Source organism: Labeo rohita, chromosome 22 (assembly GCF_022985175.1).
Source record: "Labeo rohita strain BAU-BD-2019 chromosome 22, IGBB_LRoh.1.0, whole genome shotgun sequence".
In the NCBI taxonomy this organism is placed as follows: domain Eukaryota; kingdom Metazoa; phylum Chordata; class Actinopteri; order Cypriniformes; family Cyprinidae; genus Labeo; species Labeo rohita.
This window is the reverse complement of record NC_066890.1, coordinates 29,025,803-29,159,715: the sequence shown is the minus strand read 5'-3', so window position 1 is coordinate 29,159,715 and position 133,913 is coordinate 29,025,803. Positions and strand designations below refer to the sequence as shown.

The window sequence follows — 133,913 nt, the reverse complement described above, 5'->3', positions numbered from 1 at the left end:
ATAAAAGTTCTATAATCTGAAGAAAAAAGGGAGTGTTCCCTTGAGCAAAAGAAGTGCATGTCTTTTGGAATTACATTTTTGGTATATCAAATTAACAACATTTTGCTCTAGACCTAAGAATTGGATGTGACTTGAATGCCAAAATGAATGTAAGTCATATAAAATGAATAAGTCACAACTGTCATACAATGCATTTTTAAATGTTTTAATTCTTAATACTTTATATCCAATAAAAATCATTTTATAATTGCAACTGCTGTTTTTGAGAGACACTTACAGTGCAAATTTCTCTGTAGCTTTTTTTTATTTTATTTAATATTTTCATATAATTAACGATAAAACAAAATAAAAGGAAATGTTACTTAAGGTTACTGGCAAAGACCTTTTTCTTGAGTAACCGATGAGCGCCGCTATGATGGATTCTAACTTCCGTTTAGGTGCTCTCGTGTTCCGGTCAGCATAGAAATCCGTTATAAAAAAAGAATGCACAAGATCAAGCTGTGGTGTTGTTGACTGCCACAGTTACAGCAATAAGGAAGTTTAAGGAATTCATGCAAAGTACTTGTTTTATGTACCAGCAAAACTGTCCGTGTTCATCTCTATATGCCTTGCATAAACCATGACAAAAGAAATCGAGCATGGCTTAAAACGCTCAAGTTAAAACACTGTGAAAAAATAAAATAATGTGTGCCCTTATCATTTTGTGGACAAAATCTCATGAAATTCACTCTGATCGGAAATTGTATAGACAGTCAAAAGTCTAAAATTTACATACACCTTGCAGAATCTGCAAAATGTTAATTATTTTACCAAATAAATGTATGTAATTTTTTTTTAGTACTAACCTAAATAAGATGCTTCACATAAGAGATGTTTACATATAATCCCCCCCCCCAAAAAAAAATAAAAAATAGTTGAATTTATAAAAATGAAAACTTTTTAAATTTGAAGATCTGGGTAAATATTTTGTCTTCTGGTAAACATGTAAGTATCATCTGTAGCTTCTGAAGGTGGTACTAAATAAAAAAAAGATATTGAGGCAAAATAAGAAAAAGAGTACACATCTTTATTCTGCTCAAAAGTTTTCACCCCCCAGCTCTTAATGCATCGTGTTTCCTTCTGAAGCATCAGTGAGCGTTTGAACCTTCTGTAATAGTTGCATATGAGTCGCTCAGTTGTCCCCAATGTGAAAAGATGTAAAAAATAAAAAGAAAGAATTCGAATAAACAAAAAGGCTAAAAAACCAAAGAATTTGAACAGCAGGCAGTTTAACTGTTCAGGACAAACAGGGGTCTCCTGAACAACTATCACTAAACAAAATAAATAAATAAACAGCTGTGGATCATTCAGGTAACAACACAGTATTAAGAATCAAGCGTATGTACACTTTTGAACAGGTTTATGTTTATAAATTCAACTACTATTTTCCTATGTGGACTACATGTAAATAACTTTTATGTGAAGTATTGTATTCAGGTAAGTACTAAATAAAAAATAGCATGCATTTTGTACGATCCCTCTTATATTGCAGATTCTGCATGGTGTATGTAAACTTTTGACCTCAACTGTATGTGCCCTCAACTGTTTCCAATAGAGCTATGACAGGCGATTGCTCAAAATAGTTGCGAAATGTACTTTCTAAAATCATTTTTATAGGTTCAACTTATATTATCGACTTGCAAAATACGTTAATTTGACTAGAAACACCGGAGACTGCAAATGTAAAGCACCGTTTCAGTCAAGCTTCTGCGAAAAAAGGTGGATATAGCATTTTTGCTATCGTCGTTTATTCTTCATTTGTGTTTCGACTGAAGAATCTAAGTAAAACGAGTTTGAAACAACAACATTTGCTGAGTAAATTAATGACAATTTTGGAATTATTGATTTAAGGTGAAATATCTCTTTAAATAGGTTTTTCGACGGATTAAAAATGGGCATTGAAATCCTTCGGACGCCAGATCTTAATTTCTACCTCTGAAAGTATTTTGAATGAACTTACATTGATTAATAATTGCTTTACACTTCGGTTAGGTTTTGCCGTGTTAAAAAAAAAAGAGCTCGAAAGGGGTGGAGGAGCATCCGCGTGCTCTGCCGGTGTCACATCATCGCTCGCGTGCACAGCTTGGGCAGTGACGTCACGGTAGTAGCTCTCCTCGCGGCGGCGGTGCTGAACAAGATGGCTGTGCGTCGAGTTACGAGAGGCTGAAAAAACGGCGCTAATAATCACACATAACCCGACGAACAGCGGTTCACGTCGAGGGGGTGGTTGAAAACACCCTCGGGTTGAATTATCCGGAGGATTCGGAATAGCAGCTGCTGTTATTTTTGTATATTTTGGGGTAGAGTTTGATAACGGGAAGGGGAGGTTTCTCAACGTAAAAATCCATAAATCGTTTTAATAACAGTTTTGTTATCTAAAATAACGACGATAATAAGAAATAAAGAGATGTCACTGCTGTGTGTTGGAGGTAAGTGTTTTATTTCATGCTTGGATGCATTACTTAGCTTTAACCAGCTGTTGGTTATGTATTTATATACATGGATTGTATACATATTTAGATTTTTATGGGTTAAATATCTCATTGTAGCTGTTGGATAAACATCGTTTTAATCAAATGCACCTGATATTGCTTTTAAATGAAATTTGGTTACAAGCGCGTTCGTGATTTTCGTGATCAGTGATCAATAATCGATTACGTGTTTGTTCCCAAAGGAGTTTAATATTGTTATTAGTGGTTTGTGTATTTATGCAGCTAAGGCTGAATTGTATGCTTACAGTATGAAATGTAAGCAAAAAGGAGTGTCCTCTTGGTGCACTGGCTTTTTTTATTATTTTAGTTTAATAACTTAGTTATTGGTTTATTTATCTAGCTGTTTTATAAAATGTGCAGTTTGTTTATAGAGATGTATTAGAGATGACTTGTGTCATTGTGCTGAATCTGCCCGTGGTTTAAAAGCGGCCAGGATTCAGGGGTGTGTTCCCTTGATATTCCAAATGGAGCTTTAGTTTGCTCCCCTGCTCAGTTGGGATCTGCTTTGATGTGTGATATATCTATTTTTAACTGTGTTTACTGTACATTGGCTTCGGAGTTCAAAACCTTCTGGATGGATAGACATTACAAGTGTCTTTTTCTTTGCCGTAATAGACGTCTACGTTTATTGAGTGAACTGTTGGATACAGATGTGTATGAAATAAAATAAAATTTTTTGAATTATTATGTGGTGTAAATTGATGGAAGGATAGATGTATCAGGGGTCGTCAACCTTTTTCAGAGCAAAGACCCTTTTGTGGAGAGACGGACGGACATCTGTAACATACTGTATGAAATTAAATAACGCATTTTAATAAACAATAGAATATTGTAGAATATTAGATGATTACATAGCAAAGCTGTTAAAATCGTTATTGATGCACAGATTTATATACATTTTCGTTTCTAAATATTAAATTATATTTATTTATTTTTTGTTTTATTATTAAGAATTAGGCACAGTGAGACATTTGGCTGAACTTTCACATTTTTTTTTATCTTAAGCTTTGGTTTCTCTAAAGATTTTTGTTTTATTTTTTTTACAGATTTTTTTATTTATTTATTTTTTAAATTAGGTACAGTGACATTTAGCTGAATGTTTTTTTCTTAACTATTTGCGGTTGCATTTATTAAAATGTTACAAATGTATCAGATTTGTGATATTTTAATACTAAAAATGGTATTTTATTATAATAATACAATTTAGCTCAAGCTTTATATATATATATATATATATATATATATATATATATATATGTATATATATATATATATATATATATATATATATATATATATACATATATATGTATATATATATATATATAATGTCAAAATTATTATTATTATAATTTTTGGCATTTTATTATAATAAAACAGTGAGATACAGTACATATATCAACATGTCAAAATTATTATTATTTTTTGTTTATTTTTTTGCACTAATTTTTATGCCTGAAGTAACACAATTTCAATATTTTAGTAGTAAAATTTTATATAGAAATAGCTTTTTTGGTTATTTTAAATATTTTAAATTAATTTTTTTATTAATTAATATTAAAAATGTTTGAATAATAAAATGAGGCACAATGAGATATTCATTTTATTTTTAATGTAAAAATATTTTTTTTATGTCTAAAGTAACACATTTTTGCTATTTTAGTATTTATAAATCAGACACAATAACTTTCATTTTTTAAATTGAGCTTTGGTTGGGGTTGTTTGTGTGTTTAAAAATGTTACAGAAAATGTAATAGTTTAATATTTAAAATGAGACACAATTATATATTTAGTTGTATATATTTAGTGTATATATAGCCTATACATATAGCGGTTATTTTAATGTCAAAAGTATTTTTTTAATATATATTTTATATCAATGTATTTATTTTATTTTTGCACGTATTTTTATGTCTAAAGTAACACAATTTTAGCATTTTAGTATAAAAAATTAGGCAAAATGACACCTTCATTTGTTAAATTTAGCTTTGGTTGCAGTTATTTTAATGTTAACATTTATTATCATGTTTCATTTTCATTCACGTTTCATGGGTATAGGCAGAAATGAACATTAAACAATTAATAAATGCTGTAAAATGATAGTTTATTGATAGTTCATGCAGACATTATTATTTGGGTATGTTTTTTTTTTTTTAGAAAATTCTCAAAAAAGGGGCGCAGGTTAAGATTTTACCTATTAATATATGCAACCTAGTTTATAAAATTTTTAATATTAGAGAGTATAAATAGTGGCTGTAAATTGGAAATACATAGTGTAAATCTTGGGCTGAATGTCTTTCATGTGCACTTACTGTTAGCCTTTTTGCTCTGCATTTTGCAATGGGCCGCTTCCCTGTGTTCGCTTGCCTTCTTTCTTGATTGCCATTTAACACAAGATGACATGCAAATCAGATTGGTCTGTTGTAGAAGATCTGTCGTAGGAGCCTCCGAATTCTAAACGATACTGTAAGCCATGTTTCTTTGAACACATCCCACACAGACATTCTGATCCATGGCACGTCTGCCACCACTCTGTAATTAAACAGGCAGCGGATTCACAACCAGCGTCCGAAAGTGACAGTGGGTGTGTGGGAGTGTGTCACATAGACTGCCATCATTCTTGGCGCCCGCCTCGGTAACCTGAGCAGATGTACAGTACGGCTTGCCTAATTCCCGCTGGATGTGCTTTGATGATGTTGAAAGTCTTGGATTCCTGTTACATAACCATCTTTTCGACACTTTTCGGTGAATTTTAATGTGTCTTTTCTAAGCTCTGTTTAAAACGTCTGGTTTGTTTAAAAGGAAAGCATTCTAAGCTAGTTAAAACCTAGAACAGTAAAGGAATAGTTTGCCAAAAAATAAATTAAAACATGCACTTTCATTTAATGGAAAAAGCAGCATGGACATTCTACTAAATATCTTTTTTTTTGTGTGTGTTCCTCAGTGGATTTATACAGGTTTATATTTGTATACAGGTTTCGAAGGTGTGATTTAATTTCTGAATGAGCTCTGCCTTTAAGGCCTCAACTCATTTTCATATTAATAATTGATTAGAGCTGCCTGTTTAACCTCCCTGATATATGACTGAATTGTAGTTAACACTAACAGCAGTTACCATGTATAATTTAGCACTGATAGCCTATTGTAGATTTACATGTTGTGGATTTTCATCATGTGTAAGTGCAGAATTAGGGTTGCAAAGGGGCGGAAATTTTCCGGTAAATTTCCGGAAACTTTCCATGGAAACTTTGTCCGGGGAATTTTGGAAATATTCCAATTTGGAAATTTAACAGAAATTTACGGGAATTTACGGGAATTTATGGGAATTAATTGGAAATTTGGGGAAATTTAGAGAAGCTGTATCATAAACAAATATAAATTTCAACATTTTGTTTGATTATAAGCTGACATGCATGCAAACTAATACAAATTTTAAAAATGACATTTTTTGATTTTTTTGGAATCTGTGATGCTTTTTTCCTGGATTTAACTTAAAAAGAACATAATTTATTCAAAACTGAAATCTTTTCTAACAATATAAGTCTTTACTATTACTTTTTATTAACTGAACACATCCTTGTTTAATAAAAGTATTGAAAAAAAAAAAAACATACTGACCCCAACCTTTTGAACAGTACTGTACTGTTAAAAAAGGACTTATATTTTAAATAAATGCTGTTCTTTTTCATTAAAGAATCCTGTAAGAAAAGGGAATTAAAAAAATTAAGCAGCACAGCTGTTTCCAAAATTGATAAATCAGCATTTCAGAATGATTTCTGAAGGATTACGTCAATGTGACAGTGAAGACTGTAGTAAATTCAGCTTTTTTATAGCAATACATTATAATTTAAAGTATATTAAAACAGAAAACCATTATTTTAAATTGTAATACTTCACAATATTACTGTTTTGTTCTGTAATTTTGCTGAAAAATAAATGAAGGCTTGATGTACATAAGAAATCATAAGAGATGTTCAGAAAACATCAAAAATAGGAATGTGTCCAAACTTTTGACCAGTTCTGTACTTCTGTATGAAACTGGCTAGCAGAAGGTATAAGGAATAGCACTGCAGCTTAAGCTAGCTAGCATTTGATACTTCCTAAATAGTAAATGAAATAATGCTAACTAGCTTAGATTGTTCATATCTGATTTACTGGCCAGCTACTGTATAAACACTGGGACATGAGATATACTGTATAAACATTTTGGTTTTTGCTAGTTAAACTTACCTAAACTTACTTACTTTACACAAGTAATATCAAAATTTAGATGTAGCCCTTGGGCTCAAATGCAGCAACTGTGCCTTCAGAGAAAATGGGGGGGAATTCCCCCCTTAGGTGACTACTAGGGGGACTGTGTGGGGGAGGGTCATTTTTAGACTGTTTTTTAAATTATAATTATCTCACCTATGTGAGATAATGTTTGCTCAGCCAGTGTATTTGTTTTAACAATGGCATAATTTAGTTGCGCAGTAGCTTACACACAGCACAAGGAAGTTATAAACATATATATTTTTGTAATATTTATGTAATTTACATGAACACTAACCATAATATATTTTGATAGTTTGATCTGTGCATGTTATAGAGGAATGTACAGTGGATGTAGGGTGTGTGGCCTTAACAGCCCTGCAGTAAGCAGTGTGCATGTGACTGAGCAGTGTGTAGGTCAGAAATTAAACTAAAATTGCATTAAACATGGTTGTTTTAACCAAGATTATGCTGCAAGTTTTTCTTCTCATCTACATTTACATTCCCAGTTCCTGCAATTTTGCAAATTCCCAGTTTATTCCCAATAATTTCCATTAATTCCCATATATTCCCATTAATTCCCGTTAATTCCCATATATTCCCGTTAATTCCCATGGAAAGTTTCCAGTCTTGAAAATTCCCGGAATTTTGCAACCCTATGCAGAATTACAGACCTTCACCTGATTTATACAGTATATTCATAAGAGAAGTAATTGAATCTAGTGGTCTATACAGGCCAGACACTTTAGTTCCTCAAGGACGTTCTGTTGAGTTGTGGTTATTTTATAATATTCTGCAAACATTACATGTTATTGCTTTAGAACAGGATTGTTGTTAACTATAACTATTTGTGACTCTGGACCACAAAACCATAAGTCATAAGTGTGAATTTTTCTGAACAAAAATGAGCTTTCTCTTGATGTATTGTTTGTTAGGATAGGACAATATTTGCCTGAGATACAACTATTTAAAAATCTGGAATCTTGAGGGTGCAAACAAAATTTAAATATTGAGAAAATCACCTTTAAAGTTGTCCAAATGAAGCTCTTAGCAATGCATATTACTAATCAAAAATTAAGTTTTGATATATTTACGGTAGGGAATTTACAAAATATCATGATCTTAATATCCTAATGATTTTTGGCATAAAAGAAAAATCCATCATTTTGACCCATACAATGTATTTTTAGCTATTGCTACAAATACACCCGTGCTACTTACGACTGGTTTTGTGGTCCAGGGTCACATTCACAGTACTTTTTGTCAATTTAACATTTTAACTACTTTTTGATTTAAATAAAGCTGCGATAAAGATGAAAATCCTAAAATACATAAAATAATAAATACCTGAAATAAATAAGAATTAAAAGTACTGCAATTTATAATAATATAAACCAAAATTATTAAAGCCAAGTATGAATCTCATCAAGTTAGTGTTTTTACGCATTTTACATTTTTCCGAAATAATATCTCAAGGCAGTAACAATTTAAACAATATATTTTATTTGTCAACTTATGTTCAGCTATTCTTTTTAGTAGTTAACTTTTAACAATTTTTTAATTTTTCAGATCATCAGTCCTCAAAGCTCGGTAAATATTGGTTGCAGACACTGAGATTTACTTTAAATTTCACCAAACTGAATACTCGCCAAAAACTACTACAGATCATGTTTTTGTGCAATTTTAAGTCTTATTTTTTATATTGGGGGGGGGGGGTGCATTTTCTTGATATGACGGGAAGTAAGTGGGAGAGAGAGGGGGGTCAGGGTCAGGAAAGGTCCACGAGGCAGGACTCAAACTCGGGACACCTGAAGCACAACTGCGCCATATGTCGACAAATAGAATTTTGACATAACGTGGTTTCAGATATAAAAGTGTGTGAGTTGTTTATTGGGCTGCCCCCCCTAATAGTCAACTAACCGTTAGTCGACGAGAAGAGGCTTGGTCAACCAAACTTTTATTAGTCGCTCAGTCTCCGAAAAATAAATTCCACATGAAGTGGTGAAGTCAGTGGCGGACAGATTGTTAACAGCTGGTCTATTTGGTAATATAGTACATCGGGCATGACATCCAAACACTCATGGACCTCAAATATGGCTTTTCATCTGAAAGATGTATGTAGTAGCAACTTTACATGGCCTCTTAATTTAATGTTAACCTAGAAAAATGTGCACTTTTGAAGTGTGGAAGCTGAACAGTAGCGCACTCACTGCATGTCAGATGGAAGCACCGGTGCGGTCACTTGCACTTAAAATACTCCGTCATTTTTTAGTCATACAGATAAAAGTAATACATCTTTTGAATCTGTAATGACACTACGTTTATTTGTGTGCAGTCAGAATAGCAACAAAACATTGTGCTTTTGTAAAATAATTAAAGCAAACAGGATGCGCTTTCTGCCGTCTTGGACTCTGTGAACTTGAGTGCGAAACTTCTGAACTCCATGTACACTTGTCTTACAGACATAAAAAATAAATAAATAAATTTAAAAAGAAAACAAATATTCTCCGATTATATAATCCATATGAAACATGCATACAGGCGCATCACTACTTAAGCCGAAAACAAAGAAAGCACTAGTTTATCAATAAATTACTAAAACATTAATGCGGTCTACTCGCTGTTTTTCCCTGACACATTCATAATTATATCTGTTGGTGCGTTGTGGCAAGGTTTTTTTGCGTGCACTTGAGTGCTTATTAGGTTATGTAGGCAATTAAACGCTTATATTAAGGGTTTAAATGGTTTATTAATAAATGTGCAACTAATCCTTAAAACAGGGGTGTCAAACTCAGTTCCTGGAGGGCCACAGCCCTGCACAGTTTAGATTCAGCCCTAATTAAACACACCTGATCCAGCTAATCAAGTCATTCAGGCTTATTTGACGACCACATTGTTTGTGTGTTAGAGCAGGGTTAGAACTAAACTCTGCAGGGCTGTGGCCCTCTAGGACCGGAGTTTGACACCCCTGACTTAAAATAAACGACTACTAGTCGACCAGAAAAATCTTGTCCTAGATGTTTACTTACTTTTTTTTTTTAATTAGTTTTCCCATAAACTACATTATATGTTCATTCAGACTAATTTGTGAATGCGGAACGAACACAAGAGGCGAGATTTATTGCATGAACCAACCGAAGCCGAACATAACCATTCATATCCAGTCATATCCAATCATATCATGACTTTCCCCCATTCATTCTCAATTACCCCCCCAACAAACTCACCGCATGCTTTAGGAGGTCTGTTAAAACTCAATGGGCTCAGAGGAGGCGAAAGAGACGCGGACTCCCGATGTAACTTTACCTGCTGGTGTTGCCGTCAGACAATGTTTTTTTAGAAAAACAAGTGATTTATACACTTTTTTAAAGTTATATTTAGTAGTATTGCCATTGTTTTATTTTTGTACTACAGTTTTTTTTCTCACCAAAAATTTAGTGGAGGCACTGTCTTGTTTTTTTTCATTCATGCCTCTCTCTCCTCAGAGAAATCCTTCTTTATTCCCTCAAATTCCAGCATGTAATAATTAGTTTGCAGACTGCAGTTTATCGCTGATGGATTGCTTTAAACACCTGCATGGTAAATCCTAGCTCTCTTTGAAGCTTGTTTTAATATCATCCCTTCATGCCAAGCTTTTAGCCTCCACCCAAAAACCCTTCACTCAACATTCACCCTGAAGTGTTTATTTTTAGTGTCAGGATATAGCACGCTCTGCCCGTGCTTGGCTACACAGAGAGATTAATGGAGCGCGAGAGGAAGAGGGGAAGAGATAAAGAGGCAGCACACGTGCATGCCAGCCACATGGCAGGAAATGGTGCGTGGGAGCATGGCAGAGGATACCCTGGCAGAGGCGGGTGGAGACAACGGCGAATCGTGAGCGGGAACTTTGAGTGGAGGTGTAGCGTTGATCATAATAATCAGCCTTTTTCACATCAGCTTTACTGTGCTTATCGGGACACGAATTAAAATATTTTTGATCATATCTGAGAGTTTTCTGACCTTGCATAGACAGCAATGCAACTGACATGTTCAAGACCCAGAAAGTTAGTAAGGACATTATTAAAATTGTCCATGTGACATCAGTGATTCAGCCTTAATTTTATATATCTAAGAATATCTTTTGTGCAAAGAAAACAAAAACAATGTTGTGTCAATCTTCAACGGCCGTTTTTTGGTTAAACTATCTCTTTAACCAGTAAGACTTACTTGGTCTGGTTTACCAGATCATGCTAGTTGACTAGCTTCAACCAAACCTTCCCCCTTCCAAGCAAGGAACTTCAATTTTCCCCAAGCATTCAAGTGAAGATTTGCATTGTGTTGGCAAACAGGCAAATGCAGTGTGGTTTCCATTTGGTTTGTTTGTGATATTATCAGTTTTTAAAAACCTCTGACTCATATGCTTTGCATTCTGGTATAACTTCGAGCTTCTCTCAGGTGTTAAAAATGTCAACCGGTAAGCGTTTTAGACGAGGTGAGAAATTCTGCACTGAATTTAAAGAGGAACGCTGACTGTGAAGGATTACAGTGGAAGGCTTGGAATTATTTTAAGGTCCCCTTAACTCGAGGATGCTTCTGCCCTCACTGAATAGGGGAATATGAATTATGAATGGGGCCGTTGACGTCACTCGGCTTTAAAAGGAGCTCAGTTGGAGAACAGGTTTTTTTTTTTTCAGATTTCCCCTAAGCATAACTGACAGTGACTGCTTCTCTAGACCTCTCTGCAGTTTCGTAACCACTCAAATGGTTCATAATCTGCACAGAGAAACTTGTTTCCTGAAGAATTTGTGCCTTTTCCGAGCTCTGTGTTTCTTTTGTTGCTTGACATTCTGGTTTTAAAGGTTTTCATGAGTGCTTTTCTTCAACAACATGTTAAAACAGTACTGTGGTGATACCATGGTAAAGTGATAGTATCAGATGTGATTACAGGATACTTTGATATCAGGAATACTTACAGTTGAGGTCAAAAGTTTACATACACCTTGCAAAATCTGCAAAATGTTAATTATTTTACCAAAATTAGAGGGATCATGCAAAATGCGTGTTATTTTTTATATAGTACTGACCTGAAGAAGATATTTAACATAAAAGACGTTTACATATAGTCCACAAAAGAAAAAAAATAGGTGAATTTATAAAAATGATCCTGTTCAAAAGTTTACATACATTTGATTCTTAATACTGTTGTTACATGAATGACGCACAGCTGTGTTTTTCATGAGTCCCGTAGTTGTCCTGAACAGTTGAACTGCCCACTGTTCTTTAGAAAAATCCTTCAGGTCGCATAAATTCTTTGGTTTTCCAGCATTTTTTGTGTATTTGAACCCGTTCCAAAAATGACTGTATGATTTTGAGATCCATCTTTTCACACTGAGGACAACTGAGCGACTCATATGCAACTATTACAGAAGGTTCAAATGCTCACTGATGTTCCAGAAGGAAACACGATTTATTAAGAGCCAGGGGGTGAAAACTTTTGAACAGAATGAAGATGTGTACATTTTTCTTATTTTGCATAAATATCATGTTTTTGTTTTCATTTAGTACTGCCCTTCAGAAGCTACAGAAGATACTTACATTTATTTATTACAAATTTACCCTAATCTTTAAATTCAAAATGTTTTCAACCCCTGGTTCTTAATGCATCAGTGAGCATTTGAACCTTTTGCAGTCCCTCAGTTGGCCTCAGTGTAAAAAGTAGGATCTCAAAATCATACTGTCATTATTGGAAAGGGTTCAAATACACAAAAATGCTGAAAAAACAAAGAATTTGTGGGACCTGAAGGATTTTTCTGAAGAACAGCAGGCAGTTTAACTGTTTAGGACAAACAAGGGACTCAAGAACAACGATCACTAACAACATAGTATCAAGAATCAAGTGTATGTAAACTTTTGCACGGGGTAATTCAGCTGTTATTTTTTCTTGTGGACTATATGTAAACATCTTTTATGTGAAATATCTGATTCGGGTCAGTACAAAATAAAAAAAATAGCATGCATTTTGTATGATCCCTCTTATTTTGGTAAAATGCTTAACATTTTGCAGATTCTGCAAGGTGTATGTAAACTTTTGACCTTAACTGTACATTCACCTTGATGTAACATGATACATACCAAAAAACAGCATTGCAGTACAGGGTCCAAAAACCATGGTAGCACCATGCTACTTTTTTGTGCTTGTTCAGACATTGCAGTACAATGATACCAGGTCCAAAAACCATGGTAGTATCACAGTACTTTTTGTTTGTTCACACTAAAGTTATGTGATTTGCCCACCCACTCTTTGAAAATCCCTACAAAGTAGCCTTGAGGAATCCCTGTTGCACAAATGCAAATATGCTGACATTGAATCTGACATGCGCTGCCCGATATGTAAAGTGTGATTATTTTTAATACCTATGTTTATACCTTATTTACATACACGTCTCTCTCTATTACAGTGAAGAAAGCCAAGCTCGATGGACCACAAGGTAAGCCTAAAGTCTTACTGTAACTAGCTTTCCAGTATTTTTATCCGCAACTGTCTATTGAATGCACTGATATTTTTTGTGCAGAGAAATTCAACACGTACGTGTCGCTGAAGGTTCAGAACGTGAAAAGCACCACCATAGCCGTACGAGGCAGTCAGCCATGTTGGGAACAGGACTTCATGTTGTAAGTTCCTCTTCTCTTTCTTTTAGCAGGCTAGAAACATGCTTAAAGCACATAGGCAAACATGCTGATGCAAATGTTTGGCCAGTGCATTCCAAGCACAGGGTCCCGTTGTGCATACTTAATGTGTGTACTCTAGTGGCAATGCTGAGAATGCCATGTGTACTTAAATTGCGTTCAGACACATTCCATAACATGTTATGTGAACGTTTGTGTAGCTAGAAACATTTACGTTCACAAACTTGCATGGAGTATGCTTCAAAACTTTTTAAGATGACAAGAATTTAATGAAGAAGCTATTTCTGTTTTCACATGTAACAGTTGGTGTTCCCTTGGTAGTGGCAGTCAGGTTGTACCCCTAATGGTTTCGTCCTCAAGGGGCCAAACGTTGCTTAGCACTGATGCAATAAATCTTGTCTTCTAAAGTGTTCTGTCATTAATTACTCACCCTCATGTCATTCGAGTGACCTTTGTTCATCTTTGGAACACAAATTAAGATATTTTTTGATAAAACCCGAGAGCTTTTTGACCCTGTACAGGCAGCAACGCAACTACCACGTTCAAGGCCCAGAAAGGTAGAAAGGACATTGTTAAAATAGTCCATGTGACGTCAGTGGCTTAACCGCACTAGCATGCAATTCAAATAGTTGAATAAAGTTGTTGTTTTTTGTTTGCTTTGCACACAAAAAGTATTCTCGTAGCTTCATAAAATTAAGGTTGAACCACTGATGTCACATGGATTATTTTAATGATGTTCTTACTACCTTTCTGGGCCTTGAACGTGGTAGTTGCATTGCTGGATGGTCAAAAAGCTCTTGGATTTCATCAAAAACATGATGAAAAAAAAAGATGACACTGAAAAATTCTTGCCAACCTCATCTTGAGTCATCTATAAGCCAGATCTGATTCAGCACCTCTGTATCTGACTGTGCAATGGCTAACGCAGCACCACCACTGTCCCTAAGATTAGCCCCTGTGGTCTGTAAGAGGGATTGGTTTTGATATCAAAGTTGAGGCTATTATTAGGATTTGATGCAGCTTTAGAGACCGTAGTCCTGTGGAGCTTCTCTTGGAGTGTCGCTGCAGATGCCCAAGGCACAGATGGCAATGTTATCTGCCCCCTGTTTGGTTTTTATTGCTATTTTCTGTTTCTTTTTCCATTTAATATAGTGCCTTTGTTTTGTGCTGTGCTGTTCTCTGGGGTCTGGTTTTTCAGGATGTCTAATCTAACCAAAACTACACTCTTAAAAATAAAGGTGCTTTACAAGGTTCTTCACAGCGATGCCATAGAAGAACTGTTTTTGCTTCCACAAAGAACCATTCAGTCAAAGGTTCTTTAAAGAACCATCTCTTTCTTACCTTTTTATAATCTGAAGAACCTTCTTTCACCACAAAGAACCTTTTGTGAAACAGAAAGGTTCTTCAGATGTTAAATGTTCTTTATGGAACCATTTTTACAAAAAAGGTTCTTCTATGGCATCATGAAGCACCTTTATTTTTAAGAGTGTACTAAGTCATGCAGTTTCTCCACAATATTTCAGAGCCTTTTTTTGTAAATTTTATATATTTTTTTCGCCTTAGGTCTCTTTATTTTTAATGTGAGTTTATAACCTGAAGATATACTGTCTATCATCATACTATGTATGAATTTCTCTCCATCTCTCAATACTCTTCACTTCATCTTCCAGTGAGATTAACAGGCTGGATCTGGGCCTGACGGTGGAAGTATGGAACAAAGGACTGATCTGGGACACCATGGTTGGCACATTGTGGATCCCTTTGCGCAGCATTCGACAGTCGAACGAGGTACAGCCCAGATGGCCGGCCTGGCCCCCAACAGCTTGCAGCTTTTCTCACCCTCTGTAGAGCTATATGTGGAGATCTGTAGCTGATGCCTGGCATTGGCTCTCATTGCAAACATGTTGCAGAAACCATTCCCTGTAAGACTCTATATGTTGATATTTCTTACCAGTTTAAATATATTTAATAACCAGCACCAGTGGAATTCGTTTCTGCAGTGTTTGTCACAAAAGCCCCCACTGAGCAATCTGAGATTAAAGGAGAAGTCCACTTTCAGAAAAAAAAAATTACAGATAATTTACTCACCTCCTTGTCATCCAAAATGTTCATGCCTTTCTATCTTCAGTCGTAAATATGTTTTTTGAGGAAAACATTTCAGGATTTCTCTCCATATAATGGACTTCAATGGTGCCCATGACTTTCAACTTCCAAAATGCAGTTTAAATGCAGCTTCAAAGGGCTCTAAACGATCCCAGCTGAGGAAAAAGGGTCTTATCTAGCGAAACAATAGGTTATTTTCTAAAAAAAATCGACAATTTAAAACTTTTTAACCTCAAATGCTTGTCTTGTCTAGTTCTGAGTGAACTCTATGTATTCCGATTCAAGACAGTTAGGGTAGGTCGAAAAACTCCCATCTCATTTTTTCCTCCTGGTTTTTCAACCTACCCTAGGTTTTTCAACCACTGGTTATTTTAGAAAATAAACCAGTCGTTTCACTAGGTAAGACCCTTCTTCCTCAGCTGGGATCGTTTAGAGCAGTGGTTCCCAACAATGTTCATGGAGGCCCCCTAACACTGCACGTTTTGCATCTCTCCTTTGTCTGACATACCCATTTCAGGTCTTGGAGTCTCTACTAATGAGCTGAATATCTGAATCAGGTGTGTTTGATTAAGGAGACATGGAAAACATGCAGTGTTGGGGGGCCTCCAGGAACGTGGTTGGGAACCACTGGTTTAGAGGCCTTTGAAGCTGTGTTTAAACTTCATTTTGAAAGTTCGAATTCAATTTTGGAAGTTCTTCAAAAAACATAATTTCTTTACGACTGAAGAAAGAAAGACATGAACTTGGATGACAAGAGGGTGAGTAAATTATCTGTGCATTTTTGTTCTGGAAGTGAACTTCTCCTTTAATTGGCTTGTTAAATGAAACAGTGGTGACATTGCCTTTAACAGGGTTCAAACTTGCAAGCCTTTGGTTACCAGCAAAGATCTATAACTTTAGATAAAATACCCTGAGCAGGCAGAGTTATTTGAGCCAAACCGAATATAGAGATGCGTGTTTTTTTCTCATGTTGTAGGAAGGTCCAGGACAATGGCTGACTTTAGACTCCCAGGTCATTATGGCTGAGAATGAGATTTGCGGCACCAAAGATCCCACTTTCCATCGAGTGCTTTTGGATACACGATTCGAACTCCCATTAGGTATCCTTTTGCTTTCTCCAAAACTCTATTTAGTCCACACTTGTCCCAAGTTTTATGCTAACCCATAGTTTTCATACTTCCAGATATACCGGAGGAAGAAGCTCGATACTGGGCCAAGAAACTGGAGCAGCTCAATGCCATGAGGGACCAAGATGTGAGTCTCCTTATTCAACTCCGGTCTTGTTTTGTTTACAGTCCTCCCCAGAGCCCAAGGGCAGAACATGCGTTAATTTGAGTCTGTCAGAGAACTCCTGAGACCTGAACAGCATTTTTTTTCCTTTGCATTCTGAACTACTGACCTGTTAAAATAAAAACTGTCACCTGCTCAGATTCAGTAATTTTTGTTTGCTCATTTTGCAGTACACATACCAGGAGGAGCATGAGAGACCACTTCCAATGCCATCAACTCAGTGCTGTGAGCTTTCAAGCGCTACTCACACTCACTCTATAAATTGCATGGCCCCTTGGTAGGTTGATGTGTACAGAACCTCATTAGAGGACCAATCACCCCATCAGCAGGTCCAATATGAGACTGCTTTATCTCTAAGCACTAGATGGATGGCTTAGCATCATGGTGCACAGAGATTTCCTGGACGGTATTCAGCAATGGGTGGGTTAAAGAGGAGCGGAAAGCTTTGGCTTGCCAACAGGCCATTTTTTTTTGCTTCACATCAGAGCTTTTAACCATTAGCACTTAGCCTGCATGGGCAAGGTCACTCTCCTGCACTGCAGACATCCAAATTTACGTCCGTGTCACACCTGTTAGTTTTACAACCTAGATTTATAACAAGCTGCTTGTTCATGGTCACACCGAGGCATGTGTCCCAAAAAGATGTATTTTCATCACTGCCTTCTTGGTCTACTTCTAAGTTTTGTGTTGACTCTGTTCTCATAGGTAACTGGAGTCTATGGGGGGACCAGCAAAGTAAGTAAACCTTGTTTCATGGGTTTTAAAAGAAATGTGTAAAAATCTAAAATCTGCACTTGTTTCTCAGATGATGATCCAGACAGTGCTGTGGACGATCGAGACAGTGATTATCGCAGTGAAACCAGCAACAGTATCCCGCCTCCATTCTATACCACTTCTCAGCCCAACGCATCCATGCACCAATACCCCATCCGAAACATGCACCATGGCTCCCGCTACAACGACATGCAAGACTACGACTATGATAACCAGAGAGCCATTAGGTAAATTGTCCCAGTTCTTGGGTGCAGTGTATTTGCTAATGCCAGTCACTTTAGCATCTATCAGTTAGTAAAAGCATTCACTGTGTCTGTGCGACTTTCCTCTGTTCTTATTCCTATGCATTGGTGACTGTATACAAGCCTTGGATGAGCGGTCATTGTATACGCTTCATGGGTTTGGAGCCATATTGGTGCCACTCTGTGATTTGAATGCAACGTTTCACCTCAATTGCTCGTTTTGGCCCAGTTCACTTCAAAACGAGAGTTTATTTCCTGTACATTTTGTCTTACAAAAGTGGCATTCCCGACATTCTTGCATTGCATGCTGGAGACTTTGTGTTCTGAGACTCTTACCTTGTCCCAAATGGCACCTTAAGCTCCTTCTCAAAGTCATTTTACTACACAGACTGTTGGGTAATAGTCACCTAAGATATCTTCTGCCTGATCTCATGACGAAAATGTACCTGTGGGAACTTTTTCGTAAGACACAAAATATGTACCAATAAGGAAAGGAAAGAATGTGTGGCAAAGTATGGTAACCCATACAAATGCTCTGCATTTTTCCTAGCTAAGTGCACGCACACACACACACACTGTGAACAGCCATATTGCTGTAGCACCTGGAAAGTAGTTGGGGGTTCGGTGCCTCGCTCAAGGGTCTCACCTCAGTTGTGGTATTGAAGGTGGAAGAGAGCACTGGTTATTCACTCCCCCCACCGACAATCCCTGCCAGACCTGAGACTCAAACAGACTCAAACCTGCAACCTTCAAGTTACAAATTCGACTCTCTAACCATTAGGCCAAGACTGGCCTACATATCACCGCAGTTTCCAACAGAAGTGAACACTAAAGGTGGTAAACCAGCGAGCATTTGTAATCGTTTTCGTAGTTATGATACAGCTCCATATGTTTCGCTTTCCGGTGTTGTGCCAAATTCCGACCCCCGCCAGATTACTACCCCTCTAGTATTCAACAAGAGGGGATAATAAATTAGGGGGTCAAAAATGGCCACAACACCGGATGTAACAAGCTTGCTCGGTAGCTCAGCCAGCACTGAATTGGACTTAGGATGTGGAATCCTTGGGTATGAATTCTGTGAAAATCATAACTCACAATGAAAGAGCTGAAAGATGAGAGATCGAAAAACAAGCTAAAAAGGCATGCTTGCAATTGTGGTTTTACAAAGCTTTTGTTTGTACTATCGGGTAGGTCTAGTGCAGATGGTACATTATTTTAAAACGTCACGGAGCATTAGAGTTATAGCGTCACTCAACGGACATTTCAAGTCAGAACTGCGGTGACACATACAAAACCAATGTCACATAAAACGTAAAAAAAAAGAAAACTCTTTTAGCGCCACTCAGTGAACATTTCACATCGAGTATGTCATGAAACGCACATGCTGCTACGTATTTTGTGCCTTGCGAAACCATTCCCACAGGTATGTTTTCATCATGAGATCAGGTTGGATATATTTACCAAAAGCCGCCGTTGACCAGCTGTTGGAAACGTAAAATGACAAATGGGCCACCCTACAGTCTCGTGGACTTCACAGATGCGTGCAAGCAAAAGCTTCAAGACTCATTTGGGACAGGGCTCCTTTTATAGCCTCTTGAATCCTTTATAGAGTCTTACTAATGGATATATCCTGATCCTGATGCTTTTGATATGAGTCTCTTAGCAGCTGGTTAACCATTGCCTTAAGTTGGGTCATTTTCCGTCCACTGTGACCTGATGAGGTGAGATGAAGAAGCAAATAAATCAAAAGACATTACTCATGCTCCTCCTCTTCCTGCCTCCCCCATCCCCTTCCCTCCCACCAGACGCTATGATAGTTTAGACTCCGCCACCAACGGCCGCAGCGATCTCGATTCGGCTTCTGGCTCGAGCAGGCGGACCAGCCGCCAGTACTCCTTAGACAGTAGGCACTCGCTCTCTGATAGGTGGGTCTCCGTAGCTCCTACACCTCCACCCTCTTCCACCTCCTCCTGCTCTTCTTCTTGCTCCAGCCTGTGATTCCGTCCCGCTGTGATGATGTCGTGGAATTGGACTTGTCTGGTCCTGTGGTCCTCGCTATGCTTGCCATGCATGCGCACCAATCCTTCTTTTACATACATGGTCTATTGATATATATATATATACTCTATCTATACCTCTTTGTATATGTATCTATGTCCTTTATCATGACTGCTGTGTACTTGTTAATGACCTGTCACGTGTTATTAGGTAACCAACCCGTACGTCTCAGAAGCTTTTTCTTGTGTCTTCTGTACCGTGTAATCGGAATTTGGTGCAATTGCCGACGGGGGGTCCACTGGGTTTGGAAAAACAGTCTGTTTTTTTTGTGAAGTCTGTTATTTGCCTGCTATATGCCTGACAGAGTTAGACAATAACGTTGTAATTCCGAAAGCTTAGTGTGCGCTAATTACATGGCCTTTAGACACACTAGGCTGTGTGTGGGCAGCAGGCGGGACCATGTCGATGGCTGTGACAGAGACCAGGGGATGTTCAGATCACTGATTTACCCTCTCAGCATCTCATGGACAAAAGCTTTCCGAAAGCCAAAATGTGTTGTGTGGAAGACAGGAAATAAAGCTGTGTGTGTGTCTTGAGAATTTATGGGTTTGTGCGCAAGGAAGTGAGAAAAGTTGACAAGGATATATGACTAACTGGCAGAAAGGCTTGACAGAAGTGTGATTGTATGTGTAATTGTGTGTGTGTCCTGTGGCTCTCATATTTCCTCCAGTCTGAAGCCCAGACGCTTTTTGGCTCACAGCCTATTACACACCCCATCTCTTTCACTTTTGATTCTTCATGCATTACTAAACCTTACGTCCCATAATCGATAATGTGTGTGTGTGTCTGTCTGTGTGGCAGCACATTTTTTCTTACTCATTCCATTCTCTCAATCTCTCTACACATAATTGGCTCATTCACGAGCAAAGATAAATAGCCTTCCATTGTTAAAGATGTCACAGAAAAATGCTGCATCCCCTTTTCTGTCAGCTCAGTGTTTCTCTCTATCTTTTTTTCAATGTGTTGTCTATTCTTAAGTCCACCTGGATGAATTTGTCCACTGACAATTCTTTCCATCTTAGTGTTTTTTGTAAAACAGCTCTTTTTGACTCTGAGTTTTTTTCTTCGACACCCTCAAATAAACCTTAGGATTCTGTCTCGTTTTTTCTCACACCCTTACCTGCACACATACATCCATAAATAAGCAGAAACTGCTGAAGAAAATAGCTTAAACCAGGGGTAGGCAAGTTCAGTCCTAGAGAGCCACTGTCCTGCAGAGTTTAGCTCCAACCCTAATCAAGGTCTTCAGGATTACTGAGGCTAGAGGCAGGTGAGTTTTTTTTTTTTTTTTTTCAGGGTTGGAGCTGAGCACTGCATGACGGTGGCTCTCTAGGACCGAACTTGCCTATCTCTGCCTTAAACCAACACTAAATTTGTTTGCTTGTCTTGGCTCAGGGGGCGTCCAAACTTAGTCCTCTAGAGCCACTGTCCTGCAGTTTGAGTTTGGCTCCAACTCTAATTAAACCCTCCTAAGCCAGATAATCAAGGTCTTACTAGGCATACTGGAAACTTGCAGGCAGGTGTGTTGAGCCAAGTTGGAGCTACACTGCAGGACACTGGCCCTCCAGGACCGAGTTTGGACACCCCTGTCTTAGTTGTTTTAAGCTGGTCTACTGGCCTGACTTCTGAGAGACCAGTTAAGACTAGAAAACCATCATTGGCTGGTTAAGCTGTTGTTTTCAGCAGGGAGAGACTTCTACAAGCTGACAAGTATCATTTTCCTTTGTGGTTGGTCGTTCTTACTTTCTTTGCCTCAAACTCTCTTTTTACGACCCATAAGCCTGTATATCAGCAGTCGCTCACCTTGTTTCTTCCATGACTTTATATAACTAATGACTCTTTACTCCCACAGCCCCACCGGCAGTAGTCGCTATGCCTCCTCGGGCGAGCTGAGCCGCGGCAGCTCCCAGCTCAGTGAGGAGTTTGGCCCAGAAGATGGTGAGAGCTTCCGAGGTTCCGGAGAGTTCTACGATGAGAACGACTCCTACCACTCCTGCCATTCCTCCGTTAGCTATGGTAAAGACTCACCTGGTTGGGATCCAGATGAGCCGCAGGGCGTCTACAGTGATGATGGGGAGTACAACAAAGATGGAGGTGAAGAAGGTGCACTTTATGATGAAGAGGATGGTGAGATCTATGAGCAGGAGGAAGGGGAGTATCCCTATGAAGAGGAAGAGGAAGGAATGGTGTATGAAGAGGATGAAGACCTTTACCCACTGGATGGTACTCTCAGTGAAGAGCAGGAGCCACCGTACACCCCTACCCCAACCAGCACTGCCCCAACGTTGGCTCCCGAGGCCCCCACCAGCCGTCCACCACTGGAGAAACAGGCATCCATGCACCAGCATCAGTCCCAACCACCATTCCAGACCATGGAGCCTAAGCGAGAGTCACCACCCCCACAGCAGCCACTTGATGTCTTTGCCAAGGTTCCTCGCACCTCGACCCCACCGCGAGTCTCAGAGGTGGAGTCTGAGAAGGTTCCAACATCTGCTGGCAAGCAAGCAGCCCCTTCTGAGGAACTTTTGCCTATCCCTCCTACCGAGGTTCCGCCTGTAGCAGAACAAGAAAAGAAAGAGGCTTCTCCGGAGAGGTACGCTCCTTGTGCCGAGTTCTTGGAAGCTTGAATAAGGTGTGGATTTTTATGACATTTTGCTGGATGCAAGTTAAATCTAAATATTTTACCATCTTTTCCCAGCACACCAAAGCTGGAGCCACCTGTGGATCCTGCAGTTAGGGCCAAAGCCAACTGGCTACGACTCTTCAACAGAGTTCGCCTTCAGCTGCAGGAGGTAATCTGCTTCTTTCAAGCTTGATCAGCTTCTTCCAAGTACATAGTAATTCAGTAACCAATCAAAGTTTGCCAGCTTGCTTATGCCCTGTTCATTTGGGTTTGTTGGCCAACATTGGGCTGCAAGTCTTTGGTTAGTTCTGCCCTTCGTTGTCGTCCTTTTTCTTGCCTGTCTTTTCCATTTCATGTTACTTTTTCGTCTTACTTTTAAGTTCTACATTTTACTGTTACACACGTTTAGAAAACAAGTTTTTGTTTTGAGATTTCATGCCTTGCCCCTTTTTGTGTTCCACCCCATTTGTTTTTGCTTTTTTGTGTTTTTTCTTTCAGTTTTTTGTCATTGCCATAGCGATTGTCATGCTCTTCACTGCTTTGCCGAAGCTGGACAAGCAGTCTGAAAGGTGGGTGTGGCTACATGTGGGTCTGAAGTAAACACATTTTCCTGACCAATGACTGCGGCACGCTTCCTCTGAGATACACATGGAGTTGTTATGACAGCATAATGATGATGGAGATAAAAATGTCCGGCAAAACCGGTCTTATTATGAGAGAGTCCTGCAACTGACGTCAATGAGATCAGCTGACTGCAGGCTCTTTCTGGGTCCAATCAAAATAGACAATGGTCTTTTTTCTTTAATATAAATTATATCATTGAAATTACATTGGGAGGTCTGCATAGATATTGAAGAGAAGTTTAATATGGTTTAGCGGATGGATTAAATAGAGATATAGAGTCTGTCACTGACCCTGCTGTCACTCCCTGTTGTCTGTAGGCTCGAGGCGAGACTCCAGGACTTGCGTCACTCTTTTTGCAAGCAGGGTGAGTGTCACCAAAGGACTGCAGCTCATTTTCAGAGCAGATAAACACCTGAGCTATTCGAACGCTATGCTTTTATTGATGATATATAATATGTGTAGCCATTTAAATATCGGAAAGTATCTGAATCATTGTTCCTGCTCCCCTGTTCTGACCAATTGCTTAAATTAGATTTGGAAATTACGGACTGTATTAATTACAGTATTTAGGAGCTACTGTGTGTATATATATAATACATCTACCCATTTGATCTGCAGGCCTGGAGGTGCTCTTTACAGCATAGACAGTATGCCAGACCTACGCAAGAGGAAGGCCATCCCTCTTGTCCGAGACCTGGTGAGTCACACGACCCCGCTTCAGTACGTCAAAGTTTCAACTAAAGCATTGCTGGACCCAACATCACCTTCCCAACTCTTCAAAAGCACCATCCATATGCATCAGCGTGGTTATTTTAGGCAGCAGTCTGCCAAGGGTCTGTAGTTCACAGAAGTCTCTATGGCACATCTGTTTGAATCACAGCTACAGGGTTAGACATTATTAGAGCGTTACTCGGCTCCATTCACCCTGTAGACTGATGAATCTCCAGCCTCCCGACTGCCTCAATTTCTCCTTTACAGTCCTATTAAGTTTGGCCTCTGTATTTCTTCCTGAGCTGACTTCATTGCCTGCTAACCTTGTTTTGTGCCTGTAACCTACTTTGGGAGCTTGTTGAACTTTTCCGTTGATGCTACAAAAAAAGGTTAGGTGGCAAATAAAATCAAACATCATTGGTTTCTCGCATGGATAGAGGCAATATAAGCATATGGGCATTAAAGGCAACATGAAACTAAATTGACCCAACTAACAGTGGCGTGCACAGACCTCCAGAGGGGCAGGGAAGAAATGTTGGTACGACGGCACCTAGATTGGACTGAAAGAGGCAGGGGCTTATTTTGCCTAATTCATCAGTGCATGTTAAGAAATAAACAAGTTGCATTACGAGTGTCCCGAGTTCGAATCCCAACTCGAGGACCTTTCCCGATCCTGTCCCCCTATCTCTCTACCACCTCGCCTCCTGTCAGCTCTTATTTGTCCTATCATAATAAAGGTGAAATTGCCCCAAAAAACTTTAAAAAATAAATAAGCAAGTTATAATGGAATAACAACACATTAAAATTTAGCTAGTAATTTAATCTGGTTACAGCGAGCTAAATGTATTCATGTAGTGCCAGACTGATTGCATTGCAATGAAATTAAGCTTTAACGAATTGTTCAAGAGTTGTGTGCATTAGTGCATGTTAATTAACTACATCGAACAAGCCACAGAATCCATTTTGAGTTTACTTGTTAACAACGCTTTCTGCAAAACTTCTCATTAGATTGACAGGAGAGTTAGTTATGTATTGATTAAACAAAGTAACAAGAGCCAAAAGAAAAAAATCTTTAATTTGCTGACAGCTGTCGTGTAGGTCTGGCTGTACTTATTCAGCCAAGAACGCTCCTGGCAGCCTTCACTGGAGAGCTGTCAGAGCAGGCAACGGCACCAGGCTCGCTTTGACGCTACGAACTGGAAGATGAGGGAGAAATTACCATACTGCTCTAAACAGCTTCGCAGTTTGTCGGTTTTAATCCAGCTTACCGTCACCGATACTGACTCTAAGAGTCAGAAGCCAAAGTGCTGACTTGAGCAGAATTAAAATGCGTGTCAAAAACAATTCAACTCGAAACAAAGTACCTCCTCCCTCTCTTTTTCTTTTCTCTCTGTTCTCTCTATACTTTATTCTTCTATATGCATTCTTGTGGTACAAGCACTTTTCAAGGCCTCTTTACATAAATACTTTCTCCTCAGTCAGTAGATTTATAAAAAGTATAACCTGAATTTTTTTGTTTACATTTTCAACTTAAAGGGATAGTTCACCCAAAAATGAAAATTCAAAATTCTGTCATTAATTACGCACCCTTACGTTATTCCAAACCCGTAAGATCTTTGTTCATCTTCGAAGCACAAATTAAGATGTTTTTTATGAAAACAGAGAAAATTAAAATTACATTTTTTTAAAATTCGTGTTCCAAATATGAACAAAGATTTTACGGGTTTGGAACGACATGAGGGTGAGTAATTAATAACAGAATTTTCATTTTTGAATGAACTATCTCTTTAATGAGTTGATGTATGAAATAAAAAGTTGTTGAATTATCTTTGGCAAATTTCTAAAATATTATTGTTTGTTTGTTTTTTATTTCTTTATTCCAATGCCTCACCTCCTGCAGGCAATGGTAAGTACTTACAATTTTACTTTTTCAGCACTCCTGAGTAAAATGCTTCAATTGTAGCCACAAACAATTTACTGCACACTTTAAAAGCGATTTCTTCATGAAAACTGCCATTTTTTATTACAAATTCATTTTTTTACTATTTATATTTTATATAAATAATGTAGATTTTATTTTATTGTATTCTATTAAATTTATTTAATATATATGTTCTTTTTTTATCAGTCTATTGTCAAAAGTTGGACAAATAAAAATTGTGCTAAGAAGTATTTAGTTCTTATGTATTAGAAAGCAATCACATTTTTACTCAACAAATGCATACATTTGTTCCTAATTTTATTTAGAGTTATTTTAGAGTCCTACAATTTTGTTTTCTCCTGCAGTCTCTTGTCCAGAACTCTCGAAAAGCAGGCATCACTTCTGCGATGGCCTCCAGCACACTTAACAATGAAGAACTGGTATGTCAACAAGCACTGTTTTCTTCGTAGACATTCACATTTTGTGGTTCAGAACTGTTTTTCATTTACCTGTTGATTTTTTTATGACCATGCAGAAGAGTCACGTCTATAAGAAGACCCTGCAGGCTTTGATCTACCCCATTTCCTGTACTACACCACACAACTTTGAAGTGTGGACGGCCACCACCCCCACCTACTGCTACGAGTGCGAGGGGCTTCTATGGGGCATCGCTCGACAGGGCATGCGCTGCACCGAGTGTGGGGTCAAGTGTCACGAGAAGTGTCAAGATTTGCTTAATGCTGATTGTTTACAGAGTAAGATGGTCTTATTGAGTTTCTTTCTGTACTCTCAAATGTTGATTTCTGTACTATACCAAGTTACTGTCATGAAACTTTAGATGGCGCAGGCTGATGGGTCGTTATCGCAAACTGATGATATTCACAGTGTTAAACTACTTGACACAAGCTGATTGGTTCAGTGAGCTTGCTGCTTTACATTTAAATGGCTGGTTAGCTTTCACAAAAGCAGTTCACAATGCGCTTGCAGAGTTTCTCTGAAACCCTCCACCTCCCCAGCTCCACCTGTATAGATCTGCTATGGGTTATTTTATATGCTATTTGTGCAGCAGCAGTATGTCTTAAATGTATTAGCAGAAGCAATTTCCTGTTCTTTGCAGCAGCAGCAACAGCAACAGCAACAGCAATAATCTACAACAACAGTAATAACAGCAGCAGCAATTCATCAGTGTACTCGATCTATTCCACCAAGACCAAAAATATTAACATTGTCATATCCATTACAGGGCTAAAATCTTAAGAGAGTTGTCATGCTAGCACTATATTTATTAATTTTACCATATTTAAATATCAGTCAAAAGTTTGGAATAATTTTTTTATTTGATTTTTAGTCTCTTATGTTTTTTGCAGACCAAATACAAAACAAATATTCTTATCGCGTTATCATGCTAGATTACTCGCGGGATGGTTTTTGTTGCTCACGCAAATAAAATCAACTGGACGTGACAATAAGTTCTTTACTGATTGGCTTGCGTGACAACGCATCATCCGAATTTTCCTTTTTGAGTTGAAAATTTTCAACTCGCACAGAAGACACAATTGCCGCAAATGCACGATATTGCGGCTTCTGTGCAAGTAAAAAAAAATTCAACTTTAGCGAAAAATTCTCATGACGTGTCACCCAATTTGTGTCATTTGTGCCACCCGATGCGAATTGCCGCAAATGCGGGATATCGCATTTTTCATGCAGTTGCCTCAAACGCATGGTATCGCGTCTTCCATGTAAGTTGAAAATTTTCAACTTGAGCAGAAAATTCATGAAGCGCCACCAAATTCACGTCATTTGCGACGCCAGGTGTGAATTGCCGCCAACACGTGATAACGCATTTTGAAAAGTTTCAACTCAAGCGCAAAATACACATGATCATGCGTCATGTGCGACGCCTGGTGCATCAATTCCCGACTTTGCATTGACTATGTATGTAATCTACTCGCTCAAATTATTAAATTCATTTTTGTTGTGCACACACTATTATGCCCAACAAAGGCTGCATTTTATTTTTTTAAAAATACAGTAAAAACAGTGATATAGCGAAATATTATTATTAGTCATTGCAATGCTTTTTTGTTTTAATGTATTTTAAAATGTATTTTACTCTTGTGATGACAGCTGAGTTTTCACCAGCCATTTCAGCAGCTCAGTTGTTATTTTTTCTCATCCATTTCAAACTTTTAATCATTAGTTTGTTGTTTAACTAAACCTTATCTGTATTTCACAGGGGCGGCGGAGAAGAGCTCCAAACATGGAGCTGAGGATCGCACGCAGAACATTATCATGGTGTTGAAAGACCGCATGAAGATCCGCGAACGCAACAAGCCTGAGATATTCGAGCTGATTCAGGACGTGTTCGGAGTCATCAAGGCAACACACGTGGCACAGATGAAGCAGGTCAAGCAAAGCGTCCTGGACGGGACGTCCAAGTGGTCAGCCAAGATCAGCATCACTGGTAATGACCCACTTTGTCCAGCACAAGTTTGTTATATGTCATATTGGTTATCTTAGTATTAACCCTGTTGTTTCTCCGCTCAGTATTATGTGCCCAGGGCCTGCAGGCAAAGGACAAGACTGGCTCCAGCGATCCTTATGTTACGGTTCAAGTAGGCAAGACTAAAAAACGAACCAAGACCATCTACGGCAACCTCAACCCTGTGTGGGATGAGAGCTTCAATTTGTAAGTGTATTCAAATGTCAATTAATAAGTGCCAAATATATTTTATTAAAGATCTCAGTGCTCATGGTGATACACAAACATCTCAACAGTGAGTGTCACAACTCTTCTGATCGGATCAAAGTGCGTGTGTGGGACGAGGATGACGATATTAAGTCTAGAGTAAAGCAGAAGTTCAAACGAGAGTCTGATGATTTCCTTGGCCAGACCATCATCGAGGTGCGAACTCTGAGCGGAGAAATGGACGTCTGGTACAATCTGGGTGAGTAACCAAGCATTAATAACATCAATGTAATGTTTTATTTATGTTGCGCACAGGTCAAACTTCAATGCAGTTCTCAAAGATCAAACAATTTCGACTTTGACCCAATTTGCCATTGACCTTTAGAAGCAAAGCCAAGGATTACAGAACAATTAGTGTGGCATCTTTAGATGGTCGCATGTCATGTTTTTTTTTTTTTGTGATGTATCAAAGTGATTGGCTCAAAGTGTTTCACTACATAGGAACCTTGTAAAATTGCCTTTTTATGACACTACCTGCAACACAGCTCTCTGTGCGATTTTCTTGATTTTTTATTTTTTTATGGTTTACAAACTTCATTTTGCTTCCTTTGTTTGCCTTAGATTTTTTTAAAAGATTTTTGTACAATTTTCATTTTTATTACAATTTTCGTATGATTTTCGTTTCAGTATAGTTTCCTTTTATTACTATTTTTGTACTTTTTTTTCATTTTTTATACAATTTTTGTGTTTTTTTTTTTATCTTTTTTTAAATGATTTTCCTTTCCACATGATTTTCTTAGTTTATGATTTTTGTATGATTTTCTTTTTTGTTTACCTTTATTTTCATTTTTCATACAATTTTCGTATAATGTTCTTTTTTTTCCCCTTTCCATCAGAACTTTTTTCTTAGTTTATGATTTTCATGTGATTTTCAGTTTTTTTTATGATTTTTGGACAATTTTTCATATGATTTTTATTCCTTTTCTCTTTTTGTGATTTTTGTTGTGCATATGATTTTCTTTTTTTTATGCAATTTCTGTATGATTTTCTTAGTTTATGATTTTAATGTGATTTCCTTTTTTTTAAAGTATTTTGGACAATTTTCATTTTTCTTTTCTTCTTTTTTTATGATTTTTTTTATGATATGATTTTTTTAAAAATTCTTTTTATGTTTTTTTGTATTTGTATGATTTTCTTTTCTTTTTTACTTTTTTTGCAGATTTGTGATTTTTCATATGATTTTTCGTATGCTTTTATTTTCAGTATAGTTTCCTTTTTAACGATTTTTTTATACAATTTTCTTTTTTCGTGCAATTTCCTTATGATTTTTGTTTCGTAACGTACTCTTTTTGTATGTTGTTTATGTTTTGGTTTTTTTTACATTTTTAGGACAATTTTCATTTTTCATACGATTTTCGTATGATTTTCTTTTCTGTTTTTTATGATTTCCCTTTCCATATGATTTTCTTTTTTTTCATGCAATTTCTGTATGATTTTCTTAGTTTGTGGTTTTCATATGATTTTATAGTGATTTTATAGTTTCCATTTTTAAGATTTCTTATACAAATTTCTTTTTTCATATAATTTCCATATGATTTTTGTTTCATAAAATGTTCACCAAATTTTATTTTATTATTATTATTAATTTTTTTTTTTTTTACAGTTTTCTGACAATTTCCTATTTTAATTTGATTCTTATGATGGTCATATGATCATCTTTTATTGTAAATTTTCTGTTGTTGTTTTTTTTTTTTTTACAGTTTTCATTTTCAGATGATTTCTGTTTGATTTTCTTTGATTTTTTATGGTTTTTATACCACTTTTTTTTATCACACAGCTATCTGTGCAGCTCTTGATTTTCTTGCCTTTGTATTTTTTATGGTTCACCAACTTTGTTTTGCTTCCTTCCAGACAAGCGTACGGACAAGTCTGCTGTATCTGGAGCCATCCGTATGCACATCAGCGTGGAAATCAAAGGGGAAGAAACCGTAGCTCCATACCACGTCCAGTACACTTGCTTGCATGAGGTCAGTCTGACTCTGCCATAATCATATTTGTCATTCTTATTTTCCACCTACCATCATGTATTAGCAAGCTTAAGTACATAGTCCCTGCTAGACCATATCAAATTATTCCCTAGCGAATTAATGCACATCCTCTTTCCATCTCTCCACAGAACCTTTTCCACTATCTAACAGACATCCAAAACAACGGGGTGGTGAAGATACCAGATGCCAAGGGCGATGACGCATGGAAAGTTTACTTCGAAGAAACGCCCCAAGAAATCGTTGACGAGTTTGCCATGCGTTACGGAGTGGAGTCCATTTATCAAGCCATGACGTATGATTCCCCCTACGGTTTTGCAATTGACATCTTAGTTGTTTGCTTTCGTACTTAGGTGCTTTTTGTACCTTCTTGATTCTAGACACTTCGCCTGCTTGTCATCAAAGTACATGTGTCCTGGAGTGCCTGCGGTCATGAGCACCCTTCTGGCCAACATCAACGCTTACTACGCTCACACAACCCAGGCTACCAACAATGTGTCGGCCTCCGACCGCTTCGCTGCGTCCAACTTTGGGGTGAGTGCTTGATGCAACCATACTGAAAAGAAAGATTTCAGCAATAAAGTGTGTGTGCTAATAATCAGGTTTGGTTTCTTCTTTGTTCGTTGTAGAAAGAGCGATTTGTCAAGCTTCTGGACCAGCTCCACAACTCTCTGAGGATTGACCTTTCTATGTACAGGGTATTGTGACTTTTTCTTGCTTCCGTATGAAGGATCTTTCTTAATTTAAGTTAAATGGTTAGTGTAGTGTTTACCAGAAGGTGAGATCGTCGAATCAGACAAATGAGATTATTAGTCTGATGATTAGTCTACATATAGCTTTAAGTAGTATTAAAACATATGAAGTATGAGGAAAAAAATTAATGGTGATAACAAAGAGGCACCGTTTCTTGTGTGTGTTTAGAATAATTTCCCAGCTAGCAGTCCTGAGAGGCTGCAGGACCTCAAGTCTACTGTGGACCTGCTAACCAGTATCACATTCTTCAGGATGAAGGTTAGTTGTAAATCCCTGATGCTGCTGACTGTGCAAACTTGGTAAATGTAGCCTTTTTGTGAAATTTTCTTTTTTTTTTATTTTTTCATGTGCATTCAATTGAAAATCATTAAGAATAATAATATATAAAAAAAAAAATCTTTTTCCAACTTTTTTTTTCTCTATTTATTGTAATTTTTCAATTGTCACTTTTTTTTGTAATTTTTTATACCAAAAAAAAACTTTTTTTACAATCTTCTGTCAGTTTTCGTTTTTTAATATGGTGCTCTTTTTTTCTATTTTCATGCAGTTTGTTTCCATACAATTTTTGAATTATTAATTTTGTTGTGATTTTTTTATTTTTACAATTGTTGTGTAAAATAAATTATTAATTATTACAATTTTCTTTTTTTGTACTATTTTCTTTTTCACTTTTTGTTCTTGCCGCAAATAATTTTCACATGGATTTTTAGTTTTGTATGGTGTTCTTTTTTGTTCTGTTCTGTGGTGTTCTGTTTTGTGACTTCTTTATCATTTTATATTTCATACATTTTTTTCATGTGATGTTTCATATGATTTTCTTTGTTTTATCAGAATTTTTTTACTGTGTGATTTTTACAATTTTGTGTAAAAATGTACAATTTTCTCGTTCATACAGTTTTTTCAGGTCATGGTTTTGTGTGATTCTTTTGAACTTTTGAATAATTCTGTTTTAAATTTTTTTTGAAAAAAATATTTCTGTTATATTTTCTGTTCCATGTGATTTTTCTTGTAATTTTTTTTACAGTTCTCTTTTTTTATACAATTTTTTTCATGTGATGTTTCGTATGATTTTTATTGCACTTTTTATTGTTTTATTTAAACTTTTTTTTTTAGTTTTTTGACAGTTCTCATACAATTTTCACATAGTTTAATTTTTTTTGTTTTGTGTGACTTTTTTTTACTGATTATTTTTGTTGTATATTTTTCTCTTTTTATTTTATTTTCTGTTATTTTCTTTCTGTAAAATTTTCTCATTAATACAATTTTTAATATGATGGTTTTTTATGATTTCCTTTTTTTATTGTGCAATAAAAGTTTGTACTTTTTTTTTTTTTTTTACAATTTTCGGACAGTCTTCTTGTCTCATACAATTTTCACATGGATTTTCTTTTTCATTTGGTTTTCTTTATTCAGTTTTCATGCAATTCTGTCTTTTGTGTGACTTTTGTTTAAATATAATTTTCTTTTTCATACAATTTTTAAAAATAAATATCTGTTTTTTATTTTATTTTATGTTCTGTGTGGGGGTTTTTTCTTGTAAAAAATGTTTTTTTTATACAATGGTTTTAATGTGATGTTCTGTATGATTTTCTTTGTTTACTTTTTGTAAAAATTTTTGTCACTTTTTAGTCTAATTTTCTGACAGTTTTCTTGTCTCATACAATTTTCACAGATTTTTTTGGTTAATTTTTTTGTTTTGTGTGACTATTTTATAATTTTCTTTGTCATACAAATTTCTAATTTCTTAAATGATTATCTTTATCGTATATTTTTCTCTTTTTATTTTTTTCTGTGTGATTTTCTTTTTTTCAGTTTTTGGAATATTTTCTTGTTTCATGATATTTTCATAAAACTTTCTTTGCTGTATGTTTTTCTTTTTTATTGTTTTTCTATAGTTGTTTTAATACATTTTTTTCCAGTTTTCATATAATTCTCATGAAATTTTATTTTCTGCATAGTGTTGTTCTACAATTTTTATACAATTTTAGTTTTTCCTGTTCTCAATGATTTTTTCAGACCACTTTTTTCACACAGTTTTCTATGCATATGCAATTGTTTATATTAATCAAACTATCCATCTTTTCCACCAGGTCCAAGAGCTTCAGAGTCCTCCTCGTGCCAGCCAGGTAGTGAAGGACTGTGTGAAGGCTTGCCTCAACTCAACCTACGAATACATTTTCAACAACTGCCACGAGCTGTATAGTCGAGAATACCAAACAGACCCGGTGAGTCGACAATTCCTGGCCCAGCGACCCTGATCAACCCCAAAGCTCTTTGCCCCCTGGAAGCATCCAAGTCATTTTATCAGAGCAGTTCATCTTGCTGCTTTTGTTTGTGGTGATTTGCTTTGAAGATGTTACAGGCTTCCCTCATAAATATCAAACACTCTTCCTGTTGAATTAAACATCTAACCCTGGGCTACTTACTATATTTTGCTGCGAAGCTTTGCAGGTTTGTTCTGTATCTTGTTCCCCTGGAGTGGTTGGCATATTTTTGTTTGTTTGTTTGCTGGCTGAAATAAGCCATTCCTGCTGTGGGGTAATTTCTTCCAGAGCTTGGCAGATTATGAAAAGCCATAACATGCTTCAAGCAACCATTTCAAAATGAATTCCTTTTGTGCAGAACAAAAAAGGAGAGGTTCCTCCAGAGGAACAAGGTCCAAGCATCAAGAATCTAGACTTCTGGTCCAAGCTTATCACCCTTATTGTCTCAATTATTGAAGAGGACAAGAACTCCTACACCCCCTGCCTTAACCAGTGAGTCCGGCACTATTTTATTGCACAAAATGTACTTTCGTAAAACTGTTTAGTTTAATACTTATTCCGGTCCACACAGGTTTCCACAGGAGCTCAATGTTGGAAAGATCAGCGCAGAGGTTATGTGGAACCTGTTTGCCCAAGATATGAAGTACGCGATGGAAGGCAAGTCTAAGCTAAAAGAAGCTTTTCTTGATCTATCTAGCCTTTATATTCATTGATTCTGCAGACTTAGACTCCAGAACCTCATTAAAAAGTTTCGGCTGTAGGTCTGTAATGATCATAACTTGACTGACAGATGAGAAACAATAAAAAAGTTTGCTTCTAAGTTAGATTTTGAGTTAGAAACACAAGTCTGGTAGGGTTCCTCACTGATAGCCACTTAAATTTCACACTTGGTGAAAAGTCGACATGTGGCGGAGTTCTTCTCATCTGCTGATTCAGTAGGGGTTCTCCGCTCTGCGTAGATGTATTATGTGCCATTATATCTCAAATTGTTTCATGACGAGCTTTTGTCTTCACCTCACGGCTTTCAGAGCATGAAAAGAACCGCCTGTGCAAGAGTGCCGATTACATGAACCTGCACTTCAAAGTAAAGTGGCTCTACAATGAATACTGCAAAGACCTGCCTTTCTTCAAGAGCCGAGTGCCTGAGTATCCGACGTGAGTAACTCCTGACGTCCCCCATCTCGCACGCGTCTTATCCGAGTCATGCACACTCAAAATGTCACTGTGACCGTGGTGTGATGGGTAATGGAGCTTTAGGTGGTGATTTTACTCTGCAGGTGGTTCGAGCCATTTGTCATCCAGTGGTTGGATGAGAATGAGGAGGTGTCTCGAGACTTCTTGCATGGAGCCCTGGAGCGTGACAAGAAAGATGGGGTGAGATGTTTTTCTCTTGGATTTGGTTCCTATCTTCAAGGCCATTTGGTGCAGATTCAACTTTTTGTAGTACAAAATTAAAACAACGCAAATATTGAAGCTGCAAGCAGCGTTGAAAGTGCCCTCGCACTTGGGCTAACCACCACCCGGTGGCTTTAGGAAAACAGTGTACGCTGAGAAATATGCATTTAAAGTTGTAAATAGGAAGTGCCAAACTTCCCGCTGCCAGCTGGTGGCGCTGTGACTATAACTGGATATTGGCATATGGATGTCTTCAAGCCAAGACTTTGATCAGCCATATCAAGTTTGGTGCAGATTGAACATGGCATGTTTGAGTTAGTGTAAAACATGACATATCCTGTTGCCAACAAGTGGCGCTATGATTATAACTGAATATTGGCCTTTAGATGTCTTCAGGTCAGGACTCTTATCGAACATGTTAAGTATGGTACAGATTGGACATTGCATGTTTAAGTTAGTTTAAAACAAGTCATTTCCTGTTGCCAGCAGGTGGCGCTATGATTATAACAGAATATTGGCCTTTCGATGTGTTCAAGCCAGGATTTTTATCGAACGGGTGTAGTTTGCGGCAGATTGGACATTGTATGGCCTCCTATTCCCATGGCGAAACATCAAACTTTGTCAGGCCGCCATGGACACACCCTTCAATGAAAACTCAAGATCTTCACAATTTAACATCGCAAAGGCCTTTAGAGTAGTCTGACCAAATATAATGTTGATGTCATTAAATCTCTGTGAGGTGTTTGTTGGGGCATAAAACATGCTACTTCCTGTTGCCAGCAGGTGGCTATGACTATAACTGTATATGGGCATGTGCTCAGGACAGGACTCTTATCAAACATGTGAATTTTGGTGCAGATCAGACATTGTGTGCCTGAATTGTAACAACTTCCTTTTTCAAGGCGAAACAGTGTTTGTCAGGCCGCGATGGACACGCCCTTCAACGAAAACTCAAGCTCTTTGCAATTTTATGTCACAGAGGGTTTTAGATTAGACTGGCACTTTGTTGAAATTTTATAGGTTGCGCTATCAAGCCATTTTGTCACGCCCTCTTCTGAAACCCATATCAGATGTAGGTTTTCACCACTTTTGGCATGTTTGCAAAGTTTCATGAGTTTTCGAGCATGTTTAGGCCCTCAAAATGCGATTCATTTTGGAGAAGAATCTGAGCACAATTGGTGCTCGGTCTCTAATTACAAAATGTGTAATCTCTCTTGCCTCCTCTGTACCCACTGAGTTTTAACCCCCTAAAGCATGCAGAGGGTTTGTTGGGGTGTAATTGAGAATGAATAGGGGAAAGTCATGTGAGAGGAGGCAACGCCTTTATCGCGATATGATTGGATATGACTGGCCATGTTCGGCTGTGACTTGTTCATGTGATAAATCCCGCCCCTTGTCTTCGTGCGTATTCCGCGTTCGCGAATCAGTCTGAATGAACAATACAATGACATTAATGGAAAGACTAATTTTAAAAGTAAACAACTCACTCAGTTAGAAATAACCACTTTATGTTAACATTAGACTTGAAAGAGTCAAAAGAGTTGAAAGCAAGACTGGAAATATACTGTAAAGCTATACTTAATATTTATCTTACCAGCTGTAATAAGTTACAGTAACAACAGGCCTCCAGCCTGCAGCCAGACGTGTCAAAATTTGATGAATGAGTGCCCTTCGGAGCACCTCAGCATGTTCCTGAACCAATAAGCATGCTCTTTAGTTCATTACTTCCACCAAGCCTCCGTTGGGAACCTGCCACAGTCTCACCTCGACCCAATTATTTCCAGACGAAAGAGCTCACACCTGACGTCTGGTTGCAAATTGCTTGCGCAGTCTCTCACGCCTTCTATTCTGGAACTTTTTTCTGACTGAACATCCAACTCTTTCTTTCCTACAGTATCAGCAAACTTCAGAGCATGCTCTCTTCTCCTGTTCGGTAGTGGATGTCTTCTCGCAGCTTAACCAGAGCTTCGAGATCATCAAGAAGCTGGAGTGTCCGGACCCACAGATCGTCGGACACTACATGAAGAGATTTGCCAAGGTCCTCACAAACATTACATTAGTCTACCTGAAAACATACCTGTGGGAACTTTTTTGGAAGACACAAAATATATACATATCAAGTACATTTCACTTCAGTTTCCGACAGAAATGAACACTAGAGGCTGTAAAACAATAAGCAATTTTAATCATTTTTATGCACAATTATGATTACAGCTCCATATGTTTTGCTTTCTGGTGTTGACCCCTGCCAGATCACTACCCCCCTAATATTGGTAGGTTTAGGGTTAGGCAATGATGTAGCAATTTCAACAAAAGGGGGTAATAATTTGGCAGTGGTCGAAAATGGACACAACACCAGTTTGCACTGAATTGGACTAAGGATGAGGAATCCTTGGGTACGAATCCTGTGAAAAGCATGACTCGTGATGATAGAGCTGAAAGATGAGAGATCGAAAAACAAGCTAAAACGGCATGCTTGCAATTGCGTTTTTATGTCACATTCACTTTTGTTCATACTATTGAGTAGGTTTAGTTGTAGTGCATGGTATGTTATTTTAAAACGTCACGGAGCATTAGAGTTATAGCGCCACTCAACGGACATTTAAAGTCAGAACTGCAGTGACACGTACAAAACCAATGACACATAAAACACACCATATGTACACAAACAAAAAATACAAACACTTTTTAGTGCCACTCAGTGGACATTTATGTTGGAAGCTGCATTGATATGAACGTGTTTCGCATCTCACGAAAAAGTTCCCACAGGTACGCTGTTGTCATGAGATCAGGTTGCAATTCATAAATTTTGTGAATCGCCAAGTGCACACTGTGAGAGTTTGTACCCATTTTTAGAAGAATGGATTATATTTACAAAACAGTTTGCTTAGAAACATTAATATTGACCTTTGCGGTCAATCTGTGAAATTGCGTTTTCATGGGACTTGTTTGAACATGCTCTCTTTACCCCACAGACCATTAGCAATGTTCTGTTGTCCTATGCGGACATTATCTCAAGAGACTTCCCCAACCACTGCACCAAGGAGAAAGTGGTAATAGTCCAAAAAGCCCTATGGAATCAGGTTTATATTTTTTAAATAGTTGCTTTACTCCTGAATTAAATTCATTCAATTTGTGTTCTCTTTTTCTTTGATTCTAGAACGCAAAGGATGGCGCTGTAAAGGTATGTACATCTAACATGGATAGAAAAATGCTGTGCAGCTTTTTAGTGGGTTGAGTTAGACTTGTGTTAAATTTCTTGCTTTTTAACAAAGTGATTTTGCTCCCCACAGCCTTGCATCCTCATCAATAATATCCAACAGCTCAGGGTACAGCTTGAGAAGATGTTTGAGGCCATGGGTGGTAAAGATGTAAGTGAACTACAAATCTGCTAACAAAGCCTAGATCTGGTTTTTGAGCAAAGACCTACAACCTCCTGAGAATCACAAATGTGCCAAAATTATGGTTTAGCAAAATCTAGATTTGGTTCTTGAGCAAAGATCTACAACCTTCTGATAACCACAAATCTGCCAACATTATGGTTTAGCAAAGCCTTTCCAAGAACTTGGTCAAGTTCTGGTGGTTTTAACCATTGTTTAATATGCCTTACAGTTGAATGTTGAAGCTAGCGACATCTTGAAAGAACTCCAGGTGAAGCTCAACAATGTTTTGGATGACCTTGCAAGGATCTTTGCCACCAGGTGAGGCACCAAGGGATCTAGAAAAAGCTGTGTTTTGCTCTATTTTTGGAGTAACATCTGCTCTTCTCCCACTAGTTTCCAACCAAACATTGAAGAAAATGTCAAGCAGATGGGTGACATACTAAGCCAGGTGAAGGGGACAGGAAATGTGCCAGCGAGTGCTTGTAGCAGCGTGGCACAGGACGCCGACAATGTCCTACAGCCCATCATGGACTTCCTTGACAGCAAGTAAGAGCTAATCATTAAATTTAGACACTTTCTTGGAAATTTCACACCTCTGGTTCACTCTGAACTTTTTCTTTGTCAGTCTCACGTTGTTTGCCAAGATCTGTGAGAAGACAGTGTTGAAGCGAGTGCTGAAAGAGCTTTGGAAGCTGGTGATGAACACAATGGAGAAGACGATTGTCCTGCCGCCTTTGACTGACCAAACGGTAATGAGCGGTTTAGAACTTTATTAAGTGCATACTACATGTAGATTCATTTTATATATATGCCAAGATTGTTTACAGCACTGTATTTTCTGGATCATGAAGACTCAGAACGACTGGAAATGTATCTCCTCATGCCCAACAAACCATGTCCCTTTCCCAAAATCAAATCACCTTGGACAAAACACATCCTTCTACTCTAAAAACATTGGGAGTGCACCATATCATTCAAGCAACCTCTCGAGACTGCTCTCTGGTCCTGTAGTCACACAGTTGCATATTTCATGTATCGTAATCTTGACTGAACAGTTTAATCAAGTGTATTTCTATATATTTGAATGCTAGTTAATTTTTGAGAGCATTTCTACAGGAACAGAGACAACTTACTGCTTTTAATTTGTCTTGATATAACTGTTACTCTTTTTGTATTTTTGTTTGTATTTGTTTATTTTGACAAAAGAGACCCATATCAGTTCTTTCAAATATCAAAAATTTTAACAAGAAACATCTCCTTATTGGCCAAGTTAACCAGTTGTCAATTACACTCATGGTTATTGCAAGAGACAAAAATTAAAGTAGTAATTCACTCAAAAATGTAAATCACCCTCATGTCGTTCCAAACCAACATGACTTTCTTACATCTAAGGATTCGTCGTTGTCCAATTTTGGTCCTGCAGGGCCAATGTCCTGCAGAGTTTAGCTCCAACTTATCCCAGAATGTATTTCTGAAAATTTCCAGAAGTCCTGAAGACCTTGATTACCTTGGTACTATGTGTTTAATTGGGGTTGGAGCTAAACTCGAGGGCAGTGGCTTTCCAGGAGCAACCCTGGTATATGAAAACGAAAGGAGATGTTTTGAAGTATGTTCATGCTGCTCTTTTTCCAACAATGAAGGCACTTTCATGCTCTAAAGGACATTGTAAAAGTGGCCATATGTGACGTTGGACCACAAAACCAGTCATAAGTAGCATGGGTATATTTGTAGAAATAGCCAACAAAACATTGAATGGGTCAGAATTATTGATTTTTCTGTTATGCCAACAATCATTAGGATATTAAGTGAAGATCATGTTCCATGAAGATATTTTGAAAATTTTCTAATGTAAATATATCGAAACTTAATTTTTGATTAGTAATACTTTAAAGGTGATTTTCTCTTTTTTTTTTTTTTTTGTTTTGCACTCTCAGATTCCATAGTTTTAAATAGCTGTATCTCAGCCAAATATTGCCCTATCCTAACAAATCAATGCCATACATCAATTGACATCTTATTTATTCAACTTTCAGATTATGTATAAACTTCAATTTTAAAATTTACCCTTATGACTGGTTTTGTAATCCAGGGTCATATATGCATTTCATGCCACATCTTTTAAAGACGTACAATGCTTTTGTGTAATAAATTAAACCAAATTTAAGCTGTCATTGATTGGAAACACCAACTTTGAATATGCCGCAATTAGGGTCAGGCGATATGATCAAAATCTTATGTTATGAGTAATTTTATCACAATGGTGATAAACATGGTTATTTTTGCATTAAATAAGGTCTTTATGATATCAAAATGTCTGATACCATAGAAATTTCATCATTCTTGTCACCACTGTCAATATGACAAAAAAACGAATACTAAATAATAAAAAAGCTCACTGAAGACAGTCATTGATTAAATAAAAATAAGAAACTAATTACAAGCAATATGACAAAAAAACTACAGTATAACAAACAAATAAGAAATGTTGCATGCATTGTATAACGTAATCAAATGTATAAAACACTGCATATTCTTCACTGCTTCTTATTAAAGTTACAAACGTGTTTTAGGCAAGAGCACTGATAGGTTTTCTCTCTTTTGTTGTTTGATTGACATGAATGACAGACGGCAGGAATATTAGACTGCTGTCACTTTAAGAGCTACCCGGATCCAACATACTGTTACACATGAAGAGTTTAGATGCAAAACCAGCTAAAAGCCATCTCGGTCAGGAGGCTCGGTCAGAAGGCTGTGTATTTAACCGTTCAAGGCCTATAAAGTGGCAAAAGTAACTACGTTTTATAATTTTAGACAAATTTCTACTGGTTATTCATGTCTACTGGTATATTGTCTACCCCTGTTAATTTATGTCCATTTTGAAGCTTGACAGCCCCTGGTCCCTATCCACTTTCACTGTATGGAAATGAGCAGCTTGAACGTTCATCAGAATTTCTTTTTATGTGTCTCACGTATGAAACATCATACAGGTTTGGAATGCAATGAGGGAGTGATTTTTCATTTCTGGCTGAATTATTCTTCCACACTCGGCCTGTTTTAGTCCCTCAGGCAAGCACAGACCTTGGGACTGTAATATCGTATCAGGCCAGAAGCCGGTCCTGTAGACTGAATGTTAATGCTTCTTTTGATTTGATGTGGGGCTCTTTGTAGCTTCACTGACCCTTCTCTCTGGTTATTACATTCTCGCTCTCCCCCCGCTCCACCTCCACAGATGATAGTAAGTACCAGAGCACTTTTGTCTGTGCGTCTGTGTGTCCCGCAGTCCGTCCACGCCGGGTGACCCCCCCTCCCCGCACCCTTCCCACCACCTCCTTCTGCTCTGTGTGGCTGCCAAGTCCCTTCCTCTTGTCCAATGCATCCTCATTCGTCTGTCACGTCTTTCTCTCCTTCTCCCGCTGTCTCTTTCTTCTCTTCTTCGTCCATTTCCTGTCCTTTCCCTGGCCACCTCAGTGGTCTGTATACCCGAGGTGGCTGCAGCATGGTGCATTTCCTAAATGACTTGGACAAGGCCCTTTTCCGCCCCGACAAAACTTCCAATCTGATGTCCGCCCCACGTCTGATTGCCAACCCCTTCCTCTACTCATTCTCCTGGAAGCGATGCTCTTCCGCTACCGGTCTAGTGTCCGTGGTGGGTCTATTTATCTGGTTGACGTTAACTGGTTTTAGGTGGTCCACCCTCCCCGTTTCTGTTACCTGTTTGAAACCTCTCCTCTGTGGGTTGTTGCTTGCGTCTGATCTTCACCTCAACTCCCGAGCCTCTCTTTATTTAGTCTCTGCAGACATTATTCTGTCAATCCGTTTGGTTTTTGCGTGTTGTTGTAGCAAAATTGGCCTGATGGAACACCGAGGTCTGATGTGTGGGATGTTATTTTTAGTTTTTCCCCCCTATATTCTCAGGCTTGAGTATTTTTTGTTAAATCAAAAAGTATTTTAACAGTATAGTCTATTTGTCTGTTGTTTGTAAAAATTGCATTGTCATTTTACGGTTGAAATATTGTTTGTTTTTTGCTCTGCCTTTTTATGTGATGTTACAATCCATTAGCTTCCATTTGAAGATGTTTTCATCATTTTCTTTTCAGAATTGCCTTGAAAGGTTTTCATAGTTTTCATATTTGCCTAGTTTAGTTGGTCCCTTAGATTACAAGGAATACTGTTACAAATCTGAATCAAATATTAATTGTGACCCTGACCCACAAAACCAGTCTTAAGTAGCATAGGTACATTTGTAGCAATAGCCAAAAATACATTGTATGGGTCAAAATGATCGATTTTTCTTTTATGCCAAAAATCATTAGGATATTAAGCATCATGAAGATATTAAGATCATGTTCCATGAAGATATTTTGTAAATTTACTACTGCAAATATATTAAAACTTAATTTTTGATTAGTAATGTGCATTGCTAAGAACTTATTTTGGACAACTTTAAAGGCGATTTTTATTTTATTTTATTTATTTATTTATTTATTTTTTGTGCACCCTCAGATTCCAGATTTTCAAATAGTTTTATCTCGGCCGAATATTGTTCTGTCTCCTTGTTTATTCAGATTTCAGATGGTATATAAATCTCAGTTTCAAAAAATTGACCCTTATGACTGGTTTTGTGGTCCAGGGTCACAATTAAGAGACTGAATTTGAACTACTTACTGGCGTTACTACTTAAGGCATAGTTTGTCCAAAAATGAAAAGTCTGTTGTTTTTTACTCATGTCTCATGTCCATATAGAAATTCTTTCTTTCTGCCTTAGCTCTCAAATCTCATTCACATTAGTGTAAATTCAAATATGACACATCAAATTTGTGTTGCAGCTCGAGCGGACAATTTGCACGACGCATCACCCAATTTGTGTCATTTGCGTCGTCCGATGCAAATTGCTGCAAACACGCGACATGCCGTCTTCCGGGGAAGTTAAAAAATTTCAATTCGAGCGGAAAATTTGCATGATGTATCACCCAGTTTGCGTCATTTGCATCATCCGGTGCAAATTACCGCAAATGTGATATGACGTGTTTTGAGAAATTCTAAAAATTTCAACTTAAGCGGAAAATTTGCATAACACATCACCCAGTGTGCAACATTTGCATCGCCCAGCACGAATTTCCACAAACACTGGATATCGCGTCTTCTGTGCAAGTTGAACATTTTCAACTTGAGCAATAAATTTGCATGACGTATCACCCAATTTGCATCATTTGGAATTGGAGTACTTTTTATGATGGATGGATGCACTTTATTGGACTTAAAAATCTCAACACCCATTCACTGGCATTATAAAGCTTGGAAGAGCCAGGACATTTTTTAATGTAACTCAGATGGTATTCGCCTGAAAGAAGCAAGTCGTATACACCTAGGATGGCCTGAGGGCGAGTAAAGCATGAGGTAGTTTTTATTTTTGGAAACTATACCTCCATTTGGCAAAAAATGACTTAAATTCAGTTCATGTTGTGCAGACTAATTTTTATGGCACTTTGTATTATTATTATTATTGTTGTTGTTTTTTATAATTTTTTGCTGCTCCAGTGCCTATTCACTTTCATTACATGGAAAAAAGTGTGTAAATAATGGCAGAATTTTCATTTTTGGTTGAACTATTTAATTAACAACAAACCTGAAAGCAGTTTTCAATTATTTTCTCCTTTTCCATAATTTGCCTTTTTCTGAAATGATGTGATTGGCCCGTTAGTCTGTCAGTTACTAAAAAATGGACACTGTCAGCCTATTAAAGAGCGCCAAGACCTATTCTCTACTTAATTACACTGTCCTCTCTTCACAGGGCAGGGTGAAGCTTGCTTGTCACAGTGATGTAAGGACCGAATCCCCATTTAGCTCAATGTGTCCTGTCTCTCTCTTTCTCTCTCATTCTCAATGTCTTCTTTGTGTGACTTGGGTCCCCCTGTTGAAACAAACAGTGCAAGAAGCAGTGTTTTTTTTACCCCTTGTTTTCAGTGCAGTTGTGGGTTTCCCTATAGACCTATGTGCCCGCTCAAATCCTCACATAGTTCATTACAGGTGCTCGGACATACCAGGTTAAATAATGCATGCGTGACAGTCGCTTTAGACTTGATGCTGGTCTAAACGACTATTTCTTTTTGCGATGTCAGAAATACAGGATTATTTCTGTATACTAACGATTTAATTTTCCAAGAAGGACTACATTGTACACCTTTGTATAATGTTATAATGGTATAATAAGGTGCACAAGCCTCATTCACTTAGTGATATATCCAAAACTTAGAGTATCGGCCAGTCGTAGATACTAGATATATCACCAGAGTGGTGTTGTACGGGCTGTGGACCTGCTGGTTTTGTAAACCTTTCAACTCTTGTCTCTGTCTTCTGTATGTAGCTAGTTTGCCGTCTCATGTTGCACAAACAGTTGTGTGTCGACGCGTGACTGTGTGCGAGCGTGTTTGGGGGTGGCGGGGCACGCTGGGATTGTGCGAGTGCGTGTCTGACGTTTGAGACTGTTTGTTTCTGACCTCTGTGATGTGGCATTTCTGTCTACAGACTTGTCGAACTCTGTGACCTGACTAATGTCTTCTTCTTTTCTATTTCTCGCTTCCTCCGTTTTTTTCCTTTTCTTCCTCCAGGGCACTCAACTTATATTCAATGCAGCCAAGGAGCTCGGTCAGCTCTCCAAGTTGAAGGTATGAAAGTTTGATACAGAAAAGATGTTTTATATACAAAGTATAAACAGTGTGGCATAAAACAACCCAGGATTACTTTAATTCAGGGTTAAATGAACCTAGATTAATAATTTAAATAAATACGTGTAGTGGCAAAAATTACACTGTGGTAACATTTTGAAAAATTGTTAAATATTTATTCATTAATATTTAGAAATAAACATAAAATAAATGGATTAATATTTTAATATTATATAAACGTAATATTAATTATTGTATATGATTTCTACATTTACTACATCTACATTTACAGTTACTTATAAATTAGTATTAATTTAAGTTTATTATAAATACTTTTTTTATGTTTATCAGGTTAACATTTAATATGTATACATTTTAATTACTATGTCATTTTCTTCAGCTTCATGTCATTATTACTTTTTAAATAAATTTGTCTTAATTTTTTAGTGTATGAAAGATGTGATTTAAGATAATCATTGATTACTTTAACTCAGGGTTAAATAAAACTGGATTGACAATTTTTAATAAATACTTATAAATATACTTATAAAAATTACACTTTAGTAACATTTTGAAAAATTGATAAATACTTATAAATAAATGTATTTTAAAATAAGCATTATAAAATAAATTAATTCATATTATATTATTATATAAAGGTAATGTTAATATAAGTTATTTGTACATTTGAATATTTTATAAATTAGTATTCATTTAAGTTTTACTATAAATATTTTTAAAATGTTTATCAAGTTCAGTATGTGTGAATTCAAATATTTTAATTACTATGTCATTTTTCACGTCTTCATGTCATTGTTAATTTGTTCTTAATAAATATGTTTTAATTTTTTGAAAATATGAAATATTTGATTTAAGATAATCCGGATTTCTTTAACTCAAGGTTAAAATTAACCTGTATTTTTAAATAAGTACTTCTAGTGGCAAAAATGACAGTTTGGTAACATAAAAAAAAACCTGAAATAATTAATATTTATAAGTAAACATTATAAAATCAATTAATTAATATTTTAATATTATATAAATATATTATTAATTATTGTAAATGATTTATACTATTATTATTATTAATTTAATTTTTATTACAAGCAGTTTATCATTGAATATGTATGGATTTAACTATTTTAAGTACTATGTCATTTTTCTCATCTTGATGCCACTTGTAAAATTTTTTTTTTTTTTTACATTTTTTTTTTTTTTTTTAGGTATGAATGATGTGACTTAACCCAGGATTACTGTAACTCAGAGTTAAATGAACCTAGATTAACAATTTTAAATAAATACTTGTAGTGACAAAAATGACACTTTAGTAACATTTGAAAAATTGATATTTATAAATTAATATTTATAAATAAACATTATAAAATAAATTAATTTATATTTTAATATTATATAAATATAATATTACTTCATGTAAATTTTTTATACATTTGAATTATTTATAAATTAATATTAAGTTTTATTGTTTATCAGTTTATCATTTAATATGTATGAATTGAAATATTTTAATGACTATGTCATTTTTCTTGTCTTTGTCATTTTAATTTTTTTTTTAATAAATTTGACTTAATTTTTTGAAAGTATGAAAGATCTGACTTAAAACAGCCCAGGATTACTTTAACTCAGGGTTAAATGAACCTGGATTAACAATGTAAAATAAATAGTGGCAAAAATGACATTTTAGTAACATTTTGACAAATTGATAAATATTTATTAATTAATATTTATAAACAAACATGAAATAAATTAATATTTTTATATTATATAAATATAATATGAATTATTATAAATGATTTTTTATAAATTAGTATTTTAAATAATATGTCGTTTTACTCATCTTTATGTCATTGTTAATTTTTTTATTTTCATTCTCTTAATTTTTCAAAAGTATGAAAGACATTACTTAAAATAACCCATGAATACTTTAATTTAGGCTTAAATGAACCTGGATTAACAATTTTGGTTGTGAAAAGATCATTGTTGTATTTTCTTCTTATAAAATTTTGTTCTTTTTGTAGGAGCACATGGTTCGTGAGGAGGCCAAGGCACTGTCCCCTAAACAATGTGCAGTGATTGAGTTAGCTCTGGATACTATAAAGGTGGGTAAAGAGCTCAATGTAAAAAATGTGTCTTCCACTGTTTTTGATAACACAATATTGTAGTTTTGTCTTTTAAATAATGTGTTGTTAAATATCGTAGAAATATGACCTTTTTTCTAATAGTTACCTTCTTCTACACTAGAATATGTTTTTTTTTTTTTTTTTTCATTCTGTTACCCAAGGATATGTGTTTCATTTGCACTGTGTACTATCCTTCCTTGTAATATTCAATTTACACTTCTAGTCAAAATTTTGGCCTTTATCGTATTTGGTGAACTGTCTTTGCACCTTGGGATATGAAACAGAAAATAATACAGACTTTTTGAATTTAGAAAATGTTCTTCTATCCCAGTTTAATAAGCAGAGATGACTATAAGAAGCCATTCGCAGGTAGTTTCCGTGAAGTCAACATGATATTAATTAACTGTAGCTTTGTAGCGCTATCACAGCCATCACTCTTGTTTGTTTGAGCATCCCGACCAGCCAGACACAGCAACAATATCTCTTGTTTTGTGATGTCTTAGCAATATTTCCATGCTGGAGGTGTGGGGCTGAAGAAGACATTCTTGGAGAAAAGTCCAGACCTGCAGTCTCTACACTACGCCCTGTCCCTCTACACTCAGGCCACTGACAAACTCATCAAGACCTTCGTTCAGTCCCAGAATACACAAGGTAAGGCTCTTCTAGACACCCCTGTCTTTAAAATCAATGACTTATTCCTCAACCTTGGCAGAACGTCAGTCATTAAAGGGATAGTTCACCCAAAAATGAAAATTACCCCATGGTTTACTCACCCTCAAGCCATCCTAGGTGTATATGACGAATACAGTTGGAGTTATATTGAGAGTCCTGGCTCTTTCAAATCTTTTAAAGGCAGTGAATGGGTGGTGATATTCAATAGTCCAACATAAGTCCAATAAAGTGCATCCATCTATCATAAAAAGTACTCCACATGGCCTCCTGAAGTGATTCAGTGTGTTTTTTGAGGAAAAATATACATATTTAAAACTTTATAAACCATAATCTCTAGCTTCTGCTAACTTTTGTATGCGCATTCACGAGACAGTGGCGCTCCAAGCAGATGACAGCGAATGCAAACACTCTTATGACAACTAGCGGTTGCTAGAGATTCATAGAGGTTTCTAAAGTTTTAATTATGGATATTTTTCTTACACAAACACATTGATTTGCTTCAGAAGGTCTTTATTAACCTGCCACAGTTGTGTGGAGTACTTGTTATGATGGATGGATGCACTTTATTATTCAACACCCATTAACTGCTATTATAAAGCTTGAAAGAGCCAGGACATTTTTTCCAACTGTATTCGTCTGAACACACCTAGGATGGCTTGAGAGTGTGTAAATCCTGGGGTAATTTTCATTTTAGGGTGAACTATAGCTTCAATACAATAAAAATGTAATGTTTTCAATTACTGTTCCTATATATATATGCACTGGGTCCAAAAGTTCACTTGCAGTATTTATTTATTTATTTATTTATTTAATATTTTCATTTTTTGCAATTTTCATTTGAATACAGATTTTTCATTGAAAGTTGTATTACCAGAATAAGAATATGTATATAACTAAATATGCAATGTATAAATTATGTATAAAATGTTTTTTTTATATAATTATATATGTTTTATGTAAAAACATCACATTGCTTTCTTAAATAATAATAATAATAATAATAATAATTTATCATTTTCTGATTTCTAAAAAATGTCAAATTTAACCATGTGGTACAATGAATAATATTGTTAATTAATATTACTTAGTACTTAATTGTATATAATTACACTGTAACAAGGAAACCTTAAAAATGTAACACACATGCAAACATTATATATATACACTGTATAATTGTTGTTTTATCTTTACATTTTAAAATATATTTTTTAAATCTTCATTTATTTATGTATTTTTTCATTTTTGTATTTTTTTATTTATTTATTGGTTAATCTGGTCTCCATCTTTCTTTTTCTCCCACACACACTTTGGGAATCTTGACACACTTTGTGTCGAGATGCCCCTGGCTGAGCCATTTTAATAGATAATCATTTAAAATGTAATTAGGGTAAAAGTCACTGCTTCATTTAAGTATTTAAACACATATGAAAGAAAGTGTGTGTGCAAATGTGGGTGTGTGTGTAAAAATCCACAGCAGGCTGAAGATACACGTCGTTTTTTGGAGGACTGTTAAAGACTATTAACATTTGATGAGCTTGTTGGACTGTTTCTTTGCTTCTTTCTTTCTTTCTTTCCATCTCTCAAATCCCCTTCACCATGTGCTTTCAATTTCTCTGTATTTTTCTGCGTCCTTTCCTCTTTCACCAGTTCATGGAGGGAAGGGGGTAAGGTTCACCCATAGTGAAGACGTGTACCCAGAGAAGGGTACGTTCACGTGGGGCCCGGTGCCCCTGACGACAAAGAACCAATCAGTGATCCACCCAAATCAGATCATGCACCTCCCATTCCAAACGGGCCAATCGCATGCCCCACGACCACCCATATGTTCCCACAGAAAGGGCCTTGCATGTATGAGTACCTGGGAAGAACATGCTGTATGTTCACATACATTGGTCTGAAATGTATCTTGACGCTACAGCAGCGAGAAAGCCCAGGATGAAGTGTGTTTTGAATGGCAGTGAATGAGGAATGCACACACTTCTGCAGTGTGAGAGGCGCATGTGTGCACTGCGGATGACGAGCCGCGAGTGTCAATGAGTAAGCGAGTGAGAGACCGTGACGAAACGTTACTTTCCAAGCGCTGAAACACATTGTCGAATCTAGATGTGACATTAATTGCGACTGACTCAGCTTGTCCGCAGGCAGGGTCTGTTCTGCTGCTCACGACCATGCAACGTGGTTTCCCTCCCTTCAGTCTCATCCCTTAGGCTCACTCTAACAAGACAACCCTCCCTCAGCCAATCAGAGTTCGCTCCTGGGGTCATGTGACGTGCTTTCTGTCAGTTTAAATCATTTCAGAAAGACCCTAAATTGACATTTAAGACCCTGTAAAATATCACATGGATATATGTGATTATAACTTGAGATTGTGCGTTTTTGATTAGGGTTTGACGAATGAAAGAAAGTCTATGTACAAGTCTTTGATGTATGACCCGGGCATTTCCTGACAGGTTTCATGACATTTACCCAGATGCTCTTTGATTAGGAGTAATCAGAAAGTGCTGCGTTAACAGCCGTCAGCATTACCGTTAGCATGTCGCTGTTGAAGTTCTTTCAAATCCCTGCTTGCTCAGACGATTCCGCTTTGAGAAAACTGCATTATCAGCCTGTTTCTCTGACAAGCGCACACATATAACAGATGCCGAAAGCAAGGGATCCGTTTTTTAATTATTATTTGATTGCAGCTGACCTAGATTCTCTGGAAAGATTTAGCCATTTAATTCACATTTAGTTACGTGAATATAATTCATTGGAGGCATCATCACTCAAAGGTGTTTGAAAAAATAATGAATAGTTTTAAGGAAACCCTGGGAATTAAGACTTGCATGGCTTAATGTCAGTAAATGATGTCTCTTGTTAAAATATATAGTAGCAGAACCAATGAAAGATTTACGTTATTTGAAAATCCACCGTTTTAAATGTATTTTGGACTATGGGGAGCGTCATTATTTCACAAGTAATGCAAATGGTTGCACTCTGTGAGCTACTGGCACTGCCTGTTGCTATTTTTATCTCAAAATACACAATTCAGAAAATAAAATACTGATACAATGACCACAACTACTGAAAGCGCCTACAGGTGGCGATGGATATAAGCATAGGCTTAAACCAAATGCCGCACCATCGATTTTCCCCACAAGGAGTCTAAATGCCCCCAGATATCGAGTGAAATCCATGCCGAGAAACTCATTTAGTGGCTGCGGCAAGCACTGGCATGTTTAAATCCTGTCAGGATGGCATCTAGCGTTTCTTGTCTCTGCCATTTGTAAGCTCTTTCAGTAGCTATAGTCTACTAAAATCCTCACTTTCAGGGCTAAAGTGGAGAGAACAAAGACAAGTCTTTCGGAAGTTTAATTCGTCCACGGGTCTACTTATTGCTAGAAAAGCAGTGAAGACTTACGTCGCTTCTCTTGTTGCCCTTCGACTGAAAATGACAACCAAAAGCCACACAGTGTGGCATTGCATCAGTATTTTATTTTCCAAGTTGCTTATTCTGAGTTGTGTTGTGGTAAATATAACAACAGGTAGCGCCAGTATCTTATGGAGTGCCACCATTTTACATCATCGGAATATGGTGCCCCCCATAGTCCAAAATATGTATAAAACGATGTGGATTTTGTAAATAACATAAACCTTCAAGGGTTTTCTACTGCATATTTCAGTAGGAGACATTGATGTTATATTAAACCTTACAAGTCTTAATACCCAGGGTTACCTTTAAAATCATAAGTGCATAAGATTTGTTTGTGAATATCGTCATAGCTTAGGCCAAAGAACTCAGCACTTTCCATGAGTGTGAATGGACGTGTGGGAATGGAAGTGGTTTTCCGCATGTACCTGCCTGCATAAACAAGTGAAGGACTATATCAGATGTTCTCCTTGTCTTCGCCTTCCTATGAATGACTGGACCAATGGGACTGCTCTCCCCCCTCCCCATCATGGTTATAAACCCTTCATGAAACACCAGAAATGAAGTGTGACCACACTGCATGTGTGCAGATGGTACACTCATGATAGTCTGAGGAACACACTTCTCGTTGTATCGTTGTAAACACTTTGTTGCGAAAGAATCCTGTGAGGCATTACTTTATTTTGGTTGTCTGTGTATTATCAGCTAATTTCACTGATTATTTCAAGTCATGGCAGCTTGTTAACATTTTTATGTAGTCATGAGTTTTCTAGCTTGCTATTTTAGCTAGCTAGCTGTAAAAAGCTGTTAGTGCATGGACACTGGAATAAAGTGTATCCAATTTTGTGCCTGAATAAGTCTCACAAATTCAGTTTAGAGATGTGTTGCAAGGATCACTTGTTTGATCATTTTCAGAGCTTATTTGCATCCTGCACAGTACTATATGATTTTTAAAAGTTCATAAATGTGTCACCCCAATTAAGTAAAGTCAAATTTGTTCAGCCCAGTTTAGCTATTATGGAAATTAGCAGCTTAATTATATATCCTATTAGCTAATTTAAAATTCTGTGCAAATGGAACATTTGAACTCAATCAATACAGTAATATGCTCTGAATTTGTATTTAATAAGTGCTTCAACTTGGAAGACCAACCTAAAAACCTTTTCATATTATTAATGATCTTTCAAGCCAGGTTCAACATCATTACACTGTTTAAACATCTTTGCCATCCAATCAGTGTAAAGTATACGTTGCTTCTGTATGACTCTGCGGTAACTGAATTCATAAAGGAAGTGATTAGAAGTTCCATTGAGCCATACCGATGCAAAGTATCCTACCAGACCAGATATGGAGTCTTGACTTGTCTCGTCTTGTCTGCAGGTACTGGTGTTGAGGATGCTGTTGGAGAGGTGTCTATCCATGTGGAGATCTTCACTCATCCAAATACTGGAGAGCACAAGGTCACAGTGAAGGGTATGTCTTGTTTCGTCATGTTCAACCTAAGCCTGTTGTTTGCATTCCTCCTTGATTTAAATGTTGGAAGAAGTTGCATCAGTGAGGGTGAAACTCACTGGTGGAATTTTCTGGAGAACCTGTAGGCCAAGGGTCTCCAAAACCCGGTTTTGGAGGGCCATTGTCCTGGGGAGTTTAGCTCCAACTCTAATCACACCTGGTAAACACACCTGAACCAGCTAGTCAAGGTCTTACTAGGCATGCTAGAAACTTCCAGGCAGGTGTATTGAGGCAAGTTGGAGCTAAACTCTGAAAGACACCAGCCCTCCAGGAGTTTGGAGACCCCTGCTCTAGGCATTCTTTTGAAGGAACCTCAACCTGTTTTTCCCTTACAGTGGGGCTCCTGAAGGAATTATTGGTCACCTTAAAACCCTAGATGTCTTTAAAGTTCTTCCAAGAATCTGCAGGTTCCATTTTGTAAGAACTGCCCTTTTTCAACTCTTTGCTACAGAGTTTAGCTCCAACCTAACCTCCCCCTGTAATGTTCTAGTAATCCTGCAGACCTTGATTAATTTGTTCATGTGTGTTTGATTAGGGTTGGAGCGAAACTCTGCAGCAAAGTGGACTTGGACAGCCAGAGCTGAGAACCCCTAGTTTAGAGGTTCTCCTTGTGTGCCAGTCTTGGTCCCTCAAGTAGCTTAATTTTTGCTAGGGGCCTGTGAAAATGAAAAAGGTATATTAGGCAATAGATCAGCGATAGGAAAGATCAGTCCTAAAGAGCCACAGTCCTGCAGAGTTTAGCTCCAACCCTGAAAAAATCCTCACCTGCCTATAGCCTTAGTAATCTTGAAGAAAATGATTAGCTCATTCAGGTGTGATTAGGGTTGAAGCTCTTGGTTGAACTCTGCAGGGCTGTGGTTTTCTGGGGCCGAACTTGCCTACTAGATATATGAGGTTCCTCAGAATGGCACACTGGCAGAACCCCCTGGAAAACCTCTATGAACCCTTACCAAGTGCTTGATACCTTTCCAATATAATGGGGTTACTGGAAAACCAATGACAATTTTTTGTGTTCTTATCGGTTCCAGTCTGTAGGTTCCTTCAAGAACTTCCTAATTTAAAAGGGTGCCTAGAGGTTCTCCAAGGATTCTTTTAGTGTGCTCATCTAAGGAAGCCCAAATGTCCCTCAAGGTGTTTCATTTTTGCAGTGTGATGGGAAGAATGTAAAGGAGGACTTTCACTGTAAAAATGAAATTGTTTTCTTTGGTTTCTTAGATCAGTGGTCCTCAACTCCAGTCCTCAGGGCCCTCTGCTCTGCATATTTTGTATGTTTCTGAATCTGACACACTCAGTTCAGTTTATGGATCTTTCTTCTAACAAGCTGACAGTCTGAATCAGGTGAGTTAAATGTGCAGAAGCAGTGGGCCCCGAGAACTGGAGTTGAGAACCACTGCCTCAGATCACCACACTGGCAGAACCCTCTGGAAAACCTCCAGGAACCCTTGTCAAGTGTTTGAAACCTTTCCAATATAATGGGGTTACTGGGAAAAAAAACATGACAATTTTTAGTATTATTATGGGTTCCTTTTAGTATTATTATTGGGTGCCTAGAGGTTCTCCAAGGATTCTTCTAGTGCAGTGCAGGGGTGGCAAACTCCAGCCCTGGAGAGTTGCAGCCCTGCAGAGTTCAGCTCCCTCTTCAAGGGAAGCTTTTACTGTAAAGATGAAAATGCTCCATTTTGGTTCCTTAGATCACCACACTGGTGGAACCTTTTGGAAAACCTCTTTGAACCCTTGTCAAGTGCCTAAAACCTTTCCAACATAGGAAGAACCTCATGGGTTCCATTTTATAAGTTCTTTGTAGAACTTCCTTTCTCAAAGGGTGCCTAGAGGCTTTCAACATTGTCAGAAGAAATGTTTGGGGTACAACAGCTTGTTACTGTGGCAGGACCCATAAACTAGGGGTCTCCGACCCTGCTACTGAAGAGCTGCCATCCTGCAGTTTTCAGCTCCAACCTCAATCAAAAACACCTGAACCAGCTAATTAAAGTGTTCAGGGTTACTTCAGGTAGGTATGCTGGAGTAGGGTTGGAGATGAAGTCTGCAGGATGGTAGCTCTCCAGGAGCAGGGTTGGAGATCCTTCCCTTAAACTTTGCACCTTATCTACCTCTAAAAAAGTGCATATTAGACTCAAAATACTTGCCCCTAAGGTTCTGGTATGAACCTTTTAGGGTTAGATAAGGTACAAAGATGATCCATTGAGGGTACTGCCCCAGTGACAAGCTGTTGTTCCCCTAAATCAGGGGTGTCCAAACTCGGGCAACTGTCCTGCTGAGTTTAGCTTCAACACCAATTAAACACACTTGAATCAGCTAACTGAGGTCTAACTAAGCATACTAGAAGCTTCCAGGGATGTGTTTTAGAGGTGGTTGGAACTAAACTCTGCAGGACAACGGCTCTCCAGGACTGAGTTCAGGCACTTTTCTTCTGAGAATGGACGGTTCTGAGTGTGGTGGTCTCTCAAAAAGCCTAATTTCTGCAGCGTAATGGGATGCAAGTAACGAGAATTCAAAGAAAACTAAACAACTCAATGTATTTTGTTAGTGGTGGCTGCGAATGACCTACGGTGGCAGACCTCTGGAATTTTCCGACCCTTTGTGGAGGTCTACATCATTGGCCCTCATCTCAGTGATAAGAAGAGAAAGTACGCCACCAAGTCCAAGAACAACAGCTGGGCTCCCAAATACAATGAGACTTTTACATTGTAAGTAGCATGCACTTGCATTTTAGTTTCTGCATACAGCAGCAGTTCCTGAATAAAACATAATCCTGTTTTTTTTCAAAGCACATTGAGTAATGAAGTGGGTCCAGAGTGCTACGAGCTCCAGGTATGCGTGAAAGACTACTGCTTTGCACGAGAGGACCGCACCGTTGGCATGGCGGTACTGCAGCTGAAGGACGTAGCCCCGAGGGGTAGCGTAGCATGCTGGCTACCGCTAGGTAAACGCATTCACATGGACGAAACCGGACTGACCGTACTGCGAATCCTGTCCCAGCGCAACAACGACGACGTAGCGAAAGAATTCGTCAAGCTCAAATCCGACCAGCGCTCTGCTGAGGAGGGGCGGAGCTAAGACCAGGAAGTAGCTAGCGAGGCATGGTAACTTGAATGGCGTAAACACTGCCCCCGATGTTCAGATGTTGCACTAGCGCATAGAAAAAACACACAAGACATATTTATCTCGGTTCTTCACTTTAATGACCAACCGTTTACGTGACAAAGCAGTTATATATTTGTATTCAGTGCACTGCCATTAGAATTGCCAGGAAGGGCTTGTTTAACAAGCACAATTTGGCACACGAAACAGACACAGGATATTGTATCTCTTAAATACTTGATGTTTGTGATGTCTTTGATTTTTATAATGCATATTCCAAGACAGAAACCTGCCAAAAGGTACTTAAATACAACAAATGTTTATCTATTTATTCTGCAAAACATTAAATATCACTATCAATTGCACAGGTCTTAAAATATAAATTTAGAAAATATTATATTTAAAATAATAATAATAATATTATAATAGTTATATTACAAATATAGTTATATTTTATTTATACTCAGATTTTTTTCAATTGCATCTGTGAAATAAACCAGATTAAGGCATGTAAACATGACAGAGTGCTACATAGTGCCATGATTTATTTATTTTTATTTATTATTCCTGCCATATTCAGCGATCTGTAATGATGTCAAACCTCTTTCGTGCGGCCTTTTGTCAATCATTCCTGCACCCTTGAAAGGGTGCCTTAATGTCAGGGTATCGTTTCTCCGCTATGTACAAACATTTCACCCCTTAACTCCTTAATAGGGACCAAAACCCCCTATGGGTCAGATTTTAATGTTATGCAATTGTTTAGAAGCACAAGAAAATGACGAGAAATAGACCTACAACCAAATACACCTCTGAAAGCAGAGTGGTCGATTTTGCATGTAGTATGAAATGTGTGAAATTATTTTTAGGGGCGTGACTTGCAGGACATCCTACGAATTCTACTTATTGTAAGAATATAAGATAATTAGACTTTGTAAAAATGCTTCGCACATCTAGATTCAATCACAGGGCCACCTCTGTCCTGTCTTTAGTAGTGCTGTCAAACGATTAATCGCATCCAAAAAAGTTTTTGTTTACATAATATATGTGTGTGTACTGTGTATATTTATTATGTGTATTTATATATTTATATATGCATAATACATATACACAATACACAGTAAACAACATTTTTATTTTAAATGCAGTTAATCACAATAAATTGTATCCAAAACAAAAGTTTAATCGCATCCAAATTTAAAGTTTTGTTTTAAGTAATATATGTGCGTGTACTGTATATATTTATTATGTGTATATATTGTGTGTGTTTATATATGCATAATAAATATACACAATACACAGTAAACAACATTTTTATTTTGAATGCAATTTATCGCGATTAATCACATCCAAAATAATTTTTTTTTTTACATAATATATGTGTGTGCACTGTGTATATTTATTATGCATATATATATTATGTGTATTTATATATGCATAATAAATATACACAGTACACAGAAACAATATTTTTATTTTGGATGCAATTAATCACGATTAATCGCATCCAAAATGAAAGTTTTTTTTACATAATATATGTGTGTGCACTGTGTATATTTATTATGCATATATATTATGTGTATTTATATATGCATAATAAATATACACAGTACACAGTAAACAACATTTTTATTTTGGATGCAATTAATCATGATTAATCGCGGTTAATCGTTGGACAGCGCTATCTTTGTGCGTTTTTCCGATCCGTTCATGTTCAAGTACGAGTGCCTGTGCGGTTTATCCAGTGTTTGTCGGCATGATTACAGTTTATACGATGTAAATGTACAAGTCTAGAATGACAAACACTGCTTGTATTAGACACCAGAGCTGCCTGTTTCAGTGAAATTTCACTTTGTAACGTCACGTTTAAATGTCATACCGCTCCAGAAGATTGTTCCATGCAAAATGGGACTTTTTTCTTCACTCACTGGTTTCACACCTCAAAAGAATCACAGCCATTGAGAATCACTCCTATAGAGTTGCCATAGTAACCGCTGATGAATCCTGCCATTTTACTGCCAAACCATCCACCATATTAGAAAAGCACAAGAGAGATGCTCTATAATGTGGATTAAACAATGTACATTCATTCATTCCCTGCTGTACTGCGCTAAACCGTGACTGACAGAAACTAACCGTGCTATGGAGGTGAAATGATCTAGATAGAGTCGCTTGTTGAATTTAACAGTAAAGCACTTTGCGCTACAGCTATGTTTTGACGTTTTCCTGTATTATTTCTTAAATAGTCTATGCATCTGTTTTATCGAAGTCATCAGTGATCAACAGCCTTGGATTGTTTACAAGCTGCGAACTTTGTTGTTGTTTTGTTTTACAGACTGAATCCTTTTTGTTCACCGTTAATATTGAACACTGAGGTTCTGCTGGAGGAAATGGCATTAATGAATGTTGACTGCAGGTGGAAAATAGAATCTGTAGCAAGAAAATACTTTCATTTGGACGACAGGATTTTAAATATTACAGCTGTGTGTTGCTGTCTGTGAATAATAATGTTACAGGATACAGTCGTGAGCATGTAGACAAAGCACACGCGGACACGAGCGCACACGGTTCCCGTTAACTCGACATGCACCCAAACAGCGACTCCTTGCCTGTATATAAGAAGCAGTGCATGTTGGGAAAGATTCTTCTTTGTGCCAGCATGTCTCTTTGATGTGATATTCAATTGTTGTCTTAATTTTTTTTTTCTCTTGATTTGTCATTTATTTTGATATTTGGGTATTATTTTCTATTTTTGGAAGGCTTGTGAATATATAAATATGTATTACTGATGTGTAGTGGTACAGAGTTACTAGCATGAGAGATTTTTTTATACAAAGATGTTTCTAATTTTCGTTTTTCTAAATATGATCGTTCTTATCGGGGATGGAGGTAAAACAGATGCCAGCTTTGGTTTGTTTCTACTTCCAATAAATGGCTAAAAAATGCACTGCATTTGTTGGTTTCTGTTGTGTTTTTCAAATCTGGAATATGACTTTAAAAGTTCAATATTTATTTACATTTAGGATATATTATTGCATCGTTTTTAGTGTTGCCAAATGATTAATCACGATTAGTCACGATTAATCGCAAGCGAAATTAAAGTTTTTGTTTACATATGTGTGTGTGTACTGTGTGTATTTATTATGTATATATAAATACACAGATGCATGTATATATTTAAGAAAATGTTATGTTTATATATTTTAAATATTTATAATATCAGTTATATAAATATATTAGGACTGTCAAACGATTAATTGTAATTAATCGCATACAGAATTACTCAAAAGTTTAGGTTAGCCTAATATATATTTGCAATTTTATATATATATATATATGTATATGTGTATATGTGTATGTATGTGTGTATATATAGATTAATTGTTTGACAGCCCTAAAAGATATACATGTAAATATTTGCAAAATATATACTGTATGTGTGTGTATTTATACATAATAAATACACACAGTATGCACACACATACTATGTAAACAAAAACTTATATTTCGGATGCGATTAATCACAATTAATCGTTTGACAACACTAATTATTTTACAATATATATTTTATTTACATGTGTTTATATGGGTGTGTTTATATGGAAAAATTTAAAGAGATAGTTCACCCAAAAATTTTAATTCTGTCATTGATTACTCATTGTCATGTTGTTACAAACTTTGAAAATACTTTTTGTGCACAAACAAAACAAAAATAACGACTTTATTCAATAGTTTCTTCCCTTCTGTGCAGTGTTGCCAAGTCCACGGTTTTCCTGCAGAATTGGGATACTTTAACACTGTTGCCGCAGGTTGAAGCGTGCTCAATAACGTGATATTTAGCCCCTGGAATCCAAATTTTACCAGAAATTTTGCCCAAAAAAGGGTATTTTACCACCCGGAATGCAATTGGGCTAGTTTTGGGTTTGTTTTGAGTTGAAATTGGGCGGATTTTGTTGTGAAAACTTGGCAACCCTGCTTCCGTGACTGTCTTCGTGGTGAAGACTGACACTGAAGAGGAGAAACTGTTAAATAAAGTCATTATTTTTGTTTTCTTTCCGCGCAAAAAATATTCACGTATCTTCATAACATTACGGTTGAACCATTGAGGTGACATGGACTATTTTAATGATGTCCTTACTGCCTTTCTGGGCCTTAAACGTGTCGGTTGTGTTGCTGTCTATGCAGGGTCAGAAAGCTCTCAGATTTGATCAAAAATATTTTAATTTGTGTTCTGAAGATGAACGAAAGTCTTATGGGTTTGGAACGACACGAGCATGAGTAACTAACATTGAGTAACTACATTATCACTTTAAGGTAAAATATTGGGGAAAAAAAAGAGGAAGGTTCATCAAGACAAAATCTGATTTTATTTTGCCGGACATTTAGGTTTAAAATGGAAATATTTCAAATTTGGGTTGTTTAATTGTAAGTAATGAGAAATAGGGTTTATAGCTAACATAATTCAAAAATTATAACGCATCTAAAATTAGCGTGTCAACAAAATGCTTAGATAACATTTTAAAGTGACACATTATGGCAACAAAAGCAAAAGAATGCATTTCAGGAGGTAAGGGAACACCCACATTCAGACTCTGCGTAGGAAGGAGATCTTGAGGGACTCTGGGATTTCGAGCTGGGCGGCACTGACTTGCGGTGGAGGCTGATAAGGGAACGTGACGGGGAATACCCGTCTGACATCCATCAGAAGCTGTGGAGGTTGCCCCTCCGAACGCCCCTTCAGCAGCCCCTGGGAAACCCCAGAGAAAAGCAGCGTTATCACCGCTGGACAAAACCTTGCTATGAAATTGTATTACAGAGCTCATATTTGAATGGTTTTGCTCTTACCTGCACTATACGGATGAAATTGAGTGTTACTCTCTCCTCAAGGTCACTCTGAGGTGTATAGAGGCTTAAAATCTTCACAACCTGCAACACACATTTAGAACGCAACTACAATTAGCTTGTGTATATATATTTTATCATAACCATATTTAATATATTTAATATTTAACCATATTTGTAAATATACATACACACACACACACACACCTTTATGTGTGTGTATATAATTAACAATTAATATAATCTAATTCTAATACATATATAAATGTATATTATAATTTGTTGGGAACAGAAAATGATATTACAAATGTGTATATTTAATATAAATGTAGAATAAATGCTAAAATTATATTTTTTTTTTTTCATGTACGTTGTGTATATGTAATTATATTGTATTATTATATTTTATTATTTTATATTATTATGTGTATAAATATATTATAATGAAGGTTATAAATTACATTATATAAAAGCTTAAGTTTATGAAGATATCATTTGATTCTAGTACACAAATTTACATTTAACATTTACAATTTAAAATTCATACATGTATATTAAATTATATACACAATTTATATATTGTTATATATAATTGTACGCATATATACACAGAAAAACATTTAATATTATTTAATCATATTTACATATATAAATATACACACACACACACAATTTACATATTATTTTATTTACATTATACATCTAAAATTTGTTGTTAACAGACAATAAGATTACAAATGTATATTTAAATTTATTTTGGATAAATGATAAATAATTCTTTAAATATTTTTCTTACATCTGCATATTGTATTTTTATGTAAGTTATATATATTATATTATATTATTATATGTGTATAAATATATTATAATGAAAGTTATAAATGATATAATATATATTATAAACTAAAATATAAAATAGTATGTAAATTGTGTGTGTGTGTGTTTGTATATATATATATATATATATACACTCACAATTTACGTATTATTTTATTTACATTATATATAATTTGTAGTTAACAGAAAAAAAATTGCAAATGTATATTTAAATTAATCTTGGATAAAGGAAAGATCTATATATATATTGTTTTCTTTCTTGTATCTGTATATTGTATTTTTATGTAAGTTGTGTATATTATTATATTATATGATATGATATTATATTATATTATATTATATGTGTATAAATATATTATAATGAAGGTACATATATATATATATATATATATACACACACACACACACAATTTACATATTTTATTTACATTATATATAATTTTTTGTTAACAGAAAAAAATTACAAATGTATATTTAAATAAAATATATATATTTTTATATATATTTCTTATATCTGTATTTTGTATTTTTATGCAAGCTGTGTATATTATATTATTATAAGTGTATAAATATATTATAATGAAGGTTATAAATTATATAAAATATATAATAAACTAAAGTTTATGAAAACAAAATTGGATTCTAGCACACAAATTTACATTCAACATTTACAATTTAAAATTCACACACATTAAATGATATATACACAATTTATCTAATGTTATATATAATTCTACACATATACACAAAAAACTTTTAATATAATTTAATTATAATACATTTACGTATATAAATTATATATACACAATTTATATAGAATTTTACTTATATATAAATTGCTGTCAACAGAAAATAAAATTACAAATGTGTATTTGTTAAATTAATTTAGGATAAAAGAAATCATTTTTGAAAATATATTTTTAAAATGTTTTATATTGGTATATTGTATTTTTATGTAAGTTGCATGAAATTATATTACATTATATTATTCTGTTATGTCTATAAATATATTATAATGAAGGCTATACATTACGTAATATATATTATAAACTAAGATTTATCAAGACAAAATTTGATTTTAGTATACAAATTTATATTCATTATAACTGAATTAATATATATTAAATTATACATACACACAATTTATATAATGGTGTATAGAATTCTACCCATATATACACACATAAAATAACATATATATGAATTGTGCATAAATGTATGAATTCAATTATATTGAATGTAAATTAATACAAATTTTGATTTTGTATTGTCTAACATGGAACTGTAATAACAGGTACGCCACCTGCTGGTTGGACAGTGCATTGCAGGCTTGGACCATTGCTTCTCCGTCAGCTTCAGTCTTCTTGCTCATTTGAAGAAGCTGTGCTGCATGTATGAGCGGCTCCAGCGTGGTCACAGCGCCCCCTGTCTGCAGCGAACGACTCCGCAGCCACTCCTCCAACAAACTCACATTATACCTACAATACACAGACATAAATATTCACTTCAACGCACTCAAGCAGATGTTTTAAGTTAGAAAAAGCAGTTCTGACCTGATCTGCAGGCCGCGGTTCCAGCAGCACATGTCCTTGCGGAGCAGCAGGCTGTTGAGGGCGGTGGCAGCCAGCAGGTACATGAGCTGATGGAAAGCTTGTTCATGCAGGGCCGAGGGCAGATCCTGACGGGACAGGGCTGTATGTAGTGCAGACAGTTCCCTCAGGACCCCTGGCATAGTCGCTCCCTCGGGGGCTGGAGGTCGAGCGTCCGATCCTGCACGCTTACGACCGGTACTCAGCTTTACTGATGATCCAGCCAGACCAGGAATGGTCTCACTTTCAAGCATTGCTGGGACTAAAGTTACAAGATAAGAGATGGTACACATGCATATATACTTACATAATCATATTTTATATCTATATGTTTGAGTGTACCAATGATGGGTTGTAGGCGACTCTCAGCGATGGACAGCAGCTGCTGATAGGCCTGAATGCACAGATCACTGAGCGCCCGGACAGACTCCGTCACGTCCGTCACCAGAGGAACCAGCTCCTCTGAGCCCCTCACATCCTGTAGGAAAAGAGGGATATTTTATAATGAAGTAATTTCTGCTTAATATATAAAGTAACTGTTGAAGTTCAGATGTGTGACCTGTTGTGGAGAGTGCTGGTTGAGCAGGTCTTTGAGCAGGTAAGCGTTCTTCAGCCACACAGCCGTCACGTCCAGATCGTTGCCATGTTTCTACGACGTGAATCACACGACAATTAATGTCTTAAAATACACACATCAAACATGCTTTCTTAGATTTTCTAGATTAAATGTGGACTTTACGCATTCTTAAAGGGATAGTTCACCCAAAAATTAGAACTACCTCATGATTTACTCTTCCTCAAGCCATCCTAGGGGTATGTGACTTTCAGACGAATATTCAGTGTAATATACAGTTGAAGTCAAAAGTTTACATACACCTTGCAGCTGCAAAATGTTAATTATTTTGCCAAAAGTAAGAGGGGTCAAACAAAATGCATGTTTTTTTATTTAGTACTGACTGGAATAAGATATTTCACATAAAGACGTTTACATATCGTCCACAAGAGAAAATAATAATAGTTGAATTTATAAAAAAGTTTACATACGCTTGATTCGTAATACTGTGTTGTTACCTGAATGATCCACAGCTGTTTATTTATTTATTTTGTTTAGTGAAAGTTGTTCTTGAGTCCCTTAAGTTAAATTGCCCTCTGTTCTTCAGAAAAATCCTTCAGTTTTTTTTTTTTTTTAGCATTTTTGTGTATTTGAACCCTTTCCAACAAGGACTCTATGATTTTGAGATCATCTTTTCACACTGAGGACACCTGAGGGACTCATATGCAACTATTACAGAAGGTTCAAACGCTCAATGATGCTTCAGAAGGAAACACAATGCATTAAGAGCTGGGGGTGAAAACTTTTAGAATCTGAAGATCAGGGTAAATTTAACTTATTTTGTCTTCTTAGAAACATAAGTAAGTATCTTCTGTAGCTTCTGAAGGGCAGTACTAAATGAAAAAAATATGATATTTAGGCAAAATAAGAAAAATGTTCAAATCTTCATTCTGTTCAAAAGTTTTCACCCCCGGTCCTTAATGCATTGTTTTTTCTTTCTGGAGCATCAGTGAGTGTTTGAACCTTCTGTAATAGTTGCATATGAGTCCCTCAGTTGTCCTCAGTGTTAAAAGATGGATCTCAAAATCATACAGTCAATGCTGGAAAGGGTTCAAATACACAAAAATGCTGAAAAACCAAAGAATTTGTTGGACCTGAAGGATTTTTCTGAACAGCAGACAGTTCAACTATTTAGGACAAGCAAGGGACTCAAACAACTATCACTAAACAAAAACAAAAACAAAACAAAAAAACACAGCTGTGGATTATTCAGGTAACAACACGGTATTAAGAATCAAGCATATGTAAACTTTTGTACAGGATCATTTTATAAATTCAACTATTATTTTCTTTTGTGGACTATATGTGAACAACTTTTATGTAAAATATATCTTATTCAGGTCTGTACTAAATAAAAAAATAACATGCATTGTGTATAATCCCTCTTATTTTGGTGAAATAATGAACATTTTGCAGATTCTGCAAGGTGTATGTAAACTTTTGACTTCAGCTGTATATTAAAAAATGTCCTGGTTCTTCCAAGCTTTATAATGGCAGTGAATGGCCGTTGAGATTTTAAAGACCTAAAGATTTTAAAAAAGTGCATCCGTCTATCATAAAAAGTACACCACACGGTACTTAATAAAGGCTTTCTGAAGTGAAATGATGTGTTTGTGTAAGAAAAATATACATATTTAACACTTTATAAATCGTAATCCCTAGCTTCCATGAACTAGTGATACATGCGTTCCAAAGAGAGTGGCGTTCCAGCGGATGACGTAGGATGCAGGTGTAGTAAAGCTCTGGTGAGAATATGCTAATCTTGTGAAGATGAAGTTTTGTTTACAGCAAAGGAAAACCAGTCTCCTCTTGGCTTATAATGAAATCCTTCAACATTTTTCTTTACAAATCCTCGTTTTGTATTTCTAATTCATGACCGGTGTTTTGTTTTGCTCTCTACTCCGCACTTCCGTGTTTGTCACTTCCACGTTCTTCACTGCGTTCGACTAGATCCTACGTCATCCGCTGGAACACCACTCTCTCATGAACACACGTACGAAACGGAAGCTATAGATTTCGGTTCATCGATTCACTTCAGAAGGCCTTTGTTAACCTCCTGGAGTTGTGTGAAGTACTTTTATGATGGGTAGATGCACTTTATGGGACTTCAAAATCTCAGCACCCATTCACTGCCATTATAAAGCTTGGAAGAGCCAGGAAACTTTTGAATATAACTCGATAACGATTGTATTTGTCTCAAAGAAGCAAGTCATATACACCTAGGATGGACTGAGTGTGAGTAAATCATGGGGTAATTTTCATTTTTGTGTGAGCTATCCCTTTAATTTTGGACTTTATGTCTGAATTTTACAATATCAACTATAAGGTAACTCATAAACAATGAGGTGGCTGTATAAATGAGGATTTAAACAGTTATACAGCTTATATAATACACATTTTAACAGAAGTATTAGTGTTCATTTCTAAGCTTCTTTAAAATTGGCCCATACACTTTTTAAATACCAACTGGGAATGAGTAGAAAGAAACTATTTGTGGTATACTTTGATAAATGCTAATGCTATAAATGCTAGTTAAATCAAAGTTAGTCGTTCACCTTTAGGGCGGTTTTAATGCCGCTCACAGCAGCACTGCAGAGCCCCTTCACCCGCGTCTGATCGCCGCTACAGTCTGCCTGCCGTATGCATAGAAACAAAACCCGAGCCGCCAGTCCAGGGGGCAAAGACAAGACGCCCTCCGCCCTCACGTCTGCCACAGAGAAACATTCAGTTCAGGAAACATTCAGGAATAACTGTCTCATAACTAAACTCAAAGTGTTGTGTGTGTTGCTGACCTGTTATGAGCTGTTTGATCAATTTGCTCTCATCTTTTTTCCTGCACTCCAGTAGACCGGTCAGCATCTGGCTCTTCTGAGGGGCAGGAGATGTTGGGTCCTGAGACGCAGCTATGGCTACACCTGAGAAATTTCATTTCTTATTAAGCAAGGACACATTCAATAGATCAAAAGTGACAGTAAATATATTTTTAAGGATACAAAAGATTTATATGTCAAATAAATGCCGTTCTTTTGAGCTTTTTCTGAATTCTGAAAAAAAAAAAATGTATAATAAAAAATAAAAATATTAAGCAGCGAAACTGATTTTATTATTGGTAATAAAAATTAAAAAAAGGTAATTGAAACTTTTTATCTTACAGTTCTGCCTTTTTTTTCTCACAGTTGCGAGTTTACATCTCACAATTCTGACTTTATTCTACAAGTTATGAAATCAGAACTGTAAGACAAACTCACAATTCTGACTTTTTTTCTTAAAAATGCACAATATGAACGCGCAATAGTGAGTTATAAAGTTATAAAAAATGGAGTCAGAATTGCGAGATATAAACGTAAAAATTCTGACTTTTTCTCAGAATTGCAACTTTATTCTAATTGCGCTATTCTGACTTTATTGTTCGCAATTGTGTTTATATCTCGCAATTGTGACTATTTCTCACAAGTGAGTTTATATCACTCAATTCTAAGAAAAAAAGTCAGAATTTTAAAAAGTACTTGCAATTCTGACTTTTTTCTTGCAATTGCGAGTTTAAATCTCACAATTCTGACTTTTTTCTCAGAATTGTGAAATATAAACTCGCAAATGCAATTGCAAGGAAAGTTTTTATCTTACAATTCTAACTATTTGTGAGTTTATATCACGCAATTTTGTGAAAAATTCAGAATTTTTCCGTTTTTAACTTGCAATTCTGACATTATAACTCTGGATTTATATCTCACAATTCTGACTTTTTTTTCTCAGAATTGCAACTTTATTTCTCAGAATTGTGTGTTTATATCATATGATGCTGAAAATTCAGCTTTGCATTACAAGAAATAAATTAGATTTTTAAATAATATATTTAAATTAAAAAAAAAAAACAGTTATTTAAAATTATAATAATATTTCACAGTTATTTAAAATCAAATTAATAGTTTCTTAAATTTAAAAATCTTACCAAAAAAGGTACAATCTTAAAAATTAAGTTTCATTATTGGCACAATGTTCTATAAAGAACCTTTACAGTCTATGGACGATTCACACAAATTTAAAAATTTAAATTTAAAAAAAAAAAATTATTTCTTTTAAGAACTGTTCACTGAAAGGTCCTTTGGGAACCAAACATGGTTCATCACCTTTATTTTGAAAACTTTTTGGATCAACACAGACCTGCATAAGACAGGATTCTCCTGAGGCTCACGGTGTGTTTCAGTTCCTTGAGTTCCTGCCGCAAACGGACACATTCCTGTTCTCGAACCACCACCTGCTCTGTTAGATTCTTCATAAACACAAATAAAGAAGCAAAAAGTGACAAATTACCGAAGCACAAAAAAACTATCAATAGTGAGCTCAGAATGAACAGGTACATTTATCTCAGGATCTCCAGGTGTATTTCTGTCTTGAGCCTGTTGGAGTTTCATCCTGAGATCTGATATCTCCCGCTCCCACTGCGCTCTCTGAGACAACAGCTGCCTCTCTAGAAACCTAAAAATGTAAAATGCCTATAAGTCATTGATGGCCTCCAGTGTATCGATCTGATGTGAGGTGAGAAGATGAAAACTGACTTGTTGGCCACCCGTACAGCATCGTAGGCATATCTGAGATCCTCTCCCTTCATACTTTCAGCAGTGTCTTTCGCAATGCTCATATCCTCCATTAGGATGTTCTGCAGGTAAACATTCCTGTTTTCATTAATACAATTTTTATTTTACATACAGTGAGAGACATGTTTAGTTTCAGTTGAAACTCTAACCAGAGGGTGTTCATCTCTCCAGGGTCTCTTGTCAGTGGGCGACGTCACGCTGATCCTCCTGACCTCCTCGGGTGAAGGGAAAACGGGCGAGTTGGAGAACGGTGTGGTGACGGGTGAAGGAGACTCCAAAGATACAGTCGAATCTGTTCGCCGGTGTCCACGTGAACGCTGTGAAGGAACATACATATATACTCCTGCAGAAATCTGAGTGGATAAATGATATGGAAACATCTTTAAGGTGTCCTCTGAGTCATTTTCAACCTAGATGTACCTCATTGGTGGTAAATAAGCTCATGTCTCTCAGGTTGTCATATCTTTGCTCTAGTCTTGTGAACTCTCTAAGTAAACTCTGATATCTCCTCCTCTCCTCGTCCAGCTCTGCTCGCGCTGATGCATCTGCCTGAACCACAGTCTGCTTGTGGCTCTCTGAAACATATCAACACACAAATGCTTTCATTAGTGTTTATTTGACTATGTATTACTTTTAGATTTTTTTATGTGTACTTAAATCCATTAAATACAGCATTAGTCAGCCATCTCATTCCTTTATTAAACAACACATTAGTTGAAAACGACAGTGTGGTGGACACGTGATTCACCCTCCAGAGCCTTTTCTTGATTCTGTAAGCGAATGGCCAGATCATCCCTCTCTTTCTCCAAAGAATCCCTCTCAACTCGGAGAGCTTGGATTTCCTAGAGTAAACAGGAAGTAAACAAACAAAACTGGTGAATGTCAATAGAACCAGCTGCCTAACAAGGCAGGAAAGTTGTTTAGGGAAAATGAAGTGGTTGACGTTAACCATATATAATATGTGACATGTGGTTCACCTGTGCAAGCTGGAGAATCTCTTGGGCGGCTTTCTCCTCAGATCTCCTCCTGTCCTCCTCCTGTTTTTCTGTAAGTGAAGGAGCAGTGTTTGCATTCTCCTGCAGCTGGATCTGAAGTTTGACAAGGCTGGACCGCAGCTGTTCCAGCTCACAGCTGTGAGCTTCTCGCTCAGCCTGGAGAGTCTCCCTCAGAGATGCACTCTCTCTCGCCTGAGAGAAGATATACAGCACTATTTAATGGAGAAGTGCACTTCCAGAACCAAAAATTTACAGATAATTTACTCACCCAAGACGTGTCATCCAAGATGTTCATGTCTTTGTTCAGTCGATAAGAAATTATGTTTCTTAAGGAAAACATTTCAGGAATGTTCTCCATATAGTGGACTTCAATGGTGCCCCCAAGTTTGAACTTCCAAAATGTAGTTTAAATGCAGCTTCAGATGGCTCTAAACGACCCCAGCCGAGGAAGAAGGGTCTTATCTTGCGAAACGATTGGTCATTTTCAAAACAAATTGATAATTTATATACTTTTTAACCTCAAATACTCGTCTTGTCTCATCTCTGCAATGCATAGTCTGTGTAATCCTGGTCAATCCAGTTAGGGTATGTTGAAAAATTCCCGTCTTGTTTTCTTCTTCAACATCAAAATCGTCCAACATCGCTGTTTTAGCTTTTTTTTGTAAAGGATGTTTGATCTTCTTTGCATGTTCACTTTGTAAACATTGGGTTGGTACTTCTGCAGCAATGTAGGATGATTTTGAAGGGGAAGAAAACGAGATGGGAGTTTTTCAACGTACCCCAACTGTATTGACCGCATTGAACCGGAACAAAAACAGAGTTCATGCAGACTTAGACAAGAAGAGCATTTGAGGTTAAAAAGTATATAAATTGTCAATTTGTTTCCAAAAAGACTGGTCGTTTTGCCAGACCCGTCTTCCTCGGCTGGGATCGTTTAGAGCCCTTTGAAGCTGCATTTAAACTACATTTTGGAAGTTCAAAATTTGGAGGCACCATTGAAGTCCACTATATGGAGATAATTCCTGATTTTTTTTCCTCAAGAAACATCATTCCTTATCGAATGAAGAAAGAAAGACAGGAACATCTTGGATGACAAGGGGGTGAATAAATTATCTGTACATTTTTGTTCTGGAAGTGGACTTCTCCTTTAACCATTGGAATATAACTCACATCATGACGAGCAGTTATTTGTTTCAAAAGACTGACACGAAAGAGAAGACATTATTGAATAAAGTCATTATTTTTGTTTTCTTTGCACACTAAAAGTATTCTAGTAGCTTCATAAAATTAATGTTGAACCACTGATGTCACATAGACTATTTATTTATTTAACAATGTCTTTACTACTTTTTTGGGTCTTGCGCTGTGTTGCTGTCTATGCAGGGTCAGAAAGCTCTCGGATTTCATCAAAAATATCTTAATTTGTGTTCTGAAGATAAATTAAGGTCTTAGGCATTTGGAACGACATGAGGGTGAGTAATTAATAACAGAATTTTCTTTTTTGGGTGAACTAACTCTTTAACAATGGTTTTATAAAACCAAAAAACCATGGTTAAACCATGGTAACCACAAATTAACCATGGTATTGTTACACTAACCATAGTTTAACCATGGTATTTGTAGTAAAACTGTGGTTTTACAAATCTTAATCAATAAGCCGAAAACAAACAACATGGTTACTGCACCTTTACAACAGTAAAACCATGGTTATTTTTTTTAGAAGGGATAACACAGTTGTCAGTATCCCAACTAAACACCGATGCATACTTCCACGCTCTCACCTGTTGGTCGGCTCGGAGCTGCAGCTGCATGAGTTTGACTTCCATGCCTTTATTGAGTTCTCTATATTTCTCCACCGATCGAGCCTCAGCGCGCAGGCGCAACAGCTCTTTTCGCGCCGCTCGCCTGCGTACGCAGCACTGCATGAGGACCACTGCAGCTCTGATTCGCCTGAAACTGCGCCGGGCCAGCCAGCCTCGAACCCGCGCCTGCAAGAACACCACCGCCCGCTCTGTCAGCATCTAGAGAGAGAGAGAGAGATTTATGAAACAAACTGAACGGTAACATAATAATGCTAACATTAGACAACAACATTCATATGCACTATGTAGACTACTAATTTACTGAACGTAATGTAAAATGTCAAGCTGCCATAACCTGAAATGTCATCGTTTTATCAAAAACCTGTTTAGATTCAGTGATTTGAGGAAGATTTATTAAGCGTAAAAAGTAGCGAATTGTACTCTTTTTTTTAAAATAGTTAACTAGACATGCCTCAGCTATTGTTTTTTATGACAAATGCCTTACGAAAATGAACCATGGTATTATTATAATAAAAGTGTAGTAATCATGTTTTTTTGGCGTATTGATTACCATTTGTATAACCACCATGGTTAAACTATGTTTAGCACAGCAACACCATGGTTTATCTGTAGTAAATCGTGTTTTTGGTTTTATTTGTAGTAAAACCATGATTCATTTTCGTAAGGGATGTACATCACAGAGAGCAAATCCTTGTTATTTTGCGCTAATTAAAACAACATACAAACCATAAAATCTTACACATAGACATTAAAGAAGTCCACTTCCAGAACAACAATTGACAAATAATTTACTCACGCCATTGTCATCCAAGATGTTTATGTCTTTCTGTCTTCAGTAGTGAAGAAATTATGTTTTTTGAGCAAAGCGTTTCAGGATTTTTCTCCATATAATAGACTTCATTGCTGCCCCGATTTTTTAAATGCAGCTTCAAAGGGCTCTAAGCAATCCCAGTCGATCGAGTCTTTGGGTTTTTCGAGTCATTTCGTTCATTTTAGCAAAGCATGATTAAAATGTTACGTGTTACCCTAACACATCTACTGCTTACACAAACGTTGATCACACTACAAACAAGACTGAATTCATTGTTTACCTGGGTGTTTAGTCTATGATTAGCTCACCTCACCTCTTATCTGACAAGTTTTCAAGTTTGAGTCATTCGTTCATCACGTGACAGCCCCATAAGATAAACAAACGACTCGAAAAGCCCAAAGACTCCAAACTGGTGAACTAATTCTAATACAGAACTTAATAGGATGTTGTGCATGCACAACTGAACGAATCACTCCCCGAGATGACTCGTTCTTCCCGAGTCACATTAAAGATTTGTTCAAAATGAAAGAATCGTTCAAGAACGGCCCATCACTAATTCGTAGCATCGTGGACGTGGATCCCAGAGCCTCTGCTACACAAACTTTTGTGCTTAAAATTACACAGGTTTTTAATTTTTGGAAAAAAATTAGAAAAATCCTGAAATGCTTTCCTCAAAAACCATAATTTCTTTACGACTGAAGACAGAAAGACAAGAACATCTTGGATGACAAGGGGGTGAGTAAATTATTTGTGAACTGTTGTTCTGGAAGTGGACTTCTCCTTTAAGACTTGGCACATGAAAACAACAAGGGTAACAATTAACTAACTGATAATTTTATGCAAAACAAACTTATCTTGACAACACAAAGTTACTAGACATTACAAAACAATATAAATAAAACTGGGGGTGAATCAATGCAACCATATTAAAGTTTTCATGACGTGGCATCATTACTGAACGTAAACAATGCCACTGAACCGAACGAAACTCGCATATTTTGCTGATTATTGCTGCTGAAAATGGTAAATTATTGTCATGTTTTAGGCTGAACTAATCAGTTGGACTGGAAAAACATTTGGAGTATTATAGACTGCCAAAAGTAATAACAAATCAAGAAGTGCAAAAAACTATCTGAAAAACAAAAGGCGTTTGTGGTTGGTCAAACTTGACAACATTCATGTTTGTTTTTGTTGTTTTTTTGTGGTTTAGACAGCTTAAATTAGCAGAACAGCATATTCAGTAGTACATTAACCTTGCAATCCATGCTGTTGTTTACATCTGAGTATCGCTAATATGGCCATGTATCTGGGTAACTGACCAAATCGAGTCCAATTACTTTGCTTGTTGGTTTGACTCTAAACCTCTAAATGTACCATAATGCTGAATTTAGATTCATTACTTGAAAATTGTTAGAACTTCAAGATTGAAGTAAACAAAAAATAGAATCAAGTAAATCTCAGGGGGGTTTTTTTTCAGGATTTAGGTAGAGGGTCAAACATTCTAGGAAATGAACCTGTAACTTTCTTTGTATGTTTGTAACTATGCCCAGACATGCATAAAGCACTTTACCTGTCTATAAATCAGACGGGCCTGAGTGCCTCTGACGAAGGCCTGGATTTTGACAGTGGCCTTTCTGATGGCCAGATAAAGCTGTCGCACAGCCAGCATGCGGTATGTTTTCTGTATGATTAAAGCAGCACGTGTATAACGGAGGCTCCACGCCAACCTAATGGTCAGGTAACATTGAAGCACATACTTTAAATTAGAGTCACAAATATACAAAAACACTTATTAGAAAAAACTACACAAGCAGAATAGGTAAAAAAGCCCACAGTAACCCACCTTCGGGCCAGGGTTCCTCTTATGTACCGCTGCAGGATGAAGGTGGCCCACCGGAGCCGCTGATAATACCTACGCTGCAGCCATCCTCTCACCCAGCTTTGGATTAAAACCCCTGCCGCATGTAGCCGATCCCCTCTCAGCTTCTCCATTACTGCAACCTGTCCAGCCCGGAAGAAGACTTTGGTCTTACCAAAGCAGTACTGCTCCGGATCAGGGATGAGATCTGGAAGGGCACTCTGGCAAGAACGACGCACATCATCCTTAGAATCAGAACCATCTAGCAGCACCCGATAACGAGCATAGAATTCCTCATATGTCCACCTAGAAGTACAGATGAAGCAGTCAGAGATGGAAGAGGGAACTGAACTGAGACACCTACAGAAGAGTGCTTGCCTGGAGGGGTAGCCTGCGGCACTGATTCGGATGGTCTCCAAGACTCCACATGCTCGCAATTGCTGTACTGCTCGCTTGGGATCAAAACTGATATGGAGAGATGAGAAAAGGTTACTCAAACTCGAACAGACATGAACACGTCGGACATCTTATTTATTCTCTTACAGAAAGGGCTGTTTGAGGTCATTGGACTTTATGCAGCGGACATAATGCGGGGTTGTGCTGTTCAAGGTGTCCATCAAAAGTTGCAGGGATTGACGAAACTAGACACACAAAGACAAAAAGCGTGGAAGTCTAAGACATTAAGAATTCTTTTCAATGGACTTGATCAAAAGTTTTCTTTAGACAGGAACCAGAAGAAGCAGCTCACCTGAAAGCCCACAGTTAATTTGTGCTCTCGGTGAGCTCTCTTGCCTGAACGTATGCTCCCATTTGCAAGAGAGGAGTTGGGGAGGGATCCCCCTCCGGAATCCTTCTGAAACAACTCGGCAACTAGTTCTGACTGTGAAGGGTACAGACAGTTGTGAGGAGGCAGAGTACAAAGCTAAATTTTCCAACAGCCAAGACTTGCAACAATACCTGACTAGCTCTCAGTATATTGATGGGCTCCTCAAATACAGTGTCACGGTTCTTGTCTAAAAAGCCATCACACTCGTACTGGACCTAATACAAAAAGCCAGCAATAATATCACAAACATTGGAAGGTTTGGTGCCATTAACTAATGAATAGTAATAGATGCTTTCTGACCATATCAGCAAAGTGCACAATGATGAAGGCAGTGTTGGACATCCGTGGTTTACGAAAGTGAGGGCTTTGCTTCAGGTGATGGTCGTAAAGCTTCCGGGCCCAGTTCTCATCAGAGCCTTTAGGCATCTAGAACGGAGCGATATTGGGTTGTATACCTTGATAACATGATAAGAGGGACTAGATCAGGGATAGGCAACATCAGTCCTGGATTGTCAATCTCCTGCAGAATTAAGCTCCAACCCTGAAAAAAACCTGACCTGCCTGTAGCCCTAGTAATTCTGAAGACCTTGATTATCTGGTTCCAGTATGTTTGACAAGTGTTGGAGTTAAACTCTGCAGGACAGCGGTACTCCAGGACCAACGTTGCCTATCCCTGGACTAGATCTTGGATCACAACATGAAGTTTCCTCACCCTACATTCTTCATCCAGAAGATCAAGTAGGCCCAACTGGCCTTCGATGAGTGCAATGCATGGCTGGTTATCACTGAACTCAATACGGTTCCAGGGAAGTTCCTCTCGCAGGTACTCCTCCTGCTCCAGCTGAAACACGTGCTAATGAGAACAAAAAGCACATACCATGTACTTAAAACACAACAAAATGAACTCATTTTGGACAACAAGTCAGCAAATGACTTGAAGTTCTGAAAAATTCAAAGTAACCAAGAATAGGCACTTGTACAATGTACACTTGGGTAAAGGGTGAGCGTAATCCTCTTTTTCCTGGAAATGGTCTGGCCAGGATTTCTAAATTGTCAAAAATGTCCAGATTTTGTCTTCGTTTCCTCTATTGTTTTCAGGTTTCCATTGAGGACAGCAAGCCAAGTTCTGTTACCATTAACCATCAGGGCTCAATGGGCAGGTGAACTTGTGAAACAATAATCAATCATTTTAGGCAATTTGGAAAAACCTAGCAAAGACATGTCTAGAAAAATGAGGACAGAGGTCAGCCAACTAGGGCAGAGCAATTCTTCAAGGAGTAGGGCACTCTTCACTAGACAGAAGATGTTAGACGCCTATGTACGCCAAGTCCTAAAATTTGGAAACTTACCCTGTTGAACTGCTGTTGGAGTTTCTCGTTTGCATAGTTAATACAGAATTGCTCAAAACTATTCCGGTCAAAAGTCTCAAACCTACAAATGATCAAAGAAAAGATTGACAAAATAATTCTACATGTACATTTTTGTTTTGTTACATACAAAAAAAAAACTCTTACCCATAGATATCAAGTACTCCTATAAAAGATTTGGGCTGTTCCCGGTGTGCTCTTAAGGATGAGTTGAGCCTCTGCACCGTCCATGTGAACAGTTGCTCATACACATGCTTAGCCAGAGCATCCCTTGCTTCATTAGCCTGCTGGCCTGTCATGGGCTTCACAAGCATTTCCCCACCCACTGCCAGTCGCCTGTGGCATAGCCATTGGGCCATCTGAGCACCTTCCACCCCTAAAAGCTTGGCAAAGATTGCCAAGGAATGGTCCTTGGCCTGCCAGTATAATGAATAAGAAATTATGCCCATATTAGCACATGCTTCTTGTTAACAAATTAACAGCACTGGTCCTGTTCTTTATCTATACACTACAGACATCAAATCTGATTCAGAAATGTGCACAGTAATAGGAAATGGTGCTTGTACATCAATGTAGCTGCGGTCCCCACCACGTCCGCTGGCTTGTATGTTGACATTCCCCAGATGAAGAATAGCTGCCAATATATGAAATATCTCCATCTGCTGGTCAGGTTGCACTCCTGCGAGGATGAACCACAAGTTTTGTGAAAAGTGCATTATATTGTTTTGGAGGTATATATGGATGCTTTTTAGCTTACCAAGAATAGTAAAGGCATTTCTTGTTCGTTCAAGCTCAACCAAATCATCTGTGCCAGAAATGTGCACATCTTGTCCTTGGTTGGTGTAATGAAAGTTTTCTGCAGAATCTAGTGAGATGCAGTAACACATGGTGTAATTGAACAAAAATCTACAACATAAATAATCATGTTTTCAGGACATAGGTTTAGGCCAGGGATCAGTCCTGGAGAGCTGCTGTCGTGCAGAGTTTAGCTCCAACCCTAATCAAACACAACTCAACAAGCTAATCAAGGTCTTCAGAATTACTAAGGCTACGGGCAGGTGAGGTTTTTTTTCAAGGTTGGAGCTAAACTCTGCAGGACATCTGGACTCCAGGACCGACATTGCAAATCCCTGGTTTAGGCTTTACCAAGTTTAAGTGTCCTCAACTCTGGTAAATCCCTGGAAGCACAAAGCTGGTAGAAGATGTGGTAGTTTCTCTCTTGAGCTGCCTGTTTGTGTGTTATAAAACAAAATTCATCTCAAAATTCAACTTGAGAAATTGAGGTCATTGAATCATGAGAAAATATGAACACTATATGATCAAGCAGGCACCTGAAAAACAACTCTTGATTTCTCCAACAAGTAGGTCCTCATGTTTGCGCCAATTATATCCCCTTTACGTCCAAATCCTATCTCGATATACTTTCCAAAACGACTGCTGTTGTCGTTTCTGGTTGTTTTCGCATTACCAATTGCCTGCAAGGGTTAAAATGACCATATGTTATAAACAACCTCCTCCTACTCCACCAAAAAGGTCAGAAAGCAAGTTTTAGTACCTCCATTATAGGATTGGATGCCAGAACTTTCTCCTCCACACTGGTCTGCTGGGCCGCACCACCCACGACAGCAAAGTAACGCATGGTGAATTTAGCAGATACAGTTTTACCTGAGCCTGATTCTCCACTGATTATGATGGATTGATTTTTTTCCTCACTGCACATATAAATGGGGTTAATAAAACCAAGGGTGACCAATCCTTCTCTTGGAGGGCAACTGTCCTGCAGAGTTTAGCTCCAACCCCAAATAAACACACCTTAACCAGCTACTTAATGTCTTACTAGGCGTACGGTGTGTTCCAAATGGGATATATCGCCCTCCGAAGGGCACTTCAGATTGAAAACAATCATGTTGTTCCAAACAATCATTGTTCCAAAACTGGCTACTTCAAAGGGCCCTTCGGAATGAAGGATTTCGAAGGGTACAACTGATGGACACTTCTGCCCCCATGATTCTTTGCATAATGACAGGGGCTAAGTATGGTGATGGGTTGATGACGCAGAAGGGCACTTCAAGAAACAGTTGTTTGGTCCCCTATACCCTTCAACCCTTCGAAACTCTCACTCCGGAGGGTAAACCCTTTGAAGGGATGAGGGCATAGGGATGAGCCCTTCCGAATGGAACGCAGGGATTCTAGAAACTTCCAGGCAGGTGTCTTGAGGCAAGTTGGAGCTAAACTCTGCAGGACAATGGCCCTCCAGGACCACGTTTGTTTTAGTTAACGTAATAATGTGTACCCTACTGTGTACTATCATTGTAAAGCAATAGCAATATTGTGGTACTTTGATATATAAACATAATTTAAATGGTTCTCCAAAAGTAATTCACAGAATACTATTATATTCCATGGTCCATGTCCAAAAACACAGTACTATTTTGTAAGCGAACTGATCTTGACCTGATCATAGTTCGGTACGCCTCTTCAGCCACGGAAAAGATGTGTGGCTCCATATCAGCCATGTCTTGGCCGCTGTAAGCATCAATCACCTCTTCTCCATAGATGGGCAACTGTTCGTATGGATTTAACGCCACCAACACAATCCCTATTAAATATGAGAACATTGTCTAAATGAGATTAACGCATCTCTGAAATATAAAGTGAAATTAATCTACTTTAAAACATGCAAGGCCATAATTTTCTCAATCTCAATAAACCCAATGCTTGGTGAAAGTTCTTTACAGTAGCCAATATAACAATGAGTGATGTTATTTGAATTTCTGCATTTTGAACTTTACACCCAGTAAAATAGAGGTTAATGGGCAAAGGCTGTAAAAACCTGCCACTGTTTTCTGTTGAATTCAACTCACCGCAGTAGGTATAAATGCTACTGTAGTCAAGAAAGCGCACGCGCAAGTTGTGAAGTACAGCTGGCTCGTGAAGGAAAGTTAGAGCCGTGAGGTCATTCTCTCCCTCCAAAATATCAGGGTTACCTAAAGGGGGAAGACCCGCCGGAGGCAACACAGAATACTCCATCTCCTTATTTTAAAAAATAAAATAAAATAGCATTAGTTTGTAAGTTTATGTGACCCTGGACCACAAAACCAGTCATAAAAGTTAAGTTTTTTCATCTGAAAGTTGATTAAATAAGCTTTCCATTGATGTAAGGTTTGTTAGGATAAGACAATATTTGCTTGAGATACAACTATTTGAAAATCTGGAATCTGAGGGTGCAAGTTCTTAGCAATGCATATTACTAATCAAAAATTAGGTTTTGATATTTTTATTTACAAAAATATCTTCATGGAACATGATCCTAATATCCTAATGATTTTTGGCATAAAATAAAAATTGATAATTTTACCCCACAGAATGAATTTTTGCCTATTGCTACAAATATACCCGTGCTACTTAAGACTGGTCCAGGGTCACATATAAATAAGAGGCATTTTGTCTTAAATGCACGGCTATACTGCTGAAAATGAGAAGTTTTTAGCACTTTTTGATTAGTTGTTAATGCAACAGGTTCATTTTGAAAGGCTTATGATTTCATCTCAGAATCATATGTGTGTAAATGTCATACTCTGCCATCAGTGAGTTGGATTAGTATGTGCTTGTCTCCAGGATGGTAGTCTTGAAGCAGCTGGGCAGACACCCACACAGCTTCTGGGTCTGGCACCCACACACATGCTCCCTGAGAGACAGAATCAGTAACTATATTCATACCGATCATAATCATAACAACAGCATCCATGTTTTTCATCCTGATCTCTGATCTCATCCAGATCTCTGGCTACATTTTTAATTAATATTACCCAAACTCTTAATCATTCAACTCTAAACTAGAGTTCAGGAAACAATGCAGCCAACACTAATTATTTTTAGGACTACTTGAAAGTCCATAGCAGGTGTGTTGGAACTAAACTGTGCATTAAGGTGGCCTTATAGGTCCGAGATTGGGCTTGTCTACAGGCTTGATTGTGTCTCAAGATATGGATACCAAGGAAATTGATCCAATATTTTGAATGTTACACAACCAGCTCATGTGCCTGAGCGACTGCTTGTCCCACCCCAGTGACAGTCATTCTCCTCCATCAGCATAAATACATTCACTGCACCATTAAACATTAACACAAGCCGGTCTCCTCTGACAGTGAAAATAATACTAATGCAAACGCACAACCTGTTTTAAAGCCTAAACAAAATCAGACTTCTTTTCTATCTATCTATGTATCTATCCATCCATCTATCTATCTATCTATCTATCTATCTATCTATCTGTCATTCTATCTATCGTTCTATCTATCTATTGTTCTATCATTCTTTCCATCTAGCTATCTATCTTTAAAGACTGATGAAATTACAAAAAATACATAATTAAAATGACTACATGTACTTACCTTTGTGTAGAGCTCTGTGGTTGCCATCTGGCCAGAAAGTTAATTTCTGCTTTGACAGCTCAAAGGAAACCTCACTACAACTTCAGCTGTTCTCTTAATTTGTGCCTCAGAGCGAGTGACTGGCCTGGTGCCCTTTGGTCTGTTAGAGATTCAGGCATCATAACCGTAATGGTAAGTTAACAGTTAATCCTCCAGCTGAGAGGGACATTTGAAACAGCTCTGGATCTGAACTATAAAATCTCAAAGTGGCTTAAAGTGAAAAATGATAACACTAAAATATATTCTGCGTTAAAGGGTGAAGTGTCAATAATTACTCACCCTTGTGTCGTTCCAAACCCGTAAGAGCTTTTTTCATCTTCGGGACACAAATTAAGATATTTTGGATGAAATCCAATAGCTTTCTGACCCTAAATAGACAGAATGCAACTACCACGTTCAAGACCAAGAAAGGTAGTAAGGACGTTGTTAATATAGTCCATGTGGCATCAGTGTTTCAACCATAATTTTATACTGTAAAAAAACAATTAGCTGCCTTAAAATTTTAAGTTCAGTCAACTCAAATAAGTTTAGTCAACTTGAAATGTTAAGATGTACTATGTGACAACTTTGAATTGATTCAACTTAAAATGTTAAGGCAGCTGGGTAAAGAGCCCATCTTTTAAGTTTAACCAATTTTTTTTGTTTAGTCAACTCAAATATCTAAGTTGTCACTTAGTACAACTTAACATTTCAAGCTGACTTAACTTATTTGAGTTGACTGAACTTTAACAAATTATTTTAAGTTGACTCAACAAATTGTCTTTTGCTTTTTACAGTGTATGAAGCTATGAGAATACTTTTTGTGCGCACAGAAAACAAAAATAACGACTTTATTCAACAGTTTCTCTTCAGTCTTCATGTCAGTCTTCGACACATGTTCACAAGAGTATCAAGACGCTTCATCAAAAATATCTTAATTTGTGTTCCGATGAACGAAGGTCTTTCGGACGACGTGAAGGTGAGTAATTAATGACAGAATTTTCATTTTTGGGTGAACTATCTCCTAAAGTACAACATCTGTAGGATGACTGAAGAAAGAAACAAGCTAGATATTCAACACAAGAACATTTTATTTTGAGAAATGTTGAACATGAACGTCGGCGTGCTGCTGTGGGCTATGAACGCAACATTGTTTAAAAAAGATACTTTTTCGCCCGGCAACTCATCACAGAATGATGTTTACACATCACTTTATATGAATCACGCGTCACATTTTATGAATCACCATTCACATTTAAATTTCAGGTTCGGACTGTGGTAATGTTATTCAGTGTCAAGTATGAATAGCTTATAAAGAAAAACCAGGCCGTTTTAACAAGCACCAGATGAGCTTACGAAAAAACTTTACGTAAAACAGTCATACCTGCACACTTCGTAACTGTTAATATATTTATCAGTGCTTGCCCAATAAAACAATTGGCATTGAGAATAACACATTGAAATTGTATTTAAACAGCATAATACTGATTTGCACCTTAGTTTGATTAAGAATGAGGGTAAAGTCAATATTTTCTCACAAACATGTACCAGTCACAGAGAAGAATCTGATCAGTTTAGGTCGGCTGAGACAAAGTTTAGCACCTACTAGAACTAGAGGACTGTATTTTTGACTTGATTGTCATCTCCGTATCAAATCCAAATACTCCTCTCAAAAACATTTTATGCAGAAGGCAGTTCAACTGCTGAACTTTTCTAACATTTTGTTCTTTTAGAAAAATGTTTGAAATATTAAAAAACAATAAAACAAAAAAATGCCTGAAAATCGAGCCAACAGTCTCTGTGAGATCCCAAATGGTGGGCGTACATGGATTTTCAGCGAATCTGGGAGATCATGGTAACGTGGTGTGTTGATCAGCGAGCGTCTGGTTGTGTTGGGAAACTCATGTGCAGGTAATTCAGACATATTTGAATGCCCTGTGAAAAAAAAAGAGGCATTTTGGTTTATGTGAAAATAGCAGAAAACCTGTGATGTCTCTTACTGAAATACATAGTTGAAAACCCATGAAAGATTTACGTTATTTAAAAAAATCCACTTAGTTTTATGCATATTTTGGACTATGGGGGGTGCCATTATTTCGGTCATGTGAAATGGTTGCACTTGGTGAGCTACTGGAGCTACTGTTGCTATTAACGTAACACAACTTGGAAAATAAAATTCTAATATGATGATCACAGCTACTGAAAGAGCTTACATGTGGCGATGGATATATAACGCAGGCTTAAAACAAATGCCCACAAACGCCTCCAGATTTCGAGTGAAATCCACACAGAGAAACTTCTTCAGTGTGTTCAAAATGTTTACATCCTGGCAGGATGGTATCTAGCATTTCTTGTCTCTGCTGCTTGTAGCTGTTATCTATTTAAAGCCTCAAAGGCATCAGGGCTAAAGTGGAGAGAACAAAGACGCAGGTCTTTAGAAAGTTTTATTTGTCCACAGGCATCTTCCCATTCGTTTCTCCTCTTCTTATCGTTAGGAAAGCAGTGAAGACTTACGTAGCTTCTCTTGTTGGCCTTCGACTGAAAATTAGAACCAAAAGCCGCACAATGTGGCATCGTATCAGTATTTTATTTTCTGAATTGCTTACTGTAAAATAAAATTATTCCAGGACTTTCAAGAACTTCTTTTTTGATTTTCAATGACTTCAATCAGAGATCTCAGTCTGGAAAAATTCATGACCCACGTTCCGAAGTTCTGATGTGAAACAAATGATTTATTATACGCAACTTCAGGTTCCGATCTAAATCAAATGATTCACGATATGCACTCCAAAGTCCTAATCTGAATCAAATGATTTGTGATACAAGAAGTTCCGATCTAAATCAAATGATTTGTAATATGCAAAGTTTCGATCTAAAATCAAATGTTTTGCAATACGTGATTTCAGGTTCCGATCTAAATCAAATGCTGTGCTATATGCAAAGTTCCGATCTAAATCAAATGATTCACGATATGCACTCCAAAGTCCTAATCTGAATCAAATGATTTGTGATACAAGAAGTTCCGATCTAAATCAAATGATGGACGATACGTGACTTCAGGTTCCGATTCTAAATCAAATGATTCACATTACGCGCTCTGAAGTTCCGATCTAAATCGAATGATTCGCTATACGTAATCTCAGGTTTTGATCTAAATGAAATGATTCACGATATGCACTCCAAAGTCCTAATCTGTATCAAATGATTTGTGATACAAGAAGTTCCGATCTAAATCAAGTGATTCGTGATAAAGTTATGATCTAAGGCAAATGATTCATGAACCCACTCCGAAGTCTTAATCTAAATCAAATGATTTGCATTACGCAATTTGAAGGCTCGATCTGAATCAAATGATTTGCAATACAAGACCGATTGGTGCACTATCCAAAAATAATGTTGCAACGCAATCGTTTTTAAATGGTTTTTAAAATCATTACAAGTGATGCTGAAATTCGAAAATGAATAGCTCTTTTAATTTGATCTGGTTTTTGCTAGTAAATCATCGGAAATTAAAAGAACTCACGAATCAGTCAGAGTGGTTCCAGATTAAATGACTCACTCAATTGATTTAGTTGATCCGTTTCTCTTCTTGCGTCTTAAGCCATATTTACACTACACTGTCACTACTGGTTTAGCTCCATAGTTTTATGCCATTAACTGAAATAGGGGAAAAAAAGTATGAAGTTTTTTTAAATTCCATGAATTTTGTATAAAAAGATAAGTGCTTAATAGAAAAACTTAAACACTTATTTCATAGATACATTATCTTTCAACAATTCAAGCACTTTTCAAGTACCTCTTTAGGAATATTGCTATTTTCAAGGGATTTCCAGGCCTTAAATTTCAAAAAGTCAAATTCAAGTACTTCAGGCACTTCTTGTACGAACCCTGGAATTGTGCTGTGGTAAAAATAGCAACAGGTGATGCCAGTATCTCACAGAGTGCAACCATTTCACATCATCGAAATAATGGCGCCCCCCATAGTCCAAAATATGTATAAAACATTGTGGATTTAATTTGCTTACCTTTGCTATACTTCCTGTTTTTCATCATTGCAATTCCCCTCCTGTTTGAGTGCGTCACCCTCACTAGATGTTTCCTCCACGTGAGCCAACATGTCGGCCATCAAAGCCTCCTCCAACCTCTTCCGCACGCTGTACACCAGCTCCTCCTGCTTTCTGTGACCATAAAATTCAAGTCTTACATAAATATCCCTCACATACATGATACTGTGCATCAATTAAAATGATGAAATACCTGATGTCCTCATCTGTGACGATGAAGGCCTTGCAGAGAGGCTGAGCCGTGTTGAGCCACACGCCAGGGTTCTTCTCCACAGCGGCGGACAGCTGGCCCGTGATGGGAGCCGCACTGGTGTGAAGAGCACTGGCAATAGCTGACAAAAGGGTCTTATCTGTGCAGCCAGGGCCCACTCCTTTAGTGACGTGAAATATTATAAAATTAATTCATTTTATCTGTATTTGACATATTTTAGATATCATATTACGATGCTACAAAAAATGAATAAAAGAAAGGAATACTTTTATTCAGCAAGTACACATTAAATTGACAAAAGTGAGAGAAAACATTTATAATGTTACAGGAGATTACTTTTTCAAATAAATATTTTTCTTTTGAACTTTCTGTTCATTAAAGAATCCTGAAAAACCACAAAAACATTACCACATATTAATATATTACCACAAAATTAAAATATTACCACAAAAATATTAAGCAGCACAACTGTATTAAATACTGATAATAAGAAATAACAGTAATAAAATGCTTCTTGAGCTGGAAATTAACATATTAAAATTAAAAAGACTTCTGAAGAATCATGTGACACTGAAGACTGGAGTAATGATGCTAAAAATTCAGCTTTGCTTCAAAGGAGTAAATTTCATTTTTAAATACATAAAAATACAAAACAGTTATTTTAAATGGTAATAATATTTCACAATATTACTGTTTTTCCTGTAGTTTTGATTAAATAAATGCAGGTTTGGTGAGCAAAGTCTTCTTTCAAAAACATAAAAAAATTTTAATAACCCCAAATTTTTAAAACTAGTGTATTATCATTATTTTTATTTTAAAATTAAATTAAATAGTCAAATAAAATGTAAAAATTTGTTGTGTGTGGATTTAATGTCACACTTTTATTTTGACATTAACACACTGTCTTTTATTTTGAAATTGTCAACAGTTGGTTTTTTTTTTTTTTTTACCCTGACCTTGAATGCGTTCACCTGTTTCTTCTTAGCGTTTTAATTCTTGAGTATAAATGTATAAATATCCCTTTGTTTGGGCGTCGTCTGCTGTTGTTTATGCAATCTGGCTTACATCTGATTAGTTTTTGTTTGCTTATCTCAGTTTCTTCAGGTTTCACAAAGTAATGGAATATTGACTCTCATTTGTTCTTGATTAAAATAAACACTTAGATTACGTTCCTCATCCCGCCCAGATGTACCTTGTAAGCCTTTGGGGAGCTCCATTGTTTTCACCAACTCCTCTGCTATGTCAAAGGCATTGAGGCCACTCAACTTCTTCTCCCAAAAGAGCTGTAGATAAAAAAAGTATATTAGAATTGCGCCACTACGACAAACCATTATCAATGAGTAAAACCTTGATTAGATAAGTGTTACCTGTCTGGGCTGGTCAATGGCCTTCTGTGGGTCTGTTTTAACCTTATTGCTGGGGTGGTTGGTAACTTTTGTGACAGGTTGTTTGAAGATGGAGGCTGTTTGTCGTACTGGGAGGGATGTATTCAGGTCCGGTTTACCCTATTAAAGACACAACATTCTTTACTACCTTGACGAAAAACTGTTTTTTGGTAATAACTGCTTGTTTACACAACACGACATCAATCGGCCATAGTGGTGGCACTGAACGTAAACAAAGCCACTGAACTGAACGAAACTTGCATATTTTGCTGATTATTCCTGCTGAAAATTTTCAATTATTGTCGTGTTTTGGGCTGTACCAATTCCGGAAAAACATTTGAAATACTAAAGACTGCCAAACTGACTATATTGTGATGTAAGTGTAAACCCTCTATTGTTGCAAGCCAACCAGCTTGACCAGTAAAACTGTCTTGAAATAGCCTTGAAGAAATAGTTTTGGCTACTCACCCTAAGGCTATTCAAGATGTAGATGAGCTACATGTTTAGCATTTACTATTAAATCACTTGCTCACCAATGTATGTGAATGGGTGCTGTCAAAATGAGAGTCCAAACAAGCTGATAAAAACATCACAATAATCCACAACACGAATTAGCATCTTGTGAAGTGAAAAGCTGAATGTTTGCGAGAAACAAATCCATCATTAAGGCATTTTAACTTGAAACCGTCGCTTTTGGACAAAATTTGAGTATGTAATACGTAATAACACTGAAAAAGTCCAACCACTGTTATCATCTCACATCAAACTCCACCAACATATTTATTTAGAACTCTTTATTTTGGCCTGTTTTCACTTGTAAACAGTGCGTATTTCTCCCCTGATTCAGACGAGATGACGTTTTCAGTAGTGTGATGTATGGAACTGTTATTACAAACACTTAGCTTTTTGCTTCATAAGATGTTAACTGATGGACTGCAGTTGTGTGGATTATTGTGATGTTTTTATCAGCTGTTTTGACTCTGACGGCACCCATTTACTGCAGAGGATCCAGTGGTGAGCAAGTGATAAAATGCCAAATTTCTTTAAACCGTTTCCAGGTTGGATGTCCTGTAGGGTGTGAAAACTTTTGGCAATTTTGATTTTTGAGTGGACTAGTACTTCAACTGGTTTTAAATGTCACCCAGAGATCATTTCATTTCATTTTCTGAATATGAAAATGTTTGTTCAAATAACATTTATGAAATGACACTCAATTGCAGTCCTCTCACCTTAGTCTGGCTATTGTTGTCATATCGAGGTCTCTGTCTGGTCTTGTTCAGTTTGCTCATGAGCATCTTGCCTGTGCGGAAATCAAAGGAACTGAGATCCATGGAGTTGCCAAGGTAACGGGCCAATTGAGGCTTGCTCCGGAACTTCTTCCCAGTGGGGCTGGCGAGGGGGAGCAAAATAGGACACATCTCAGAGATCTGATAAACCAGTAAGGATGCACATTTGGAAAGAGAATGGGTTATGGTGACGGCAGTTGCATACGGATATTAACACACAATATATACGCAAACAATGACATGCAATGCCTAACTTGGAACGAATTTTGATAAATCCAAGCCTGTGATGACAAAATGACAATGTTATTAGACCATGAATACTGTGAGGACTAGACGCTTTCTGCCTTTCACGGACAATTATGAGTGCATTAAAATGACATTTGAAATGCCATTTTAATGCTTGGAACACGCATGAATTAATAGGATTTTGAATGCAAATACCTGTTTAATTAATATATAATATCTATATTGCTTTTAAAATAACTGTAACCTAATTTAAAGAAATAATAATAATATAAAAATTAACTTCTAAACAGCATGTAGTATGAATACAATCCTACACTGTGTCTAGGGTTTTCAAACACTTGCACTAGATGACTTCCTTTCAAGTGCCCTGACAAGCTTTGTAAGCTGTTCTTGTCAATCCATTCTGCCAAATGTTTACATTTGTTTCGCATAGCTTGAGATAATAGTAATACTGTTTGTCTAGATCTCGGCGTGCAACTGACGTTCTTCACTGAGCAGTTGCACTTCTGCATCTCAAACAAACCCAGTCATTTTAATCACAATCACGATCTGTTAAAAGTTAGCTGACACAGGTGTGATGCATAGATGAGTTGGCTGATACTCTGCATGATGGTACCATGAAGATTTCGTGCTTGTTTCGAGTTCATGCACAACTCTGGACAAACTTATTTGGGTTTTAGTCGATGGCTCTTCAAGCTTGTCAAGGCGTGCAGACATGTAACAACAGAGATGGTTTTTTTAATTAATTAAGTAATACGATACCACAAACTATACAAACGACCTGCCTCCCCCCCTCTCTCGCCTCTGTTCTTCCTCTTCTTCCTCACCTCTGCTAAAAAAAGAACAGTCATGTCTTTTTATGACATGTTGTTGATTGGGAATCCTTGGAAAATAGGTGTATTTAGACCAGAACAGTTGATAATACAAAATACAACGGTGTAAAAAGAAAACATTTTGCGTAAAAAACTTTGTGAATGTAAACAAATGCATTACTAGACATAGTGACATTCACAAAGTGAGACATAGTTTGTTCAATTTACCATGGTAAAAAAAAAAAAAAATGGAATTGAGATCCAAACAAGCCATTATTTTTACCTGGTTCTTTTGAATGGTTCTGCTGAAACAACTCTGTTAGTGTCTGTTTACACCAAGAACGATAACTATAAAGATATAGTTCTAAAAAACATTCTCATTATTAAATAATAGCAACCCAGATAGCACACGTACTTCTGCAAGGTGTCTGTTACAGATCACTTGATCTGGAAAGCATCTGCTGTGTACAAACGTCTGGCAGACGTCTGTAAGATGTTAGTTTTACATACATTCTAAATCATAAACATCTTAAAGACTTCTAATAGATGTCTATTTGACATCTGATAGGAAACATCCAATAGACGTATTGCAAATGTAGATGCAGACGTCAAATAGACGTCTCTGATGAACGATAAAAACATGGACGGCCAGTCAGAATCAATACTGCAATTTAATTTAATCCGGTAGACGAATGTGCGCTAAACTGAAGGTAACATTCGCTGGTTGTTCTTTGTGTGAACAGGCCTTAATAGAATTATTTTTTATCGTTATGTTTATAATTATTGTTCTTGGTGTGAACAGGCCTTTAAGATATAGTTCTAAAAAAAACGTTTTTTCTCAGCTGATGAACGCTAAAAACATGGGCAGCCAATCAGACTCAGTCCTGCTATAACAAGCTCAGGAATTGTGCGCTTATAAACAGACGATTGCGTCTGCTGGTGCAGACGCTAATATTTATCTTTATCGTTATCTTTATCGTTATCGTGTAACTATGAAGATAACAGTAAAGATATAGTTTTAAAATCTTTCTCAATAATAAAGAATAGCAAAGTCCACAACACAACTAAAGACCTGTTCACACCAAGAACGATAACTATAACGATAACCATACACTAGTGGACAATATTGTCTGTTTAGTCTAAGTGCATGGTCGTCTAGTGCTTTAAATTCTTGGATTGATTTTTTTCGTTCATTGGCTGGAAAAATCGCTCTGAAGCTGACTCCAACTAAATTGTTTCTCTGTATTTACACCAAAGATGATAACAATGAAGATATAGTTCTAAAAATCGTTTTAGTGTTAAAGAATAGCAGAGTCCACACCCCAGCTATAACGATAAAGAAGGCACAGAGAAACAATATCGTTGGAATCACTTTCAGAACGATTTTTTCCAGCTGATAAACACTAAAAATGTGGATACCCAGCAAACACAGAATGTTCCCCTAACGTTCCCCTATGGTTCCCATTTGGTTATTTTTTGGGAACCAAATGAGAACGTTCTAGGAATGTTCCCTGTAGGTTCTCTTTTTAATAACCTTTAAGGATTGTTCCCAGAACATTCCCTGCAGGTTATTTTTTGGTTTAATTTTATAACCTAAAAAGAACCTTCCCAGTAGGTGCCCAGAAGGTTCCCAGAACATTCCCCTAACCTACAGGGAATGTTCCATTTACGTTAAGAAAACTTTCCTGGCTAACCAATAGGGAACGTTCTGAGAACCAAAAACTAACGCTCCCAGAACGTTCTGGGAACCAAAAATTGTTAGCTGGGTAGCCAATCAGAATCAATCCTACTATCAGGAGCTCAGGGATTTAAAGCAGGAAAGAGCGTGTGCTTAGAATAAACAGAGGATGTCGTCCGCTGATGTAGACACTAATAGAGTTATTTTTGTCGTTATCTTTATAGTTAGTAACTATAAGGTCAACCCCAACCCATATATTCTAAATCATAAACATCCTAAAGACATCTAATAGATGTCTATTTGACATCTGACAGGAAACGGCCTATAGACTATTGCAGATGAGCAAACAATCTAAAAATACGTCTTCCAGATGTAAATACAGACGTCAAATAGACGTCTCTGTGATGTATGTGTGCTGTCAGGGACGATAAAGATATAGTTCTAAAAATCGTCCTCAATATTAAAGAATAGCAGAGTCCACACTACAACTATAAAGGCCCGTTCACACCAAGAACGATAACTATGAAGATAACGATAAAGATAACTATATTAGCGTCTACATCAGCAGATAAAGTCTCTTTATTCTAAGTGTACACTCGTCTGCCGCTTTAAATTAGGGAGCTTGTTATATCAGGATTGATTCTGATTGGCTGTCCACATTTGAATTGTTCTGAAAATGATTTCAGCGATATTGTTTCAGTCTTAATCGTTATAGCTGTGGTGTGGACTGTGCTATTGTTTAATAATGAGAATGATTTTTAGAACTATATTTTTATAGCTTTGTCCTAGTTGTGAACAGGCCTTAACGATGCAAATTTCATTTAACTAGTGAAAAATTAAATTAGCAAAAGAGTTTTATTCGGAGCAATAACATCAAACTGGAACGCAAACAAATGTAAAGTTTCTCAATTGAAACGTTGTGTAACAGTGTCAAAACTACTAAACGAATTGGTCTTGTCAACACTGCTGACAGAATGTCTGACTCCTTTCACAAATCGTCTTTTCAACAGCTCGTTTCGAAAGAAAAAAAAAAATCAGCTGTTGCTATGGTTACCACTGCAGACAAAGGTGATTTTTCTGTTTTTCTGTATGTATGTATTTACATACATTTAGTGCACTTTGACTCTTCCTCTCTCTTTCAGCTGATATTTAGTGCACTTTGACTCCACTTCTTTGACAAACCTGTAAAATAACTTTGCAATTGTAAACCAGTCTAGCCGAATCCTTAGACGAAAAAGAGCCAATTCAATTTGGATTTGATTCACAAGCTCAATTGACATGCACCCCCACCCCCTTCTGAAATAAAGCACACAAAATCCTCTCCACAGCTGGGCCTACTTTTACATGACAATCCCCCCTCTGTACTCAGTACCTAACATAACACACATGGCTTTCCCTCCTCAACCCCAGCACTCCCACTTTTCACTCCATGACGTTCAGAGAGTCCATATATGACGTGTTTATTATCTTCTGTTTTTGCTAAATAATAAGTACAGAAGGCATATGTAGCAGTGTCTGTGCTCAATAATGTTGCTTTGTCACTTCGCAAAACGTTCCGCCGTACCGTAGCCTCGTCACTTCAAGCTCTTCTGCTCAATGAAAGATTCCTCCGCTTGGAAAATAGGCTACTCTTATGTCTCATACAGATGCCATAAACCTGTAGTGACACTCGTGGTAATAATAAATGTATGCGTATTTTCGTTGCAGACAATGCCTCAATTCCGACATCTCTTTGTAGTGTTACCACGGTGTCATATTTTGCATAACCTCGATCAATGGTGAATGTAAACAAATGCATTACGGAGACATTTTGGCACACATCTTTTATCGAGAAACTGAATGAAAGACTATGACTGGTAAAAGGAACATCGTGTGCTAAAGTGACAATCGCGGAACGCAAACAGATGCTGCACCTGGTCCAGCGCGACGTTAAAACAAGGTTAAATAAACAGTTTATTTAGCAAAAACCTTTAGCTATTTTCATGCTAAGACAAAACACGGTTCTACATGCGTAATTGTATCTGTTAGTACGTGTAGTCGTACTGGTCGCTTTGTTACTCTGTTACATTAATTAGTTTATCATACGCTATATGTTTTCTTTCTTTAAGACCATCGCCGATTCAAAGCACTGCGCAAACTAGTAGCCCCGGCAAAGCGGAGACTAGTCTACTCAAATTAACAAAAGCGATCGCTTTGCTCGTAAACCAGCTTGACGAAAAAATGCAGATGCGGATCGCGATTTAATGCATTTGCGATATTAAAACGGTTTATACTTACTCGTTTTTCTCCATCGCGCATTCTCTGTTGGTGTCGCCTTTTTTGTGAATGTTAAATCCCCCTCTCTTCCTCTATACTTTCACTCCCCTCCCCCTTCAATGAGACAAATAAAAGACATTATGCCCGATTAGGGTTGACTTAACGAGACAAAGCCCTGCGGTAGTCGGGTAACCATAAACCACATGATGACAATACAATGCACTGTTTTGTTTTCATGTAGCAAAGATTTGTCGCGTTATTTAATCTAAGAAAATGTATTTTCGTCTAATACCGGTCGCTTTACGTTACAGTATATGTTGTAGGCTGCATTCAGTGAAATAGCTTTGTTTATGGCATAAAAATTACCATGGTAACAACAGTTACCGCTTCTGTTATTGTTCATACTGTTTGAAAACACAGTTTCGGTCGTTCCTCAAACTATTTAAGATAACATTATTACTGTTTTTTGTTTATTTTCAGTACAGTTCACTACTTGCTCTCGAGGTTTCTGTTTAAGAAGTTGTCCTGCGCAAGTCTGTTGGGATTTTAAAAGATACAGGAAATCCTACACGAAAATCCTGTGGGATTGTGTTGGAATACGTCTGCAGGTTTGCAGGGTTTCCTTTCAGGATTTCGGAAGGGTGTCTTTTTTTGTGAGGGGCATTTTGGCGGAAACTATGGTTACCATGGTAACATTCTGTATGAGGTAAGAAAGCAAGATGCCTCTTCAAAGAGGCGCTGATGTCCATTAACATGAAATAGTGCACGATTTAGTAGTTTAATAAGTACAAGGAACATGTTAAAACTTTTAAACATTTTTATGAAAGCCCATTTCCGCCACTGAATAAAAATAAAAAAAGGTAAATTCGACTTTTTTTCCCTCTCAATTGTGAGTTTACATTTCGCAGTTCTGACTCATTGTTTTAGAACTATGACTTTTTTTCCTCAGATTTGTGATATAAACTCGCAGTTGCGTGTTATAATGTCAGAATTGTAAGATATAAACTCACTTCTGATAAATAAAGTTGTAATACTTATACAGTGTCAGAATTGCGAGATATAAACTCACAATTGGAAGTTATAAGGTCAGAATTGCAAGATATAAACTCACAATTCTAACTTTTTCTCAGAATTGCAAGATATAAACTCACAATTGCAAGAAATAAAGTCAGAATTGTGAGAAACTTGCAATTTTGACTTTTTCTTGCAATTGCGAGTTTGTATCTCACAAATTTGACTTTTTCCTTAGAATTCTGATTTAAACAATTGCAAGAAAGTCAGAATTGTGAAATAAAAACTAGCTATTTCTTGTAATTGTAAGTTTATTTCTCAGAATCGTGCATTTATGTCTCACAATTCTGACTTTATAACATGCAATTGCAAGTTTAAATCACAATTCTGAGGAAAACAGTCAGAAAAAAGTCAGATTTTCGAGGTATAAACTTGCAATTGCTGACTTTTTTCTCACAATTGCAAGTTTGTATCTCGCAATTCTGACTTTTTTCCTGCAATTGTGAGTTTGTTATTTGCAATTTTGACTTTCTTCCTTGCAATTGCAAGTTTATATCCCGCAAATCTGACTTTTTTCCCCCAGAATTTCCTCAGAATTGTGATTTAAGCTCGCAATTGCCTGTTATAAAGTAAGAATTGTGATATAAATGCACACTTCTGAGAAATAAAGTTGAAATTCTCTGAAATAATGTTAGAATTATGAGATATAAACAATTGCGAGTTATAGTCAGAATTGTAGATATAGTCACAATTCTGACTTTTTCTCAGAATTGCGAATTCACAATTGCGAGAAATAAAGACAGAATTGTAAAAATGACTTTTTTCTTGCAATTGTGAGTTTGTATCTTGCAATTGCAAGTTTATATCTCGCAATTCTGACTTTTTGCAGTTGCATGGTAAAAAGTCAAATTCTGAGGGGGAAAAAGTTCTCATAATTTTGAGTTTATACCTAACAATTCTGACTTAACACAATTGCATGTTATTAAGTCATAATTGCGAGATGTAAACGTGCAATTCTGAGAAAAAAGTCAGAATTGTCAGTTTATATCTCTCTCAGAATTGTAAGTTTATTTCGCGCAATTCTAAAAAAAGGAAAAAATTGCGGGATGCCAACTCGCAATTGCAAGAAAAAAAAAGTCAGAATTCTGAGATAAAAAGTTGCAATTACCTTTTTTTTTTTTTTTTCAGTGGCTTCCATACATTTATCATAATTCACTATCCTAAATAAATGTCATGACGCATGCACATATACATTACTATTTATTCACAAAAGTAACACAATATAACACTTTTAAGTAAATACAACATATTTTATGCTCATTGTGCAAACTCGAACTGAGTGATGTGCCAAGCATAAAGCAGAACCATTTCCTACTCTCTGTACAAAAAGACAGCAACTTATTAGCAAGACATGCTATCTAAAGGAAAAAAATGAAAAAAAATAAAATGAAGTCTTAAAGTGACAGATAATCCTCTTCGGTCTTTATGGCTGAATGTCGCATCACCAGCGCCGCCTACTGGCTATCTTAGTCAAAGCATCAGCTATTTGTTCCCTGTAAAAATGCACAGAAACCGCGTTCCACAGATCCGTAAGGAGCTGGACAACTAGTCATCCTTCTTGAATTTTCCTCTGATGTAGGGAACATAATCCAGAATCACCCGCCAGTCTGTAAAATAGACAACAGCCAGGCCACCAACTGTACCCCATCCGACCAGCGTGGGAACCCTGAATTGCAAGTAAAAGAAACAAAAGTATATAAAAATATTTAAATAATATTTAAATATATAATATTACTACTAATTCATAATTACTATTAGCATGCTATTCTAGAAGTATAACAGTGAAAACACATGGTAAAAGTCAGATAAGCTGCTTAACTTAAGTTAACATCATATTTAACCCGTTTATTAAATCAAACATGAACGTAATTTACCACGCTCTGGCGATGGAGACATATTTGGGTCCGATACGCTTTATTATTTTTTGCATCTTGTCACAGAGTTTCTTGCTCTGTTCACAAAGTAAACAAGTTCAAATGGCTGTTTCAGGACCCCGGGCTGTCCGTTATTAGCCTGATAGAAAATTCTGGAACTGAGGTGCTTACATAAGACAAGTGTGAAAAACACAGTCAACATTTTAAAATAAGGCTTTGTAATGAAAATGGCATAATATGGTTATGAAATGCAGAGGGGATATTTATTTATCACAAGAAAAAAACCATTAAGATAATAAGAGAGAGAGAACAGCAACAAAATGGTATTATTAGTAGTAGTAGTAGTAATATTTAAGCCCTTTTCACCCTAGCCTATTTAATTTACGCTTATTTTATTAATTTTAATTATTTTTTCTTCTATTTATCTTGTATATGCCTGCTCCTACTGTGCTAATGCAAATATGTATTGCTGTTGGCATTTTGTTTGTATATTTAAAAATGTTCAATAAAAATAGTTGATACCGCTATTTTATCAATCCACCTACAGACAAAGTTGATGACTTACCTTGCTACTTCTGAGGAAGAATTAGTCTAGAAGAAATAAGCAGTTTGTGAGGTCTGTAGCATCAAATCTTTGAAATATATTCATAGTTTTATGTCTCTTTTAAAGGCCTGTTCACACTGAACGACTATATAACTCTTAGTTTAATAAACAATTACTTTTATATGACGATAATTTGACGAAAAATGACGAAAAATTTATTTTTTCAGTTGATGACCGGTAAAAACATTGACGGCCAATCAGAATCCCCTCACACCAGAGCGGGAACATTTTAGGCGGCAGATGACGTAACTAAACCGCGGGCTTTTAACAAACAGTACGTTATCGTCCGTTAATGTGTGGACGCTAATATAATAATCGTTTTTGGTGTGAACGGGCCTTATTTCTCTTTACTCCAAGCATTTCTCGGCAGAGACACGCAACGGTAAGACTTTTATTACAATGTTTTCTTTTATTTAACTCATTTGAAGGTATACAAGATCCAAAGCAAGACATTGAAAAAAATGTATAATTCTGTTATTAAAAATGGCACATTTATTGCTACATTACTGTTATATACAGGACAGTTCTCAATACCTACTTTATATATATATTTATAAAAACAAAGACAAAAAAAATAATAATAATGACAAAAACCGGAGGCACTCTGAAGACACAACAGCAGTATTGTTCATGTCCCTACTGCAACTGCAAGACACCAGGTTCTGTAAAATTCACACACTTCTTAATTCCGATGGAAATCATGGGCAGCAATCTTACTTCGGCACACGACGATTCATTCACTTAGTTGAACATTCAAGAGAAGATGCTTGAGGGACATAAACAGAAAGTAATTCAGTCAGGAGAATCTTTGATGACACGACAACCCTCCGTCAGCATCTACAGCATTAAGCGGGAGGCAAAACAAAGTCCAGCACTCAAATATTTTATGAATGTTTTCAAAATGAACACACATTTGAGATACTATCAGCTGGATAAATTGAGAATTACTCATAACAGTCTAGTGTTTCAAACCCCCGTCTGATGAATCGACAAAGATCCTTCAATTTTCTCGTGTGCTTCACAGATCACAGGACACTAGCGTCTTGAAAGCAAAAAACAAATTCCAACCTAGTCGAGCCAAAGATGACAGGAACGAGAATCCTAAAATTGCCAAAAAGGTGCACACACACATCATAATAATGAGGATGAAAGACTACGTTGTTTCTAAATTGCAGATTAAATACTACACAAATGCTTCCAGAAAGAAAATTAAACGAAACCAAAAAGATGGATGAGACATTTTTGCATTTCGAAATAATAAAACAAATGGTCAAGTTTACAATGAAAGTAAGTTTAGGCACTGACAAGGCATCACTCTCAAAAATGACAGTCTTGAGAATAAGAAGGCCACGATATATAAATGTTCAACAACTTTTTATCTTTATCAAGAATTGATATTGTTTCCGTTATACTTTAGGACAACCTAAGTTCAGTATCCCCCTTACGGTGAAATGTTATTACTCAGAAATCATATCCATTGTGGACATAGTGACAATTACACAGGTTATAACACCATTTTTTTCTTCCTACATACATAATTCAAACCATAGGGGAACATCTCACGCACATGACAAACAATGGAGACGTACACCTTGAAATGACAATATGAAGTAACTAAACTCACAGTAAGCCAGTCTGATGGAGTCGTGAGAGTGTGTACATTTGAATATTACATTCAAACAGGTTGCATTATGTGCATTGGCGAGACTGAAATGATGGTGAACGTTCACCATTGCCTAAGAACACTTTTAGTGACGTACCGTTCCCTGAAATCAGGAAACCACCACGAGGCTTTAAACCTCGACGCGCCCTCAACCATCACTATCAACTCTGCGTCTGGGATAAAATTAAAGATGGGTCGCCTCGCCCAAACCTTACGTTTGTGAAAATATACGCTTGGTTTTATTTTCGTATCGTCGACGCGTCTCTGAGCGTTCACTTGCGCTATAGACTCTACACTTCAAACTAATATGTTTTTGTTATTTAGAAATCTACAATGTATAGACTAACAAAAATATATATATTTATATATATTCTTACATTTTTTCTCAAATCGAAATAATATCCGTTACATATGTGTGAGGTGGACATGTGTACGCTTTCAGACTTTTGGCAACGATGAGTCGAGCGAGTGATGATTGAACGAATCCTGGCGAAAAAATTAAAGGAAAGAAGTGAAAGGTCAACTTGGCAATTTTGCGCTTGGGAACGCAATGGAATCCAAGCGTTGTTGTCATAGTAACAGAAGCTCACGCTCCTTTGTGATGCGGTTTCTTCCGATTGGCTGAACTAGTCAATGGCATCGTGAGAGCTGATGATGCGTGATGTTTCCAAGAAGATGAAACAGTCTGGAGAGCTGCGATGGCCCGTGTGCTTTATTTTTTTTTTCTCCCGTTCCGAAAGAGCCCTGGCCTACAAAGCAGAGGCATGCTGGGATACGCCGTCCTCAAAAGCACCACAGGTTCGCCCCATTCTCATGGGGTTTGGTTACACAACGCACGTAAGACTGTACCTTTCAGTAGGGAATGACAAACCACGTTTTAAAAAAAGAAAAGAAAAACTTGCTCATATACAAGCAACTCCCAAACTTTTTTTTTTTGTTCCACACAAGTAAGCAGTTTGCGTCTTATATAAAACGTAACAATTAGGCACGAATCCATGATTAAATTGACGTCTGTCTCGTCTCTCGATCGAAACTCTTTCCGCAGTGGAAAAAACAAAACAAAAAACAAAAATCGTCAGTTGTGGTCAGAATGGGTCTTTTCCTATGATCCATTGTTGTAAGGAAGCTGAAAAATACAAAACGACTTGAGAAAGAGTTCTTCACATTTGTGCTGGTAATTGCGGTCTGGAGTGATCACGGACAAAATCTGCTGGGTCAGTTTTGGCGGGTCGGTTCATGTGTCCGAAAAAGGTTTGGAGGGTGCATCTCTGATTTCGTGGATGATATGCTTTCCAAGTCACTATATGCACACAGAGAGGATGAGAACGGTGGAAGAGATTCAAGGTCACTTCTTCCAGGAGCCCCAAGAAATATCACTGCATCTAAAGAACAGAGATTTCAATCAGTGTTAGTATATAAAAAATGCAACGGTTCGTTGTTTTTGTTAGCTTGAAGGATTAGTTCACTTCCAGAATAAACAATTTCTGATTATTTACTCGCTTCCATGTCATCCAAGATGTTCATGTCTGTCTTTTTTCAGTCAAAAAGAAATTAAGTTTGAGGAAAACGTTCCAGGGCTTCAATGGGGATCAACGGGTTGAAGTTCCAAATTGCAGTTTCAATGCAGCTACGAAGGGCTCCACGCGATCCCAGCTGAAGAATAAGGGTTTCATCTAGCAAAAAATTTAAATGTATGCACTTTAACTACAAATGCTCATCTTGCACTAGCTTGAACTCCCGCATAATTATGTAATTACGCAATTATGTTGGAAAAGTCAAACACCCTTTACAAAAAAGATAAAACAACGATGTCGGACGATTTTGAAGTTAGAGAAGAAAATTCGCTCTACTCTAAATTTTTAAACATGACTACACAGACAAAGAACTAACAGCATGTGACCAGCGTGATTACGTAATGCGTGTTGTCGAGTTAGTGCAAGATGAGCATTTGTGGTAAAAACTATAAAAAAAAAAAGTTTTTTTTTGTTTTTGTTTTTTTTTAAGAAAATGGCTGATTGTTTCACTAGATAAGACCCTTATTCCTCGGCTGGGATCGTGTAGAGCCATTTGAAGCTGCATTGAAACTGAAACTTGGACCTTCAAACCTTTGGCTCCCACTGAAGTCCACTATATGGAAAAAAAATCCTGGAATGTTTTTCTCAAAGTTTCTTTTCAACTGAAAAAAGAAAGACATGAATATCTTGGATGACATGCGGGTAAATAAATGATCAGGACATATTTATTCTGGAAGTGAACTACTCCTTTAAGTAACTAGATATTAACAGATACAACAATTGATCTTCATGTCTTGGTATATGTTGAAATTAAAATTGATTAAATATTAGTAAGTCCTTTAGAAGTATTTTTCAATGCTAATGTAATTAACGAACGTTAACAAATGTTACCAAAATAAAAATTTAAATATTTGATCTTGCATTGGAAACTAACTGAAATAAGTTGAAGTACTAAAATTACTAAAACTGAATTAAAGCTAAATGAAAATATAAATGAATAAACTGCTACTAAATAAAACTAAAACGACAAAAACGCATAACACACAACTACTAAAATGAAGCTAAAACAACAGAAAACACAAAGAGAAAAGCCAATTTAAAATATTATTAAACACTATAACATTGCATAAATAGTCTTCTAAAATAACAGGTTTTTAGACCAATAAGAGGAAAATTATTTTAACGTTATGGTCGATGGACGGCAGATATTAAAATTCTATACAATGTTGTCAAAATAAAACTGATTTTTAAAAGACTAAAGACTGCACTTTTAACACTGCTATTAAATAAGTGTTTTTAAGATGACAAAAGTAATAAGCATGCATAATTAAATTTCTGTGTTTTTGCAACGTTGAGTAATACATCACAGACATATCTCACGAATCCCTTCATAAAGTGTAGAGAGAGTGTAAATAAGAGATATATTGTGCAGTGTAGAGAGCTTCGTTGTTTATAATGGAACTTTGTGAGATCGAGATGAACTAAGATGAGTGACAGTTAAATAAACAAGAAGTTAATATTAAGTGACATAAGCTGTAAGACTATTGCAGGATGTTTCATCGTCAAAAATAGTCTGAAACAAGTTACAACTGAGCCGCTGCTCATCTCCACACACAGCAACACAGCAGTGTTTTTAAATGAATCTAGTGAGTCAATGATTCAATTTCCCATTCAGAAAGACAGTCACTTGCTTTATTCCTGAATGAATCAGCCGTTTGAACAAATCAAATGAATGATTCAGTAAATAAATCAGTGACTTGCCGCCACCTACTGATAGTTTTAGTTTTATTTTTAAAGTATCTTTTCAGTTATTTAAATCATTTAATATTTCTGTATTCAAAATTCAAGAAGGTGCTCCTAAAATGTTGACTGTGCTCCTAAATGTTTTAAGTTAGTAGCACAAGTGCTCCTAAAAAGAAAAGTAAGCATAGAGCCCAGTTAAGTGTATTAACATTATTTTAAAAATCTTACTTGTAACCTAAAGTGTTTGCATAACTTGTGTTACACAAATGAGGCAATGTTTAAAGGACATTAACGTACCACATGATCACATGTGACTGACAGAGTTGCGTCCATCTCCTCCCAGTCCTGGATGTGGTCCGGACAGCTGCATTTGACTGTCTCCAACCACCCCGGACACTTTCTCCTCTTCACGTCGCTTCAGACATGCCGCTTTGGGGTTCAGGTTGCGTTCTGGATGAAAGTGAATGTAAAAAACTAAATTAGTGATAGATTAATTTAAAGCAAAGTCCAGAACTGAATTTTAGAAAATATTCATTTATCATAAAGCATTAAATTGATCAAATAAGCTGCCTTCTTTTTAAAAAACATATTCAGTATTATTCAGAAAATGTCAAAATATACAAGGGAAATACCACATACCGCGGACTTGTTGCTCCAGGTTTAGGATCACGTTGACGGCTTGGTGCAGGATGAGCAGTTTGGTCTGGGGTTTGTCGTTGCTCAGGTGCAGCTGGCACATGCGGCCCAGCTCTTTGAAGGCCTCATTGATGTCACGCACCCGCAGTCGCTCTCGTGCATTGTTTGCCACTCGCCGCTCTTTCTCACGCTCGATCTTTACCTCTGCCGGCAAATCCTCATCATCTTCATTGTCTGGACTGTAAAGAGACAACATAAATAACATTTACATGCCATTTTTTAAAACTGTACAATGAAGAGAATGTGTTTTATTTAAAATTAAAAAATAAAATATTGATTTTTTTAAAATAAATTTAAAATAGTGTAATGTAAGCTTTGTAGTCCCGGTGCCTGTAAAGTTGTGTATTTAATTACTTACTTACTATAAATCTCAAATACAGTACTAGTCAAAAGTTTGGACACACCTGACAAAAATGTATTTATTTATAAAACAGATTTCAGATTTTAACTGTTCAAAAGTTTGGGATCAGTAAGATTTTTAATGTTTTTTAAAGAAGTTTTTTCTGCTCATCAAGGCTGTGTTTATTTGATTAAAAACACTGAAAAAAAACCTCAGTAATATTGTGAAATGTTATTGCAATTTAAAATATAATTTTTCTATTTTAATATACTTTAAAATATAATTAATTCCTGTTATGCAAAGCTGCATTTTCAGGACCATTACTCCAGTCTTCAGTGTCACATGATCCTTCAGAAATCTTTCTTATATGCTGATTTATTATCAGTGGTGGAAAGGGTTGTGCTGCCCAATATATATATTTTTAAACCCGTAATATGTTTTTCAGGATTCTTTGATGAATAAAATGTTAAAAAGAACAGCATTTATTTAAAATAGATTTTTTTTGCAACAATATACAAGTAAATTTTTTTCTTTCTTTGTTTGAAAGAAATTAAAACTTATTCAGCAAGGATGTATCAACTTGATAAAAAGTGATAGTAAAGATATTGTTAGAAAAGATTTATACCTTGAATAAAAGCAGCTCTTTTTAACAATTTATTAAAAGAATCGTGAAGGTAAAAAAAAAAAAAAAAAAAAAATCAAATGTTCCAAAAATAAATAAATAAATAAATAATTAACATTATAGTAATAAATAAATAAATATACATACATATATATATATATATATATATATATATATATATATAGAGAGAGAGAGAGAGAGAGAGAGAGAGAGAGAGAGAGAGAGAGAGAATTTTTTTTATTTTACTTATTTATTTACCATGAGTTAGACCAGAAAGTGCCCAGAATATATGCAAACTCCTTTAATACGGTTAACTCCCATAATTAAATCCTATAATTCTTATACTTCCATTTGTGTTATTTCATACTCTTGACTTCATTGTCACAGTTTTACGATGATGATAAGAATGAAAATTTGTGTCCAAACCTTTTACTGGTATAGTACAGAAACATCAATAACCCATATTAGGAAAAAAGCCAAAAAATAAAATTTGCTTCATATGCAGATTTTGCAGCCAAATGCACATTGAAAAAGAGACGATTCTAGTTTATCCTCACAAAAAAAAAAAAAACATCCTATATATAAAATAGTCCCACCTGTGTCAAAATCATCTTAGTGTTTCAATGGCTTTGATTTCATTTTGTGCACAATAACAGACATTTAACGTTTTAAATCGATCAAGTGAGTTTCCGGAGTCTTTCACAAACATGCACTCTATGGTGGGAGATAGACTTACTCTTCTCCCTGGTCTGATACACCTGAAAGGACCTGATGGGTAAACACCTCCTTTCTGAAAACAATGTGAGAGTTTGGGAAGAGGGGGGGAAGGAGAACACTATAAAACATGATATTTTGGGTGTTGGGGAAGCCCAAACACTTCGAAATCAGACCTGGCCTGATGTGACAAAAAACATTTGAACAAACAGAAATGTATAGACATTTGTTACAGCTGATCAAATTGTAAGATGTGCTTCAAACTATCACGTGGTTGAGCATTTTTGGTTAAAAAAAAAAAAAAATAAATAAAAAGCAGCATTCAGCCATTATTTAAGGGCTATGGTAAAAAAACAAAAAACAATCTTGTACCTTGTCCTGGTGCGAGACGGTTTGCTTTCCTTCTTCTCTTCCTCAGACTTGTCAGCCACGGAGGAGTTCTCATCATCTTCCTTGTCTTCCCTCTTAATGTCGGACTTGTTTGACGAATGCGTGGCGTGGGCCAAGCCTCCGGGCAAACCTGAAGCCAGAGACAGGAAATCGTTAAACGTATCCCGCTGAAACTCGCACGCAAGTCTCTGCGTTTGCATCTGTTGTTTACATGTTCAGTTGGTTCAAAAAGAGAAATTGAAACTTCTGCTCACTGTTAAAACCCTCTGGTGCTCCTCCAGGCTGTGGGGTGCCTGAAGCATGAGCGGACTGCAACAGGGTGCTGCTGGGAGGAAGGCAGGCATGGTCGTCATGATGGCTTCCAGCCTGCAGACAAACGCAACAAGGGAGAGTAATTAGCACATATCAATACCCACTGGTGCATTTTTATTGTTTTGCGTTACACGACACCACATACAGCTCTAAACTAGAAACCTGTTATGAGTGTTTGTGAAACCAGTTTGAAACTGTAGTTGGCCGCAGTAGAAAAATGATAATTCCGTCATTAATTACACACCCTCATGTCGTTTTAAACCCGTAAGACATTTATTCATCCTTACGAAACAAATTAAGATATTTTTGATGAAATCCGAGAGCTTTCTGACTGTGCATAAACGACAACACAACTACCACGTTCACGGCCCAGAAAGGTAGTAAGGACATTGTTAAAATAGTCCATGTGACATCGGGCAAAGGTCCTCGAATCGGGATTCGAACATGGGACGCAGGAGCGCAATGGCGCTGCATGTCGGCGCGCTGCCCACAAGGCTATCGGCGCCGATCACATGGACTATTTTAACAATGCCAATACTACGTTTCTGGGTCTTGAACATGTCAGTTGCGTTGCTTTCTATGCAGGGTCAGAAAATTCTCGGATTTCATCAAAAATATCTTATTATCTTGTTATATATGGGTTTGGAACAACATGAGGGTGAGTAATTAATGACAGAATTTTCATTTTTGGGTGAACTATCCCTTTAAAACTAACAAAAAGTAGACTAGAATATTAGAATATTAAACTACTAAATAAATAAATATAAATAAATAAAACTAAAGACTATATTATAGCTATTTAAGAAAATTATTATAATTATTATTATTATTATTATTATTATATTATTATATAAGACCACAAGTAGCTAACGCTAAATCTAGGGTGGTTCGATTCCGAAATTTTTGAAATCGAGTCTGATTCCTGGTTCTGGAATTGATTCCAACAGGCAAATGAATGTGTGCTTCTCAAACGGAAGGTTGCATCCTAAAACTCAGATGAGTTCAGTACCTACTCGTTTTCATTCAGTTTATTTCAGAGAATCGTAGGATGCATCCTTCCATTTGAAAGACACCAATAGATTAAACTGAAAACTGCTCTGAATGACGCGGCGATTCCACTTGATGGGGTCGATTCCCAATGCCTCGGAATCGATTCTTTTTGGAAATGATTCCCAGCCCTACCTAAACCAACCCTATAGCAAGCACATGTTGTCAGTTAACATTACTTATTACTTTGTGTGATTGCATTGTAACAAAGACATTTTACAATGAGATATAAACAATATTAATAGTGAATAATGCATTATATATACACACACACACAACAACACAAAAGTGTACATTAATGCTTAACACATTTACAAATTTTGTTAAAATATAATGCATTGTTGCTTGCATGGTTATCGGCCAATATAAATACTGCTATAAAAGTTGATTTCAATTAAATGAACCACCCGAATGAACCAATTTACTAAAAACATGATGCCCAAACTAACCATGGCAGGGTGTCTGTTGCTCAGGGGCAGTCCTGGGTTGGAATAGGTCTGAGGAAGACCCCCGATAGATCCACTGGATGTGGAGACGGCACCCAGTAGGCCGTGCATGTCAGGATGGGCTCCAGGAATTCCCGGGGGCTGACCCACCGCATGACTTCGCAGCACGTGAATGGCCTCCTCCAGCCGGTCTTCCATTTTGTTCTGCTGTAGAGAAAATTAACTGGCATTTACCTTAAAGAATCCATAAAATGGTATATTCCAATAAAGCATTTTAAAAATGGAGCAAGTTATTAAAGCGATAGTTCACCCAAAAATGACAATTCGGTCATTAATTACTCACCTTCATGTCATTCCAAACCCTGTAAGACCTTTGTTCATCTTTGGAAGACAGATTAAGATATTTGATGAAATTTGAGAGCTTTCTGACTCTGCCTAGATGGCAATGCAACTGGCATGTTCAAGGACTAGAAAGGTAGTAAGGACATTGATAAAATAGTCCATGTGATGTCAGTACGTTGTACGGAAGAGAAGACATTTTTGAATAAAGTCATTTTTGTTTGTTTTTTTGCACACAAAAAATATTCTTGTAACTTTAAAAAATTAAGGTTGAACCACTGATGTCACATGGGCTATTTTAACGATGTCCTTACTACTTTTCTGGGCCTTGAACGTGAAAGCTCCCAGATTTCAACTAAAATATCTTAATTTGTGTTTTAAGATGAACGGTCTGACAAATTTTGAACAACATGAGGGTGAGTAATTAAAAACGCCAGAATTTTCATTTTTTGGTCAACTATCCCTTTAAATTTAATTGATTGCTCTACAGAATAATAAGTACAGATGATATGCACAATGAGACCAAAAAATTAATTAAGAGAGCTAAAAAGTCAATATTTTTAAAATAAAAATTATATTATAACATTAAAACCATACATTTTATTTAATGTGCTTAAGTAGAGCATTTTTAATGTATTTAAAAATGTCATTGCTAAATAGACATAGAACTATTAAAGTCAATGTTTTTAGTTAAAAGTGTTAATAATAATAATAATAATAATAATAATAATAATAATAGATGAAAAAAATTGAGCTTAAATGAAAATTAGAACTGACTGAAATAAAATATGCACTAAAATGACTAAAACTTAAAACCATAAAAGCTAATTCCTCATATGAATTAATATTTTAATTGTATATATTTTTATGCAAAACTTTTGTGAAATTGTATAAACGTTGATAAAATGTGATTGTGAAATGGCGCCGATTCCATTAACCAATGTTATCCGACTAAAATGTAATTTTTGCGTCTCACGACAGGTCACGGCAACCAATGTAGGTTGGTTTATGTACACTGCAGCCACCGCACTAGCCATTATTTTTAAATTCAAGACGACGTGTATCTTTAGCAAAGCAGTGCGGAGAACCGCTTTTGGGGCGCTGTTAAAATGTACCACAGTGTGGTGGGTACAAACACAAGCATTGACTAGAGTGGCTACATTGGAGCCGCGAAGCGCTGCAGACACGTGAAGTGTAAATAAGGGATTATTAAAACACTTATGGCAAGGAAAGCCCCTTATATTTGTGAGCAGCCATATATGAAGTCTTTCTTGGAGGTTACAGTACATTAAAGAGCGATCATGTAACTTATGTACGCCAAGTGACCTGTTTCCATTGCAGTTTTGTGATGCATTTCTTTTTCGAACTGCCTGAAAAACCACCTCATGCGAGCGTAAAAACTTGCTGCGATAAATGGGAGTTTTTGTGAAATTGACGCGTTTCCAATTCGCAATTTCGATTTGTGCAATTTGAAGGGTAATGCAAACACAGCTACTGTTTGACATTTATCCAATCAAAAAGTGAAGCGGAGTTCACTTTGTGTGAATGTTCAAAAAGCATCTTTATAAACCTACCAGTGCATGTAGTCCACCCTCATAGTTAGGAGACAGAGCAGTCTGGCCAGAAGCTCTCGACCACTGTGCTGCACCTGCTGAGGAGAACATGATATATAGCCTGAGTGTGAAATAACTGCATGCTGGTACGCCACTATGACAGCAGATGGTGCTCTAGAGCTTCACATTCACACCTTGACCTACACAAAGCCCATCAATCTAAAGGGAATGATTTATGATTCTTCAGGCTTCTTCCTCTGCGTAAATGTGTTTGTCTTGGTACCTTTCAACACAAACTATCTAATGAAGCAGATCGAGCTTTGACGGAATAAGACCGCGTATCCGACTTACTTGCAATGCCCTGAGGGGAGCCCACAGGAGTGGAAGGAGTGGAGGAGAAGTTGTTGCTGTTGTGGTCCGAAGGATAGATCTGTCCATCAAAAACACATTGAACTAAATGTAAAGCTCTGCACTCTGTACACTATGGCTAATAACAATCCATAACCAAAGGATCAGTGCAAGTCTGAATAACCCGATCCATCTTTGACATCACATGGCTAAATGCTCTTTCACCGTGATTAATGAAAGCTAACTCACCGAAGCAAGAGCTTTTCCGATTTCATCACCTGAGCTGCTTGCGACTGAACCTCTGCTTGCTGTGGGAGAGAACGGGAGTACTTATTAACTTCATTCATCACTTCAATGTCACGACTATTCAAGTGATCCATAATTTGCTGTCTGCTAAAAATGTCCATTCAAACTCTCAATGAAAGATTGAAGGCCATTTCCTCTAAATTACACTTCGAGTTCAGCCTAGTCCAAGGCCAAAAATTCTGAATTGATTTTACAAGAAGAATCAACTTCAAGATCCAATCTCAACCCAATTACAAGCTCATTTCACAAGCTAGAGGACATTAAATTAAAACGACGAAGGTAATTTACCCAAAATGCTGTCTGATCCATTCATGGAGGATGTGTGGCTATAAGCCGTAGAGCCCGAATGGAAACCATTGACGTCCGCTCCATGCAAAGGGTAGTTCTGTGGAGATAAACAGTTATTGAAGCTCACAATTTAAGGCCTTGCCAAAAGCTTCAAAACTTTCAGAAGACATACCATTCTGTCTTGTGGGTTTATTGCGGAGAAGGAGCCTGGCTGATTGATGTGTGGCGAATTCCCCAGCATAGCAGAGTATCCCGACTGGCCTATGGATCCAGAGGGGGCCCAGGGGTCCGAAGAGGAGTGTAGGCCCTCTGCCAAAACAAAGGCAGTTGGGAAAGATCAATAACAATCAGCACAAGAACTTGTGTGAATGCATTTCAAATCAAACATACAAAACTACAAGATAATTGCTTAGTCATTAACTGATCTGTTTGCACACATGTCTGCGGAAACAAGTTACAGTTAAGGTCAAAAGTTTACACACACCTTGCATAATCTGCAAAATGTTCATTAATTTGCCAAAATAAGAGGCATCATACAAAATGCATGTTATTTTTTTTTTTAATACTGACCTGAATACAATTTCACATAAAATATGTTTACATATGGTCCACAAGAAAAAATTTAATAGTTGAACTTATAAAAATGACCCTGTTCAAAAGTTTACACACACTTGATTCTTAATACTGTGTTGTTACCTGAATGATCCACAGCTTTAGTGATAGTTGTTCATGATCAGTGTTGGGGAAAGTTACTTTTAAAAGTAATGCATTACAATTTTGCGTTGCTCCATGAAAGAGTAACTAATTACTTTATTTAGTTACTTTTTATGGAAAGTAATGCGTTACGTTACTTTTGAGTTACTTTTTAAATCTGGCCAGAGCTTGCTTCTTTGTTTTTAATATAAAACAATTCTAATGTAAAAGCCCTTTTACACCAAAAGTGAAATTAGTTCACCTCAGGCTGAAAGAAAAGTACATTTATGCAGGAGATCACTCTACAGCTATAATAAAAAAAAAAAAAAAGAAAAAAGGAAGCTCAAATGTAGTAGTTTTTGCTTATTAGTATGGTTGAATTGCATCATCGAAGGTCGGCAGCAAAGACACTGGTTAATATGGAATTTGGAATTTAATACATTATTTGTTTTATTTAACATATTTAATTATTGCATGGTTGTGTCATATTCTGAGTCTGCATTTCACAGTTTTTATTCATTTTGATTCAGAAATACTGAATCTGTTTTTTGAGAGTGAGATGAATTAATGCATGTTCACATTTAGTCTAGAATACAATAACATAATGTTTACTCCCAATTTCCTGACAGGAGACTTGTCAATCAATAAATGGAGAAAAAAGTAACTGGCGTTACTTATTTGAAAAAGTCATTTGCGTTACTTGTAATGCGTTACCCCCAACACTGTTCATGATTCCCTTGTTTGCCATGAAGTTAAACTGCACGCTGTTCTTCAGAAAAACTCTTCAGATCCCACAAATGTTTTTTTTTTTTTTTTAGCATTTTCGTGTGTTTGAACCCTTTCCTCAATGACTGTATGACTTTGAGATCCATCTTTTCACACCGAGGACAACTGAGGGACTCATATGCAACTATTACAGAAGGTTCAAACACTCACTGATGCTCCAGAAGGAAAAACAATACATTAACAACCAGGGGTGTAAACTTTTGAACAGAATGAAGATGTGTACATTTTTATTTTGCCTAAATATCATATTTTTTCATTTAGTACTGCCCTTCAGAAGCTACAGGAGATACGTACATGCTTTCCAGAAGACAAAATAAGTTGAATTTACCCTGATCTTCAAATTCAAAAGTTTTCACCCCCCGACTCAGCAAGCGTTTGAACCTTCTGTTACAATTGCATACGAGTCCCTCAGTTGTCCTTGGTGTGAAAATCATACAGTCATTGTTGGAAAGGGTTCAAACACAAAAGTGCTGAAAAACCACTGAATTTGTGGGACCTGAAGGATTTTTCTGAAGAACAGCGGGCAGTTTAACTGTTCAGGACAAACAAGGGACTCACGAAAACTATACAAAGGAAACCACATCTGTGGATCATTCAGGTAACAAGTAGTTAACAGTATTAAGAATCAAGTGTATGTAAACTTTTGAATGGGGTCATTTTTATAAATCAAACTATTATTTTCTCTTGCAGACTATATGTAAACATCTTTTATGTGAGATATCTTACTCCGGTCAGTACTAAATAAAAAAAAAAAAAAACAGCATGCATTTTGTATGAACCCTTTTATTTTGGTAAAATAACTAACATGTAATGTATGTAACTGTATGTACACGCTATCACCCACAGCTTGGGCGATTTTGCACGCACCTTGCATGTAAAAAGATCCTGGGTACACAGAGCCAGGTTTGGAGCCTGGGTAGGCAGCACTGTCACGGATATAGTCGTCACCAGAGGTGGCAGCATAAACCTGCGTTTACAAAACAAGGTACATCAAGAAACATGACTTTCATAGTAACAGGCAAAATAACCCTAGCGAATTGCTTGTACATGAATGCACAGCCCATGAAGCTGGCAAGCAAATTGTGATTTTCGGTACAAATGACGTGGACGCGTGTTTCCATAGTGCCCCCTCAGATAAAGTGGCAGGGACAGAGAACAGAGCATGCTGGGAAATGCGCCACGGCCATCTCATGGCACAGTCGGCGCTTCCTCTCGCACTCCCATGAGCCAAAAAAGGAGAGGGAGGACAGCTACAGGGAGCACCATCACTGAGAGTGAGTCCAAATCAAGCTAAGCACACTGGGTAATGACATATTCCATAACACAGTGGAAAAAAAATAGATATTTGTTGCGTTTACAATGGTGGTAATGAAATTATCTGGAAACCAAATGATGATCAGATATTCAGGAGCTGCGAGGCATACCTCCATACAGCGTATTCCCCAACAAGCACGTCTTAACACGTATGACTTGTATGTTTGTCTGTATGTGTGCGTACAAGAGCGAGTGTTTGGGAGGGAGGAGGGCGCCGACGGGCGGGTGGGTCTCGGGCCAGCGGAGAATACAAATCCAGCAAAGCGATATTTCTCTTTTGCCTGTAATTTGATTTAACAGGGAGAAGTGGGATGGGAATGGAGAGATGCACTTCTAATTACAGAGCCATCTGCCTACTCCTGGAGCCCGTCCAACTCCACAGGCAGCTGGGCTGAAGAGGGGAGGGGTGAGAACAGTGGGGGGAGAGGTCTTGCTGAAGAAGTGGTAGGAGTGGAGCAAAATAGACTGGTCGATTATGTAGAAACCACATAAAAGAACAAATGAGGGAGGGAGGGGAAAAAAAAAAACCTGCGAATAGCACTCTTCTCTGAAGTTCACAAGGAAACACATCCTCACAATGATTTGTTGATGCACTCGAGAAGATCAAGGCAAGCCTGGACAAGTTAAGGATCAATATCCTTTAGTGCTTAGCCAAAGGTGGATTTGAACTTCAAAAAAATATATTTTTAAATATCTGAAAAGCATGCTAAGCGTACCAGGTGAGCATTGGCGCAATCGTTAGGGTATTATAATGCTGTGGCGGCACAAGAGGAAGTTATACTGAGCTGTAGAGTGGGATTCAGCAGGAGCTAGAACCCTAGCTCATCAGAAGCCATTAATCTGAGCTAAGACAAGCACGAGAGAGAGAGAGAGAGGTGCAAGGGGACTCACAACTGGGTCACTTTGGAAGAGGGGGAGGATAAGGGCTAGCATGGGCAAATCTGAAGGATCGTGTTTGGGGAGGGGGTTTAGAGGGCAAAGTGTTGAGCTTATGTGGATTTAGATTGAGAAACAACAGTTACTCTTCCCAGGACTCAAAAATGGGGTATGGCTACTTGCATGTTTGTTCAGGTTAAAGGGATAGTTCACCTAAATTGAAAAACCTGTCATTAGCTACTCACTCTCATGTCGTTCCAAACCCGTAAGACCTTCGTTCATCTTTGAAACACAAATTAAGATATTTCTGATGGAATCCGAGAGCTTTCTGAGCCTGCGCAGACAGCAACGCAGCCACATTCAAAGCCCAGAAAGGTAGTCAACCATTGTTAAAATAGTCCATGTGACATTAGTGGTTCAACCGTAATGTTACAAAGCTACAAAAATACTTTTTAAGTGCAAACCCCCCTTCCCCCAAAAATCGTGGTACTCTTGTGAAGACTTGACACGGAAGGCAAGAAATTGTTGATTGAAGTCATATCTTTGGGTTTTCACGCACAAAAAAGTATTGTTGTAGCTTTATAACATTACGGTTGAACCACTAATGTCACATGGACTATTTTAACGATGTCCTTACTACCTTTCTGGGTCATAAAATGTTTCAATTGTGTTTCTGTCTATGCAGGGTCAGAAAGCTCTAAAGTTCCATCAGAAATATCTCAATTTGTGATCTGAACATGAACAAAGGTCTTATGGGTTTGGAACGACATGAGGGTGTGTAATTAATGACAAAAATTTTCATTTTTGGGTGAACTATCCCTTTAACGCTGATTTTAAATGGCCAAAAGTTTAGAAAAATTATGAACCTTAGTCATCTTTTTATTTTGTCAACTGGAGTGTTTTTGGAAGGATGTGCCTTAAATCTTTCATTCGATAAAGCCTAAAGTACACTACCAGTCAAAAGTTATTGAACAAAATTTTTCATGTTTCTTCTGCTCACCAAGCCTGCATTTATTTGGTCCAAAATTATTATTATTATTATTATTATTATTATTATTATTATTATTATTATGTTAAAAAGAGCTGAGAATATTTTTTTCAGGTTTCTTTAATGAATAGAAAGTACAGAAGAACAGCATTTTTCTGAAATAGAAATCTTTTTGTAACATTATAAATGTCTTTACCATCACTTTTGATCAATTTAAAGCATCCTTGCTAAATAAAAGTATTAATTTCTATAATTTCTTTACTGTACAATACTTTTAAGAGGAATTTTACTGTTTTTGCTGTACTTTGGATCAAATAGATGCAGTCTTGGTGAGAAGAAGAGACTTCTTTAAAAAAAAAAAAAGTTTTAACTAAGTTTAACTAAAAACTAAGTTTTTGTACACATATGCTAGCATATCCTTTCCAAGTATACTCCATTTGATGCTGTGCACGAACGCAGGTGGTCGACACATGCGCTCTAGAAAGCTTCATGAATGTCTAGTGTCTGCTCTATATTCTCCTTATGACCGATAACAAATGCTTTTCAACTCTTTAAAGGAACACTCCACTTTTTTTGAAAATAGGCTCATTTTCCAACTCCCCTAGAGTTAAACAGTTGAGTTTTACCGTTTTCGAATCCATTCAGCCGACCTCCGGGTCTGGCGGTAGCACTTTCAGCATAGTTAACATAGATCACTGAATCCGATTAGACCGTTAGCATCTCTAAAATAACCAAAGATTTTCGATATTTTTCCTATTTAAAACTAAGACACTTCTGTAGTTACATTGTGTACAAAGACAGACAAAAAATGAAAAGTTATGATTTTCTAGGTCAATATGGCTAGGAACTATACTCTCATTTCGGCGTAATAATCAAGGAACTTTGCTGCCGTACCATCTCTGCCGGCTGCAACTCTGCATCTACACAAACTTAGTGCCGGTCACTTTCAGGCGCTGCGGAATATCATTGCGCCTGCTGCACCCATGGTACGGCAGCAAAGTTCCTTGATTATTACGCCGGAATGAGAGTATAGTTCCTAGTCATTAAAAAAAAACAAAAAAAAAAACACAAAAGTGGAGTGTTCCTTTAAACCAAAGCTGAGCCGTCTCATACCATCTTGCTTACAAGTAGAGGTCAATGTGAGTGTCTGTTGCTGTTGCGGTCTCCGCTATTTTGTTGTTGTTCTGTCTCTTTGGTTTCGCTTTCTACTGTAAAACAACGGCCCAGGACAGCGTGGAACAACTGACTACAGCAAAATAACCTGCGCATACAAAGTTACAAAATTTGGATGGTGTGCGTACTATTCTGATGACGAAATCCACGCCACGTGCACTGTACGCTGTAAAAAAGTGAAGTATACTTTGGGCTTAACCATCTGACACAACTGTAAAATTCCTGAGGCCTCCTACATCTACCTCTCACAACCATGTTCCTCTTTGTTCACGTCATATTAAAAATGTTTCTACTCCAAATGAGGTCTATAGCAGGGGTGTCCAATCCTACTCCAGCACAAAATTACACAACTTCCTAGATGATGTATTGGAGCTAATTTTGGAGCTAATGTCAAATCACTTCAGATGACAGAAAAATGCTTGAAGCCAATTTTAGGAGTTTCTGTAATGGTCACTACATCATGTTTACGTAATTATGATTTTCTAAAAGGCAGGACTTTGCTTACTTAAGATCTGGGTAATTCTTCACAATCAAATTGAGGTTGTAATGTAACTTTTAGTGGGAAACATAGCTAAGAAAGAATATTTCAGAAAGGTCACTCACTGAAGATGGCAGTCCTGGTGGCTTCCTGATCTTTTTTGGTTGGGGATCTGTAAAAGAGATCAAAGCATACGTGGTCATCTTTCTTTCCATCCTGACTGATCTGATGCAAGTCTAGTAAATGTTAAGTTATTTACCCATGCTTCCATCTGAGGGGCGTCTCCGGGGGTTGTTGGGGTATGACTGGTAAAACTGTGAGCCAGACTTCAGTCCGGATGGAGACATGGCATCTGCAGAAGGCATGGCGATGTCTGAGGGTATGAACCCAGGCTATAGGAAACAACAAGATGGTGGATTTGAGTCAAAAGCGAGAGCGTGATGTCAAGCTGACTAAAGCAGTTGCTCAAAACTTGATTCAACTTACCTGGCCTCCAAAGGAAGAGTATGGACCTCTTTCATTCTTGCCTACAAGTAAAGACAGTTGGTGTTATGAGCAAATTCACAATGTCACAATTTTTGGAGGAATCGCAAGTCAACGCCACAATATCAGGGGTGCCCAAACTCAATCCTGGAGGGCCGGTGTCCAGCAGAGTTTAGCTCCAACTTGCCTCAACACACCTGCCTGGAAGTTTCTAGTATGCCTAGTAAGAGCTTGACTAGCTGGTTCAAGTGTCTAATTGGGTTGAAGCTAAACTCTGCAGGACATCGGCCCTCCAGAATCGAGTTTGGGCACCCTTGCACAATATGGAGGTTGGCGAGGCCAAAGAGGAGTTTAAAGGAGAAGTCCACTTCCAGAACAAAAATTTACAGATAAGTTACTCACACCCTTGTCATCCAAGATGTTCGTGTCTCTCGTTCTTTAGTCATAAAGAAATTATGTTTCTTAAAGTAAACATTTCAAGATTTTTCTCCATAGTGTGGACTTCAATGGTTCCCCTGAGTTTGAACTTCCAAAATGCAGTTTAAATACAACTTTAAAGGGCTCTAAACGATCCCAGCCGAGGAAGAAGGGTCTTATCTAATGAAACAATTGGTCGTTTTCTAAACAAATTGACAAATTATATACTTTTAACCTCAAACACTTGTCTTGTCTATTCTCTGCGCATGCGAACTCTGTGTATCTGGGTCAATACAGTTGGTATGTCGAAAAACTCCAACTTCGTTTTCTTCTCCAACAAAATAGTCCCACAACGCTGTTTTACCTTTTTTTTTGTAGAGAGCGTTTGATGATATTTGCATGTTAACTTTGTAAACACTGGGCTGATACTTCTACAGCGATAAAGGATGATTTTGAAGTTAGAGAAGAAAATGAGATGGGAGTTTTTCGACACACCCTAACTGTATTGAATAGTTTAGCGTGACTCTTACACAGAGTTCGTATGCGCATAGCAGATCTTAGACATAACGAGGGTTTGAGGTTAAAAAGTATATATAGTTAATTTGTTTACAAATTAACCAATCGCTTCACTAGATAAGACCCTTCTTCTTTGGCTGGGATCGTTTAGAACCAGTTGAACCTGCGTTTTAATGCTTTTTTTTAAAGTTCAAACTAGGGGGCACCATCGAAGTCCACTATATGGAGATCATTCCTGAAATGATTTCCTTAAAGGAAAAGTCCACTTCCAAAACAAAGATTCACATATAATGTACTCACCCCCTTGTCATCCAAGATGTTCATGTCTTTCTTTCTTCAGTCGTAAATAAATTATGTTTTTTGTGGAAAACATTTCAGCATTTTTCTCCATATAATGGACTGCTAAGGTGCCCCAATTTTAAATGTCCAAAATTCAGTTTAAATGCGACTTCAAACTATCCTAAATGCGGTTGTAAACAATCCCAGCTGAGGAAGAAGGGTCTTATCTAGCGAAATGATCAGCTATTTTCATTAAAAAAAAAAATTCTAATTAAATACTTTTTAATCTCAAATGCTGGTCTTGCCTTGCTCTCCCCGAACTGTGTATTCTGGCTCAAGACAGTTAGGGTATGTTGAAAAACTCCAATTGTATTTTCTTACTCAACTTCAAAAATCATTTCAAAATCATCCTACATTGCTGCAGAAGTACTGACCCAGTCTTCGCAACATGAACATGCAAAGATCAAACACCCTTAACAAAAAGGTAAAACAGCGATATAGGATGATTTTGAAGTTGAGGGAGAACATGAGATGGGAGTTTTTCGACATACACTAACCATCATGAACCGGAACAAAAACAGTCCAAGCAGAGTACGACAAATCAAGCGTTTGGCATTAAAAAGTATATATATTATATTCTTTTTATTACATTAACCGATCGTTTCGCTAGATTTAAAACGCATTTAAACTGCCTTTTGGAAGTTCAGAATCGGGGCATCATATCAGTCCATTATATGGCGAAAAATGCTGAAATGTTTTCCTCAAAAAACTATTTCTTAACGACTGAAGAAAGAATGACAAACACCTTGGATGACAAGGGGGTGAGTACATTATCTGTAATTTTTTGTTTTGGAAGTGAACTTCTCCTTTAACGTTCAAGCAACCCATGGAGAAGTTTCTACATTGGCAGCTTGTAGATCACCCAACCAAACACTGGTAAAAACTCACCACTAATTCCTGTGCCAAGGAATGGAGAAGATAGTCCATCATGTTCGTTGTAGTGTGAGCCCTCTCCATAGTTCTACAAAAAACCAAGACAGCAGGTCAAAGCTACAAAACGTCCCAACAACATCTTTAGATGGCAAACAAGGTATTGGGTCTACATGTACCTGGTTAAAAGAAGGACTGTTCTGCTCTCCAGCAGCCCAGGGACTACTGCGTTCTTCCATGCCTACAATGCAATTGATCACAAACTGTCAAAGATCCTTAATTCTCTTTTCATGCATTAAGGCTACTGGACGTTTGGTGGCTGGTTGTGTGCTTGTCAGACAGCCTCTGGATCTCATCCAAAACCATCACACCACACTAATATCCATGTCATTCAGCAAGCCTCGACATCGCTGACCATAAAGGGAGCATTCATTCAGTCACTGGATCTCATTAAGACAAGTTGGGGGGAGGAATATCACGGCAAGCAGAACAAAAACAGGCTGATCAAAGAATTGCGAAATTAGCATCATTGTACATTTGGGAGCGGAGACCCATTGGGACGACACAGGTCTCAGTACAAGACACCGAGGATATGAAATGTTAAAAAGGTTGTCCAATATGTCAAAAAATGGATATTCGAAAGCATTGCGGCAACATTTCGAAGTGTACTGGAGCAGAAATTCCTCATAAAGCATTCCCCTCTGCCTCCTGTCTTATGCCTTAATGCAAAGCTCTCCAAAGACACATGGCTTAATTGCATGCTGATTTGCATAATTGTGCATATTAATGCAGTTGGTTTATGAATATTCATATTCGCCTTTTGATTTTTTTTTTCTGAGGTCTAATTAAAAATGTGTGAGAGAAGAGGGGGTCTCAGCCAGAGCGGCCACTGAAGGCTGAGCATGAGTGATGAAGCTAACAAAGCAGAGCAAATAGCGACATCCACGCTGACAGCCGTGATCTATGGAGCCCACGCAGGCAGCATGGGAAATGAAGTGGGCACTGACTGAGTGAGTGAAAGAATCTCCCTGGCAGAATCATCTTATGTGGGGAAAATGAAGTGGCGGAGATACAGATTTAGATGCACAAGGACTGTATAAGATGTTTAACATGGCTTTGGATTGGATTCTTTATTATGAATTGCCATATTAGCAAACTGGTGCTTTTTCTCTTTTTTTTCTCTGATCATCATGCCTGCATTTATTTGATCTGAAGTAGAATAAAAACAGTAAAAATCTGAAATATTTTACTATTTTAAATAACTGTTTTCTATTTGAATATATTTAACATTTTAATTTATTCCTGTGATCAAATCTAGATTTTCAGCATCATTACTCCAGTCACATGATCCTTCAGAAATCATTCTAATATGCTGATTTGCTGTTCAAGAAACAATTATTATTATTATCAATATTTAAAACAGTTCAGTCAATTTTTTCTGGATTCTTTGATGAATAGAAAGATCTAAAGATGAGCATTTGTTTGAAAAAAAGAGTCAGTATTTTTTTCTTTTTTTGGGAAATTATAGAAATTTACTTTTATTTAACAAGGATGCTTTAAATTGCTCAGAAGTGATGATAAAGACATTTATGAAGTTACAAAAGATATACATTTCAGATAAATGCTGTCTTCTGAACTTTCTGTTCATCAAAGAAACCTGAAAAAAGCAGTTTTCAAAAAAATATTAAAATGACGTCTGGAGTAATGATGCTAAAAATTCAGCTTTGAAATCACAGAAATAAATTATATTTTAAAATACATTCAACTAAAAATCAGCTATTTTAAATAGAAAAATATTTCAAAATGTTACCGTTTTTGCTCTACTCTGAATCAAACAAACACAGGCTTGCTGAGCAGAAGAGACTTCTTTAAAAAAACATTAAAAATCTTACTGTTCAAAAACTTTTGACTGGGAGTGTACAAAGAGGATACAGTGTGATTTATTTTTTGAGTTATTGGCCACTTATTTGCTGGAAGCATCAAAGACAAATCTGACATTCAGTCAAACAGGAACCGATTCCATTTCCTGTGAGGAAAGATCATTTCCTTCATACACTCCTTCAAGCTTGCACAGCATGCCATTATTCAAGTTCGGATCGCAGCCGATATCAAAAGCGAAGAGGTGTGTGTGTAAATGTGCTCGCATCTCAGGGGTGTGACCGGGGGGGTAGGGGGGTTGGGGGAAATGGGCTCTGTCCTGTCCTAACGCTGTCCTCAGTGGGTGACGTGTCGGGCAGCTGTGGAGGTGAGCGAGAGGACGCCTGGTGAAGTCCTCCCATGCAAAAAAAAAAAAAAAAAAACCCGCAAACACCACGGCTATGCCCAAGGAGGGGGAGGAGATGGCTTAATGCAATTAGCACCCTTCCGAGCACTTTTGTCTTGAGGAACAGATGCACTTCTGAAGGCCGCTGCTTCCTCTAAACACGTCCTTACTTTGGGGATGTTCGGCTTGAACAGTAGAGGACGGTCAGAAGTTTAACTCCTGGCCAGTTAAGCCATGCAAGAAAGTCAAGAATGAAGCTTGTGTTCATTTGCAATACTTTTTGTGATCTGTAAGGAATGTTCTAGGTTCAATAAATGTCAAGCTCTATCAACAACTTGTCCCTTAGTTCTTTAAAAGCAAAGTCAAATAGAAAAGGACAGGGATCTACAATAAAACGTTAAAATATGAGGTTTTTAATGTATAGCTAAAAGATTAGAGCTACACAAGACTAGTTGGATAAAGTGGAAAAATATATACAATATTATTGACAATACACGGACATGCAATTCCATGACCACGTAATGGTAAAAACATTGTAACTTTGGGACAATTTGTGCAAAAGGAGGACTTTTTACACAGAAGATTTCAAACATATTTACATTGATACCTCAAAGTTTACCTGGCTAAAACAGTGTTTTCTACACAAAACTGACACTTTTATACCTAAAATAATAGTTTAAGGACAAACGCTAACATTAAAAGGGACTTTTTTAAGCTGAGGGACACTAACAGTCAAAAGTTTTTGAACAGTACGATTTTTAATGTTGTTTAAAGAGTTTTTGGCTCACCAAGCCTGTATTTTTTGATCCAAAATACAGCAAAAACAGTACAATTTTGAAATATTTTAGTATTTAAGAGAAGACACTGCAGTCAAAAATCACTGTCTTTTCATGCACCTGTCAAGTTTGAGATTTTGGGCTTTTTGGTTCTTCATAAAGTGTTTTTTTTTTTCAGACTAGTGGAAAGAAAACATCCAAAAGACACCGTTAAGTGTTTCTTTTATAGAACTTTATCTATTCGTTCAATAGCTTTCAATTGCAATACATATTTTTAAAGGACATTCTCTCAAAAGGAGTTTTTTCTCTCCTACACTGAGCCGTCTCCACTTCAGTACCACTTACAAAAACCAAACTCCACATTTATTCCTGTCTTTATCTTGAAAGTTTTTACAGAGGGATTTGTTTATATATAATTTGCTTGATTTTATACTAACATTTAAAAATATATGTTGTTTTCTGTTCTAAGTGTTTTCTGAAATACAGAGTGACAAAATGTAAAACCATGACTCTAATATCTAAAAGAATTTTCAATCTGACTTCATCCAGTGTTTAAATTTTTGTACTGGAAATGTATGCAAATTAGCACAAATGTTATTAAATAATGATTTGCATATTTAAACCTAACATTTCAGAAAATCTGCAATACAAAACATGCTTGCAATTATCAATGTACTCAATCAACTGCGTAAGATGATAATTATTAGGGTTTTTTTTTTTCTCGCTTTAAAATAACTGGTTTCTATTTGAATGGATTTTAAAATGTTATTTATTCCTGTGGTTTCAAAGCTGAATCATTCTAAAACCATTCTAATATTCTGATTTCCTGTTCAAAAAACATCTATTTATATTATTATGCTGAAACAGCTAAAACAGTAGATTTTATTCAGGTTTCTTTGATGAACAAAGTTCAGAAGAACAGCATTTATCTGAAATAGAGATCTTTTGTAACAGTATAAATGACTTTATCATCACTTTTGATCAATTTAAAGCATCCTTGCTAAATAAAAGTATTCATTTCTAGAATTTCTTTCCCAAGCTTTTCAATGGTATAGTGTATAATGTTACAAAAGCGTTTTATTTCAGATAAATGTTGACCTTTGGATCTTTCTATTCCAAGAATCCTAAAAAAAAATATACAGTTTTCAATATTAATGATAATAATAAAAAGTGTTTCTTGAACAGCATATTAGAATGATTTCTGAAGGATCATGTGACACTGAAGACTGCTTAAAAATTTAGCTTTGATCATAGGAATAAATTACATTTTAAAACATATTCAACAGAAAGCGGTTATTTTAAATAGTCAAAATATTTCATAATATTACCGTTTTCCTGCATTTTGGATCAAATCCAGACCTCTTTAAAAAAACATTAAAAACGTTACAGTTCAAAAACTTTTGAATGATAGTGTATGCCAACAGAGCTTAAGATGTACCAAACCCAAAATTCCCAAATAATTGTCCCTTGCACCTTTGTTTCTGAATCAAGAACATGTCATATCCTGTTATCCCGAGTTCACAGGGTGAGGCTTACGTTGACTGATGTGTAGACCTTCTCGAAGCATCTCACAAGTGACAGATTTAAGAGTCGGGGTCACCTCGGTGTCAGGTAGCTCTCGCAATAAAAATCTCAAACTGAGACATTAGCTTGGCCCTGCTATGTAATTGGCACTTTAGGCCGCCACAGACCGAGAGTGAAGCTGGTGATCTTTCACAGTGTTTCTTTTGCTGTTTTCATGCGGGCCTCCTGCAGGGTGGTGGGAGGTATGAGAGAGCTTTGTTTCAGAGAGGGTCCATTTCCTGTCAGTTGGCAGGGGGAGAAAGTGTTTTCTTCTGTGGGGGGAGGAGTGTTTTACGCGGCGGGGTGGGGGGAATCGTTTGGAGACCGTAAGGCCTTTATTTAAGTCTTTGTTCTCAGATTGTTCTTATTCAAGGGTAATGTTTAGAGTGTCGATTGAGAGACAGACAGACAGACTGGAAAGACTTTAAGAGAAACGAACGGGACGTTCGTGCCTTTGACAGCTTCTAAACTGGAGGTCGCAAAAAAACAACACTTTTGAGAGTGTGAAGTGCAACTGGTTAAAATGTTCTGGATGCAAATGTGATTATAAACAGCAAAGCAACCAATCACTCACTCACTCCTTGACCTAGCAAAGTTTTTACGACGTACAAGTTTGTGCAATAGGTGCTTCAACTGAACAACCAGTTCAAAGGGAGCCAAACTGCCCCGAGCTTTGACTCTGGATATACTACGGTGAATTCATAAAAGAGGGGGTTTAGGAAAACAAGAAGAAGCATGTCCGCTTCTGTTGGGAGGAACAAGCACTTAGCAACTGGCCCAAACATCTCCAACGCTATAAAAACACCATGAAATGCACAAATAAGGCAAAATCAAGTAATATGTAGGGATGTAACAATATCAAAATCTCACAATACGATACTATCGTGATATGAAGTCCACGATGTGATATTTATTGCAATATTTTTTAGAAAATGGGAAAAAAAAATTAATTTTGTACATTTTAAAAGTTAAATTACTCTAATCCTCTTTAAGAGTTCAAAATTTAAAGCTCCGACCCATGTTAAAAAGTCAGTGAATTGACTTGTACCTGACGTTTAAAGTGTACTCAAACCTCTTTTTAGTTGTAATATACTGTTTCAGTCTAAATTACATTCACACAGGGTGTTTTAGGAAGCCAAACAAATTAGAATAAAACAACAGTAACAACAGTGACAGTAACAGCCATATATTGTAAAACAATTGCACTGTAAAATAAATGAAAATGATAATTATTTTGGCGTTACACTACAGTAGGGAAATTATAATGCTTCCTTCCTAATTTCTACACTTGAAAGATATTTTGAATTTGGACTGCAATAACGTTACCCATTTCAACATTGAGTTGTCAATTCATACTACACTTTTAAGCTTTTATTTTGATGGAAAACTCCAGCTTCAATGAAAACAGGCTTACAAAACCTTACAAATCTAGTGAAATGCAGTAATCATCTGCCACAAAAAAGCATAACTGGTGGCCATTGCGTTCCTGAACGTGCGCTAAACTCACAGCACGTGCAATAAACAAGTTCACTGCATTGACTGCGAACGGAGCCGTTCTGAGGTGCAAAAAACACCGGATCAGGAGCTGATCGCCTGAACAAAACGCGCTTTTCTTTGAAAAGCAATTAAGCAATTCTGTGCTTTCAGTTTTAGTTTGTTTGACAGATACACAACTTCAAAGATCTTTTATGTAAGAATATATTTTAGAAACTACACTACACTAACCTCACGTGATCACGATAACATCATGACGGTTTTGCTATTGCAAAACCACGATACTGACAATATCATTACATCCCTGGTAATATGTGACGCATATTCCGTCTAAACAGGAAAAAGCATGCATTTAGACTTACCTGAACCACTAAATTGACTGCTAGCAAGTGTGGTTGGTCTGTTCTTCCCATTCGCCACGGGGGGTGCAAACATCTACAGCAGAAAAACAACAAGTTTAATAAGCATATTATGACAAACTCATGTCAACAGCTGCCCACAGACTGATTTTTCAGCATTATTGGGGATTCACGCTATGTGACGTCAAGCTGAGCTTATTCGGAAGTATAATGCTAAAGGTCAAGTCAACTTTGCCCGATATAACCTGCTAAAATAGTTCAATCTGAAAGAAACCCTTTCTCACAAAGTGGCATGGCTCTTTGAAGATGCATGCTAAGAACTGACGGTTTACATGGACGAATGATGATTGTTTTTGAAGTGCAAAGAGAAACCCATAAACAGCAACAATGGTGCACCAAAGGGACTTTCTAGTGTGGTAGGCATTTTTCACAACGTGAAACATCTTTTGCACCACGAGAAAGAAGACATCCTATGGTTTCAAGGTTCAAGGCTGGAAAATGAATACGATATGAAGGAGTAACTAAACCATCAACAATTTGTAATTAGATGTGAGATCATAACGCATTTGGTCTGGCACGTCTGATTATCAATGTATCGTCTTAATTGATTCGCTGCTTCGGTAGATGGCAATTTTCCAATGCAATAAATTAAGCATGGTCGAGCCGTTCAATGAATCAAGCGATTAACATTTTTTTATATTTGCTGTTTTTTAATGCTATTTAGGATAGCATGACTGCCAAGAATAATCGAATTTTAACAACAGGTGAAATGAAAATAATAAATAGACGGATAAGAGAGGATTGAATGATGGTTATTATGCTGGAGATGCTTTCGACTAAATGGCAAACCACACTTCTCAGGACCCAGTCAGAAGACTGCACATGATTTAAAGATTCATTATGTTTACAGCCACTAACGCGCAACGTGACGTGAGATTTTATCAGGTCGAAGAGGTATGAAAGTCAGATTTTGTTAAGGAATCATAAAACGAATCTTTACGAGAGTTTTTGTCCAGATCAGTGACAAAGACTCTATAGTGTCCTCCTTACCGCACTGAAATCCAACAGGTCACTGAGTTCTTTATCTGTTCCCACTGTAGCCATTCTCTGGTGCGCCTCGTTCATACCCCTCGTTCTTTAAAGCACCCTACAGGAGAAATCCAGAGAGAGACACACAGCTGGGGTGAGCTATCTAAAGAAAAGCAGTGATGAAGTGCAAGTTGGAATAGTAGCTATGAATGAAAATGTTGTATTTGTAACATACATCTCTCATATCTCAGCATTCCATGCCCCAAATGAAAAATGAGAGTAAATTTAATTAACTAACTATGCATCGCTTCAGGAGGTTTTACAAAAAAACAGTGCCAAGTTATTATCTCAGTCCAAGATTTTAAATCTTAAATCGAAAACTTGCTTGATAATTAATTTGGCCGAGGACATCCTGTGTTTTACACACTACAATTAGTCTGCTAATTAAAAAAAAAGCATTACGAGATCTTTTTTTCAAAGAGCCAGTCAATCCTATTAATAATATCGCAGTGTTATGCAACATCAGCATGGCAGTGAAACTAAATGCAATCACCAGTCAATAAGTTTCCATGAAACCATGATATCAGCACATGGAACATGCAAATCAATGTCCTTAACTTATTGTACATCTCTGTCCTGAGTATGATTTATACTTATCTGGCCAGTCGATTTGCATAAAAGGAGACCATCAAACAAGGCGGGAAAAATGTATATGGCCAACTGCAGTAAAACCTTTAAATACCGTCAAATACAGAAACTTAATCTTAAGGGGTCCTGTGTGCTATTGCATGCCAACAGGTGGTGTGCTTTAGCATTCCCGCTTGCTTATTAACCATTAGTTTCTCCTCAGCAGTCTGATTATAACACCATTACAAGCCAACAGCTAAAATAAAAGTGTTTTTACACCTTGCGAGTACATTTTATTCACACTGCTTTCTCGACTCCCAAACAAAAACAGCTAGGCCTAAATGATAACATGCAGAAAGTGGCCCCTCAGTAAAAAAGACAAGGAAGATAGTAACAAGAGGGCCCAAATCCCCCTCAAGGCAACCAAAACAAAGCCAAAACACAAGTAAAATAATTTTACTCTAGCATATTTTCATGTAAGACAAACGTCTCAGATACGAAAAACACGGAGTGTTTTAAATGATATGAACATGCTGTTTGTCGAATGACATGAAGGCCATACAAGTATTAGGGTTGAGAAACTGTTCGAGAACCGAATTATTCATGACGTAGTGTTTTCGCTCACGCGAATCACGATAATCCGACTGTATTTTCTATCAAGAGCTCAATACACAGCGCATACAGTCTAATCCGATTCCTAAACGAGTGACTCTAAGAGTCGATTCTTTTAAGCGATTCAAAAAATACAGCGCCGCCAGTGCCATTCGAATTTCGAATTTCGAACGAATGAATCGGTTACATGTATCAAAACACTTCTGAATCAGTAGCTGCTAATGAATTCATCTACCTCACTTACCTAGTGAACCCTATGCAGAATATTCATTTCGTTGTGTCTTTTTTTTTAAATCAACCAAGAACTTGGCATATTTACTCACTGGTTGTTTGTAAGCCAAGGTGCAAAGATAGGCCTAAATATCATGTAGGTAGCTACATCATATAAATGATGAATGAAAAGGGTTACCATCTTTTTGTTTGTTTACTAATCGCGTTAAAATTAGTGCTAGCTTTATGACAGCTCTAAAAGTCTGATAAAAAAAACATATATGCGAGAGATGTGCATTTGTTTATGATTTGTCACGTCGGTTCTGATGAAATCTGAAACGGTTGCCAACAAGCTGCTGGGTTTTATATGCAATAATAGTTTTTTTTCCATATGATATTTCAACAAAATCAATAAACAGGTAAGAAATCGTGAGAAAAATCAACGAGAATTGTTAAATTCCTTACCCTTTCTATGCCTAACGGGAAAGGTCCCTATCACACACACATAGGATAAATGGAAATGGGTTGAGGTGACAGTAAAATACGTTTAAAACGTATTTCGTAGGAAATATAGTGTCTTTAGTCGGTATCAGTGCAGCCATTGGTGGTTAGTTGTAAGAGAGCGCAACAGTGTTACCACTAACCACCAATTTAATCAACCCGAACTAAATCCACGTTATGAATAAAAACGCGTAAAATACACCGTTTTAAAACATCTCCATTAGTGAATATGCAGACACGTTTAAACTAGAGTTTAGTCACGTCCCTTTCTTTGTGTAAATAGGGCTTAGCTTCACCCAGACATGAACAATGTCAATATTTATTCTCGGTTGTAAACTTATTGTATTCCGATAGCTAACCATTTCAAAAACCGATAGGCCACATCGATTGCGCGCACCTACTTTTGATAAGGACGGCATTATTATCAATATTAACCAGCCGTCGAGCCGATCACTCTCAATTATTCATGTGTTGTGAGACAAATGCACGAGCTTGGCTGGGGATTAAGCAAAAGTTAATAAAAGTACCGCGACAAAATGTCAACTTTTCCTCAAGAGACTCGCGATTTGATGAAGGCGAGTGGGGGTGGGGGGCGAGGAATTTCCTGCCAAAAAATATTCAGCGAAGTAACTGAGTTAACCCAAGGTTTTTGTGAAAAGCTAACCTGGAGAGAACACGCTGGTTAAGCGCCTGAGTTTAGTCGGAAGTTATACGTTTTAAACAAGTGTAGCAAATTAAAGTAACTTTAATTTGTAAATTAAATTAGCACTGACAGCTCGCGCTTAACTAGTCAAGCTAAACTCATAAGCGCCGCACAAAACTAATCCTTACTTTGATAAAAGGACAAAGGAGTCATTTCTGTTAGGATAGAACTGGGTTAAAGACCACCAGCACAAAACTGGGCAGGACTTCCCACCACCACCACCACCACCACCACCACAGCCACTAAGCAAGAAGAAGAAAAAAACTCTGCATCCCCCCCACTTCCATAAGCACACATCCCAAAAACTTGCTAAATGCAACTTCAATATGCAATAATGTGACTTCTCTGATGTAAATGTGAAACTAAGCTGATTGAACTTATCAAGACAGTGAAAAACGCAAAAAGCGTTACCTCAGTTTATCAGTTGTTTTACATCCAGCAGTAAAAAAGAAAGGTTGAATCTCGTAGGGAAAAACCATAAAACTTGAAAGAATTTGAAGCACGGCGCATTAAAGGCTGGTAGGCGCAACAATGTGTGTTATTCCTCCTTTGACATCCTCCTACAAAACACCAACGTCACAAATACAATGTTGCAGGTCTGTATCCAAACAATCCCGCGCCACGACTTCCTTTATGTTGTTACAATTGAGGTGAATTCATTCTTCTAGTAGACATCTTGACCACCTCCATCCACATTGTGAGCAGCAACAATGTATTCCTCCGCGTGGAAAGAGGGGCCTCAAACGCTTGGGTGTCCAGTTTCATGTGCCCAGGGGAGTCAGGAGTTTTTTCGACAAAGTCTAGCGATTAAAAAGCGCGGATTGGTCGCGACGCGAGGAATGGTTGTTAATCATTTTTCAGACAAGATTTGATAGGTGTAGCTGAAGGAGAAAATAATTGATAATAGGAACTATAATATCCGGCGGAGGTTGATGGTAGAAAAGTAAGCGGCATTTATACAAGAGCAGCAAGAGATGGAGAGATAAACCCGCATGCTAGTAGCCAATAGAAAGGCGATGGAATGTGACAGGCAGTTCGAATCTCCAATAGCCACACGAATATCCGCTTCAGACCCGCCCCTTTCGTGACGAACACTGTGTGTTCAGTGAGGCTGACTGAAGGGGCTAGAGCACAGCCTGCGTGACATCATTTTATTAGTCTGGTGAACGTCGACGCCCGCGCGTTATAGTCTATCGCTCGTAAAAGAGTCGGCTGTTCACAATTGGAGGCAGAAATGTTAGTTAAATTACTTTTTTATTGTTTACTTAACACATTTAAAAAAATACTAAGTTCACACTGACTGCTGGTAAGTTTGTGACTAAACCTGTACTTGATTTGGTCACACCATTTGTTCTTATGATAATACTTTGCTAAGGTAAACTGTAAACATTATATGTTCTAATCATTTTAGTATCCAGTTAAACAATGATGTTTAAAGGAGAATTTCCTAATTTACTCACCCCCATGTCATCCAAGATGTTTATGTATTTCTTTAGATGCAAATAAATTAAGTTTTCTGAGGAAAACATTTCAGGATTTTTCTCCATATAGTGGACTTTACTGGGGATCAACGGGTTGAAGGTCCAAATTGCAGCTTCTAAGGGCTCGACACGATCCCAGCCAGTTACATAAACTTAGCCACAACTAGTTTGACCAACTAGCAGTTAACTAAGGGGTAAAGACAACCAGTGTAGGGGAAAGATACTTTTAAAAGTGATGCATTACAACATTCAGTTACTCCCTAAAAAAGTTTATTAATTACGTTACTTTTTATGGAAAGTAATGTGTTACTTTACTTTTGGGTTACTATTTAAATCTGGGCAGGGCTTGCTTGTTTGTGTTTAATATAAAAAGTCATATTTTTGACAAACGCCTTTTCACACCAAAAGCCTCAGGCTTTGAGAAAAGTAAATTCACATCTGTACAGTAAACCACAGAAGAAAAAAATGTCATATCTTCAGCAATAAAAAAAAAAAAAGAAAACAAATGTTAGATTATCTTGAGTAATGTTTGCTTATCAGTATGGTTGAATTGGATCACTGAAGGTCAACAGCAAAGATAAATAAAATAGGATTAAATGCATAAAGGATATTTGTATTATTTAACATATTTAATTATTGCAGGTTTGCATCATATTCTGTTGAGTTTCACTGTTTTTATTGATTTTGATGAATACTGAATCTGTTTTTAGTGAGTGAGATGATTTAATGCATGTTCACATTTGTGACCCCGGACCACAAAACCAGTCATAAGGGTCAATTTTTCGAAATTGAGATTTATACATCATTTGAAAACTGAATAAATAAGCTTTCCATTGATGCATGGTTTTATAGGATATGACAATATTTGGCCGAGATATAACTATTTGAATATGTGGAATCTGAGGGTGCAAAAAAATCTAAATATTGAGAAAATCGCATTTAAAGTTGTCCAAATGAAGTTCTTAATAATGCATATTACTAATTAAAAATTAAGTTTTCATATATTTACAGTAGAATTTTATAAAATATCTTCATGGAACATGATCTTTACTTAATTTCCTAATGATTTTTGGCATAAAAGAAAAATCAATAATTTTGACCCATACAGTGTATTTTTGGCTATTGCTACAAATATACCCCAGCGACTTAAGACTGGTTTTGTGGTCCAGAGTCACATTTATTCTAGAACTAACATATTACTCCCGATTTCTCTCAACATGGGGAAAGGAGAGCTTTTAATCAATAAATGGGGAAAAAAAAGTAACTGGCATTACTTATTTTAAAAAAGTAACTCAGATATTTTCTTGTCAATTAAAACGTAATGCATTACTTTACCAGTTACTTGAAAAAAGTAATAATATTACGTAACTTGCCTTACTTGTAATGCGTTACCCCCAACACTGAAGACAACTAGTTTGACCAACTAACAGTTAACTAAGGGGTAAAGACAACTAGTTTGACCAACTAACAATTAACTAAGGGGTATTCAGTCTTATATTTTAGATTCAACTTAGGCTAATCTGAGTTTTTATGTAACCGAATTTAAATAATTTTGACAAGTCTTAAATAAAAAAGTTAGATGACTAACTTTTAAGACTAGTCTAATGCAACCGGCCCCTGGAAGTAAACTTCTCCTTGTTTTTTTTGCCTCAAGTGACTAATAACAGTAACAAAATACATTTTTGTCCAAATATAATACAAAAATAATCATAGCATATATTAAATATTACATTTAACATTCTTGAACAGTATTCTTAAGTGGCTATATGTGACCCTGGACCACAAAACCAGTCATAAGGGTCAATTTAAATTTAAATAAATAACTGATGATTGGTGTATGGTTTGTTAGGATATGACAATATTTGGCCGAGATACAACTATTTGAAAATCTGGAATCTAAGGGTGCAAAAAAAAAATCAAAATATTGAGAAAATCTTCTTTAAAGTTGTCCAAAGGAAGTCCTTAGCAATGCATATTACTAATCAGAAATTAAGTTTTGATACATTCACGATAGGAAATTGACAAAATATCTTCATGGAACATGATCTTTACTTAATATCCTATTGATTTTTGACATTAAAGAGAAATCGATATACAAAAAATATACCCGTACTACTTACAACTGGTTTTGTGGTCCATGATCACATATATACATACAAATATACATCAAAATGTAATGTTTTAATGTATGTTTTTACAGTACTAAGCTGGTATGTGGAACCAAAGCCAAAGCAAAACAGTCTACACTGATCTTCATGGCAAATACTTCGCCCTACCGAGCAGGTACTTTCAGTCATAAATCTTACAACAACCGCAAAATCGTTTCCGTCTCTCCCTGTGGCTGATTCATAGAGCTGGTCTAGTGAGGGGGGAGAGGAGCATGGGATCACAGAATACAGGGATCATAACAGAGTGTGTAGTGGGGGGATGGGACGAGAGGCCATGCAGCATGGCCAGAAGAAGAGAGAGGGATGATGGCAGGAAACAACAGATGAAGAGGTACAAGTCAATGGTAGATAGCATACCACACCAGTCCTACAGAAAGGAGCAACCAGGAAGAAAAGGAAATGCAAGAAACGAGGTCAAAGAGAGGAGTCTAAATATTGGGGAAGATCATGGAAAATGTCACGAAGGGGCTTGAATTCCAACAGGGAATACGTAAAGCCAATTATTTACTTAAATGCTAGAGAGATCGAACAGCTGAGAAGGGTGTGGTTTGTATAATAATAATAATAACAAAAATTAGATGGAAAGTTTTACTGTGGAAAAGAGGATAAATAGGCAAAATCAGAGCACAGTTTAAGATCTCCACAGCAGGGAGCTGGCAAATTAGTAAATAATATCATGGATCTCTCTTGAATAACAAAAAGCACAGTAAATTGCAATAATTAGCCCCAAGGGTCCTGTATGGTGGACAATGGAGCTGTAAGGCAAAGGAATACAGCTGGGTTACACATACCTTTACTAGCATAAAGAGAGCGACGCGCACAATAACTATAATGTTTGATCATGCGTAAATTTATTTACATATATAGGCTGTGTGTCATATAGTTTAGCCAGTTTTCCAAGCGAAGACAAATGAGCCCACTGCTATAGGTCAGATTGCGGTTCACGGCGAACAGTGGGATTTGGAGAGAGAAATTAGCGAGCTTGTAAGATCTCCAAGTAGTTTGTAGTAACAGCTGGGACTGACATGGAGAGCATGCAGTGGGTCATGAAGAAAGGAGGGTTAAAACAGACAAAAGAAAAGGAAAATCTTGAAGGAAAGACGCATTGTTGTCGGGAAAGACATCCAGACAAAAAGATATGTAAATTTCTGGATTGAGTTATCACTTTGATGGACACTGGATTTGTCGCGATATAGCAAAATACGTGAAATGTGACAGATTTCCGTGAAAGAATCCATGATGGTTTAGTATAATATCTTGTTTCCATGCATGGTAGGATTCATTATCTAAGAGACTCTGTTGAATCCTCCTTCCAGCCATCCTCCGCCCTCTGTCTGTAATTAACGCCAGATGTAGAAGTAAAATTAGCATATGTTTCACACGTTTCTGCTAATCATTCATACATTTGTGTGAGCGTCTAAAATATTTATCTATGTAGAAAGTCTGAATAAAGACTATTGTTTTGCTATTGTACCGCTTCCATGGCATAATATTATACTACTCAATTTGAAGCGTACAATGAAATTACCATGCAATTATCGTTAAATTGGTATATGGAAATTATTCACGACAGCGTGTATTTATTTGGTTTAACAGAGCGTAAGTATTATTTTCGTATGCGTTCATGAATGGTTCAAAAAGCGCTTGTTTGGGGGAGTTTAGATGGTTTGCCACAAAAAAAATCTAAACAAAGTTAAGCACCTTTCACCATGTTTGTCCAGAAGAATTTTGGAGACGCAAAACTGAAATTAGCATAGCAATAGACATCAAAATCAAAAGAAAAAAAAAACATTCTATGCATTTTATAATTACTGTTTTTATTATTAATTATTTTTGTTAACTCCAAACAGCCCGAAAATGATTAAAAAGTATGAAAGAAAATTTAATGAAAAAATGATACAGAATTATTTTATAATTTATAATTATAATAAAACCTATTTTTGATTATTAATCTTTTTCTGAATTGTTATCACTGAAATGTGTAGGTTTTCCATTACTGTCAATAATAATTTTATTTATATTATTTTAAATTAGTAAGTTCTGCTTTATGCTAATGAATGTTCAGGGTTAATTTGCAAAAAATAAAAATAAGAAATAATAATAATAATAATGTCACAATGTATTTACAAAACCTTAATAGTCCTAAAATATGTATATTTTATGAAAAATAATAATTTATTTTATTTATTTATTTATTTGTTGTCATTAAGTTATTTTATTTATTTATTTATTTATGTAAAGAAAAATTAAATTAATAAAAATAGGGGTCCAGGTCACCCAGTTTCACCCTAAAATCAACTGAAAGAGAAAAGAACTTATGTCAAAATAAATGTAAATATGTATATGTACATTTTCCATTATTGTCAATAGTAATTTGATATATCTTATTTTCCTATAGTAGGTTTTGCTTTATGCTAATGAACATGTAGGTGGGATTAATTAAAAACAAAAATCATGTCACATGTATTTATAAAACCTTAATAGTCCTAAAATATGTGTATATTTTATAGAAAATAAAAAAAGAAATTATTATAAAAAATAGGGGTCTGGGTCAACCAATTTCACCCTAAAATCAACAGAAAAATACAGAAAACAATTCTCAAAATAAATATGAACAATTCACAAAAGCATGAAAACAAATAAATCAAGATTTTTTTCATAACCATAATAATAAAATAAAAGAAAACATTTCTCATATATTTGTTTGTATATTTATTGTTTCTTTCATATATTGTTTTTTATTTAAAAATAAATTATTGAAAATGAAATGAAAAAAAAAAATATATACAATTATTTTATAATAATTAATTTAGCCTATTTTTGATTATTAATCTCTGTTTTATTATTGATGATTATTATTACCCCTGAACTGTCAACACTGAAATGTGTACATTTTCCATTATTGTCAATAATAATTCGATTTATTTTATTTTAATATAGTAAGTTTTGTTTTATGCTAATGAACGTGCAGGTGGGGATCATTCACAAAATATAATAATAATA

At 36.7% G+C, this 133,913-nt stretch overlaps 4 protein-coding genes and 1 long non-coding RNA gene across 5 annotated transcripts; 1 reads left to right on the top strand and 4 right to left on the bottom strand.

The window, feature by feature from the left end:
• The first annotated feature begins 13,162 nt into the window (after positions 1-13,162).
• Positions 13,163-58,931, top strand: unc13a (unc-13 homolog A (C. elegans)). Its single transcript, XM_051094509.1, is given in 43 exon segments — positions 13,163-13,204; positions 13,207-13,249; positions 13,334-13,433; positions 15,119-15,236; positions 16,528-16,651; positions 16,735-16,805; positions 17,012-17,066; positions 17,547-17,576; positions 17,647-17,842; positions 21,768-22,508; positions 22,614-22,707; positions 23,480-23,526; positions 23,781-23,859; positions 25,774-25,779; positions 26,160-26,234; positions 26,330-26,549; positions 28,031-28,258; positions 28,342-28,483; positions 28,573-28,742; positions 30,395-30,510; positions 30,660-30,823; positions 30,909-31,062; positions 31,158-31,226; positions 31,450-31,539; positions 33,372-33,506; positions 33,904-34,037; positions 34,117-34,202; positions 34,574-34,700; positions 34,823-34,919; positions 36,835-36,978; positions 37,916-37,993; positions 38,101-38,124; positions 38,234-38,311; positions 38,553-38,641; positions 38,717-38,869; positions 38,949-39,072; positions 44,932-44,988; positions 47,025-47,105; positions 47,630-47,777; positions 49,446-49,502; positions 52,588-52,680; positions 55,265-55,424; positions 55,506-58,931. Coding segments are annotated over 43 exon segments (5,313 nt in total). The 5' UTR covers positions 13,163-13,177; the 3' UTR covers positions 55,795-58,931.
• Positions 58,932-59,437: 506 nt separating this feature from the next.
• Positions 59,438-80,453, bottom strand: si:dkey-110c1.10 (unconventional myosin-Vb). Its single transcript, XM_051095634.1, has 35 exons — positions 80,366-80,453; positions 79,549-79,659; positions 78,836-79,004; positions 78,426-78,570; positions 77,527-77,683; positions 77,303-77,446; positions 77,118-77,199; positions 76,729-76,836; positions 76,538-76,650; positions 76,119-76,387; positions 75,954-76,035; positions 75,317-75,457; positions 74,905-75,030; positions 74,736-74,819; positions 74,527-74,658; positions 74,322-74,419; positions 74,157-74,243; positions 73,764-74,084; positions 73,491-73,647; positions 71,068-71,307; positions 69,269-69,478; positions 69,040-69,133; positions 68,712-68,866; positions 68,441-68,608; positions 68,253-68,353; positions 68,055-68,172; positions 67,858-67,966; positions 66,489-66,611; positions 66,252-66,403; positions 63,643-63,732; positions 63,426-63,561; positions 63,048-63,345; positions 62,798-62,972; positions 60,661-60,741; positions 59,438-60,562 (listed from the first exon to the last, which is right to left on the bottom strand). Exons 1-35 carry the CDS (start codon positions 80,390-80,392, stop codon positions 60,401-60,403), a joined length of 4,965 nt encoding a protein of 1,654 aa, XP_050951591.1. The 5' UTR covers positions 80,393-80,453; the 3' UTR covers positions 59,438-60,400.
• A 1,003-nt stretch (positions 80,454-81,456) lies between these two features.
• Positions 81,457-92,610, bottom strand: mbd3b (methyl-CpG binding domain protein 3b). The gene is given in 9 exon segments (XM_051095149.1): positions 81,457-82,318; positions 84,409-84,561; positions 84,641-84,818; positions 85,851-85,941; positions 86,026-86,163; positions 87,273-87,432; positions 88,338-88,366; positions 88,368-88,407; positions 92,343-92,610. Coding segments are annotated over 8 exon segments (798 nt in total). The 5' UTR covers positions 92,357-92,610; the 3' UTR covers positions 81,457-82,318; positions 84,409-84,413.
• Positions 92,611-94,579: 1,969 nt separating this feature from the next.
• Positions 94,580-95,397, bottom strand: LOC127153772 (uncharacterized). The gene is made up of 2 exons (XR_007825331.1): positions 95,267-95,397; positions 94,580-95,058 (listed from the first exon to the last, which is right to left on the bottom strand). It is a non-coding gene; the product is annotated as an uncharacterized LOC127153772 (long non-coding RNA).
• A 1,152-nt stretch (positions 95,398-96,549) lies between these two features.
• tcf3b (transcription factor 3b) lies at positions 96,550-128,201 on the bottom strand. Its single transcript, XM_051094535.1, has 21 exons — positions 127,673-128,201; positions 124,630-124,726; positions 123,583-123,655; positions 117,304-117,365; positions 117,143-117,215; positions 114,986-115,026; positions 114,759-114,891; positions 114,625-114,671; positions 110,538-110,637; positions 108,364-108,500; positions 108,192-108,288; positions 107,847-107,905; positions 107,601-107,679; positions 107,271-107,347; positions 105,361-105,564; positions 103,807-103,918; positions 103,535-103,682; positions 103,185-103,238; positions 101,430-101,665; positions 101,088-101,240; positions 96,550-98,915 (listed from the first exon to the last, which is right to left on the bottom strand). The coding sequence occupies exons 2-20, from the start codon at positions 124,702-124,704 to the stop codon at positions 101,095-101,097; spliced, it is 1,953 nt and encodes a 650-aa protein (XP_050950492.1). The 5' UTR covers positions 124,705-124,726; positions 127,673-128,201; the 3' UTR covers positions 96,550-98,915; positions 101,088-101,094.
• Between the last annotated feature and the right edge of the window lie 5,712 nt (positions 128,202-133,913).

Excerpts from the sequence above, each read along its gene's own strand:
- si:dkey-110c1.10 (XM_051095634.1), bottom strand. The coding sequence starts at position 80,392 with ATGGCAACCACAGAGCTCTACACAAAG. Across the intron at positions 74,085-74,156 it reads GCCGCAGGCTACCCCTCCAG|GTGGACATATGAGGAATTCT; the intron begins GCAAGCACTCTT and ends CTGTACTTCTAG. Across the intron at positions 60,742-62,797 it reads ATGCACTGTCCAACCAGCAG|GTTGTGAAGATTTTAAGCCT; the intron begins GTGGCGTACCTG and ends TGTGTGTTGCAG.
- tcf3b (XM_051094535.1), bottom strand. The coding sequence starts at position 124,704 with ATGAACGAGGCGCACCAGAGAATGGCTACAGTGGGAACAGATAAAGAA. Across the intron at positions 101,666-103,184 it reads GTATCAGACCAGGGAGAAGA|TCCAGACAATGAAGATGATG; the intron begins GTAAGTCTATCT and ends GTCTCTTTACAG. Across the intron at positions 101,241-101,429 it reads CCTGGAGCAACAAGTCCGCG|AACGCAACCTGAACCCCAAA; the intron begins GTATGTGGTATT and ends ACTTTCATCCAG.